General features: G+C 39.3%; 20 protein-coding genes, 2 long non-coding RNA genes and 2 other non-coding genes across 34 annotated transcripts; 10 read left to right on the top strand and 14 right to left on the bottom strand.

Annotated features, from left to right (window-relative positions):
* Nucleotides 1-5,333: 5,333 nt before the first annotated feature.
* On the bottom strand, nt 5,334-5,830 carry LOC108651475 (Ecdysone-induced gene 71Ea). The gene is made up of 2 exons (XM_018101207.3): nt 5,577-5,830; nt 5,334-5,509 (listed from the first exon to the last, which is right to left on the bottom strand). The coding sequence occupies exons 1-2, from the start codon at nt 5,791-5,793 to the stop codon at nt 5,442-5,444; spliced, it is 285 nt and encodes a 94-aa protein (XP_017956696.1). The 5' UTR covers nt 5,794-5,830; the 3' UTR covers nt 5,334-5,441.
* Nucleotides 5,831-6,064: 234 nt separating this feature from the next.
* LOC108650268 (Ecdysone-induced gene 71Eb) lies at nt 6,065-6,660 on the top strand. The gene is made up of 3 exons (XM_030382839.2): nt 6,065-6,158; nt 6,221-6,430; nt 6,497-6,660. Exons 1-3 carry the CDS (start codon nt 6,134-6,136, stop codon nt 6,553-6,555), a joined length of 294 nt encoding a protein of 97 aa, XP_030238699.1. The 5' UTR covers nt 6,065-6,133; the 3' UTR covers nt 6,556-6,660.
* Nucleotides 6,661-7,461: 801 nt separating this feature from the next.
* comm3 (protein commissureless 3) lies at nt 7,462-44,482 on the top strand. Of its 2 annotated transcripts, none has more exons than XM_030382836.2 (2): nt 7,462-8,005; nt 43,643-44,482. In XM_030382836.2, exons 1-2 carry the CDS (start codon nt 7,585-7,587, stop codon nt 44,362-44,364), a joined length of 1,143 nt encoding a protein of 380 aa, XP_030238696.1. In that variant the 5' UTR covers nt 7,462-7,584; the 3' UTR covers nt 44,365-44,482. The 2 variants fall into 2 exon arrangements, with proteins under 2 accessions (XP_030238696.1, XP_017956680.1); XM_018101191.3 differs by lacking the exon at nt 7,462-8,005 and adding an exon at nt 26,707-28,139.
* mRpL20 (mitochondrial ribosomal protein L20) lies at nt 16,167-89,221 on the top strand. Its single transcript, XM_018101203.2, has 4 exons — nt 16,167-16,181; nt 88,516-88,684; nt 88,749-88,957; nt 89,020-89,221. Exons 2-4 carry the CDS (start codon nt 88,598-88,600, stop codon nt 89,174-89,176), a joined length of 453 nt encoding a protein of 150 aa, XP_017956692.1. The 5' UTR covers nt 16,167-16,181; nt 88,516-88,597; the 3' UTR covers nt 89,177-89,221.
* On the bottom strand, nt 30,174-32,679 carry LOC149091472 (uncharacterized). The gene is made up of 2 exons (XR_016196645.1): nt 32,187-32,679; nt 30,174-31,981 (listed from the first exon to the last, which is right to left on the bottom strand). It is a non-coding gene; the product is annotated as an uncharacterized LOC149091472 (long non-coding RNA).
* On the bottom strand, nt 34,523-38,719 carry Phs (Phaser). The gene is made up of 2 exons (XM_018101182.3): nt 36,220-38,719; nt 34,523-36,157 (listed from the first exon to the last, which is right to left on the bottom strand). The coding sequence occupies exons 1-2, from the start codon at nt 38,495-38,497 to the stop codon at nt 35,607-35,609; spliced, it is 2,829 nt and encodes a 942-aa protein (XP_017956671.1). The 5' UTR covers nt 38,498-38,719; the 3' UTR covers nt 34,523-35,606.
* Nucleotides 40,248-42,383, bottom strand: LOC149091473 (uncharacterized). The gene is made up of 2 exons (XR_016196774.1): nt 41,132-42,383; nt 40,248-41,071 (listed from the first exon to the last, which is right to left on the bottom strand). It is a non-coding gene; the product is annotated as an uncharacterized LOC149091473 (long non-coding RNA).
* LOC108651460 (uncharacterized) lies at nt 45,042-47,286 on the top strand. Its single transcript, XM_018101189.3, has 5 exons — nt 45,042-45,313; nt 45,384-46,125; nt 46,255-46,499; nt 46,557-46,719; nt 46,781-47,286. The coding sequence occupies exons 1-5, from the start codon at nt 45,248-45,250 to the stop codon at nt 47,257-47,259; spliced, it is 1,695 nt and encodes a 564-aa protein (XP_017956678.1). The 5' UTR covers nt 45,042-45,247; the 3' UTR covers nt 47,260-47,286.
* LOC108651468 (phosducin-like protein 1) lies at nt 47,345-48,580 on the top strand. Its single transcript, XM_018101200.3, has one exon. The coding sequence runs from the start codon at nt 47,461-47,463 to the stop codon at nt 48,307-48,309; it is 849 nt and encodes a 282-aa protein (XP_017956689.1). The 5' UTR covers nt 47,345-47,460; the 3' UTR covers nt 48,310-48,580.
* Nucleotides 48,762-67,803, bottom strand: RhoGAP71E (Rho GTPase activating protein at 71E). Of its 5 annotated transcripts, none has more exons than XM_018101183.3 (7): nt 66,512-67,801; nt 58,186-58,387; nt 57,938-58,121; nt 57,280-57,342; nt 56,057-56,940; nt 53,119-53,605; nt 48,762-51,017 (listed from the first exon to the last, which is right to left on the bottom strand). In XM_018101183.3, exons 1-7 carry the CDS (start codon nt 66,958-66,960, stop codon nt 50,518-50,520), a joined length of 2,769 nt encoding a protein of 922 aa, XP_017956672.1. In that variant the 5' UTR covers nt 66,961-67,801; the 3' UTR covers nt 48,762-50,517. The 5 variants fall into 5 exon arrangements, with proteins under 5 accessions (XP_017956672.1, XP_089115637.1, XP_017956676.1 ...); XM_089259511.1 differs by lacking the exon at nt 66,512-67,801 and adding an exon at nt 62,643-62,777; XM_018101184.3 differs by lacking the exon at nt 53,119-53,605 and having other exon boundaries at nt 50,934-51,017; nt 66,512-67,799.
* LOC108651466 (ubiquitin-conjugating enzyme E2 R2) lies at nt 67,909-69,982 on the top strand. 2 transcript variants are annotated; one of them, XM_018101196.3, is made up of 3 exons: nt 67,909-68,067; nt 68,506-69,071; nt 69,147-69,982. In XM_018101196.3, the coding sequence occupies exons 2-3, from the start codon at nt 68,514-68,516 to the stop codon at nt 69,549-69,551; spliced, it is 963 nt and encodes a 320-aa protein (XP_017956685.1). In that variant the 5' UTR covers nt 67,909-68,067; nt 68,506-68,513; the 3' UTR covers nt 69,552-69,982. The 2 variants fall into 2 exon arrangements, with proteins under 2 accessions (XP_017956685.1, XP_089115640.1); XM_089259514.1 differs by lacking the exon at nt 67,909-68,067 and adding an exon at nt 68,156-68,305.
* Nucleotides 70,430-72,319, bottom strand: AIMP2 (aaRS-interacting multifunctional protein 2). 2 transcript variants are annotated; one of them, XM_089259512.1, is made up of 5 exons: nt 72,104-72,319; nt 71,807-71,920; nt 71,293-71,454; nt 71,002-71,230; nt 70,430-70,939 (listed from the first exon to the last, which is right to left on the bottom strand). In XM_089259512.1, the coding sequence occupies exons 1-5, from the start codon at nt 72,209-72,211 to the stop codon at nt 70,563-70,565; spliced, it is 990 nt and encodes a 329-aa protein (XP_089115638.1). In that variant the 5' UTR covers nt 72,212-72,319; the 3' UTR covers nt 70,430-70,562. The 2 variants fall into 2 exon arrangements, with proteins under 2 accessions (XP_089115638.1, XP_089115639.1); XM_089259513.1 differs by lacking the exon at nt 71,807-71,920 and having other exon boundaries at nt 72,104-72,317.
* Spc105R (Spc105-related) lies at nt 72,640-79,501 on the top strand. The gene is made up of 9 exons (XM_018101208.3): nt 72,640-72,828; nt 72,885-72,973; nt 73,035-73,497; nt 73,620-73,770; nt 73,835-77,495; nt 77,557-78,477; nt 78,549-78,796; nt 78,858-79,059; nt 79,119-79,501. The coding sequence occupies exons 1-9, from the start codon at nt 72,802-72,804 to the stop codon at nt 79,378-79,380; spliced, it is 6,024 nt and encodes a 2,007-aa protein (XP_017956697.1). The 5' UTR covers nt 72,640-72,801; the 3' UTR covers nt 79,381-79,501.
* Nucleotides 79,688-80,710, top strand: LOC108651470 (uncharacterized). Its single transcript, XM_018101202.3, has 2 exons — nt 79,688-79,892; nt 79,953-80,710. The coding sequence occupies exons 1-2, from the start codon at nt 79,785-79,787 to the stop codon at nt 80,340-80,342; spliced, it is 498 nt and encodes a 165-aa protein (XP_017956691.1). The 5' UTR covers nt 79,688-79,784; the 3' UTR covers nt 80,343-80,710.
* Zmynd10 (zinc finger MYND-type containing 10) lies at nt 80,764-82,473 on the top strand. The gene is made up of 3 exons (XM_018101190.3): nt 80,764-81,763; nt 81,814-82,280; nt 82,347-82,473. The coding sequence occupies exons 1-3, from the start codon at nt 80,903-80,905 to the stop codon at nt 82,405-82,407; spliced, it is 1,389 nt and encodes a 462-aa protein (XP_017956679.1). The 5' UTR covers nt 80,764-80,902; the 3' UTR covers nt 82,408-82,473.
* Nucleotides 82,503-83,587, bottom strand: RpS12 (ribosomal protein S12). Its single transcript, XM_018101204.3, has 4 exons — nt 83,531-83,587; nt 83,384-83,426; nt 83,048-83,182; nt 82,503-82,862 (listed from the first exon to the last, which is right to left on the bottom strand). The coding sequence occupies exons 2-4, from the start codon at nt 83,398-83,400 to the stop codon at nt 82,595-82,597; spliced, it is 420 nt and encodes a 139-aa protein (XP_017956693.1). The 5' UTR covers nt 83,401-83,426; nt 83,531-83,587; the 3' UTR covers nt 82,503-82,594.
* LOC115562092 (small nucleolar RNA U18) lies at nt 82,936-83,008 on the bottom strand. The gene has a single exon (XR_003980054.1). It is a non-coding gene; the product is annotated as a small nucleolar RNA U18 (small nucleolar RNA).
* LOC115562091 (small nucleolar RNA U18) lies at nt 83,270-83,341 on the bottom strand. The gene has a single exon (XR_003980053.1). It is a non-coding gene; the product is annotated as a small nucleolar RNA U18 (small nucleolar RNA).
* Adk2 (Adenosine kinase 2) lies at nt 83,874-86,301 on the top strand. Of its 2 annotated transcripts, none has more exons than XM_018101193.3 (3): nt 83,874-84,135; nt 84,885-85,368; nt 85,436-86,301. In XM_018101193.3, the coding sequence occupies exons 1-3, from the start codon at nt 84,119-84,121 to the stop codon at nt 85,973-85,975; spliced, it is 1,041 nt and encodes a 346-aa protein (XP_017956682.1). In that variant the 5' UTR covers nt 83,874-84,118; the 3' UTR covers nt 85,976-86,301. The 2 variants fall into 2 exon arrangements, with proteins under 2 accessions (XP_017956682.1, XP_017956681.1); XM_018101192.3 differs by lacking the exon at nt 83,874-84,135 and adding an exon at nt 84,662-84,818.
* On the bottom strand, nt 86,765-88,213 carry Icmt (isoprenylcysteine carboxylmethyltransferase ste14). Its single transcript, XM_018101197.3, has 3 exons — nt 87,817-88,213; nt 87,372-87,743; nt 86,765-87,311 (listed from the first exon to the last, which is right to left on the bottom strand). Exons 1-3 carry the CDS (start codon nt 88,051-88,053, stop codon nt 87,024-87,026), a joined length of 897 nt encoding a protein of 298 aa, XP_017956686.1. The 5' UTR covers nt 88,054-88,213; the 3' UTR covers nt 86,765-87,023.
* LOC108651473 (10 kDa heat shock protein, mitochondrial) lies at nt 89,200-90,110 on the bottom strand. Its single transcript, XM_018101205.3, has 3 exons — nt 89,952-90,110; nt 89,564-89,725; nt 89,200-89,486 (listed from the first exon to the last, which is right to left on the bottom strand). Exons 1-3 carry the CDS (start codon nt 89,952-89,954, stop codon nt 89,337-89,339), a joined length of 315 nt encoding a protein of 104 aa, XP_017956694.1. The 5' UTR covers nt 89,955-90,110; the 3' UTR covers nt 89,200-89,336.
* Nucleotides 90,111-90,481: 371 nt separating this feature from the next.
* Nucleotides 90,482-91,618, bottom strand: LOC108651469 (protein Exd1 homolog). 2 transcript variants are annotated; one of them, XM_089260200.1, is made up of 3 exons: nt 91,553-91,618; nt 90,933-91,509; nt 90,482-90,872 (listed from the first exon to the last, which is right to left on the bottom strand). In XM_089260200.1, the coding sequence occupies exons 2-3, from the start codon at nt 91,497-91,499 to the stop codon at nt 90,600-90,602; spliced, it is 840 nt and encodes a 279-aa protein (XP_089116326.1). In that variant the 5' UTR covers nt 91,500-91,509; nt 91,553-91,618; the 3' UTR covers nt 90,482-90,599. The 2 variants fall into 2 exon arrangements, with proteins under 2 accessions (XP_089116326.1, XP_030238705.2); XM_030382845.2 differs by lacking the exon at nt 91,553-91,618 and having other exon boundaries at nt 90,933-91,546.
* A 23,915-nt stretch (nt 91,619-115,533) lies between these two features.
* On the bottom strand, nt 115,534-116,841 carry LOC108650593 (uncharacterized). Its single transcript, XM_018099781.3, has one exon. It carries the CDS (start codon nt 116,711-116,713, stop codon nt 115,679-115,681), a length of 1,035 nt encoding a protein of 344 aa, XP_017955270.1. The 5' UTR covers nt 116,714-116,841; the 3' UTR covers nt 115,534-115,678.
* Nucleotides 116,842-134,206: 17,365 nt separating this feature from the next.
* On the bottom strand, nt 134,207-137,102 carry Cpr62Bb (Cuticular protein 62Bb). Of its 2 annotated transcripts, none has more exons than XM_018102789.3 (5): nt 136,987-137,102; nt 136,768-136,913; nt 136,219-136,315; nt 135,889-136,116; nt 134,207-134,549 (listed from the first exon to the last, which is right to left on the bottom strand). In XM_018102789.3, exons 2-5 carry the CDS (start codon nt 136,855-136,857, stop codon nt 134,401-134,403), a joined length of 564 nt encoding a protein of 187 aa, XP_017958278.3. In that variant the 5' UTR covers nt 136,858-136,913; nt 136,987-137,102; the 3' UTR covers nt 134,207-134,400. The 2 variants fall into 2 exon arrangements, with proteins under 2 accessions (XP_017958278.3, XP_089116309.1); XM_089260183.1 differs by having other exon boundaries at nt 136,768-136,909; nt 136,987-137,058.
* Nucleotides 137,103-139,363: the final 2,261 nt, after the last annotated feature.

A 139,363-nucleotide genomic window follows, 5' to 3' on the forward strand; every position in this document is an offset into this window, starting at 1 on the left:
ATGTTGACATTGAGTAATGTTGGCACTGGGCCCACGGCCTGAACCCTAGTTCGGATTTCGGATTTCGTATCTTGTGTTCCGTATTTGTGGGGCACTTTCGTTGGGTGGTTGTTTGGTTTGGCATTTTCATATCATTTTCGAATATTACATGCGGATTAGCATTTCCTCATTGGGATTGCAACAAAACGTGCCATCGTTATGCCCAGCGAGAGCGGGAGCATGTGGGCGCCGTTAAAAAAGGGGGTGGCTTGCATGCGGGTGGTTGGGTGGCTTAATGGGTGGGTTTTTCCGACAGTCACCAGACGGCATGGTACATTGTCTCAGCCAAAAAACCTCATAACTCATTGAAGGGTTACGAAATTAACTTTGAAGGAATATATCAGCGCATAAACGAAGAGCTCAAAAGAGTATTCCGGGGGATCTAAAGTTGGTTTAATAAAACAGACACAATTAACAGAAATTGTAGCGATAGAAATTAAAAGTTTTCTGGCTGACTTTGAATTATTTGTTGTTATGAATTTTAGAAAGAACCTCCAAAAAGAGAGCGGAAAACCAAAAATTATTTAATTATTTTTATTTAAACCAAAAATTATAGATGACAGAAATACAAAATTTTCTGAATGACTTTTATTTTATTTTATTTTTATTAATTAATTAATTTTTTTTTTGTTTTGTTTTTTTTTTTTTTTTTTTTTTTTTGTTTAAATAACAGTTTGTTTTTATTTATTCTTTTTTTTTTTGTTTTTTTTTTTTTTACTTTTAATGAGTTTTTTAATATATGTATTTACATTTAAATTTTCTTCAGCTTAATTTCATCAATTTCCTTCAGCACATTCCATCATAGCCTTAAAGCATAAGCTTTAAATTATATTATAATAGGTTTTTCGCTATTTTAAAACTATTTCTCTAGTTAAAAATATTTCAGTTATCATAATTCCCATATCTTCTGCATTTTATAAAGCTTTCTACAAATTATATTTCAGCCATCTTCGAGTATTTGGTAAACTTTGAAAAATCCGAGCAAATGAAGCCCCCTTAGAGCTTGTCTTAGCCCAATCGAATTCGCTAACAAGTTGTTGCAACTTTTTTAGGAATTCCCAAATCAACAGCCTTTCACAACTCAGCCACGAGCAAGTTTCCAATTTGCTTTTCACGCTTGCAGTTTTACAAGCTGCTACATGATTGGGGTCGTCCGGCCATAGTTCCTACGACCTCTCGCTCCAGCCAGCAGTTCCCGCCGTCTGTCCGCCTGTCCGTCCGCTCCATAACAAGCTGCCAAATTTCACACTTGGCTCAGCTGCGGGAAAAATTCAATAGTCGAGCACCTAAACTAAAAGTTTCAGCGCGTGGCGCCTGAAATGTGTCAGTGATATGAAAAATTCTTGAACTGCAATCGAACTGCCCTAATCCCTGCCCCAGCACAGCCCCAATGGCTACCCTTTCGTCGGGCGTCATCTAATTTACTCGCCGTTTTATTACGAGCTGACAGTTTATTAAAAACTCATCGAAACTGGGTCTGATTTCGATTCAGATTTGGTTTTCCACTCTTTGGGGTTGCCCCCTTATCAAGATCCACGACACATGTCAGAGCTGCGTTAGCTGATTACCGACGCTAGATAAATATTAAGCAACTATATAACAACTTCCCCCGCCTGGCCCCCTCCAATCGTCGCCCTCTCAGCCAACAGTCGCCGCTGTCTCCATTGCGAACGACGTCATCGCCTGTTTGTTTGGGAAGCGCCAAAACAGCTTCCTTTCTGTAATTGACTCACCGCCAAGGGGCAAGACCCCACCACCACCCCCGCCCTGCCCTCCGCCCATGCAGCGTGATAATGAAATTTTTTGGCTTCGAGTGCTATAAATGTATGCAGGGCAACTCCTGGACTGTTATTGTTGTTGCTTGGCACGTGGCACGCGGCAGTTGCTACGTGCAGCCGGGTGGGGCAGGGAAATGGCATCAAATTGATTTAGATTTTAGTTATGTTGTTATTCAACATGCTGCCCCACGGCATGCTCGTAATTATTTTTGAACAGGGAATTGTGCAGTAATTAAAAATGATTAGCTCATAAAGATTTCCGCATGAGGAAAGACATCGCTCGACACTTTCCACCGGAATGGATATTTAAAGTTGCAGCGTAAAAAACTCCATATCAATGGAAACAATATAAGGCGAATAAATAAGTTTCGGAAGAAAACGCAAAGACTTTAGCTCAGCTTAAACTTTTTCAAACTTTGTCTTAGACAAAGTCCTTTTCGTTAAATGCCTTCTCTTTAGGGGCGCAGCTCAGTTTGGAAGTGATAAATTTCCATTTTTTTTTATGGCATCAAGAAAAATCAAAACAATTTCGTGTGAAAAATTATGTATTTTTGGAAAATTTATCACACTCACACAGACATCAGCATCGAGGCGGACAGATTCTTGGATTCTTGGTGCCGGCGCATGTCAAAAATTTTGAAGAGCTCCTCAACTGGAGCGAGGCGTCGGATGCATCAAGTGGACGGACGGACCAGCGTGACGATAATGTGACCATGCTGAAGATGATGCTGATGCTGCTGCTGCTGCTGCTGATGTTGTGCGTGCTTGCTGACGATGACGAAGCTGCTCTGCTCTGCTCTGTATCTCTGTGTCTGTGTCTGAGTCTGAGTCTGGGTTTTATGGTAATGCCAAGTACGTGAATGATGCACCAAGCTTGGCTGCTGATTCCCGGTATAGGGCTGGCAGCGGGGCGAATTTGTGCGCCAGCCAAGATTTATAGAAATAAGTCGAAGGCACTTGTTTACAGCATCAGCACAATGCGCTGCGCTACCAAGAAATCTGCACAAGCAACCAAATGAATCTCTGCCACAGACGAATAAAGCCGAATATAAAACTTACTACAAGATTATGGCCATCATATAAATTATGTTGCTTTAGATACATTTATCGACTTAGTAACTGAAAGAGGGATGGAGAGTGAGGCTGAATGAGATCTTTAAAATTTAAAATGTATTTTATAGCATTTAAAAAGCTTACTATACTGTGGAAATAAATATTTATATAATATTTAATAACTAATATAAATATATATAATTCTTATATAATATATAATCCAATCTAGACCTCCTATTCGAAAGAACCCTTGACCTATACGACATAATCAATTACAACTCTACTTGAGTATCCACTGAATGTTCCTTAAACAATGGAAAACGTATTAAATATATAATTTATATAATATTAAAAGTTAAATAAGCTGTTATTGAAGAAGCCATTAAGATATAGAAATACATATACATATATATAAACATATATAAATATTGATATCTAGACTTCCCATTCGGAAGTGTTTCAAAGAACCTTTAACCTCTCCGACATAATCAATAACTACTCTACTTAAAAGCCCTCTGAATGCTCTTTAAACTAGATTTTGCGCACTATTTTCTATTCTTTTCAGAGCTCTGCTCGGATTAAATTTACAAATTTAAGACAATTTGATGAAATGACTTACAAAACCCGACTGGGTGCTAAACCCAGCCCCAAATCTAGTTTACAAATTAGAAACCGCAAAACCAACAACAACAAGGAACCGCAGCAACATCAGCTGCAGCAGCAGCAACAACAACAACAACAACAGCTGGAAAATCAGTTTTCGCCTCTGTCCAGCCACAAAGCCACACCCCCTAAGGAACAAAAAAAAAACAGAGTATAAAGCGCCCTACGTGCTATGAGGGGCAAGAGCTGCTAAAGGCTTTTGTCTAATGTCCAGCTGGAGTCTGGGATTTTGGATGTGGGATGTGGAATATGCAATTGGAAATGGGTGTGTGTGTGAGTGTGTTGCACTTTTGAATTTCAACTTTGTCTGCTGCGTGTAAAATTTACTTGCTCCAAATTCAATTCAAAAGCGATTATCACCACTTAGCTGTCAACGACACGACGCCAGCTCCAACGGATCCCAGCCGGACGGAGTCCTAAGAGCGCGCCGAGCTCTGCCAATAACCAGCGCAGCCACTTGAGCACTTCACAAAGGGCATGGCCAAATGTACAGCCATACATACATATGCATGCAGCCGTGTGTATAGATGTATGTGTATGTGTGTGTCTATGTATATGCATGTAGCTACATCTATAACACTCGGTTGGCTCAAATAAAATTTACACTTACAAGTGGCGCTAAAGTCAAGTGTAATGCCTCAGCCCCTGCCCCTGCCCCTGCCCCTGCTCTAAGCTGCCGTCAGCTGGTTAGACATGGCCAAAAGGCTGGCGGTGGCGGCGGTGGTGCTGCTGCTGCGGCAAATGTGGTCAAGAGTTTTATAAAGTTCATCATCCATGGCCCATGGTCCTAAGCATTTTTCAAGTGCAGCGCCAAAAGATTTTCAATTTCAAATATACAAGTACATATGGATGTATTATATAAGCAGTTGGCCGCCCAGCAGTCGCTGCCTCTGCGAATCCCCTGTCCACACCTAGCCGCAGCGGCTTTAAGCCATTTCATTATGCCCTGCACAATGGCCACAATGGCTAGTCCATACCGTTGGCAGGGCTCCAAGATTGCATTTGAATCTGCTTTTCGGCAAATCGTGAGAATATTCAATTTATGATATAAGTAGAAATCATGTGGACTTGAAATTTTAAACGGGATTTGATGGAATTATATTGAATTAAATAAATATATTAAATAAAATAAATTTTATATATGTATGCATGATTAAAATTTCGATATAAATTCATATAAAATTAAATACATAAAATAAAAAAAAATAATAATAAATAAAAATAAAATAACAAAATAGAATTTGTATATAAATTTAAAAAAAAATCTGATGGAACTGTATTAAATGAAATAAAAAAATAAAAAATATATAGAAATAAAAAAAATATATAAATAAAAAAAATAAATAATAATTTAAGATAAAATATTCATGTAAGCACAATAAATTTTTATCAACGATTTGATGGTTAATGTATTATATTATATATAAAAATTTTAATTTTAATTTTGAAAAACTATTGACTCACCCGTTTCAAATCAAATATAAGTATATAAAATGAAGAGCATCTGAAGCAGCTATATCATATAACTGACATTTCTCACTCACGCTCTCTCCCTCTCACACACTCACGCACACTGTCTAGCCCTCTCTCTTTCCGTCTTCCACTTGTCTTGACTGCACATACTACATAAAGTACATAATCATGTTCATGACGTGCGCTGAAGTGGGTTTGGGCTCTGAGTTTTGGGCTGGACGGTGTTGGCCTGTGTTGGGCGCCTGTTATAAAAGCTTAAACCGTTACAAGTATTTAAAAAGCACTTCAGTTCAGCTTGAGGACTAACACAAATGTATTAAAAGCATATTGAAATGTATTGCATTGTTTATTTTAATTAAATCAACAGCATTCGGGGAACGCTACATGCCGGTTACATAATCTTCCTCTTTGCCTGAGATGCTGTCTTGAGGCGGACTACGGGCGCCTGGGCGGCATTCTAGCTGCTGCGGCAATGTTTTGACAGTTCAATTTCTGACAAGGATCTGGTTTGAAAATATGTATATGTATATTCAGTAATAATATGAGAGATATGTAGTTTGATTAACTCACTTCTGCAGGAAATCAGCTGCAAATCACATTGGGTTTGATCTCGCCAGACTCGGTCCCGAACCGTCCTGCGACACAGATTATTTAGCTCAGTGGTGTCCATCCGATTCCTTCGGCAGGACACACAGGCGTTGTAGATCCTGTCACAGTCGGACCTCTGTGAGTGGATGGCCGTGAAGCAGATCACCAGGAGGACGACGAAAATGATTTGAATTTGCATCTTGCCCGCTCTATAAACAGATACTGATACTCACTGAATGCTCCAGCTGGCTTATATAGGCAGCACGAACTATAGATGCTATAGACAAACAGCTGTTCTTTAGAGCACGCATCGAAGAATATGGATTGATCATATTCCCAAAAGATTTTCAATGAACTGAAAAGAAAGCTGATTATGATAATATAAATGCATTGTTACCTGCAATATTTGACTTACATAATGGCACATCTGTTTCACAGGTGAGTCACACACTTCCTCATCTGGAATTTCGACTATAAATAGCTGGCAATTTAGCCAAGTTTATCAAGAGTTCATTTCTTACGCCACCACCTCAGTAATCATGTCAAAAGTTCTGATATTCTTGGGTAAGTTTTGACGGCAAACCGAGCCCGAGTCTAGGATCAAAACAAACAATTTTCTCCCATAGCTTTCTTCTGCTTGTGCCTGATGCTAATTCAAGCTCAGCCAAATGAGAACAGAAGGATCTGCGAGAAGCTGACCCGTGACTGCGTTGCGTGTCAGCGTAGAAGAGGACCTGACGACGATGTGACTAATATCTTCAATGCCAATTGTCGCAGAAACAATCGCCGATGGAAGAATATTACACGCTGCGAGCTAGACCGTGCCACCTGTGAGCGTAAGTACAAAGAAATAATTGATCGCACTCTGCCTAGAAATTCATAACAAATTCATTTATTTTCAGTAACTCTGATTTCCTGCAGAGCTGTGACCTGTGAAAATGTGCGTCGTATACTAGACTAACGGATGCAATTAGAGAGAAGATGTGCAAATGACTAAATTGAGAAATGTATTGCATTGTACAACTTAAGAAAATATATTAACATTTTATTCAATCCAACGCAAAAATCAGTTAATCAACAGTTGACAAAAGTACGTGAATTGAGCTCAATTTGTTGACTCAAATAATTTCAGTGTCTGTGGAATTTTCCTGCCTATATTCATGCCAATTGTAGTCTACATAGCCTCACTAATTCGCACACAATATCCAACACGGCCGCTTATCAGTCAAATGCATAGCTTGCAAGATCTACCCCTCTCTCTCTCACTCTCTTGATAGATGTTTAACATTTACTCTCTTGTTACTTTCTTAGCTCAGCCCAACTCACCACACGCTAAGCCTACTTATACATTTGCATATTCACCACAGCTCAGCTGTTTCTGCCGCTCTGTCTACCACAGAGCAAACAGAGCGTCGCCTCGCTGCTCTCGCATGTAAACAAAACTTGATGAGATGCAGAGAGGAAAACCAAACAACAGACACACACACTCACACACACACAGCTCTATCTGGCTCTCTGTCTGTTTGTCTGCCGATCTATCTGCTAAAATACACATGGTGATAATAAAGATTGCGAGCCGAAAACAAAATTTTTTGTGCGGCGTTAGTCGCTGTCATCGTTGCTTCTACTGTTGTTGCTGTTGTTGCTGTTATTGTTGTTGTTATTGTTAATTTTTCACGCACACAAACAGGCCAAACAACGTAGGAGCTCTTGATACTCGTAATAAGCCAGTTGCACGTCCAGTCGCAGTCGCCTAGTTGACAGTTGTCGCGAGTGTCGCGTGAGCCCGAAGAGCAAAACGTAAAAACAGAAAAAAAAGTGAAATAAAAATACCCCACATTTCACCATTGCTTCTGTGTATGCATTATAAATTGCCATATTGATCGACTGAACTGATTGATTAAGTGTTTCGTGTGTGGAGTGGACTGAAGTGGAGTGAAGTGGAGCGGAGTGGAGTGGTGCAGCAGCTGCTGCCAATGCCGTTGCCAAAATGTCAAATAGCACATTTACGCATCTGACCAAACTGCAGCCGCTGCTCCGTGTGGTGGGCAGCAGTTTCGCGGCGCTATCCCCCACCGACGACGTTTATTCACCAGACTTGCAAAGTATTCACAGCTACAGCAGCAGCAACAACAACAATTTGAATGTGGGCAGCGACCAAAACAACAACAACGACATTTTGGTGCTGTACGAGCAGGAGAATTACACATACCGTTCCACATCGACCATTGTGCTAATGGTCGCCGCCTGGATACTGCTGATACTGGGCTTTGTCTTCTGCTGCTGTGCGGAGTGCTTCGGCGTGAGCGTCTGGCGGGGCAAGAAGCGCGCCAGCATCTCGCGGAGCGGCGCTGAGAGCGCTGCCACCAGCACCACCGCCACTGGCGACCAGTCGAGCCAACTTCATGCAGGTGAGTTTCTTAGCTTCACAGAGCTTTGCTGCGGCGAAAATGCCAATGCAGCGGCATACTTTTCGGCGCGGCTGAGAAATGTGACAGCAGCAGCAGCAGAAGCAGCAGCAGCAGAAGCAGCAACAAGAGCCACAACAACAATGAAACTTTTGTGTCCCGTTGGCCAAAGCAACACTCAACTTCCTACACACCTCTCTCTCTCTCTCTGTCTCTCTCCCTCTACGATACAGTTCAAAAATGCAAAATGGCAACAATAACCTAACAATGACAGCGTAAGAGATTAAGAACGAACTAGAAATACCCTGCTATATGAGAAATACTTGTGCATTTATTGAGCTGAGGCTCCTAAGGCAAGCTGAGCTATAATTCTGATCACTTTTTGGAATGGGAAATATCTCTACTCTTCACTCTATATTATATAAATATATTATTCTAATATTTCTATAAAATACTCTTAAATATATTTAAGTATATAATTCTAATACAATAATTTCTCACATTTTAATTTCACCACATTGAATATATATATACATTATAAACCAATCCCAAAGAACTTTCTCAACAGCATCTATCCTCAATTCTGTAGTTATCCAGCAAATAGTTGCTATTGTATTTATAAAACCTGCCCGCTTTGTTGCAAAGTTTTTACCTAAGAGTCATCAGTTTGCATTGAAAATGTCGAAAACTTTGGGCTCCATGGGGATGGCCGCTGCTGCACATGTGCGATTGCTAAACAAAGTGAATTTCTCTGGGGCTTAGGGTATGGCAACGCATTTGTATGGGCTGTCAATGCGCTCAGCTGCCACTGCTGAACTACTTTTGGACAAAACGCAAAAGGCAACGGAGCAGAGCTCCATGCAAATGTATTTTGCGTTTTGAGTGCTGAGAATTGTGCACTGCCTGCAGTTTTTCTGATGGGGTAGTCTGCCCGCCCGCCCTCCAGTCTCTCCCCTGGCCGCCCGCACGCCCGCTCGCTGGCCTTATCGATATCATAAAATATTTAGCTATTTTTCGTATCTCGTTTCGTTTTGTTATTGGTAAATTTGGCATGCGTTTTGGCTAAAATTGGCTTTTGGCCAAGTAAACGAGTGGCAGCTACACACGTACGACTCCACACACACACACACACACACACACACATAAATTGCCCATATTTCTGGCATCATTTTGAGTTTATGCGCCTCTGCCTAGCTCCCCCCTCACACCCACCCCAGGCGGTTATCGGTTGAAACTTGTGCATTGCACAATGCCCACTAAATTCTCAAAGATATTGAGTTTCATTAAGCCAATGCTCATATATGTGTGTGGGTGTGGGTGTATGTGTGTGTGGGTGTATGTGTGGTATGTGGGCCAAACGGAGCATCAGCAGCCGTCAGTGGGTCATTAGACTCTCGCATCGATAAAGCAAAATTTGTTTGCAATTTATTTGGCCTACTAGTTTGCTGCAGATTTGTGGAATGTTAGCTTAAAGTGGCTTTTGCTTGCCGCATTCCTTCCAAAAATGCAGCAGCTCCAAATATGCCTTTTGTTTGTTTAGACAAAGTGCGAAGCCCTTATTGGAATGTATATTTCACAAAAGTTATTTCAGCTGGAATACTCAAATGATTTAGAAATATGAGCAAGTTTTAATGCAAACTAAGAGATGGCTGGTCAATGACTAGTAGTCATATATAAAATGTTATTGGCAAAAGAAATGCCAATAAATATTAATTATTTTCCTTTTCTTTCTTAATAATTTTTCCTTTTCTGTTCAATTATTAGTTAACAGAGTAAATACTTATCGATAAAGAAATATATTAATAATGAGCTTTCAAATACCAATCACTTTACTTCAGTAACCAATTATCGATAAACATATACAATAAGAACAAACTTGCTATAACCCTATGTAAATTGGATAATTTTAAGTTTAAGAACTAAATACTTAACAATAATAATTTATCGATAAACATATGCAATTAAAACAAGCTTTTCATCAACATTACCAACCTCTCAAGCATCTCCTCTTTTCATATTCAATAACAATAACATTTCTACTTATCGATTATCGATTAAACGTATATCGATAAGTCGTAAACTGCAGCTGCAGTAAAAGCAACATTGATTTGAAATCAGGACACATTGTTCTCCCCGACGACAGCGTCGTGAAATGTTATTTTAATACACCGCCGTGCGTTAGCAACATGAACCGTAAGCCGTAAATACTAAACTGCAAGCAGGAGCACGCCGTGCCGCAGCAGCTCGTAAGTAATCGATTTGATGGTCCGTTCCCCCACTCAATATATGCAGTTGAGCGCATTGGCCCATTTCGATAACTACATAAGACCCGTCTTAGTGTGTCAAGCGATAAATTCGCGCACTCGCCGCACTCGCCGCACTCCGCCGTAATGCCAACAAGGCGAAGCGAGGGCACAGCGATGCGGTAGATAACTTTAAGTTGCAGCCATAAAAAATTGCGAAAGTTACAAATGTTTTATGAAAGTTTCTCATTTTATTTAGCCTTTTATATTATATTATATACATACATACATATAGATGTATATATGTATGTATATATAGATATCAGCGCGCCCTGTGCATCGACTCGGCAGAGTTCGCATACTGCACAAGTTTTTAATAAAAGTTCTGTGCAGCTATTGCCATACCCACCAGAAACCCACTTCCAGTTGCAGCACCACTACCACCACTTCCACTTCCACTTCCACTTCCTCCAGGGGCTGTCAGCCATTCGCTCTGTTCAGGAATTCATAACCGCATTGCTCTCAGCGACTGCCAAGCCGAGCAGCAGGCGCAGTTGTACATACCAATTACTTATATATCGACGATATGCTGGCTGAGACAATAACCGAGAATATCCCCCAGCCGGCATGCCCCCCTCCTGGGCACAGCTGATGCAGCTTTGGCTTATAATAAGTTTTTGTCTCCGCGCAGCGGATTGCGCCTGCCAAGTTCCATTGAGTTGGCCAACTTAAATCTATAATGTAATTCAGTTCTCCTCTTCGATTTGTAGACACTTTAAAATTGGGATTCCATTTATTGATGTTGCGAAATATTGTGAGTCTTTTATTTGCTGTTTACGCGCTCCATTGCTATCTGTCCCTTCTCGTGCCCCACCTGCTGTTTATTCGTGTACATCATTTTTTACAGCCCCTCATCAGCGGCAAAGCTGAGGGCAGCCCGGGAGACAGACAGGAGGCGCTGCTTAGTTAGTCCTTCATGGCACTTTGATTGCTCATTTGGCATTTATTTGACGGCCTTATTCTCCGCCTGCCATCTGCAGTCTCCTACGGCTGCTCTTAAATTATTCATTGTGCGTGCCCCCTGCCCCACTCCCGGCGCCTGCAGCATCTTCAATCTTCTGCTACTGCTGCTGCTGCTGCTCCTGCCCACGTACAGCACTGCGTTGAGAGCTATGCGAATTTTTAAAATATTCATGTCCTGCCGCTGGCATCGCTGGCCAAGAAACTCGCTGAAAACATCATCGGACCAGGCACTAACTAAATGTGCGTAATTTTTACCGACAGCGCATTGAAAATATCGCTCGCAGCTATCAGACAGCAGCTGTACGTGAGTTTGCAACTTGCCCCCCTCCACCCCACTCCCACTGTGCCCCGCACAGAGTCAGAGGCTCGCTTCATATTGGATTTGCCGCCTGTTTAGCTAGACGATGTACACTGAAACCTAATATTACGGCTTTTCGGTCAGACCAAATTGGCTGTGAAAGCATTGAAATTTGAGTAAACTTGCCTTAAATAAAATATTACTTGAATATGCAAGCGTTTCAAATTTATTTAAAATTTGTTAAATAAAATTCTCGTGTTTTATTTATAGTTTATGTGGACATTTATATTTTCAGTATATGTAGCTCCTGCTTTGAGCTTACAGATATTCTCGCTTGTGATATATATACTTCTTCTAATATCATGATTAAGTTATTATATAGATATATGAATATATAAATATTAATATAATTTTAAGACTTTTTTACATATATTATTTTATATATATATATTTTTTTTATTCATAGTTTTACTATATATATATTTTTTTAATTCATTCGAAGCAAATATATTGTTGATAGTCTTACCACATACCGAAAAAAATATCTTATAAAAACAAATTGCAATTGTCCATTTCATACAGAAAAAAAAAAGAAACTTGTGAAATTCCTTTCTTTATGCAGCACAATAATCCACTTTGAGTTTTACTCTCATATTTATTATATATATATTTGCCATCAGATTTTTATTTGTTTTGCTGTCAGTTTTGGTCCACCCTAATCCATGTGACCGACATCTCAGTGGACTTGCGCCTTAGCACTGCGTCTAATTTATATTTATTCAACAATTTATATTTATTTTTTTCGTTCCATTTCTATTTCTGTATATATTTTTTTGCTGCTCTTCAAATTGTGCATAAAATTTACATTTTTTATTAGCGCTGACCACTCCAAAGCAGAAAAAGAAGAAGAGGCAAAAGCTGAAGATGAAGAGGAATGGCACAGACATTGCTCGGACTATCTGACATTTCGCACGTTTCGACTGCTGATTGTGGGTAATTTTTATTGATTGTTCGCATCTACGAACATGGCAGATACACGCAGTTGAATATATGTTGATGAAGATGTTGTTGTTGTTGCTGTTGTTGTTGTCTGTAGTTGTATTTGTATTGAGGTCAATTGGATTTGTGAAAATGGGGCTGCAAATGCTGGCAATGAAAATGGAAATGGAAATGGAGAGTTGAGTCTGGCCTGTGCAGTTGCATTTGGAGTTGACATTATGCAATTTGATTAAGTTGCATTTAATTGCTTTTGTTGTACAATTATAAATAAATGCAAATTGCTTTGGTTTTGTAGTGTCATTTATATTAATTAATAATGTTAAATTTGCGTATTGATGACTCTGTAGCTCTTTCACCGAGCTCTGTGTCATTTAAGCCGAAACACTGAATACATTGCCATTGCCATTGCCGTTGCCATTGCCCGGTCAACAAATTTATTTGGAAGCCATAATTATGGGCAGGTGCTCAATTATACATGCACCTATTAAGTGCTTAGCAGCACACACACACATACATACATGCATATGTATAGGGCTTAGAAGTGCACATCCTTTATTTATGACGACAAATTTCATATATTGCATTACTGCAATTACAATAGCAGCATTTAATTGGTTTTCCATTATTTGGCCAAGAGCAAAGAGCCTAGCCTAATGCTGGGACGTGTTCTATATACATATATGAAGGTAATTAGAGCTCTGCATGAATAGTTCAATTTTAGAGCTATAGCCAGTTGAATTATCAAACATAACTTTTGCTTGATGCTCTATTTTATCTTCACTTCTTGGTAAACTGATAGAATAAATATGTTCAAGCTGAGATTAAAATTATAATCTTTATTGAGATCAGTTATTCATGCTTCCTTTAGATGAGTGAAAACAGAAATCTTTGTAGCACTGTTTCTTACTTCAAGGATTCAACTCCTGATAATGTGGACAATCACTTTACGGTTTATTATAGAGTCTTAATTGATTTTGCATATACATATATAAGCTCCCTTAAATGAAATATTTCTTATATATATTAGCGCTTTTCTTAGCCAATTCAATAATCAAGCCAAAGCCAGCATATATTGCTGCATGATGTCTCGAGCACACATCAAATCATTGAATATAAAATGTATATGACCTATAAAGTGTGCGAAGCAATTATTTCTTATAAATCACATTTTCAGCTATCCATATATTAAATTTAACACATATACACATATGTATATCTCATATACAAGCACTATAAACTGTGAGCTATTAAGTTGAAAAGAGCTCTCTCATTTTATATTCTTTTCTCCTTTAGTGTTCTTTAAATATATATTTAATAACAAGCCAAAAATAATATGAAATGCGCGTATATATAGCATATGTTAACGATAAAACAGCTCCACAAACAATTTCATTTATGTTTGCTTCATAGACTGTAAAGAACTATCAGAGAGTGTGTGTGCTGTGTGTGTGTGTGCGTGTGTGTGAGTATGCCCTAAAGTGATTTTTACGCACACTTCTCTTACTTACTTGTGTACACAAGTATGTGTACTCCTCGCGCTGGGCTCCCTTGGCAAATCCCTTGCTCACTTGGCAGCCTTTCAACGTAAATTACCATAATTCGCGCTTTCAAAAGGCGCACACTTAACCTTTAATTAAGATACTCGAAACTTTTCAATATTCAACGCTTTTGTATGCAATGGCGCCGCATTGGCGCCCATTTTCTTTTATCCCCCTCCAGGCAGGGCTGTCGTTTACACACACATACTACTTACACCATTCACACACTCGCACTCACACTCACACGTCAAGTCGCTGCATTTTGCCATAACGAAATTAACGCCACGTCTGCCTGCGCTGCAAAGTATGCAACATAAATTTTTGCGCCGTGCCAATAAAAATAATTGAAGCAAAATGTGCTGCACATGAGCTGACGAGCGAGCAGGCTGAGGTGGTGGATGGGGGCGGGTGGTGTGCCGGGCAGAGTTCATGCAGGTTGTGCGACGCCAATGAGGCTCCAATAAGACTCCAATTGCAATTTTACTTTTATTGCCAGCCAGCTTGACGTAGCTGCCTGCCTTTTAAGTGCTTGCTCTTTGTTGTGGGCGCTGTTCATTGGCTCAATTGTTGTTGTTGGTTGTCTGCTGCTGCTATTGTTGTTGGCCATTGTCATACCCATCCATCCAACGTCAACGCTCACTTGTGCTTGTTTTCATTTCCGCTGCGCTTATCACATTATTGCAAGCTCATTGCCGGCTCCTCCTTTGATTCGCGTTTTTCCGTGCTATTGCTATCAGTCAAGTTGACTTTAGCATTTCCTTTGTGACGTCACCGGCAAGCAGCTCTGATGCATTTGCTGTGTACACCATATCATTCATAACTTATGGAATGACACGTAAAAATCCTCGTTCGAGTAAGCTTTAAAATTCTGCACCCACACAAAAAATACATTCACTTTGATATTATTAATAGCATAGACCTGAATAATTCGCCTAATTCCATTTCAAGTAGACTTTGCCCCGACAGCCGACCAACCGAAATTCTAATCGATTTTCCAATGGCCTGTGACGCTTTTCACAGTCAGTCAGTCAGAGCCGAGCTAAATATAAATTCGTGAGAGAGAGAAAAAAGAACGGTAACTGTCAAAGTGTCATTCCTCTCAAGGGCTGCTAGCTGGCAGCTTAGCGGGACATTTTGCATAGAACATTAATAAATAATTTGGTTTGTGTGAATGATTTTCATATGAATTCCCGCCCAGGAGTCGTTACAGTCTCTCTGAGTGTGTGTGTGTGTGTGTGTTGTCCTGTGTGTAACGTTTGTCTACTTTGCAGCTCATGTAATATTCATGATTATTTGAAATTTGCGCTTCGTTATCCTTTATCCTTTTTATGTGCACACACATACACATGCACACACACACACACAGTCACGAGAGACACACGACAATCATATGTTAGCGCGTCCGGACGCCTTCTGTGTTTGCACAGATATACATGAATACAAACACTCGCACACACACACACACACACGTACAGTTAGGGTGTGCAAGTCCTTGCATATCATCAGCCTTTAGTCGCCAGCTAACGTAATCGGTTTTCAGTGTCGCCGAGGAGCTCGCCTGGGGAATTCCAACAGCGGCATTGATAGCAGCTCCGTCCATCAATATGCCCCTAACAAACTGTTGCGTACCTTCAACAGCTCCAGCTACATTCTCCTCCTCCTCCTGCTGCTCATCCTACTCCTGAAATGTCTCTTGGTTGCGTTTTTATTTGTCACACGTTTGACGCCGCCATATTGTCAATACACACAGACAGGCTACTTCTACTACTATGTGTGTGTGTGTGTGTGTGAGGCACTTCCGTTTCAGCGCTTATCAGTTGTCGCTGCGCGTTTGTTGTTGTCAGCTCCCATGGCGCGCTTTTTCCAACTAGGTTGATGCAAACGGCGAATGGCAAACGGCAAACGAGCAACGAACGCCACTTGCAACGTGCCACCTCGAGCGGTGGCAAAGTCAACGGCTTTTGTTAGGACTTAGTAACGGCGCCCGCTGCGCTTGCCTCGCCCTGACCTGCTCTGCCTTGCTCTGCCTTGATGTGGGCGTGGCGTTGCGCGTCGTCTGGTTGCATTGCGATAAAATTGTGTGTATGGCAACTTCAACAAGTGAAGCGCTTCACTTTGCTTCCCAACGCTCGCGCGCTCTGCAAGTTTTGTTGACAAACTGAAAAACAATTATGATTGATTGTTCAACACTGGCGAAAAGATAACCGAGCACGAAAGGTGTGCACGCTCGTGTGTGTGTGTGGGAGTACTTTTAAGATAGTCAACTAAACAAGTTTGGAGCAACTTCGAATCGTCTACGTGGATCGTGCGGCGAGTGCTTATGAACTAGTTCCAAAAGTGAGCTAACAAAACTTTGAGCACTGTTTGAGAGCAGGTGCTGTGCTAAAGCAATATTTAGATACAAACTATGCAAACATATAGTCGTATAGTTCTTCAAGATGTTTCATTCATTCTCATTTGATTTAAAAGAAATCAAAAATAATCATAATTCAACAATCAACTATACAGAGTTGTGCATATATAGATATATGTATATATGTAGAAATAAAGAACGTGTAGCTCAAAACAACACACCTTAAATCTATAGTTTCAAGTCAGAAAATTGTCGATTTAAAATAAATATGTTAGGAATATTATTAAAGGGATAAATATATTCTTATAAGAATTTTTTTATTTTTCCCATGGAAAACTGTTGCCGAAGAATTGCTTAGTTAGATATTTATTACATATTTTCGTATCATAATATAAATTGATTGCTTGGCTGATAATTGGGAAAGCATAATACAGCGCTATTATCTAGTTTATGACTTGTAACTATTTTACTATAGTAAGCTTTAAATTATTTATAAATAGAAATATATGAGCTGAACAATTTATAAAAGAAATATACAGGATAATATATGGGAACTTGAATCTTTTATGCAAATAGGATAAATTGGTAACAAAAATAGTATTATTCATTATTAGAGATTAAAACTAATATATAATTAAAATGGTATAAATTATTAACAAAAATAGTATTATTCATAACTAATATATAATTGCGACTTACTTAAAACTTAAGCACAGGCAACCTACAGTTTTTATACGCCAGCAACGTCTTCCAGCTGAATCGATAACATAATCTGATTGCCATATATCAATTACCTGGTATGCGAAAAGGAAATGCCAATTAGTTAACCCTAACTACAGCGACTATTATTAGCCGAACATAAGCCCAATCAGCTGGCATAGCTCAACGAATCGGTTGAACAACCTGAGCATGGAGCTCCATTCTCTGCCGTCACCTTTGTCTTGGGCGACACGCAACCCGTTTAAGGCCAAGCCCACTATGCGCTACAATCTTATCAGGGCCAACATGCCGCATCTCCAGCGTGTCCTTTGTAGCAGCACATGTCAGCCGAAAAAGAAACAAAAAAGGATACAGATACAACAAAATGCCGTCAGCTGTTGCCGCTGTTGTTGTTGTTGTTGTTGTTGTTGCATTGGCTTTGCCTTTGCCTCTGCCTCAGCCGCAGCCTCAGCCGGAGATAGCTGTTTAAGCCAATTTGTAAACCATCAAATCGCGTTAAATGCGCTTTTCCGGTCTACGTCGATGCTACACGGGCCCCTCGCTATCGCTCGAGAGAAATCTCTCATTGTTATTGTTTTCTTTGCTAAACGGAAACGGTTAGGCACCCCTCGCAAAAGGCACTCAGTGCACGGCTCGGTACGCTACGCGCATCCTTTGCGACTCTGTTGTATTCAGTTCCTCTTTTCTTTTTTTCTTTTTTTATTCCCTGCTTTTGCACCTCGGAGCGAGTGCACAGGTATGCGAGCATTCATTGACATATGTACAGATATATAAATATATAGTATATATGTACATATATATTGCTATAAAGGCAATCGTTGGCGCTTCTTTTTCATCTCTCGACTGGGTTATTCATATTGATTTGTTTGCCTTTTGGCTATGCTTTGTGCGTGAGAACAGGATATTGAATAGCGGCCGGGCGGCGGGCATGCAGAGGGCACAGAGAGCAAGCGCAGATAGCCTCAAAGGCAATGCCTCATGCGAGTTATGCAAACGCTATTCAATTATCGATCCTCAATAGCAGACTGTCACCAACTCCAACTGGCATTCTTTGACCTCATTCTTCGACTTCCGTTCGGGCGGTGCATTCAGGCGAGACATGAAATGACCGCTCGCCCGGACCTAAGACCAAACCGTGGCCAATGAGCCTCGCACAAGGTGAAAAGCCTCTGCCTCTGTGTCTGCCTCTGTCTCTGCTCCCTCCCTCCGCACATTAAATGCCTAAAAAATGAGCGTGTAATTTACGAGCTGTTTGTCAACAATGTCCACAACAGAAACTGGGCCCAGAAATCTACTTTGTATTTTTATTAAAAAAGGAAACCAAATTGAAACTGGAACTGAAACTGAAACTGAAACTGAGGCGTAATGAGGCGTTTGATCACTTCCGTTCTTTAATATATATCGAATAAATTTAAATGTGCCAAAGGATTTTAGCATACAAATCGTATTTTGTGTCATTAACGGAGATAGAGGCTCATAAATTTGACTGCATTATGAGTTTAGCTCAACACAACAGGAAGAATAAGGAGGTTTTGGTCGAGAAGGTGAGCGTTAAGACTGGGGACTGAATATGCAAATGAAGACTTTGAACAATGTTGAGGCATCATTTATTCAGTGAAAGCAAAAACGTCTTGTGGCTATAAACTACTTTTAATTAATATTCAAAGCTATGAACTTCTGTTTATACAGCAAGTACACATAATATATATACTAAGCGTGAGTTCAAGCGAATCATCGTAAATTAAATATTGAGCTACTATTTAGTATTCATCTATACTCATCTACTTGTAACTGAATATACTTTTAATTTTAGTTCATTGATTTAGCTAATTTGAGAATATATTTAGCTACAAACTATTGTTAAAGATTTTTAGTTAGCTGCTTAATTGCTGCTGCTATCTCCTGCTCTATCTGACTCTAAATATAGCATATTCCTTTATCAAGAAGCATATTTGAAAACTTGGCAGATTTTGTAAATATTCTGCCATATTTGATGTCTCTTTTTTATAGAAATAAATTAGCTGTTCATTAAAAGAAATCAATTAATAAATTTAAATACAAACATAAAAGAAAATAATAATAATAATAAAAAATATGCATCGAATAATTACATAATTTGTATTTACATACCAAGGAATTTATGAATTAATTATTATTAATGCGAAATTAATAATAATGTCAAATTTTATAATTTATTATTTTTATTTATATTTTTATTTTTTATTATGAAAACAATTAAATTTTTTTAAATAGTTACAAATTTATTATAAATTTAAAATATTTAAAAAATAAATACGAAAATCTTTAACTTAATAATAATTAATAACTTAATAATTGGTAATTTTCAATTTATTTTATTTATTTAATTTTTATTTTTTATTTATTTTTTATTTTATTTATTATTATAATTAATATTTATTATATTTTATTTAAAAACAATATTATCTTATTTATTTTACTTCATATTTATTTATTTTTACTCTTTAATCATTAAAAAAACTAATATGTTTCTGTTATTTATATTTATTTATTTAAGACTTATTTTACCTTTTTATCGTGATAGATTGCAAAAAATATGTTTTAGCTTTATTTGTATCAAAAATATTTTCTACATTATTAATTTATAAAGAAAGCCAAAAAATTCCTCTTGAATCACATAATTTTTGTTTATTTGCTAGTATTATTTGCATTATCTAATTATTTTCTAGAATTTCTCATCGTTGAGGTATGTTGTTTGTCAACAGCAAAAAAAATTGTTTAAATAGTTTATGTTTATTCAATTTGTCGACACGCTGAGCGTCTGTCATCGCTCAAAGACCTAAACAGGTGTACGAAAGTCCAAAAAACTTATTCACGATCTAAATTTAAAGCGTAGTTAATGTGGTTAAAACTGTAGTACTATATACCATGGGCACAACTATTGTACACACTAAGTTAAATATTTTAACCCCTATTTAAATTTTACAAATAACTTATTATTTATAGTATGTTTAATCTGACTAGCAGCTTGTTCAGCACATAGAACAAACATTTGCTCAGGGTAGACCGTAGCTCATAGACCCTTGCTAATGCCTATAAATAGAGCTGGCTACCTGTGTTTCTGTACTAACAGAGATGACGCTGTATTTAATCGTGCTCAACTCTGTGAGCTTAAGAGCTGTCCAAAAGGCTAACGGCACAATGCCAATATCAGCGTGACTCGCAGTCGCACGTACAAAGTACGATGAAGTCTACGTTGATTTTGTGAAATTCCAGAGATAGACAAGTTAAACAGCGAGGCGCATAGCTAACTGATAGATTTACAGCCGGGCTTGATGACAATGTTTTATCTCTCAGCCAGACTGACTGGCGCTTGAGTCAGTGCTGAAAAGACTCCACTGTAGTCGCTATCATGTGAGCCGTGTGAATCCCATGACTCAGTGAGTGTGACTCTGCGCCAGTTTTTTCTTTATAGTCGTATTATTTCACGCATGCGCAACCAGTAACCAGTTTGCACCTGTTGATTGTTAACAACAACAACAGCAGCAAATAAAATAAGAATAACAAAAGGTTCTCGAAAAAGTGTACTAAATATATGTATATGTTGGCCCCCTTTTTATGATGATGATGACTTGCACAACAATCGCTACGGGGGTTGTTTTTTATTTTTATTGTTATCAGGCCCAGGAATGCATTCAATGTAAAGTTCTAATTAGTGAGACTTATTGGAGTTTGCCTATTTTCAGCAGGGACGCAAACCTTGAAATGCATCGTAGGGAATGCATACATAGTTGCAAGTAGAAGAGTTTATATACATATTTATAGCAGTAAGGACTCAATCCGCAGTGATCTCCTTTATATATACATATGTTTAGCAAAGACGCAAACTCTTCTAAGACTGATTCGATTGTATAAGTAGATTGTAATGTTGGTATGCGTAATTGCAGCAAAGACTCAAACCTAATGCATAGTGTGCCACAACAGTCGATCTACTTTTTATGTATAACTAAGTGGCATTTTGACATAAATTCTTGGCTGATACTTATCGATTGAATTAAATATTGTTATGCTTAGCTTAAAACAAACCTCATAAATGATTAGTGAAGACACAGAACCTTATAATCTCCAGGCAATAACATGATGGACAACTACAATTAGGACACAAACCTGATGGTGATCTACATTAAATAAATATTATATGTACATAGTGAGTACACAGAACCTTATAATTATTGACATGCTAACTATAAAGACTGCAGTCAACTTCCTCATGTTAGTGAGGCCATTAACAGTTATTAGCGGACTGTTATGCTATGCTAAATATGGAAATAATTCAAATTCGAACAAATAACTTTATTTGTTAGATTTACAAATGTAAAGGAAAAACAAATTCGTTATTTATCAGCTAATTGCCTTAATTGGAACCAGCTGCAACCGAATTGTGCCGATATTTACAGCATTTTTCCGCATTGTTTTAAATATTTAATTCTCACATTTGAACAGTTCCTTGCACATATTTACACAATTGTAAAAGTCAAATAATAGCAAACAACAGAATGCAATCAATGCCGAGAGATATGGGCAATAAATATTATATACTTGTATGTTTTTCGAGTGATACTTAACACACATATTTATAATGCCAAATGGCAGTGCGGCATTTAAGTTGTCAGAGATAATAAACGACACTTCAGATAAGCATCCATCGCCATAGAATGCAGCCCACTCATAAATCATGCGAATTTCACACAGAATGTTTTATCTACGCACTTAAGACTAGACACACAAACTGGGTTAGGAGGCCACCACGCACTAGCCGTAGCTGAGCAAAGTGAATAGACTAGCTGTGAGTCCCACTTGTCCCACTCATGAGAATCGCATAGAGCGACACTATTTGCTAGGTATTTATGCCACGTGTATACGATATTCCGTTTTAAATACTATAATTAATCGAGCGACAAGCTGATAACTTAAATCGTGTGTAACTAAGCTGTGTGGAATGTTAATTGATTTGAGCATAGCATATACAAATGTGAACAAACTGAATTGGAATGCTGTAGAACGGGAGGGAACGCTTAGCTTATACTCTGTAAGCATTGGATGAGAGAGAGACTAATATAAGCTCTGCAATTGCACTTATACACATTTGCTATACTATTCGTCTTATACGATTTGCCATAACAATGCCACTTATCGTTATCTTATACTCAAGGGTTTAAACCTCCCATACACATAAGTACAGGGTATATATAGAACGTATCATAAATTGTTGCAGTTGAGGATTAATATGGCAGATATTTTATTCAACTCTTTAGCATAAAGCTCATATAATTTGCAAAGATGTCAAATATAAGTGTATTGAATGTGATTACGAGTATTATGTACCATTGTGAATGTGAATGTGACTGCTATTGTGAGTTCGATTATCGCCATAGCCACGCCTTAAACAATCGCATAAATTGCAGCCATGCCACAATTTGCATGCAAAAAGTTCACGCAACTATGCAACGCGTCGCATTATTCGCATTATCAATGTTGCTGCCGCAAATTGCGCAAATAATCAAAGTGGAATTTTTGACTATAAATTTTCAACAAAATAATTAAATGCAAATTTTAATAAACCCGTGTAGTAGAGGCATGCAACACATACAAATACCGACTAAAAACAGAACAAGTCATTCTAAAAATATTTATAATAATAATAATAATTTAAAATTATATAAAGTTTATTAAATATTATTTTTGTTTCCCCCTTTATTAATTTTATATTTAAAGATAATTTATAAAATAAAGTTGTATTCAAAATATCATCAAAGCAAACTTTACGCAATTTGAGACAATGTTTCACATTTTTCTGAGCTTCAATTTGATCTTCTCTACATGTTTGACTTCTACACGTTTTTACAGGGTATTAAAAACAAAAATGTCTTTACGGTCAGTTAAAAGTTCAATTGAATTAGCCTATGCAAAATTGTCTGTGAAATTCGGCAGTAAATATAAATGAAATATTTGCATGTACGATATGAAAAATGCCAGAACTAACCCGGTAAAATAAACTATAGGCGCCTCTCAATAGCGCACATGCAATAAAACTACATATATGTATCTTCAGTAACATTTTAAGATTGTTGTAAGGCACAAATACTTAGGCACAATGTAAATTCCAATTAAAGCTAAAGAAAATTACAACGATGTAAAGAAAAAAAAAAACTAAAAATAAAAAGTCGAGCTTCGCGTTTGCTGCTATCGCCACAATTAGCCCTGTTCTGTGGTTGTTCTATTTTTGTTTAAATATACCTAAGTGGGGTATGGTCTTTCACTAACTGAATATGTAACACATAAATATTAAAAGAAAACAAGATTGTCAATAATATTTAACTAATTGAACATGTAACATACAAATATTAATATAACAATATGATATTTTCTCTTATTCTAGTCTATGCCTGCAAGTTATAATTGTTTGTAAAATAATTTTAACACTACATGTATTAACACTATATATTATTAACACTATTTATTAATGGTTATTTCTTTTTTGTTCATCAAATGAAAAAAAATAACAGAAGAAAGATAAACAATACAAGGAAGTGAATTGAACTTTAGACTAAATCTGTTCGAGTATAATCCAAAATAGATAAAGCTGAATCAGACAAAGCAGCAAAAAGAAAAGACAATAATAAAAAAAATATAAAAAAAATGAAAATATAATAATAAAAAATATATAAAAAAAATGAAAATATAAATTCATAAAATGAATTTACCATATGAGCAATTAAATTAATTGTTTTATAGACAAAATAAGAAACCCAATAAAAGCGCGAATAGTAAACAGACAGGCGAAAGTTTACTCTAAATGATATTTGCAAAGGTAAATATATAAATCTAAAACCCAATCAAAATGCATTATTATACATATGTAGTTCGATTGACATTTTGTCTGAAATTCGCCAAGCAATTTGCCAACTATGAAACTCAATGTGGAAAACCAGGTCAACAAGCGAAGCCAACAAGCCCTGCGCTGCATCGACTCAAATCTGATTACGAATTCTTGCAGCCTTGATTAAGACTAAGTCTGTGCTTGAGCATACCCTACATCTGACAAATAAACACTCATCGCAATCTGGGTGTAAGTGTATTTAAGCTTCGTCAACTCAGAGATAGGAATGTTTGTGTGTTGTTGTTGTTGTTGTTTCTAATTTATTTCCGATAGTGGAAAACATTGACGATCTGCCTGACTCGTAGTCGGTGGGGCCTGCGTTGTTTCAGTTTATTTAATTTTTTTTTACTTTTGCGGCGTCTTCACGTCACAGACCCACACGCACACACACGCACACCTACACATGAAGTGAACTACAGATACAGTCCGTGTCGGCAGCGCGGGCCGCAGTCAGCAGTCAGCTGTGTGCGGGCTCTTTGCTCTAGGCGCTGTTTGTTTGTGTCGCGCTGTCCAGATACAGAGACTCTCGTACTTGGACCGCAATCGCAGTCGCACAGCAACAGCAGCAACAGCAGCGGCAGCGACGTCAACTGCGTCGCTGACAGCGCAGTCGGCGGCAAGTTAACGTTAACGTTAACTTAGGCACTTGGCAGCTAACTTGGCTGTAATTGCTGCTCCGCTACGTAGCTCTTTTTAATTGTTGTAAACAAGCGCGCGCGTTCGGACTCAGCTTGAAAATAATAAAAACAAAAATTCTACAGAAAATATAAAAATAAAGCAACGAAATTACAAATCAGCCGCGAGTTGTTTACCGCACACATAAACATTTGTTGACAGAGGTCGTGAATTTGTTTTGTTGTGCGTCCATATTAAAACATTTATGCAAATTAATTAATAGAAACGGCGCCAAAAATATACACGAAATAAAAAACAAAGAAATTTCAAATTGAAAGTCTACAGAATTTGTTTATAGTTTGTGTCGCGATCAAAATAAGAAAAATTGTAAGCAGAGACGCCTACAAAATCTCTCAATAAATTACTCAATATGCATACATCTGTTTATAAATGTACATACATAGTTATACATATAGACAGATACAGATGTACACATATATGCATATAGAGCCGCATATAGTAATTCCATAGATATTTGCAATCGCTTCCTACTTTTCCATTTCGCGTGCTGTGCTTTTGTCTTTGCTCTGTATTCTCTAGATTTGTTTTGTTTACGTTTCTTTATTATTTTTATAAATAATGCCATAGAGAATTGTTTCAGTGCCTTTACAATGCTGAGAATGCGCTCTTCAATTACATAAAAAGTGTCTGATTGGAATGGAATTGTCTATTGAACAAAAGTGCAAAGAATAAAAACCTATGTATATGAATCGAAAAATTCAATTCTCATATCTCACAATTGAGCGCACAAGAAATACAAATGTCAGGCAAATTTTGATTACAAACTCAATATGAATGACAGTTGTTATCAAATGAAAGATCACAGATAGAGTGAACCATAAGTCTCAAGCAACAATATCAACTAAATTTATTTTACTTGTTTTTTATAGAAATAAAAGTGAGGCTAAGGTCGACGAGCTGATGCCCTGTAACGAGCAGAGCAGTAAATGCAAGCAAATCTAAAATCTTTAGCTCCTAGGGTGTTCAAGTTTTGCTTAAGAACTGAGTAAAATTATCGATTTTTATTTATATTAATTACAAAATTATCGATAACAAAGATAAGTTCATTGACAAAGAAAAAAACATTGAAAATGTCAAGACTTTAGCTTTTGGATTTACCCTAGATCAACTCATTTCATTAGCCCAATCTACAGTCTGGGTTCCGGGTCTGGGTTCAACCAAACCATTATTCCCATTTTCAGTGTATAAAAACCTTTTGCTGCCTGTATAAAAAAGCTGCATTAAATTTATAAAAAAAAATATATATATATATGTGAATATATTTATTTATATAACAGGCATTAATGGATGTTTGTCAATGGAAATTGATTCACCACGACTTCAGCCTATTCTAATTCAGTTATAATTTGCTCTTTATGCAAGCGTTGAAAACTTGAAATTTTCCACTTGATTTATTCATTAATTGCGCCCTTAACGCCTGCAATTGTATAAAAAATATATGTATATGTATATATGCACATGTATACAAATTAATAAAAGAAAATTACATTGTAAACAGCGCAGCTGCATTTTAAGAACTGAGGCCTACAATACTTATAATTGCAGGTCGCTTAATGAGCGACAACCTGACGACTTTTATGAGCTGCAATCATGTGTTAAGCTGCATACAATTGGGTCTAATTGGATCTGCTTGTGGATGTTCCCCTTCCCCTGATCTAGATAGCAATTGACGACAAGTTGTTGTTGCTAAAATCGTTTAATCAGTATAAATATGTATATACGAGTATAAATTAATGAATTGCCTTTATTTTTTGATTGAACTTGGATCTATATCAGTCTGAGGCACTTATATGTGCTCAAGTTTTAGCAAGATTTACTATATAAACAGTTAACTTTGTAAGCTATATAGCACACACAGCTTCTGAAGCGACATTGAATCTTTTGCTGACATAAGTCAGCTGCAAGTCTTAGGTAGGTAGCACCTACATATCAATTGCTGGGCTGAGCGCAATCTATAATCGAATTGCGCCAGCTTCGGTGGGTGATCTTGGCATGTAGCTAACAATTGTTAACTCAAACAGAGGAGCACTTTTTTATGGCATTGCAGGCAGTAGGAAACGGCAGGCAAATGAAACAGAGCAAGGCACGGGCACGAGCACGAGTAACACTTCCATACAGTTTTACAGCCCGAACGAATTCAACTTGGCACCTTAATAAAAGCGCCATACGGATAGAGAGATACATATACCAAGATCGAGACCGGGCTGCGAATCACAAGTCAGATACATCATTTAGAAACGTTTATTGCTAAGATAAATTCAGCAAGGAGTTTAATAGCCACTATCAATATTTGTACAACAAATAAGCGACGAGAGCGACCGAGCTCAATGCGAGGCGGCGTAAAATGTCGCAGCCATAAGATAGAGACGAAATCGTAGCAGCAACAGCAGCAGCAGCCACAGCAACAGAAGCAGCAGCAGATGCGTAAGGCGAATTAACACAAACGCGTTAATACAATTAGTTTAAAAGTGAAAAATCTCATATATAATATATATATATACATATATGCATATGTATGATTCGAAACAGCGAAAAAAAAAAACTGTTAACTAAATAATAAAATTGAGAAAAATAACAAAATATACGCAGCGAGGCTGTCGACAAAAAGCGGCACAACAAATTTGCAACTTTACACTCGTCGTCGGTTGTCAGTCGCGAAATGAAGCCACAGCCTCAAAGCTGAACCACAGAACGCGTGTGCCCACACATAAAAAACACATAATAATAATAATACAATATCAAGTGAATATAGTGGAAACATGGTCGAGTTACTCAAGGCGCTCAATTTGACGGGCAATCTGCTGGCGGGCCTGGAAGACAGCAGCCTCGAGAATGTGTCGAATCCAATTGCGTTGATCGCCGCCGCAGATCCCAGCATCAATGGGACGGCCTTGAATGTGACCACCACCACAACGACGACCACCACGCTGGCGAATGCCACCAGCAGCAGCAGCGCCGAGAAGCTCCAATTGGATGGCTTCGATCTGCCGGGCAACTATTCCATATTGATCAATAAGCTGGAGCAACTGGCGCTGGGCCTGGACTCGGCGTTGGGCAACTTCACCATCGATCGCCAGGAGGTGGAGATCAACTTGAGCGGTGCCTCGGCCAACGATGTGGCCGACGTGGCCGACGACTTGATCTTCAACGATGTCCTGCCCGCTGCACGGCCGCCAACGACGCACATTGCGCACGGCTCGAGGATTTACACCGGCGAAGAGGAGGACTTTGCTCATGTGGTGAGCGACATTTGGATTGGAGTCATCCTGACGCTGCTCATTGTGTTTGTGATCTTCTTCATCTGCGCGTGCTTTCTGTATCACAAGTTTCAACAGTGGAAGAATTCATGTGAGTGCACGCCACACGGCGTATACTTGATAAGCCATTAAGAAAACATTGTGTATACGAGGTGTGGGACTTATAAAGAGACTATAATTTGTGATAAGTGATATGTGATATTCGTATTAGTAGTAGTTCATTAATAACAAATAATGAATCTGTAGACTTTCATTATGACTAACGAACAATAAGATTCAGACACATTCAGCCTATGAATGCCTCCACTCAATAAAGTGATTCAGGCAAATAAACAGTGTGGTAAAACAAAAGAGCTTACGCATCGCATTGAACAAGAAATTAAAATCAGAAAGTAAATCGAGAAACATATGGACTGTGCTTTTAACGCCCATGATATTGATTTTTGTGGTCTGACTCTCTCTCTCTGCCTCTCCCTCTCTCTGAGGGATGACGGCCATTTGGAGGCAAACAAATTTTAGCACCAAGTATTTGCATAGCTTGCTGACCGAGAGAGCTCTCTGGAAATAATTCCGTAGAATATGGGAATAAACAAATAACTTATTTATCTTGCCAATTGGCAAATAACTCTGGGCCTCAAAGCACAGACCGAAACAGAAACATAAGTTCTGTTCTGTTCTGTTGTTGGGCTGGCGGGCGAATGCTGCCATCATAATTTGTGTCTGGCTTTGTTCAATTATAAATTATAAGGCAATTAGCTAATAAATTCTAAACTGCAGATGATTAAGCTCTTACGCACACAGACAGAGAAATGCATTTAGATCTTATCTCTGTGCTGCTTCGGCTCCGCCTTTTGTCTGACGGCCGAAAACAAACATAACATTTTCAGTTAATTAAAGCTGCAGTCAAGTGGCCCATCGGCTGTGCCAAGCAGGTCTTGGCTGGGCCAGATACGTACTAGGCAATCAAGTGCTCTGTTTGCTCAGTTCGAGGCTCGATTACACTGCAAATGTGTGTTAATCAATTCAAATTGTTTTCTACTGCTGCTGCCGCTGCTGCTGCTGCTGCTGCATAGTGCACAAAAGAATCGTCATCTCGATTGCTTGTTAATGGCCAAATACCAAGTCACTGGGCCACTTTCGTTTTGATTAGCCCAGCAATTCAGCAGAGGTGCATCGATTGACACTGCCAGGGCGGCCATCAAATGCAGGCAGCAGCCGAAGGCAGCTCAAGTGCCTCACAAGGGGAAGTAGAAGTGGAAGGGGAAGGGGGTGCAGGCGAGTCAAGTGGCTTGTGGTGAATGAACGATATCCATTTCAATGGGCCAGATAACGAACTGGGCAATGAGATAGTAATCAAGTCCCATGCCACTGCCCTATTCATATTTGTTTGCCAACAAAAGACTTTCGGCTAGAACAATGCGTTCTACAAACAGACAACGCTCTGTTTAAGATTCCTGAGACCATCTGGAATTCAGACTTGTGCCATTGTCATGCAAATATTAAAGAACAATTCAATGCAAGTTTGGCGTGTGCCCAGAGTATTGTAAATAGATATGCAAGAAAAAGGAGGAAAACAAAAAACATTCGAATCTCAATTACGCTGTAAAGCTATTAAAAAAAGTAATTAGCGCAGCGAAAGAGTGTGTCAACATATTAAAATTTGAGCACATGTGCACACACTTAACAAACAATGCGACGTCACTCATACGCAACGCTGTACGCATTGTCGGCGCTGTTACGGTGCGTATGAGTGACGTTTTTTCAGGCAGTTCACGGCTGTTTAATTTACCTTTAATGAGCTTGTTTATCTCTGTTTGGGCTGTTGTTGCTGCTGCCCGTGCAGCTGTCACATTCTGAAGGCGCTGCGTGATTATTATCATAACTTTATCGTTGCTTTTTTATAGTTTTTTTTTTATTATTTTAGAGGGAAAACTTTTGCTGACAGCAGTGGAAAATGTAAATAATTTTATAAAAATTTAATTTTATATGCCATGAAAACTAATTCTGATTTAAAAAAAAATATAAATATTTTATTGATCATTATTTTCTATAAAATATGTAAAAAATTAGAGATTATTAATTTAAATATTTAACTTGCCCTTACATATTTCATAAAAAATAAATATTTTTATTCATTATTATTTTTTTTTTACCATTCTATGTAGAAGATTTTTCCAAGTGTACTCGCTGAAGGTGTTTATTTCGAGCACTCTTTACGATACTTTGGGAGAATTAAAATCCTCAAAAAAAAAAGTCGTTAAACTTTTCCATACGTCGCCCATCCGCACACCGCCCGCACTTCAATACAATGTCTGAGTGGCTGGCAAATAAAGCTGCGAAATGTTAATTAAATTAGGCATTGATTAAATTTGCAAGTAATTAATAAAGCGTAAATTGTAATGGCAATGCAGCCGCAGCAGCAGCATCATCATCATCATAAGCAACATCATTATGGCGTTGTCAGTTGGGAATTAAATGTGACTTTCACTTGCCCAAGCCCCGCGCTTAGCCTTAAGCAGCTTTGACGTCAATACATTTCCCACTTGGCTATGAAATGTTTTTCGCGGCGTGCAACAAATTTAAGCCGCTTATTCATAAGTAGATAAATCGTAAATGTGTGCGTGCGTATGTATACAGAATTATATTATACGCATGCTAATATTATTTGTTATTTTCGATTTATTGGATCGCACGCAAATTTCGCAAAAATATGCTAAATGAATAAAAACCCCAGACCCAAAAAAGCCAGCGAAAACCAACAGAAAGGCAAAGCGAATTAGCAACAGTAACTAAAATCAAGTTTGTTATTGCATTGCCAATGCTAATACACGTAACAGGCCAATAACTAAACAGAGAATAACCCACAAAGCAGCCAAAGCCGCTGGGGGCAGCGGGCGGCGCTTTGGCTAACCAAAGTCGACATGATGCTTCAGTTTATAAGCCACAAAACGTGTTGGATTTGTTTCAATGGCGCTAATTGCTTAATTGAAACTGTTTTTGCATTGCATTTACTGTTAGCTTACTTTCCGTCCGCCCCCGCCGCTGCCTTCCGCTTCCCTTCCGTTCTTCCGCACTTCGCTGCCGACGCGCCTGTTGTGCCGTTCATAGCAAAATGTCAATTAGTATTTGCCTGCTAAAAGCCAAAAAATCGACAATAGCCCAAATTAGCTGTTCACCTGACACATACTCACACTCACACTCACACTCGCACACCCTGCCACGCCACTCCTCAATATTCCAGCATGTGTCACGCTGTCGTATACGTAATATACACTTTGATTAGCATTGCGCATACGCCACGCCACGCTCGGCATTCGATATTGGAAATGCATTGCGAAAAATTATTCCATTTTAATTACAAATTTGTAAATATATGTATGTACGTATATGTATGGCCGGTTCGCAGCACATCATCATCATAATTGGCCAAAGGGCAGCTGCATGCAGTTGCTGCTGCAGCATATTTCAATAATTGAAGCACGCTATATTTTTAATTAGTTAAATGCGCGTTTAATTAGCTTTATAAATTATGCACATGCAGCGGTTAGTTGAAAACCCTGCACAAGTTTTTTTATCTCATTTTTTTAAAATATTATTTACTGGCCTCTGCAGCTGTGTCTTTTTTTCGATGCTCGCTGACTTTGGAGTTTATTTTTGTATAATTTATGAATATTTGCTTAACAGACAGCAATGCTGGAATGATGGTTTTTCAGTTATGATTTATTTATACATTTTTGGCATTTATTTTTTTACCACACTCTGTTTGTTTGTTTGTTTGTCTGTTTATTTGTTTGCCTTTTCGCTGTCGACGGAAATGAACTGTGATTTTTATTTATTAATCGGCCCATGATTTATGTATAAATAATTGTAATGCATTTTTTAATACGTGGATGAGCTGTCAGCAACGGTATTAAATTTCGTGCGGCACGTCAGCTAGAAAGAACGAAAGCAAGTCAGGTCGAATATACTCAAAGTGCTGCTAAACTGCAGAGAATAAATTTAATCATTGAATATGCTCAAATTTAAATTAAATAATTTGATATGCAAATTGCCAAATTTAATTATCAACGGGGAAATTCTAAAACTCAGCATTTTACATATTTGACTTCATTATTTATTTAACATCAATCATACGCACCGTTACAATTCAAATATCCAAAAAGCGCGCTCAGCCTAGTATTGGGAAACGTCAAACAGCCAACAAGCGCTTACACAGCTGCCCAAGCGGTTCAGCAAGCGGAACGAGAACGTGACCGAGCGAGAGAGAGAGAGAGCGCACACAAAGCCAAGCGAAGCAAAGCAAAACAAAACAAAACAAAATGCGACGCGCAATTAACACACTCACACACGCGCGTGCACACAGAACTAATAACAGACGCTACCCGACAATAACAACAGCAACTACAACAACTAGAAGAAGAGCAGTGAGCAAACATGTTCCACAGTTTGACGGCAGCGCATGTTAACGACCGCGCAAAGAATGCAGCAGGCAGCAGGCGGCGAGCAACAAGCGGCGACCAGAACATCGTGCAGAGCGGCGCAGAAGAGCGACGCGACTTGGCAAGCAGACAGACTAAAGACAGGAGAGCGCAAATAAAAACAAAAAAAAACACGCAGACCCGCACACAAGAGAGTCAGACGGCTGCAGCACAACAAAGAGATTAAGAGAGAGCGAGTGTGAGAGAGAGAGCGCGTGAGAGCACAGAAGAACTGGCTGGTAAATTGTATTGGCGACAGAAGCCAAGCGGCGCTGCTGCTGCCGTCGCTGCGTGTGGCTTTTATGGCTAGTTTTAAAATTAACCACAGCTGCAAAAAAAAAAGAAAAAAGATAAAAAAGTAAGAAGAGCAACAAAAGCGTAAAAATCAAAAGAAGAGACAGACAAAGTCGCAGACTGAAACGAAATTCAATTAAAAGGCAACAGCACATAAAAGTGTGAAAATGCTGACACAGCCAAAAAGGGCTGCGACTCTGGCTGCGGCTGCGGCTGTGGCTGAGGTTGCGGCCGAGACTGTGGCTTTCGGCAGCGATCAGCACAGACACACTCGCACACACACACACACACACTAGTGCAGGCTTGGAAAGCAGCGCCGCTGTTGGCGTTGCCTTTGTTGACTGTACAACGGGGCGTATACTCGTTTTTTTCGGCTTGCCTGCTTTCTACAGCCGTCAGCCAAATAATGTGTATACGTTTGTGGATTTTTTTAATCATATTTGTTGGTATTGTTGTTGTGTGCTTTTTTACGCTTTCTACACCAGCAGCAACAACAACAACAACAGTAACAACAATGACAACAACGATAGCAAAGCTCGCCACACTTAATTTGCATATTTTTGCACAACAAAAATCGTTGAATCAGTCCAAGTGTGCGTGTGTGTGTTAGCTTGCGTTCTCTTGTCTGCATGTTAGCTGTCACGTTGACTATCTTTTTGGCTATTGTGCGACACACACACACACACAAGCACAACCACTTACACACACACTGAGACACGCGGTGCACTGGCACCACGTCGTATGCGTAATATTGCATTGAAAGCGCATGCAGCCACCAAATTTTTTGTTGTTCCATTTTTTATTCTAGCTTTTTCTGCTTAGCAACGTTTTCTTTTTTTTATTTATTTTATTCTAGTTTTTCGCTGATTCTTTATACAACAGAGAAAAAAAAGTAGATTTCATGCTTTTGTTTGTCGCTCGCTTTTGTTTACAAACGATATGCTGCTACGCCAGAGTGTCAAAAAATACATACACAAATGCATATACATACATATATTTATATAAGTAAAATAAATTGTCATAGCGACGCGCTACTGATGATAAGAGCAGAATAATAAAGAAAACATTTCGCCATTATAAACAACACAATAAATATACAATATGCTCGATTTAAATGAAAGTAAACTATGCTAAAATATTTTCATGGCAATGGGCAACTATGGAAATGGCATAGCTATTGATTTTAGTTTCAACTCAATTTATTGAATATGTTGAGCATAAATCAGAAAATGCCTTTTAAGCCTCTTTCAAATATGTCGAATACTTTACAGCTGAACAGAGCTGATTCCACTCCCTTGACACACTCCGAACTAGATCATTTCGTTCTCTCGCTCGCTCTTGCTCTCGGTGTTGCCACCCCTTTTAACCACATGCACCCCATTTGTGAATTGACAAACTATCTTGAGTTTTGCTCTCTAACATTTGCTCTCGCAATAAATATTTGGTACGTGTGCACACCCACCCCCTTTGCCGATCCCAATAGACGCCCTATAAAGTTGACAAAGGGGCTGATGGTAGCAGCAGCTGCTGCGGCTGCTGTTTGGCCATAAACATGAAGCTGAAGGCCGTCGAAAGCACGCTAAAGGTACAAGAGACTCGATGCAAACACACACGCACACCCCAAATGACATTGAGGTAATTGCACCAGGGGTTGGTTGGGCTGCTTGATTGGTTGTAGTAGTAAGCCACAATTGCATATGTAGAAATCATAATAAATGTATTTTCATTGGATATCTTGGCTTATTTATAATCTAAATAAATGCTCGTTGTCTTAAATTACAAAAAATTATGCTTTGTTCCGCAAAAATCGCAGAATTCATGCGTGCGCTTGTCTTTTCGCTTAGCTTAAGATTCGAGAGAAATCTGATGATGAGAGCGAATCTCTTAAGAATGAGTTGCTTAAACCAAACTATGAAATAAATATATAATTATATATATATATAAAATGAGCTGCGTGAGTCGGGTATGCATTAAGTGTTTCTGGTTGCATCTATAGAAATATGCATGCATGTTTAACTAGATTCAATTTGGAATTTGATTGTGCGATGTGTTAATGAATCTACACATAACATAAATTGCATAATTCATGACTGGCAATTTACTCGCTTCAACGATAATTCATTAAATTACATATTATTTGCATATATCAAATCAGATTCGGATGACAAAAATGAAAACAACTCTTTGTATTGACTGCTGTTGTTGTTGTTGTTGTTGTTTTTGTGTACAATTATATAAACGCATTCAAGTCGAAATGTCATGGATCTATGCCAAATATTACCCTTGGCAATCCACAACAATTCAAGTTCAATGGAATTTGATTTGTTCTGTGCTTCGCTTTAACAATTCATATGGTACCTTAAGATTATTTACAATGTATATAGTTTGACTGTTTGTCCATATCAAAAATATGTTGTATACATAAATATATATTCTCTTTGCAGTCTCTTCATTTTTTTTTTTTTTCTTTTTTTAGTTTTTTTCTTTTTATGTTTGTTCATACAATTAATGCTTTTAAAACGTAGTCTTTTCTGTTCGTAAATGTTAATTAAATGCAAAAAATTAGATTATCTTTAGATGGTGCGCGCTCTTCAAAATGTTTGCTTCATGCATTATGGTAATAAGTCTGTATACATAGAGAATACTTAATCCCTGCAAAATGGAAAATCTTATAGAGAGTGAAATCGTCTCCAGGTCTGCGAGGTTTGCGCTAAGCTACAGAATTTCAAGTACAGTTGCGTCTTAACCTAATGAGTAAGAGTTGTGGATTGGAGTCTGATAAGTCTTTAGAGTTCCGCCTGCTGCCCAACTACCGTAAAGTAGCTTGTAATCTTGCGATTAGTCTTTGTCTTGCCATTGCTGGCCACAGCGTCCGTTGCTGAGCCACTGGACAGTGCATTTTCCTTCTCCGGCGTTGTCTCCTCATCGTCATCCCGCTTGGCCGGTTCCACTTGCATTGAAACGGTGACCGAGACCTGCGCACAGCCAGCACCTGTGCCTGTGCCTGCGCCCGCATCGGCTGCCAGCTCGGACAAATTGTGCTTGCCCTCCGGCACCGGGGTGGCAGGTGTCTCCTCGGCAATGTCGTTCAGCGTGCTGAGGCTACGCTTCAGCTCATCCAGCAACTTTTCTTGTGCGGCAATCTTCTCCTGCAGCTTCTCGCGACGCGGACGACGCGTAGCTGGCTTCGACTTGCTACTGTCCGGAGACTCCTGTTGCGCTTGGTTATTCGATTCGGTTGCCGTTTGTCCGCTGTGCTCGCGCTGCTGATGACGCTGCAAATTGACGCGCGAGGAATAGCCACGCTGACAAGTGCTGCAGGTAAAGGGTTTTTCGCCTAAGAGAAAATTTGGACAGTTAGATGAAGGCAATGACGTCAGATGCTGCCTGATCACTCACCTGTGTGCCGGCGCATGTGGACGCGCATGTCGATTTTGCGCGAGAAACGCTTGTCGCACATCTCGCACTGGATGGGCTTGTCGCCCAGGTGCGTGCGCCGATGCACAATGAGATTCTGGCGTGCGCGGAACGCCTTGCCGCACAGGTCACAGCTGTAGGGCTTCTCGCCGGTGTGCACACGCACGTGAATGGCCAAATCGGAGCTGCGCACAAAGCCCTTGCCGCACAGCTCGCACTTGTAGCGCCGATCGTTCTTGTGGTGGCGCATGTGCAGCGCCATGTCCTGCTTGGTGGCCAGCGGGAGGCCGCACAACTCGCACTTGAATGCCTTTTCGGTGCGGTGCCGCAGCTGATGCTCGGCCAGGCGCATCTTTAGTCGGAACGCGCGTCCACACTGGCCACAGACATGCGGCTTCTCGCCAGTGTGCAGACGCAGATGATCCTGCAGCCGTGAGAAGCGCTGAAAGGTCTTGCTGCAAAAATTGCAGGTGTGGACGGTGCCATTGCGCTGCAATTCCTCGGATGATTCGCGCTTGATGGAGACGTCTGCATGGCTGTCATCCGTGGAGCTATTGTGCAGCGTCAAACTATCGACATCGGAATCAGTGTCTTTATCTTCCTCAAAGTCGTCGTCGTCCTCGTCCTTCACATCGACCACGTAGTCCACATAGCTGCGAGACTTGCGTGCGCGTCTCGGCTGCAATTCCTCTTTGATCTCCTGCTGCAGGTCCTTATCATCCTTCTCAAGCTCTTTTCCGCTCTTTGCTGGCTGCTCCTTGGGTTGCTTTTCCTCCTTTTCATCCCTCGCCTTTTCCACCTTCTGCTTCTGCTGCTCTTTGCTTTGCTTTTGCTCTGTTTCTTTTTTCTCCTGCTGCACCTGCGCCTTTTCGCTCTCCTTCGGCATCTGCTCTTCCTCGACCTGTGCTGGCGTTTGCGCCTTGCGCCCTCGTTTACGGCTGTCATTGCTGACTGTGGCCTGACTATTTTCTTGCTGTTCCTTCTCCTGCTTTGGCTTCTCCTCTTTCTTGCGCTTACGGGCAGGAGCCCGCTTGGCCACCGGCAGTTTGATAATCATCTTCTTAACCTTGGGCTCGGCTGAAATTTCCGCCACCATGGCGCTTATCATAGCGAGATCATCTTTATCAGCCGTCTCACTCTCTGGCGGCGGTGTCTCTGGCAACTCCAAGGCTTGCACCTGCACCTGCAGCTGCACCTGTGGCAGCGCCTGCACTAGAGCTTGAACGGACTCACTTGGAATACTGACCATGGGCTCGCTAGGTTCCTCTTTGGGCACCAATAGCTTGCAGATGCCATGACTCTCGCTGAGATGCAAATGCAGCTGTTTGCTCTGCTCAAATATTGAATCACAAACACTGCAGAGCAACTGCTGCTTGAGCCCCTCTGGAAGGTCCACCAGTAGCAGCTGCGCACAGTTCTTTAAATCGCCCAATCGAACTCCATCGCTCAGTTCCAGTGGCGGCTCGAGCTTCACTTGTTCGTCAGCGGGCGCTTTGCTTTTGAAACGTTTGCTCTCCCTCTCCATCAGCTGCTGCGGCTGGTGCTCTTTGTGCCAGTGCTGAGAGAGCGCCAATGCATCCCCATAGAGCAGAGAGCAATTGGCGCAGCTGTAAATGAAACGGTGCGCCTTCTCATCGGCATGTATTTTGGCAGCTACAACGGGCAATGGAGCGGGGACGGGAACAGGGACGGAGACAAAGGCCGGCATGTTAACTGCGACGCCTGCGCTAATGCTGGCGCTGGGGCTATTTGAGCTTTTGCGTTTGTTTTTGTTTTTCTGGTTTTTGTTGTTGTTTTTATTTGTGCTGCCCGGTGGACGCCCACGCAGCTTGCGTGCAGCAGCTAACGACTGCGACGACTCTGACTGCGTCTCTGACTGCTGCTTCTGTTTCTGTTGTTGTTGTTGCTGCTGCTGCGGCGCTGCATCTGTCGTTTTACCGTTACTGACCTGCGACTTTGCTGCTGCGGCCGCTGCCTTCATATCATCCAAGCGTATACGCTGCGCTTCCAACTCGGCCTCGTCCTCGCTATCAATTTGCAGCACAACATCATCGGCATCGTCCAACAATATGTCCTCCTCTTCAATATCCAAATCCGACTCAGAGTCCTCGTCCGATTCGTCCGTGTCGTCTGTTGCGCAGCGCAGCGACGCAGCTGCGACGGCCGCTACACCATTATGCTGTGTCTTTTTTGTTGTCGCTGCTGCGGCGCTGCCCAGCTTAAGCGTGTTCGGCATCGGCACATTTGTCATTTTCAGCATGTCAGAAAACAGCAAATGAATAGTTTGCGTTTTATATTAATTAATTACACCTTTTTTATGTTTAAATTATTATAATTATTGTTACTTTGTGAGCACAGCAACGCGCACCACTGAGGCCACTACAACAAAACTAAATCCACTGACGCCGCTGGCAGACTTTTTTAACGCTCTTGCGCGCTCTCTCTCTCTTTTGTCGCTCTCACTCACTTCGTCTCTTTTGTTCTTTGAGTAGCATTGCCAGATGGTGGTTGAGTGAACTTGGTTCACTTATTCGTGCTGCCAGACAATAACAAAGCAGATCATTATTGCCACCCTTTTAAGATCTTGGTTATTCAAAACGATGTGGCAAGACTAAAACGTTTTCTGCAATGTTATTAACATTAACATGCTAATTTATTGTTATTTAACATATGACAACGTTCAGAGACCAAAAACAAAAGATCAATCGATATACATATTTTCTTACATTATCGATAATGGTAATATAACGTATATTTGAAAGCAATGCAGCTGCTGCTTAGCCCTGCTAATGTCGTTTTGATAGATATTTGACTCTTGCCAACCCATATTTGGCAGTAAAGCCAAAACGTTTTGACTATGCGGCTCACGCGCCCAATCGGCACGTTTTAAGTGTGGCCTCCAGTGCATCTTTCGGTGTTATTTTTCTTCGTTTTATGCGGTTTTTCTTCAACTTTTTGTGCTATTTCGTGGTGAGCGCACAAGCACACGCACACATAAAAGGTAGCGCACAGGCCTATTGTGTATATTTTCTTCTCTCTTTTATATCATGCCCGAAGTGTGTGTACACTGTTTGGCCGCATTTTGTTACGCCGGGCAACATGTGCAAAAGTCAATTTGAAAATTGCGGCACAGCCAGCCGCAGCAATGTCGAGCTCCGCCTCCAACCCGCCCCACTACTAAACATACTGCTGCTGCTGCTGCTACTACTCTTACTGGTACTGGTAGTACCAACTGGTACTTTGCGGTCCACTTTTCATTGACGCCGCCGACGCACATAAACAACGTGCTACGACGACTCCGGCCGGAACCCCACTAAAAACCCTGGCCCGGGACCGACCCCGTACCATTGGCAAGTTGTTTATATTGTTTTTAATAACATTTAACGCTGTGGCAACATGTGCGTGGTGCACTGCATAAATTACTCCAAATGCCTATGCGGCATTATAAGTCAAATGCTTTCAACTCAAATTAAAAATAAACTGAAATATATGTGGAGCATAGAAAAATCACTTCCATTTTTTTATATTTAAATTAAAGTCATTATACGTGCTGCAGTTTGAGGTGTACTTTCATGAATTTTATTTAAAAGCTAAAGCTATCGATGACTTTATGCACACCTGTTTGCCGTATGTTAACTTACAGGCTCTTAACAGGATCTGAAATCGAATCGATCACATTTGCAAATTAGCAGAGAAGCGTTAATTTTAAATGACTATTGACGGTATTGAATAATATCTTTTTTAAGGGTTCTGTGTATTCACATAAAAAACTTGAATATTCATCTGTAGTAAAAATATATTTTTACAAATACCTGTACCTATGTCTAACTTAACTTTATTAATTCGCACAGACATCTGTTCTATTTTTACTTGCAATCTAAATGAAATATATATCCAATATTAGCCTATAATTAATTAACTTATAAGGCAAGCAGCTTCATCAACGTTATTAGCTTTTCAGTTTACCTGACCCAAGCAAGAAGATAATCAGATGTGAAAACACTGTCGCCTAATATCTTGGCCATTGTTATCATAAAGTTAAATTAAGTTTTTGGGGTTTCGTTTTCGTGATTCGCTCATTTTTCTAAGCGACTATAAACGCATTGTGTGCGCGGCGTCTTTGCGCCGGCGAAGTGAAATAAAGGCACGGGAAATGAAATATTTGCGAACAAATAGACACACTTATTACATTTTCGTCCTGGACGCCACAGATGCTGATGCCGATGCTGGGCTCCTCCTTCTCCTACGTTGTTAATGTTGTTGTTGAATGCTTTTGGCGCGTGTTCGCTGCTCTGGCAATGTCTTCTTCATGTTGTCTGTTTTGTCCCTTTTTATTGTTGTTGTGCCTCTAACTGACATGCCGCAATTTTTCTTCATTTTTTGTTTTCGCCTGCGCACGGTGAAGTCGGCGGCCAGCGCCCCCACCAAAAGATCTCGGAGATGGATGGGTTACTTTCCTAATAATTTAGCAGTTAGTTTTAATGCGCTACGTTAAACTACAAGGAGTTTAACAAAACTAAAATAGTAGAAGATTGCTTAAGTTACTTAAGAGTTGATAAATATATTACTAAAATAACTCGCAGGGATTACATAGATTATTTCTTACAGTTTATGTGTGACATTCGTTTTGTAGCTCATCTAAGAGCCTTTAAGATCGAACCACACTCAGCATTCTTGTCCTGTTCTCATGTTCTGTTCAGCCAAGCTAACATGTTCATAATCATTTTTCTTGTTTCCACAACGCCGCAGCCAAAGAAAAACATGCAATTTGCTCAGGAGTAGACTCGAAAAACAACACGAGAGTGGACCGAAAACAAAAAATATTTGCATGTACCTGGGAACAAGTTTAATTAGTTAAGCGAAATCCTCTTACCTTTAGGCCAGACGCATAAACCTTTGGGCGTCTCAAGTGCTTGACGAGAATCAGACTCCACTGGGAGGTATTGGTTGCAGTTAACGCCTACCGGATAATTCTCCAGACATTGTCTGACTGCCACAACTTCAAATATAAAGTTGAAGCAGAGCTGCCAAAGGGGGCCTTGGAGCAGGGCAGCGAGGTATTTTTGGAGGCAAGCACCTAACAGTAGTCAAAATAATGTTTCAAGGCCGCCCATGCCCCACACAAAGGGAGAAATTTAAACGGCAATTTGGTGCCGTGTTTACCAACCCCAAGGACAGAGGACAACGTACAAGCGAACGACAGCAGCAGCATCCAAAACTGTGGCTTCTGCTGTTTTCTTTTTGTGCGCCCTTGCCTTGATGAATGGGGGGGGGGGGGGGGGGGGGCTGGGGACGCTACCGCAGGGGCAGCAACTGCTTACGTGCCTGGCGAGTATCACACAACGAGACCTTATCCTGCCGTTCAATGGGGCCGTTGTTATTCTTGGTTATGCCTGCCAGGCGGTGGAGGGCCCAGGGTCTTGCCGCCATTCGCCAAACCTTCCTACTGGGCACGTCATTTTTGGGTGCTTTGGGCTGAGTCGTTTGTTTTCTTTTTTCCTTTGCTATTGGCGCCCAAATCCTCAAAAAAAAGAAAAAAAGAAAGAAGAGAAGAAGAAGATAGAAGCACTAACGCATAGCCCCCCTTAACATAAACTGTGTTTAACTTTTTCGTGAACGCCCAAATATCTTTAGCCTGCCTTAGGTTATGCTTTTTGCTTTGTTGTTCTTGCTCTAAGCCGGCGCTGCTACCACTGCGTCCTAGTTATATCTGTTTGGGTTCCTCATGACCTTTAGCATATTGACTAGTGAGGTTTTTGGTGTCCATTTTGCTTTTGGCTTATAACTTGAGGCGCATACTTTATGCACAACGCACTTACACTTTGTGCCTTCTTATATATGTATGTATGTATGTATATACATATATTGTATACTTTTACATACATATTCCGTTTCATTCGTTTTACTGCTGCACTTCATTTTATTGTGGTGCTAAGCTGCGCTTGGGGAATTGAAATGCGTATATCCTTGGGGCTTATGGCGACAGACAGTTCATCAAATGAAGCTTTTAAGTGGCCTTCCATCCATCTCATAATTTAATATTTGATGCAGCTTTAACACAGACTTTAAGCATCGACGTTTGAGTAGGAAAAATGCTGCCAGACTGACGGAAATTAGTTATGAGCAGTCATCGCTTTGTCGCAGCTATCGATACTCTCCACGCAAAAACATAGTAGATCAATGTTGAGTAAATCATCGAGTAAGTACTTCAGTGTTTCAGATAATTAAAATGCAGGCAGGCTCATTGCTTGGAAAAATCCAGATCAATGCTAGGTAGATTTATTTATTTATTTTAATTGAGTAAATTACGTGGGCAGTCGCTGCTCCATTACACTTATCGATTATCCTAGCACACAAAAACATCGATCGTTACACATGTAACAGACATATGTATGTAAGTATGTATGTACCATCGATATATCACCAAATGAAGCTACTTTACCGCAATTAAACAAAAGTCAATTGAAAATTACATAAAGTCTTAAGCTTGCTAAGCTGCTTCCACAACTGAGCAGCTTTACAGAGTCAAAGTGGGGTTTTGCCATATGGTTGAACTACCCTTAAGGCCCCATTCCCCGCCCCCCACACGCCCACCGCCTACACACAAATGACAATGAGTTTCCATTTTGTCTGCTCGTCCTGTGCCCTGTGTGCATCATCAATTTAATTTCGTAAGCTTACAAAGCGTTGCATAAAAAATGAACGTCCGTTCATGTGGGTGTGAAAACGCTCCCGGTTTTTCCGGTACCACACCCCAGCCAGCAAGCTTCTGCATTTCCACCCACACAAAAGGGTGTGAATCGAAGCGTGCGCCATTTTCGTGTGTTTTTTAAAGCCACGCAGCATGCGGCTAATCTTCAAAATCGTGTAGCACGTCTCTAAACGCTTGCCGCATCAACAGTTTCCTCTGTAGTTCTCCTGGCGGGTGGGTTGCTGACTCACCTCTATGTGGGGGGGAGGAGGGCATTGGGCATTTCCCCACATTGTAGAACAGGGCAATTGCAATAAAAGTTGTGTTGCCTACTTTTAAGGGTTGGACGCAGGTTGCACATTTCCGGTGGCAGCAGTTTTTAGTAGCTTTCAACAAAACGTTGCGACATTCAAACATAAAAATTTCATTAATGTACATGCCGGTACCCACACCCCAGCCACTACTAAAAGTGGGTAAAGATGGGGGCATTGCATAGTCCCAAAGGTACAACGGAATTGATTTGGCAATTCGGATTGCTTTTGTCTTTTTGCTGGCAGTTCCGGCAGCGAGTTGAGAGTTGCATAAAACGGGGAGTAGGGGAAGCAACTGGCCTTCCATTTACAGATATTTATGTCTATATATCATTCCACTTCAGGGCATTAGCAGGTCAGCTGGATTATGTTTATTTAATTTCCTTTCCTCTTCTGTTTTCAGATCGTGCCAATCATGGCGATGCCACCATTGAAGTCTGCCGCCATTGCCCGCCTGAGTACGAAGCCGAATCTCTGCCCTCCTACACCATTGTCTCGGGCTTGCCCACCTACGATGATGCACTCGAGGAGTTCCGTAAGGCGGGCATTATACTAACGCCCTCCTTTGTGCCCGTCATCAAGATCTTCGAAAGCACCAGCAATGAGGCCTGCGGGGCCAAGGAGCCTGCCGTCTCCTATAGCCTGGTGGAGACTACCGCGGCTAGCGATGTCAATGCGGATAACATTTCAATTACTTCCATCACCTGCAATTGTGGCGGCACCTCGCCCACTGGGTCGCTGCCCAGCTACAGTGCCGCCACAGCCGCTGCCATGGTGGCGGCCAGCGCCAGTGGCTCGCAGGTCAGCTCGCAGGTAATTGAGCTGTCGCCAGAGCATTTGGCCTCGCTCTCCGAGAAACGCCTCTCGTTGCAGATCTCATTCAACAATTCGCTACGCCGCCGCTCCCGCTCCACGCTGCGCAACCACCTGCTGCGCTCCCGCGCTGTGGGGAACACCGCCGGCCTCGGCCCCATTGAGACAACGATGCCCAATGTCACGATTGCCACTGGCACCGAGGTGCTGCCGCCCATACACCGTACCTCCTCCTCGGTGTCGCTGTCCAGTGAGCGCCAGCTGCTGGATCAGCGCTTGAGGCACTTGCATCATCGTGGCTCCTTGTACTGAGGAGCAGCTCCGAATGCCAAACGCTCAAATTTCAATTACTTAAATTTTAGTTATAAGAGACAACAACAAACTGATATATGGAATAATAAAGTGTTTATACAAATGTTGTAATTACAAATGTTAGTGATTTTCATTTTGGTATCGGGAGTGGGATTTATTTAATAGAAGCCTGAATTGTGCAGGGGAATTTTAAATAACTTACGAATAAGTAATACCATCAAAAGGCTGAAGCTTGAACAGCTTGTGCATATGAAACCTTTTTATGTATATAGTGAACCGATTTGTTTTAATATTTATATAATATTATATAATAATATTGAAAGGATATATTCTAAAATATATCCAATATTCTTTTGTATATTTATTTCAATGAATATATTATTATATAATATTATATATTATTCCATATAAATAATTTATGTAGATAGGACACCAATTTATGGTTAAAAAATCCTCTGGAATAAGATAAAATTAAAAGCTCAGGCTTAGTCTTGTATGCATACAACTTTATTTTAGACTTTTCCCTCATTTTAATTACCAATCCTCCCAAGCTAAACCATAAATACATATGTAGGACACAAATCAAAAGTCGAAATGGTAAGAAATAGGCATCTCCCAAAACTCCAATTTGGCTTTCTCTTTTACAGCTTTCCGTGGTTAGCTTTCATATTGCACACATATCAAAACTGACACGCCTCTAGGCGTGAAAAGAAAAAATGAAGCATTGCACATGTATCTGACACCGCGTATGGGGGAATAGAACTGCCAGCTATCCATATAACAGAACGAAGCGCTGGCTTGGCCCATGCCATGGCAACGATCCCGGTTTGTTTATAAAGCGCCGAGGGCTTTGGTAACTTTTCGCAATAGTTTTCTGTGAACGATGAGCGGCACCACACGCAGCGGGCTGGTGCCTACGCCGAAGCGGCATATCAAATATGTGAGAAAGGTAACGGAACAGGCGTCCACTAGAATATGCTGTGCAGATGTTCGTCTAACGTGAGCGTATGCTTCCACAGAGGAAAAATCACCATGGCGACGATTCGCGTATGCCGTTGAAATTCGAGGCACAGCCGATGCCACTATCGCTGCGTCCGTTTGGTGGGCTATTCAATCCATTCGCCAAGGGCTGTTCCGTGCTCTGCAACCACCCGGCGCCGCCGGCTGTGAAGGATGTCATCAACCAGCTGAAAACATCGCTGGCCATTGAAGGCAAGTGCGTGACGCACGCGGCCAAGGAGAAGCCACTGGAGCAGCAATTGCAGCCACATGAAGCGGACAATATACCCGAGGATTTGTTTCGGCGCTATGCTGAAACCGATTCCCGGCCAATGACGCCGACACCAACAGTGACCAGCATCCACACGCGCACCAGTGCCGGCTCATTCTATCGGCGCTGCATCACGCCGGAGTGGGGCAAGCACGAGAACATTCAGCGCAAGAAGATCATATTGGATCTGCGGCGCACGCACTCGCAGGAGACGCTCTACTGGAAGCCCAGCTCGGAGCTGACACAAAGTGGCATCGAGGAGGGCAAGAAGCCAAAGAGCGCGGGTGCCAACGAGGACAAGAAGCCACGCCACCAGCAGTCCAATGAGCAAAGACCTAAATCTTCGCTAGCTACGGCGACCCTCTCGCCTGGAGATGATGAGCATGCGGAGATGGAACCGAAGCCACACAAGATTTGCATCAACGAGCACGACATGAGCGACGACGACGCGCGACGGGGCAAGAAACGTAAAAGGCTAAAGCCAACGCCGGGTGCGTAAATCACATAGATAAACAGGAACTAAATTCAGGAAACTAGCTAAGATTTCGAATTTCATCAAGATTTTGCTGTCCTATATTACTACTCCTAAATACAAAAATTACTATTAAACATACTCTTAGCTACCACAACATTTCACCTAAGCGAGGATCCAGAGACTCAGGTGGCTGCATTGGGACCCGATTCACTGAATGCCAGCACCAGACCCAGCTTGATACCCAACACGGCTGGCCTACTGCCCAAGGATCGGCGCGAGGTGGAGCGGGAGCCCATTTTGCTCAAAGGCAGCTTCCTAACCGATGAGGCGTTCCAGGCACTTAAGACAGATCTAACAGTAGATCTAATAGAGAACACCTTTGGCAGATATGTATGATGATAATACAGCTCGAGAAGCCAAGCTTCTTTTTAATAACTTTACCTGCAGCTTAATCGCGCACTGCGCGAGGCCATTAAATACATACCCAAACCAGTGCATAAGGCAGTCGAAGAAGTAGACAAAACTGTTGGTACGAATTCGAAAATGCCACGGAAATTCTCCAAATCCGCCACGCGTTTCGATGTCCCCATGGACTTGGCCATGCTAAAGAGTTTGTACCTAATACAGCATTAATTTCATATAAATTTAAATGTAATATTCAATTCTTGCAGACATGACTCCATGGGACTACCTCAGCAAGTACGTTTGGGTCTCGCAGCAACGCAAACAACTCTATAAGCGCGTTTTCCTCAAATATTTAAACCGTTGCGAAGAACCGGAAGCGGAAACGGATGATGCGACTCTCATCGAGTACAAAGAGCGCACAATGGTCTGGCGTAGTCTGCCGCAGGCCCTGGAGGATGTTTTAGAGTTTCATGGCAATGAGAAAAATGTACAAAATACACTTCATCATTTGGACTATAAGCAGGATGGCAACGGAATTTTGGATTTTCGCGCCTGGTGCGGCATAGTCTCCTTTGCCGAGCGTTTGACACTATCGGATCCTGACTGCAGTGATGATGATTCATGCGATGAATTGGAAAAGGCCGACTTCAATAGCATGGAGCAGATAATTGACCAGTTTGAAGTGCCCGATAAGCTGCAGAAAATCTTTAATATAATTCGTATCACACACAAAATAAAGCATTAACTTTTGAAATTTTCGCACCAACTCAAACGATATATTTCCATTTAGAGTTGCGATAGTATTTGGCATAATTGCCATTCACCAAATGCGGCTACACAATCAGCTGTTGCTGAAAACATATCGATACTTTTGTATACCTCGGAGTGAGTGCTTTTGATAAATTTTCTATAATTAAATTAGAAAAATATAAATTAAACCGCAATCATGGCCACATTAGAGGACAAGCTATTAGGTGAAAAGCTAGAGTACTACTGCAGCAGCAGCGAAGGCGAAGACAATGGCGACGACGGCGACGGCGACTGCGACGACGAGCAAGGTGCTCGCGGTAGCAAAGGGTCTGCTAGCTCCGGATTGACAATCAACACGGATCCTAATGCGGCACCACCGGGCGGCTTTCGCCAGCAAGGCTCGACCAATACCGGACCCAAGGGAGTGGTGCAGGACTGGCAGCGTTTCAAGCAACTCGAAGCCGAGCGCCGTGAAGAAACCGAACGGCAGCGTGTGGCTTTGGCTAAAAAGCTCAGCATGACGACTGCAACATCTGCAGAGGACGAGGAACGCAAACGCCAAGAGGAACTGGACGCAGAATTTGCGGAATTGATGAGCGAAGATTTTCTACAGCAATATCAAAAGCAGCGCATGGCCGAAATGCTGCGCCAAACAGGCCACCACCAGCAGTTCGGCAAGGTGCTGCAGCTCAGCACCCACGAGGAGTTTCTCTCCTGTGTGGAGGAAGAGAATAAGCACACGACGATTATAATACACATATACGAGCGCAGTCAATCGGCCTGCGCCACGCTCAACAGCTGCCTAGACACGCTGGCCAGCGACTATCCATCCATAAAGTTTGCCAAGATCTGCAGCTCTGTGGCGGGCATGAGTCGTGACTTTCGCACCAAGGGCCTGCCCGCTCTATTAGTGTACAAGGCCCAAGCGCTAATTGGCAACTTTGTGCGGCTGACCGACGATTTGAGCGACGACTTCTTCGCCTCCGATGTGGAGAGTTTCCTCATCGAGCATGGCATCATAGTCGATAGAGCCTTGTACAATTAAGCCCACAGATTGTGAATTTTATAGGATATAAGCTAAAAGAGCTGACCAAATAATGTGTTCGAACGTCTCGCATTTAAGCAGATCACACTTAGGTTTTCAGTTAGTTTCTTCAGGTCTCAAATGTTTCAATTTAGTTATTTATTTTTCCCATTTCAATAATTGGTTACATTTTATCTTGAAGAAGTTTTGTATACAATTTCTATGCAACTTTTTCTGTTTTCTGTTATGAAAAAAAGAAACAAAGAATGTCAATTTATTTTTGTTCTTTATATATATATATATATATATATATGTTTATATATACAAATGAAGCGAAATTTGTTTAAAAATATATTCGAAATGCATTCGCAGCAGAATTATAAAATTTGATGTATTTTATCTAAATATGGAAATAGACCCTGCACATTTTGTATGCTTTACCATTTTCATTTGTTTTGTTTTGTGTGTGTGTGTTTGTTTTTTTAATCATATACAATAAACATAAGATTTATAATATTTAAGGGCTAATGAATGTACTTCACTCGAAATCGTACTATGTAAGATTTATACATATACAATAATATATATATTTATTATATATTTAGCTTATAGCCTAACATAAACGGGCATTATAAAAATGATGTTGGTAATAAAAGGTTTACTAATCAACAAATTGGTGTTGCGCGTATTCATTTCACTTTTTAGTAGGTCCAGCATAATTTGCTTCATACTATGTATGAAATGGCCAAATTCTTCAATTTTGTTTTCAACTTTAACTAAGCCTAATTACATTTATGTAAATATATAAATTCAAGTTTTCATATCTTCTTGTTTTCTTGTCAAACGAACTCTCTGCAGCACAGCGAGTGAATTTTCTCTCAACTTTGTTCGATTTTTCGCTAAACTGCGCGAAATATCAGCAAGTTTTTTCAGTTAAATGGTAATGGGTTAGGAAATGGTACAGATTTTGGGCATATGCAGGGGATTTAGCGGGGCAGTGAACGAGTTTGGAGCGTACATTATGCAGAGGATAATGACATACTGTTCAGTTGGGATTGCTTGACCTTAACTGGGCTATAGATATTGTTGCTTGAAATTTGTTTAATTACTCGAGTTTAAACTATTCTCACTTCTGCACCTTTACTGTGGGTTGCTCGAGCTGTGCTAGCACTAGTTTTAATTCATTTTATATGTAAACATTTATACCGTATAGTTTCTTTTTTAGTTTTTTGTTGTTTTTTGGACACACAGACATTAGCTATAAATATAATTACAACTTTGTTTGAATTTTCTTGACGCCTAGATATTAAGTAATATTATCAATTAAATGCTACATATTTGTATATATATACAATGGGTTTTTATAAGTATGTGTGTGGCATAATATAGTATGTATATTTCGCAATTCATTCTTTTGAATTATTTATTAATTATTTATTTTTTTTTTTTTTAATTTTTTCGACCTTGTTTTTGTACTTTTACGTATATAATATATAATATTGAGTTCTTTTTGAGTTACGGTTCTAACAATATTGAACGCTTTTATTTTTATTTTGATTGCTGGGCGAGTCTTTGCTTTGAAAAGTTGAAAAATCGTGTATATTCTATATACAATAAATATTGTTCAAACTGTGTTTAGCATTTGTTGTTTGTTTGTTTGTTTCTCGTTGTTGCTTTGATATCTCTGTTTATGCTCAGGTCAATTGTTTCTATAAGAAATGCAGCTAGCCTAAGAGTTTCCGGTTGACAATGTGTTTCGAGTGAATTGAATTTGAATGCAGTTTTGAATTAAATTTAATTGCAGAGATTCATCAGATATCAAATTGGAAATAATATATAAAATGCAACGTATTCGAATAATAAAATAATGCATTCCATTCCATTTCATTTCGTAGTTTCTTTTTGTTTGCAATTTGCTTTTCACTTGTCTCAAATAAAATTTGGCAATTTGTTGCAATATCCGTTAAATTTTATCGTTATTAACTAAAGAAAATCAGCCTTTTCTTGCTATACACATAAATACAAGTACATATATATGTTAATATATAAATGTGTTTGTGTGTGGTTGTGTGTGTGTGTTAGATTACATTTAATATTTAATTAAACGCTAGTCAAATATTAAATCCATTAAATCGTTATTATTTTTATTTTTTTAATGTTACTTGAGCCTGCGTCGCTTGCCTCCAACTTGAACTACTCCTGCTCCTGCTCCTGCTGCTGCTGCTGCTGTTACAGCCGCGGCGGTTTGAAGCTCAGCGTTGTGCTGCACTCCAAGCTCAGCTGGTGCTCCATGGTGTCCATTTTGTCGTAGTCGTGGCTGCCACAGTCCGCTATGGAATTGCGCACAGACGGCGGCTGCTCGGCGCCCGGCAGCAGGCCCACCAGCAACAGCGGCTTGTTCAGCGGCACTCCAGCTGCAGCGGCTGCCGCTGCGCCGCCAACTGTTGCCGCTGGCGCCGTGCTGCCGGTCAGCTGTTCGTTGCTGATGCTGTTGCTGCTGTTGCTCTGGCTGCCGCCGATCTGTTTCTCCTTGTGGCGACGCAGCGAGGAGCGCAGCGGATACTGCCGCGGCACGTTGATGAGCAGGCGGCGTGTGTTGCTGTTGGGATTGCTGATGCTGCTGCTGCTGATGATGTTGATGTTGCTGCTGTTGGGATTGCCGACGATGTTGGGTCGACGCGCTGTGTACTGTATGGACTCGGCGCTGTTACTCAAACGGATGTTGCCAACTGATTAAATGCGGATTTATATACACAGGTTACGCATTGATCGCATACAGTTATTTATGTATATGTATATGTACACACATCGGATGGCGGAGGGGGAGAGAGAGAAGAGAAACGAAAAATAAAATTTGTTTATGAATTTGAGCAGGGCTTCACATTAAAAATGGGACGTTGTTTTTTCTTTTATATGGATTGTATATTATTTTGTTGTTTCATTTATGGATTTAGTCGGATGGTTGTTGTTGTGGTTGCCGTTACGACTGGGCGTGTTGCTAACAGCCAAAAACAACTCAAAGCATACATGAAGAAAAACACAAACATAAAACACAAAATTTCTTCCTTCTGGGTTGCGTTAGTACACATAAAATAATCATAATAATAATAATAATAATAGAAACAACAATTACAATAGATGTGTGTGGGTGTGTGTGTGGGTGTTGATGTGAAGTGTGTTTACAACAATTTCTAAATGTCATATATACGAAATACAAGAGAAAAGAAAAAAACATTTAAACAAAACAAAAGCTTAACATTTAATAAATAAATGTAAATATTTATTGTATACAAACAAAATACTAATTGTTTACACATAAAAAGCATTCAGACAAAAAAAAAGATAAGAAATATGTTGAAAATTTCTGAAAGCGCACGCGTTCTACACATAAAACAATATCGAATAATTATCAATAATTATAATTAGAATTAAAAATAAATATTTAGGTAACAAAATCAAATGATCTTTAATTTTTAATAAATATTTTTTATGCATGCAATGGATGGATATTCGACGAATATTCGCAATATTGTATTTAACCCTAGTTCTGTTATTTATTCTAACTCATAATGAGCTAACTTTGGATTTTGAGAATTGCATAGAAAGGCTACTTAAACAAATATCGTTTAGAAATTGATTTTAAGGCAGCTAAACTCTGCAGAGATATATATTAGAGGGATGAGCTGATCGAAGATTAAGTTTTATATTATTTAATATACATCTATATTTGATATATAATATTTAGGATATGTATTAGACACGACTGACCAGGTCAGCCTATCATATCTGACAAGGCAGGCGACGTTAATTAATGCGTGATTTACACAAATTACAAGTTAATAAGTTAACAACATTCATGGCGATGCTTCGACAAATTTTGCATGGGGACAAAGTTCAGAGATCGCTGAGACATTTCCTGTATACATATATGTATGCATATAAATTACAATGTTAGTTCTTGCATGAGTACAAATGAGCGCAATGAGTTCGTCGGGAGTTTTACTGGATTCATCTACAACACACAGGACATGCCACTTGCAGACTGTTTCTTTTTTTTTTTTGGTTAAGCGATGATTTTACAAATGAAAACATATTTTGCAACATAACAGAAATTTCAAAACAGGAAATCCAAAACGTTAAAAATGACTGTGACAAAGTTGTTGTTGCTGTTGCCGCTGCTGCTGTTGCTGCTGCTGGCATGACTGTTGCTGTTGCTGTTGCTGTTGATGTTGCTGCTGTCATTGCGATAAATGATGCTGCTGCTGCTGCCGCGCTGCGTCTCAAACGACTGATACAGCGACAAAGCGGACGCATTGCTGTCCAAGCGCTGGCGCTGCCGCTGACGCTGACGCCGCTGCAGCATGAGCGGCGTGGAGTGGCGCAGCTGACGCAATGTCGGCTGCACATGCTGCTGCAGCTCATGCGCCTGCAGCGTGTGCAGCACACGGCCATCTAGCGAATCGCAGTCGCTGTCCGAGTCAATCTTGTGGCTGGCGCTGTCCACATGCGCAACAACAACACCAACGGCGCCAGCAGCAGTTGCTGCAGCAGTTGCAGCAGCAGCGGCTGACAGATTCTGTGTCGAGTAGTAGCACGTATTGTTGTTGTTGTTGTTGCTGTTGTTGTTCAATGTTGTTTCGTGTAGATGAAAGCTACGAGCATGCGGCAACATCAGGCTGTTGTTATTGCTGTTGCTGTTGCTGCTGCTGCTGCTATTGCCCCTGCTGCTGCTGCTGTTGTTGCTGTTGTTAAGCATTTGCTGGGCAGCAGGTGCGTTCTTGGTGAATTGATTGTGATTGTTGGTTAGTGCTGCTGCCGTTTTATAACTACCCGAATTGGCGTCCAGCAACAGGCGACGCTGTTGCTGCTGCTGCGGCGGTCGCAGCAGACCCTTGGAATGTATATGTTGCTGTTGTTGTTTTTGTTGCTGCTGCTGCTGCTGCTGTTGCTGACGACTGTAGCTGTAGCTGTCCTCGGTGTCCATCATATCGTCCAGCTGCGGCTGCGACTGCGGCTGCCGCTCCCTTTCCAGTTCCAGTTCGCGTTCGCGCCGCTGCCGCCGATAGAAGTGATAGAGCAGCGCGGCCTGGCTGCGCTCCGCCTCGATGTCGCCGGCACCGCCGACGCCGCCGCCCACCGTCTGGCGCATGTCGCGCGTGCTGCCGCCACCCAGGTAGCCAGCGGCAGCGGCGGCGGCGACGGCCAGGCAGCAGTTGCTGCACGTGTCCGCCGGCAGCTGCAGCGAGACGACCGCATCCCGTGGCCCCAAGAACCATTCGGAGCGGGTGCGCATGCGTGCGGTTTGGCGTTCATGGACCTAACACAATTTTGTGTGTGATTTATATAATTTGTAAGATTTTTGCATTGATATTGTTGTATTGTTGTTGTTGTTGTAGTTGTCATGTGTCGTTGTTGTTGTTGTTGTGATGTGTTGTTGTTGTTGTTGTATTTGGGGAAGACGGGGATTCAAAAATTTCGCATTAGAGTTTTGGCATTTAAAGTATTCGATTTTGTTCATAATTAAAATAGGAATTTTTATTATTTTAATTTTTAAAAGCTGAATTTTAAATTTGTTTTCCTTAATTTGTAGATTTGTAGATTTTCAATATAAATCAAATAAATTGAAAAAAAAAAAAAGATAGAAATAAATAAAATACAAACGAAAATTGTAATAATTAAAAGAGGTGTTAACAATTTTAAATTAGAATTTTGTAATTATTTACACAAATTTGAAGGCAGCGCAGCAGAGAAAAAAGTGCGATCAAAAATATTATTAAATAAATATATTTACTAAGGTTATTCACAGGAATAGCATAAGATTTCAAGTAACATATAATATATTTCATTTTTTTTTAGTCACTTGTGAATAACCCTTTTCAAATAAGATTGAAGCAAACAAATTTGCAGCTGATAATAAATTAATACATAAATAATAATTAGGGAACCGCCAACAAGCGTTTGCTGAGCACATTTTATGAAACATACAAAAGATTGTATATATGTATATAGTTTATATTATTTATGAAAGAAATTTCATATGCAGTTGCGGAGCTCTTCGAGGTGTATATGTGTGTGCGTGTGTGAGTGTGCGTGTGTGTTTGTTAATCTGTGTTAATTCTGTTGCAAACTACAAATTAAAAGACAAAGAAACAAGATACAAGAGACAAGATACGAGCACAGACTACAAACAAAGAGTTGGTTGGGTTAATTGAGGCAACGACAAGACGACAACAAAACAAAACTACAAATTAACAATAAACAATTAACAATTAACAATGCAAATTCAACAATTGCGTGGCTTAATCAAAACATAACTTAAGCTATTAACTAGATAGCTAAAAAAAAAAAAACAAATTCGTTTGTGTTTGTGCAGCAGTTTGTGTGTGATTTTTTTTGTATTTTTAGTTTGGCTTCAACATAAGAAAATAATTATTATAATGATAAGATATACAAACTATGTTTAATTGTCTGAACACATTCGGGAAACAATGATAAGACATGATTTGCTTGAGTTATTTATAAACTTATAAATAAATATGTATATGTACAGTGCCTAAATTCTTTAGTTTTTGTTTGAAAAAAAAGTTGATGGAATATTTATTTATATTATTTTTTATTTGATGGAAAAAGAATTAATGTAACAGAATTTCTGTAAAATTTTGTTTTATATTTTATATAAAATTTTTGTTGATTTTTGGTTGATTCTTGTTTTTTTTTTTTTTTTCTTCTTCACTTTGAAAGTTTGGCTAAAGAACATGTAAAATAAATAAAATTAAAAATGATTTGAATGTAGTTACAAAAAATGAACAAAGTACAGTTATTTTTGTTGTTTGCTCCTCTTCATTTTTTGCATAATTAAATGTGTGTATTTTTTTGTGTAGTTTTTGTACTTTTTTTTCGAGTTTTATTCTGAGCTTTTTAGTGCCAGATTTGCTTAAAAATATACTTAAATGTAAAATTAAATTGTTCTTTTATATATGTACTCATATATATATATAAATATATTTGTGAGCTTGTGTGTGTGTTTGTGTATTTGTGAGTCTGTAAGTGGTAGTTGTTGTTTTTGTTGTTGTTGTTGCAGGCGCAGCTTTAGTAAGATATATAAGTATATAGTATAAAGAGCATAGAATAAAATACAAAACTAGTGACAGAGAGAGAGAGAGAGAGAGAGAGAAAAAAAGGCAAACGTTCAAAACTCTGAGAAATTAAATCCAAAACATTCTTGTTTTTGTTTTTGTTGTTTGTTTTCGATTAGTTAAAAAAAAAAAACACAATTTCGTAAGTAAGAAATAAAGGTGAGAGGGAGGGGAAAAAGTTCATAGCGTGGCATGGGGGGCGGCCGTCCAAAGGTTATTAAATTAAGAAAAATTAAACAACAAAAAATAGTATATATAATTAAACAAAATTGATAATCAATTGGAAAATAAACAAATAAACAGCGTAAATGATAATATTACAGAAAATTAAAATAAAATCAAAATAAAGAAAGTAAAAATAGTAATACAAATCAAGAGTTAAAAATTCATCAAATCAAGAAAAACTTATCGCCTATCGATTAATTCGGAATTTCTTTTGCAGTTTGCTTGCTCAAACCTGCAAATAGAATACAGAACTTAAAATTCGAGCAGGATTGCTAATGGCAAAGGGAAGGCTGATTGGATTAGGATATCGTTTCGTATTCTTTTTTTTTTTTTTTTGGGAAAGGATTTGATTTGATTGCCCTTTTTTAAACGGATATTCTAGAACCAGGCCAGAACTTGTCCCTCACCTGTGGCAAATACGAGAGACTCTTGGTGCTCTCCGCATAGCGATTGACGGCGCGCAGCTCCTCCATGGTCATGCCGCCCGAGTTGGCACCGCCGTTGCCGCCCGTGACGCCGATGCCGCCAGCGCCCCCATTGGAGCCAGCGGCGCCGCCAGAATTCGAGCTGCACGAGCTGCTGTGCCGTATGCCGCGATTGCAGCGACTGCAGGTCCGCTGCGGCTGCTTCAGCTTGCCGCCATTGCTGCTGCTGTTGCCCAGGGCTGCGCTGGTGGCTGCTGTGGGCCCAGCAATGGCTCCGGTGGAGGCGGCATTGCTGCCACGACGATCGCTGCTGCCGTCGAGGCTCTTGGTGCCGGTGCGCAGGCGTCGCTGATGATGGCCGCTGGGCAAGGGCTTCTTTTTGTTCTGACGGTAGCGACGCTTCACGGTGGTCAGCTCGTCATCCTCGTCGTCCTCCTCGTCGTCGTCGTCGTCCTGTGAGTTGCTCGTTGTGCCCGCCAGCTGCTGCTGCTGCCGTTGCTTGAATTGCTGCAGGCCACGCAGCTGCTGCTGCTGCTGCAGATGCGACGGCGTGGCCGGCGCAATGCTGCTCAGCTCCAGATCGGCGGCAAAGTCGTGGGCCAGCTCATCATTATCCTCCTCGTCGTCCACATAGTCGTCGTAGTCATAGTCAGTGCCGTTGCCGTTGCCGTTGCCAGCGCGCTTGGCCGGCAGCGGCGAGCTGGTCATGGCAAAGATGCCCGGCCCCTCCAGCGACACGGAGAGACGGGCGCAGCTCTCGATGAACGAGTGCTCCGGCGACACGCCCAGCGACAGCACGCTGTTCTCCAGCGCCGAGCTGGAGCTGGTCAGCAGTGCGGGCGTCGAGCGAGACTCCTCCTGGGCCACTGCATGCAACACGTTTCGATTTTAAGAGTAATTTATAGTTAAGAGGTTTCGTATGAGCAATGAAATAGACATTAAATATGTACAGGTCGTGTGTGAGTCAAAGCAGAGTGCAGAGTTAGAGAATAGATGGAGAGAGCGAAGACAGACAGAGGAGGAGGAGAGACAGAGAGAGTCTAGTGTGTGAAGAATTCGTGTTAAGCCCAAAGCATAGAAACCCCAAAAGCCTGTTGCCCAAGCAATGGACTTAAGAACTAAGCACATAGCTAACCCCAAATACGAATAGTGGCACAGCTTATAGATAGCCAGATAGAGCTAATCTAGATAGTAGAGGTACTCACGTAAGCCCCAACGCTCGCATTGGCACTGCAACCAAGTCTTTTCGGCCTCCAGAGAATGTTGTACTGTGATAAGCAGAAAGAAAAGTTTATTAATCATTGTGCATTGAATAAATAAATGAATAAAAATGACTTTAATAACCTAGTTTAACTTAGTTCTTATCTCTGATAAATATTTATAAATGTATATACAAATATTTATTTATATTTAAGATTTTATAAAAACCACAATTGCCTTTCTTATAATCATTAAGTTCTTATGCAATGGAAATCTAGATGCCTTAATAATATATATTTACTTATTGTGGGTGCTTTCGATACTATAAATATTCCATATCGTATTGCGACTCAGAAACAGGTCTAACTGCTTATATGGAACACACATTCCGTATTCATAATGTATAATTATATACATATTGCTCACGTATTTATCTGACTTTAATTTTACGAATTGACAATATTAAATAGTTGTATATTGAGTAAAGTTCCGAGAATCATATGTGGTCTATGAATCCTAACTCATATAGTCAATCTTACAATATGTATATGCTTCAATTCAGTTAAAGATCTTGAGCACAAACTTTCCATTCTAAATAGTTTCATTTGTAATCCCTAATCTTAACTCTGGCATTCCTTAGACACCTCTTCCCACTCCACTTACATGCATATTTCTGTTGCGCCAATTTGCCGCGTGGCGGCGGCGGATATTGGAAACTGCAGATCCATTCGTCCTGCACCTTTAGAATGCGCCCCGTGACGCGGGCATAGTATTCGTAGTTGTCGCGCCCGAAGATATCGTGTGTGGCAAACTTATCGATAATGTGCTGCATGATCTTGGTGGCCACCTGAAAGGGAAGAGTGTTTAGTACCCAGCATAATCACTAAATGTATAGTCCATTCGGAGCTCACCTTAAACTTGAGCACATCCTCCATGCGCGCGGTCTTGCCATCGCTGACGCAGGATTGAAAGAAACTGGGCGCTACAGAGACGCCGAGAGCTTCGCTGGTCATGCCCGTGGATGCGTGGGCCGCATTGCTGGCGATGACGCGGAATGTGCCAAAGAGTAAGACTAATAGATGTTGCGTATATTTGGGCAGTGATGCAAACAATCTGCAAGAAAAGCGGAATGCGGTAAAGAGGAAATGAGTACATTGAATGCGAAACGAAGGCAAGCGTAAATGTCAGCCCAGAAGCCCGTATAAAGATCGTCTTATCTATGCATATCTAGGTGGCACAGGCGGCGGCAATTGTTACTCATGTTTTTATTACACAGTGCACTGACTCATTGTCTAGCCAGGGCCGGCGAAGAAAGCCATCCAGGTGGGTGCAGCAGGCGACGTTAGATAGAGGTGGAGGTAGAGGTAGAGGTAGAGGTAGAGGTAGAGGTAGAGGTAGAGGTAGAGGTAGAGGTAGAGGTAGAGGAAGACTAAAATTCAGCTGCTTGAATTGTTCACACTTTCATTTTGGCATGCGCGGCTTGGAAAACCTGACAAACAAACTACCAAAACTGGTCTGTCTCTCTCTCTCTCTCCGAGTCCCCCTCTCTCTCTCTCTCTCTCTAACTCTCCCTGTCTGTCTGTCTTTCTTTCTGCCTCTCTTTCGGTCTATCGTGCTCGTTACACAACCTAGAGACCAACGAAGCGAACTAAGCAACTATCACAGCCATCCAATCAATTAATGCTCTTTGCTCTTCGCATCTGCGGCTCCCATAAAAAAGTGAAAACTCGAAGATACAAGCACACAGTCAACGTCCATAACCGACGCGTCGCTTGACAATGAATTATACTATAATACATGGCATATAAGAAGTAAGCTCCAGGGGCCGACATCGTCTATTAAGCTGCCGGTGTGAATTGCCATACAATGAGCTGAGCAAACAAACAAACTGAAAGAAAAGCGTACCAACACAGAGACAACTGCAACACTCTAAAGGTGTTAAATGCATTGATAAGGCACAATAATAGGCCGCCGCTGCAAATGCAGCTCCAATTATAGAAAGAAAATAAAGTAAAATAAGACTTCTGCATAAAAAGAAATCATGAGTTGGCAAAAGGTCCTCAAGCAAACGAGAAGTTCATCCGATTATTTATTTGGATTATTAGAAACGAAGACGCAGGCTTCTTATTTCTATATTTGTAAACACAACTTACGGCAGACTAAGCAAATTCCCGCACAGTATGCGATAGATTCTACAGCAATCCGATTCGCTTCAGTAGTTTTTGCTTTCAGCAGATTTTACAGATTTTTTTGTCAACTCTTTTAATCAGCGGGTGATAAACATTGTTTGCCAATGGCGTAGTGCTCATATCGTGGGTCAAGGCTTTATAAAGTTACTTCATCTCTAAACTATCAGCGCGTTCACCTGTTTCCTCATAGCACAAAAAAGAAAACACGCAAATAAAGAGAAGCAAACAGAGCAAACCCGAGCAATGGCCGCCTAGCCTATGGCTTGAACTTTTTAGCTCTGGCCCCCAACGATATCAACGACCCGAAGTGCAGCAAACAAAACCACCCAAAAAAAATACGTTAAATATTAAAAAATGAAAACGTGCCGCCGCTGTAATACCATAAATATATTCTACATGGCCCACGGTCCAATCTTATCGAAGGGTGCGCTAAGCTCCATGCTTTTTCAACTTCTTCACATGGAGGACAACGCCGTGTGATGCCTCGAACTCGAACTCGAACTCGAACTCGAGCCCATCAAATCGAAGCAATCGAAGCTAAATAAAATAGATAACTTATCTATTATTATTAATACGTATCTGGGGCTATGTATGTGGCTTGGCTTTTGTTTACTATTTTATTTTATTTTCGGCGACGCTCGTAAATGGAATGCGTACAAATTGTTTACTAATTGCATTAATTACGAGGAATTCCGTTAGGAAAAACAACAACAGTAACAACAACAACAACAACGAAAACAATATAATAGTAGAATTGAACGATTGGTTAACGAAACAAGTGTTTACGCTGTCGTTTGATATGGACGCGATAAGGCATTAATTATTATTTTTGTATTTTATTTTATTTTTTTTTGGGTATCGTACGCAATCGTACGGATGATTAATGTCCCCCTATTGATTTAATTGCTCAAAATTATTTGATTTTGTTTTAGCTATTTATACAATTTTATTTTATATATTTTACAATCAGTCTGAATTAATCGAGCTGATTCTACGTGTTTCACATGGATGACGCAAAATTCTCGAAATGAAGTGCAAAATAGTTAAACTGCCATTAAATGGGTATACTCAGACCGCGCTGCAAAGCTAAAAAGTATCAAGAGTGGTGCCTAGAACAGCTGTTCCAATTATTTCAAACAATCCAAGTTCTCATTTAGAATATTTAATAGTTTCAGAAATGACTCTCTCAACTAGCTCCCCTCTAAAGTAATTTAATGAGCTTTAAAAATGAAAATCGCATAGAAAGGCGACTTCTCCGCTCTATCTCCAATCAAACTTTCGTTTGCTTTAGGGCATTTTCTGATCAAATTCTTTCAAAGTTGCCCGATGTTGTTTGCCCTTTGTTGAACATGATTTATTACGCTTGTTTTTCATATGAAAATCGCATAGAAAGGCTCACTGCCCATTGAACTTTCCTTTTCTTCAGGGCATTTCCTAGTCGAGTTCTCTCAAAGACAGCCAATTCAAGCTTGCTTTTATTGTTTCTACACATGATTTTATGCATATTATTAATGGGATACATTAGAGACCCGCATTTTGGGCACACGCACCCAGCTGCCTCCTTATATAATCGCTGATCGAGACGCGTTACGCATGCGCCGTGTTGCCAGACAGACGGCGCTGATTTTACATAATGCTTAAGAAACCGGCTATATTTAAAGGCATTTCTGTGAATTGGATGCTAAATAGTTTTTCGTATGCTTAACACATATGCATATGTATATGTGTGTGTGTTCGTGTGTGTGTAAGTGCTACTGTTAAGGCCAACGCTGCGTCACATTATAGATGAATCATTTATTATTATTATTGTATTTTTTCATTCATAAAAAAGAAATATGTCAGCCGTAGCCGCAGTCGAATACAATGTTTTTTTTTTTTTATTTTTCTCGCACTCGTCTGCCTTTTCAAGTGCCGCATTTGATTTGCCTTTTTTTAAATGTTGTTGTAACTGTTTTATTTCTTTCTTTCATTTCTTTTTTAATTTCTTTTGTGGTTATCAGAGATATATGTATATGCATTATATATGTATTGTTACGTATTTGTGCCCTACAGAGAAACCAGTTTTGATATTCCCACAACTCTTGTGCCACTTGAACGATTTCAGATGCCAGCTCTACCGGCTGATAAGACCCATAAACGAACACTGCAGGGCGGGGCACTGAGACTTGAGAGCTGAACTCGGAAGCAACCAGGCTTTATCACAGCTTTATGTTATGCAGCAGTATGCAAACCATATTAAGAAATCAGGCGTAATTCCTATTAAAGAAATGTTTGCACATTACATACATAGATCGCAGGGCAGATTAGTCAAATAGTGAGTCAATGCAATAGTCTACATAGGAATTACTTGAGTCACAATTAAAACAGCAAGAACAAAGGATGGCAGTTCTCTCAGCTGCTGTAAGCCGCAGAGTTGGTCACTCGCTCTATTTAAAGGGCTTTTTCCCCTCAGATTCTCAATTATATCTTTAAAGTCTGCATCAGCTGCAGCTGCATCAATATTCATCGTTGCGGCGTCTTGCGATTGCGTCTCATCGTCTGCGGCAACGCGGCTCCACGCCCAAAAGCCTTTGTGTTAATTTAGCAAAAATATAAAAAATTGAGAGATTCAAACAGATGCGAAACGCGAACCGCAGCAGCAGCAGATTTTGTTGTTGTTGTTGTTGTTGGCGGTAACAAAAAACAAAAAAAGCGAATGAAAAATACAATACGTCATAATAATGAGCCAAGTAAAACAGCAAACGCAACGCACGATAATCATAAAAAAAAATATGAAGCGGTTTCAACATATAAATTTGCTCACATATACATATGTGCATATGTATATACCCTATATATATACATACATATACAAGTGCAGACAGCCAGATACAGGCACAAGATACAAATGAGAATGGTAAAGTCGAGCGTACTTGACATACGGATACCGTTTACTCTTGACTTGCACGCTTCTCTGCGATTCTCATTTGGCAATTAATTAAGTCAAAAGCCGCAAAACGTTGCAGAGGCACCAATTAAGATGGCATTAGCTATAAATTATATAGAAATACATACTGCAATCTAACTTCTAGCTCTATAGTGCAGACAATTAACACTAATAAGCCACATGCCTAAGATATATATATTCGACAATTATAATCTCAGTTGCAAATAGCTATTTAATTTTTTATTTGACTCACATTATAGTGTGAGCAAAGTTTTATACAAGTCCAAAGATGAACATCGCAGTGTTAGTCCGGCATATGGTTTGGCCAAAAGATCAGCGTTCAGGGCAATCGCTGGAAAAGTCAAGCCAGACAGGCAGCCCAAACCAAGAGAGGCCCAGAGATAGGGTAAATGGAGACAGATACGGAATGCGAATATGAATATGATGATGATGAAAATGAGAATGAGAATGAGACTGAACCAGAGAAGCTGGCAACAGCCGAAACAGGGCCAGGCGAACAACGCGCGACGCACCCGATGAGCTCTACTGACGCACATTTTAGTGACTGTATGTACTGTGGAAGAGATCGCTGTTTATATGCGTTATATATGAATGTATATTTATATTGTGCACTCGCTTATTTTACTTTTATTGGTTTTGTTTGGGCGGGCATTGGGCATTGTGTGTTGTTTATACTGTGCGACTGACTGACTGACTAACTGACTGACTGACTGACTGACTCTGGCGGCAGTTTAAGTTTATTTATGCAGCGTGGCCAAATGGAAACTTTGAGGTAGCAATTTTTTCTTATATATATGTATATACATGCAGATATATAATATTTATTTTTGTATATTTGTTATTGCGATTCGCGAAGCCCTTTAAAACAACAACTATGACGACTTTAGCACAGAGAACCCAGTAAAGAATCGAACGAAACGAAACGAAACAAAACAAAACAAAACACAATTCTCTGCAGTCCGTGACTGACTACATAATGTAATAATCAGGAAGTGAACATCAGTCGATATTGCAATAGACCCAAACAGACGTCCACGTCGCCTCTTGTTAATGCATTGGACAATGCGGCTTTTGTTATAAACTGTTTCCCTGTCGCCGTCTCTGTCTCTGTCTCAGTCGCAGTCCCTTCTTGTTTTCCTCTCTTTCTTCACTTATGTATATTCCAGACAGCCGTCTCTGCTCAGTTGCCATTTCGCCTGTCTAGCCCAACAAAAGCGGGCAATTTTTGCATTCTTTTTGCACTTATTGATATTCGCCAACAGCAGAAGAAGGTTTATGCCCAACTATTGTCACAGACAACAGGCAACCGGACAGAGGGACAGTCCAATCGACCGGCCAGGCAGCAATTGTGTAAATATCCTATTAGCTTTGGCAGTGTGCATGATATGACAGGCAGCTGGCATATGAAAAGGTCGAAATCAAAAAAAGATATTTAAAAATAAATCTCTTCCGCGACACAAAGTCTAAATACCCTAGACAATAGACAGAAATTAGATTTGCCTCATCATTAAAAAGATTTTATTTTTATTGTCCAACTCAAGCACTAAACTACTTTCAACTATAAAAGAAAATTTTCATTTTATTAGTATTTGATTTCTAAGAGAATTCGCTAATCTTCATAATTCGTAGCAAAGTTCTTAAGCTCTGCCTTGGGACAGGCGTATGGGCGCAACAGGCGTTCGAAAAGCTTCAAAACGAAGCGAAAAAAGCTTTGGCTAGGCAACAAGTTGAAGCTAACAGGAAACCGAAACAATTGACGGAGCCACAAGATGGAAAGAGAGAGAGAGAGAGAGAGAGAGATAGATAGATTGAGAACGGCAGGCAAGAAGCGGGGTTGGGTCATTCATACATACATATGTACATATACACACACATACGCACACACCTGACTGCAGTCAAACTTTTTTAGATACCAACGACGTCAGCGTCTTGTTTGTGTTTTGTTGTTTGTTGTTTTTCTAACAGGTAATTTTACAAATAAAATTCTACAGAAATAACAAACTCACATGGTCTTATGCATTTAGCACACAATATAGATATACAAATGCATATGTATACCCGAGGATTACCTAGTATATTGCAAAAACGTGCAACAATGACGTCGTAGCTGCCGTCGTTCGTCTGCTGCAATAATAATAACACTTAGCAGCAACCCGCAGCAACAACAACAACAACAACGGCAACAAAATGATGTGCCAACTGATTGAATTGAGTGCCAATAGTTTTGTGGGGGACCTGTTGGGCTGCTCTTACGTTTTACGTTTACGTTAATTGATACAAAGTCTCAAACGCGCGTCTACAGTGTGTATCTATTTATAAAAAGTTTCAGTGGCAGAGTCGCTATTTTCGCGCATTGGTTTGATTCGGCAACGAATCTGATTGCGATTGCTCAATGTGTGCGTGTTTGTTTGTGTATATATATGTATATATCTATATAAATGTGTGTGCGTGTGCCTGTTTGTAGAGATATCTTTTTGCTGTTGCTCTTGCTGGTTTGGCGGCCTGCGCCTGCCCTAAAATGTAAATAAACAAAAGAAAGGTAACAGCAACAGCAGCGGCAGCAGCAGCGGCTACACATAAACAATTACAACAATAAATGTGTATATAATTGTATGCTGGCCACGAACGCAAAGTTTACAGTAACCAAATTAAAATTTACGTTTGAACCGCTGCTCTGCTTTAGCTGAAATGGAAAAATCATTTGGCGGTCGATTTTTACGCATGTACCGATATCCGAATTTTAAATTTATGTTTTATTGCTGACGTTATTTGTTTACACGCACATTAGCATTAATGTAACAGCGTTGCTTCTGTTCTTGTTGTTGTTGTTGTTGCTGGTGATGCTGCTGCCGATACTTCTGCTTCTGACTCTGCTGACGCAGTTGCCGCATCCAACCACCCATTCATCCTCATATATCAAAGTGGCAGAGTGTATTAACAAAAGCGAAATCTGAATAGACGCATATAAAGCGTTTGCAATCAAACAGCTGTCAAATGCCAATTCAACAGCATTAAGTTGGCAAGGCCACTGCAGCTCCGATAAAAACGAAAGATAATATCGATTGCGATTGTTAATGCTTAATTGCCAGAGCCGCTCACTTCACTTCATTTTGCTTCACGCACAACCAACTTTACCGTCTCCTCTCTACACACTTCACCCACAATTCGGGCTGCGATTGCAATTGCAAGAAACAACAAAAGTAACAGAAGCAATCGTAAATTACAAAACTGCAATATTTTTTGTTTTATTTTAATTGAGCATGCGTGGGTCTGTCTGTTTGTCTGTCTCTTCGTCGGTTGGCCCACGCTTTATGCTCTAATTCAGTTCGGTTAGAAATCGATTGCAACAACAAAGCAAACCAAAGCAATGCGAATCAACGCAAAGCAAACAAGCAAACAAAACATTTCAATTTACAGCTGCAAACTAAGTACTTACTACAAGCCCAGAGGATTACTCTCCACCAATTTTTGTCGCCTGCGCTTAGCGTTTAAGTGAAAATTGGTGAAAATCTAGCAAATGTGAAACGCAGCAAAAGCAACAAACGCAGCGATAGCAAAACATAGTCAACGCTTTTCACTTAATTTCAACTAAATTCGCAGACGTCTTCGCCCGCTCGCACACCCACCCAACATCTGCCAACTCACACATACATGTTACATACACATATACAAATACATATAGGTATGTGTGTGTATTGAAGATTCTTGAGCTGCAACCAAATCTAGATCCGGTTCAGCAAGTTTACCGCAAGCTAGTTACAATATATACACACACAGACACAAGATGGGTACATCAGTGCTTCTAGAGATGGTCGCGTGTCAGCACGATATGTAGTATATTTAACTTATGTAGTTAAAGATGTGCCACATTATTTATGAAGGTAAAATTAAAAAGGTAAAAACAACCCTCATAAATATTAGCTCAATTGATAAGGTAAATTTAAAAAACGGCGCGAAAACCATACAGATAAATACTATAGGTCGTGTCACGTCGCTAACACATAACTATATTCAATATACAAAAGTTTGCATAAACGTGTGTATATATTTATATGTACATGCATCTACATCTGTAAATAATTGACAAAGTTGTCAACTCACCTGTGTAAACGGTCCGTTTGCTCGGCTTCGTTTTGCAGCTCGTTAATGGCAAAGAGCTCCATCTCGCCACTGCGTCCAAAGATGCCGTTCGGTATCTTGCGGAGGAACTTCTTTAGTACGCTGGCAATGGTGAACACCGAATAATTATCAACGTTGACGAGTCGGCCCGCCTGCAGGAAATGGATGAGCTTCTTCATTGCGCCCTGATGGCCGGGCGCACGGAAAACATCGCGTCGATTGGGCGACTCCTTGTTCAGTTTCAATATTAATACGAGGAGAGGGCCTGGAATGTTATTGTTGTGCTTGCACACCTCCTCCAGAGGCACACCGAACTTCACCTTCTCCAAGCGGTAGGGATAGGCGGGAGCGGTAGCTGGATGGCCACAGGATGTGACTACGTTGCCCAAATCAGCAGCGCGTCGATGCACGCGTTCGGCCCAGCTGGACATTGTGTATGTGTGTGTACGTGAGCGTTGGTTTGTTTGTGTGCGGCTATTTGCCTGCGTACGCGCGTATGTATATTAAATTATGTGTGTATGCGTGCGTGTGTGTGTGGGCAACACTTTTTTTTCGGGCGTTCGGTTTTCACAGAAAAATGTGCTCGCTCACAATTTTATGCTGTTTTATGCTGGTTGAAAACATGTTCCTCGGTTCCCCTTTACTTTCCCACTGGAATGTAACTGCGTTGTTATTGTAGTAGTAGTTGTTTCTCTCGCTATTTTGTCTCTGTATGCATTTATCTTTCGTTGTCGTTATTACTCCGCTCCTCGTACTTGTATCTGTTAATTTTGTTTTTTTCTTTTTTTGTTTTGGGCGTTGTTTGAATTTTCTTCGTACGTAGTAATTATTTTGTTCGTTAAGATTACACAAATGTTAAATTAAATTTAACAAGAGCTGTGTTTTATGTATGTATTTATTTAGATGAGTGTGTGTGTGTGTGTGTATGCTTGCTTAGATTTGGCAATTTCAATTTTATATGCTCGCGCACTCACAGCAGCCACTCCTGTATGCACTTTTTTTTGCTTTGCTACTTCTTTCTTTTTCACAGTTGCCGTCTCTTTAGAGTTGAAGCGTAGATAGCGCGGCGCGTCGCAGCATATTGAGCGAAAGATATTTAATCCACATGCTAAGTGATAAGTATAACGACGCGGCTGGTTGTTGCTTTGTTTTTTTATTAAATTAATTGGTTAGTTTTCGTGGCTCTTAAAATAATTCTCGCGTACCTACACGCACGACTTGCAGCTTCAGCACTTGTGTATACACTAGCGATGCGCAGCTTTTTTCTACTAGGGGTGTACTGATAATATCGAATTGTTGATATCAAAGTGGAAGCAATCGATGTATCGATATAATTCTCCAATATCATTGATTCGTGAGCTATGCTAATGACGATGTATCGACATCGAATTACAAAATGTCACCCTGCTTGTTCCCAATAGTATCGAATCTCTAATTATGGCGAATATGTGTAAAGTGAAATTGTTGCAAAGGAAATAACAATAATACAAATCTATCAATAAGCCGTATATTCAAATTAAGTTATTTGGCCAAAAGAAGTACGTATTAAACACAGTAGGCTGCAAAGAAACTTGAAACTCCACTGGAATATATTCATTTAATTTATTTTTGTTTGTCTGAATCATTTTGTTGTCTGCTTCAAAACAACAACAACGACACATAATTTTCTTCTTTTTAAAAAAGGCGACAAAAGCAAGGCAACGCGACACAACGCATTTGTCCCAATCGTTTATCCAAAATTTTCAAGTTTCACTTGCAAAAACAATTTCAATATGTGTGAGTGCCGCTGCTAACCTTGAATCCGCAGTCGTTGTTGTTTTCCCCTCCCGTACGCGTTAACATATACAAGATATTGACCCTGTACGCTTGATTCACATACATATAACATTTAAGCACTCACATACACTCACAAGCGTACACATACATACGTACATACAAACAAAAGTCGCTGCATCGAAACATTTTTCAATTGGTAGGTGAACAAATGACCACTGCTGCCTCCACATCGCAAAATGCGTCATCGACGTTGATGGCTGCTGCCGGAGCTGGCGGCGCAAGCTCCACGACGACAGCAACGCTGTCAACAACGCCCAGTAGCTCAGCGGTGCGTGCCCTGGCCATGGAATACAAGTCCCTGCAGGAAGAGCCAGTGGAGGGATTTCGCGTCAAGCTCATTAATGATGATAATCTGTTCGAATGGGAGGTGGCTATCTTTGGCCCACCAGACACGCTATATCAAGGTGGCTATTTCAAGGCGCACATGAAATTCCCACATGATTATCCGTACTCGCCGCCAACCATACGCTTCCTCACCAAGGTATGGCATCCGAATGTCTACGAGAACGGCGACCTTTGTATATCCATACTGCATCCGCCTGTCGATGATCCCCAAAGTGGTGAGCTGCCCTGCGAACGCTGGAACCCAACTCAGAACGTGCGCACCATTCTCCTCTCAGTCATTTCGCTGCTCAATGAGCCCAATACATACTCGCCGGCCAATGTAGATGCCTCGGTGATGTATCGACGATGGCGGGACTCCCAGGTAAACGAAGTTTGAATTTGAATTCTCTAATCTATGGTCTAGTATATACTAACTGTATTCTTATGTGCAATGCAGGGCAAAGACAACGAATATCCAAACATCATACGCAAGCAGGCGTTGGCCGCCAATGCGGAAGCCAAGCGAGAGGGTATTGTGGTGCCTATGACCCTGGAGGACTATTGCCTTAAGCCCACTGTTAAGCCTAGCACAGAGTCTGGCCTGGATGCAAATTTCTATGATGATGATTTTGATTTGGAGACGGAAGATTTGCCAACAGACTCGGATGAGGATGAGGACGATGAGGATGAGGAGAATGAAGATGATGAGGAGGACGACGGGAATGCGGATAGTGCAATTAGCAAAAATAATGGCAATACAAAGTGCACGAACAACAATGGTCTCTCCGCGAAATCAGCTGCGGCATCTGCAACAGATGATGCCGAATCCGCTGATGACAGCGGTAAGGGCGAGACAACATAATGCAGATGCACCCGCTCCGCTCCACACCATCTCCATCTCCAACTCAACTCTGCTCCTGCCCTAGGCGTCTACGTAGCATTTAAATGAAATACTAAGTGTGCAAAAGAATCGAGTTAAACAACAGCTAGGAGGCGCCCCGGATGCCAATCGAGCTTGGCGTCGTATAATTTCTCTTAACAATATTATTTTTTACTTTTAATTTGTGTACAATTGTAAAACTGAAACGTGAATCACTTCTTAGCTGGCTTTTATTTCCCAGCTAGCCTCTGGCTAGGCACGTTTTAAATCCGTTCATAGAGTTTCAAGAGCTTGCGATTCCTTTTACAGCAACTAAATAACACTCAAAACTGATAATGATTATACAAGATATATATACAATATACATATGTATTAGCTATTAATTATTATTTAAAAATATATATACAATTACATCCGTATGTGCTTGTATGTGGTACAGCTCATTAACGGGGGCGCTACAGATACAAACAATTTTATCGTGAACTAACCTCCTCCTAGAAAGCGAGAGACATCCTAATACAAATGCTAAACTAATAAAAGAAACCACATAATTTACAATCAACGGATTTCAACAATATAAAGCATATATTAAACGTAGCAACTAAGCCATTTGTAAGTGCAAAATTAAAAACAAAACACCAATTGCAATATTAAAATGAGAAACTGCATTGTGTAATTAATTGCAAAGATAAATAAGCCAAATAAAATTAAAAAAAAAAATTAAAGTGTCTACTTTAATGGTAAACATTCTCTAGTCAAATCAGCTGGATGGTAAAAAGAAAAACTCTTCAATAAATATATTATTTGCTACATCATTAAGTTTTGATATATTTTTGTCGGATTGAGATAACACTCAAAAGTAATTTTAAAATTACGATTACTGAATTTGATATCACAATTCGTGCTTCCAAGTTTCATCTCAATTAATCGATCGATTGTGACAGTAGCAAAATTTGTTTTGCTAGAGGTTTATTTCTTAAATTTTGCAATATTTTAGATTTGAGTTATGAGTTTGGCTCGTTTGCGCCACGCAAGAAGCGCTGGAGTAAGATCCTTATCTTTAATGGCAGGCATGCGTATCAAAGAGCTATAGACACCAATGTCCGCCACAGACATTTGATTGCCGCCAAAGTATTGCTGATCATTTAGTCGCTTGTCGAGCAGCCGAACCATGGCCACTTGGCTTTTGTGTGTGCTGCACCGCAGCAGTTGATAGCAAATGTCTAGCACAGCATCAATTTCATTGCAGAGAGGCGAGTTCTCATAGCGATATTCGGGGGGGCCCACTCGGCCCAGGTATCTAATGATATTCACTTCACCATATATGGGCACATACATTGTGGGCGAGCTGATCATCTCTGTGTGTTCACCTGATGATAGATTAATGACTTAAAATAAATAAATTACAATGGGATTTTAGTAAAACACTTACAGTTCTTCCAGATTAGTGTTACTTTGATCTTGGGCAACGCTTCATTGACGGCTATTTTGGCCAAATTAGCCTCGAATTCGCGCGCTGCTGGACCAATATCAGCCATAGTCGAGTGTGTAAATGTCTTCACATCAATTGTGAACAAATCCCGCCAAGCGTTCTTCAATGCCAGCAGTGCATATGGTATAAAGTTGGGATGCCCATTAACGACTACATCATGCAGTGGAATCTATCGAAAAGCAATTCGTTAGTTTCCGTCATTTCAGCCATTAGGATTACCTCCAATATTACCTCTTTAAGTCCACCGTTATTAGAAGCTGTCGTCTGCTGCACGCTCTTTTCGCACACTTTAACACCCAAGTTTTCCCGCATTAGACCTAATTGTGCTTTCAGCTCCTCCAGCTGCTTCAACACCTTCTCTTGGCGCTGCAAAATTGCTGCCGTGTCTTCATTCTGTAAATACAAACAAATTTCATCATTGCAGGACAAATACAAACATAATGAGCCAAAATAGAGATGGGCGGCGTAAATTTTACTATTGCGATCGCAGTGCTTTATAAATGAAATGAATATTTTCCTTGACTTACGAAGCCACATTTATAGTGATGATTATTATGAGTATTTATTTTAAATCACCACACTTTGACATAGAGTTTAAAGAGGACTTCGCTGGGAACACACACTTAGTTATAAACACGTATTATCATGCGTCCATTTCCAATATGAGCACACAAGTGCGAAAGTACGGTGCGTGTTATGCAGTTTTGTTAGTATTGCTTATAAATAGATTTATATTTTGTATAACCTTTAGTAAATGTTGTATTTGTTGGCCTAAAATGTCCAAATCAAGTGCACAGGTGGCCGATTTTGAATTGTTCCTTTCACTCTTTGCTGCGCCATTGCATTGAATTTCACGGGCCTTTTTCGAAATCATATGTTGAATGAAAATGAATGATTACTATTTTTTATTAATTTTGTCACGAAGTTAAGTTATTTAATTTCTGATAATTATGAATTAAATCACTCTCACAGCGAATTTCTGCTGTTCACAACAATGCGCATCTCTAATTTTGGCCACGGCAGCTGGGGACAACACACTTACTTGAGGGCATGGCGCAGAGCCAGCAGAGAGGCTGACATTCCTTAATTCGTACATACAGGTAGGCAGTTTAATATCAAATTGTGGCAACAAGGTTTTCAGCTCGTACATTTCACAATCCAATTTTGGATAAGCTTAAGCAGATCTAACACAGAAAAATGTGCTTGGCGGTAGTGTTGAGTCAAGTTAATTATCGAATCGTTGTACTAGCGATAGGATAACTATATTAAGCAAATGAAATCGATAACGATAGCTAGGCCCAGCTGATTAACATAGTAATCGAAATATTTAAATGCTTAAAATTAATATTTTATTTTCAGCAACTGATAATATATTATACCACTAACCACTATACTCAGCCACTGTTCTATCCTAGAGAATATTTTTTATCATAAGCAACAGAATTGAAAATTTCATAGGATTGACACATAGTTGATTGCAGACAAATCTGAAGGATATCAACGAAGAAATATTGTTTATTAAATTACAACAAAGCGACTGGACTACCTAAATATTTGAATAACGCAACCACACTATTTATACACAATTTAAATATAACTGCTTAAATATCTTATCGATTTATCGATATTTGTCAATCGTATAGTAGAGGCGGAAAATAATTATACAAGTTGGCAGTCTCATATATTATGGCGTCTGTATTTTAAATTACGAGAACAGTAATATTTATCTAACAAAACAAAATGAATAATAAGAAAGCAAGAAGTTCGGTGAGTAAAATGTAAAAACACATAAGCAGAGACTATAAAAAACTTCTTTTTTCTAGCTTAAGAAAGTCTCGAAACTGCCAGATGAAGAGGTTGATCATGTACGGACAAAGCGTCGCATCAGTTTCAGCGGCAAAAAGTTTATACGGTATGTATTATGCATAATATTAACGAATTTTTCTAAACACGGAGGTCTATTGCAAATACAGGGAATTCGATACAACAGAGAAAGCTCGAGACTATGACAACTCATATGAAATATCAGATCACACCAATGGAGAGGACAGTTCCGGCCACTCCCATGGCACAGTGGCAGCGTCTGTATTGCAAAGTACAGCACATCTCCAAGTGGCCGATGAGATGGATAAGGAAAATGCATCGCCCGAAGGTCTCATTGCTGCCATCAACAGTGCATCAGTATTGGAGCAAAATTCGCGATTCAGCGATTTCACATTCAAATTGCAGTCAAGCATCAATGTGACGCTGCTACCGGATGAATTAAATCGAAACCGGCGGCGCAATGAATCGCCAACCCGATTGGAACAAACGGTCAGTGACAGTTTATCTTTGAATGAAATAGAACGTGAGAAGCTGAGAGAAAATAGTGTATACAAAATGACAGTTTTTGAAAAAACTGTGGATCTTATGCCAGAAGCATTAGCTTATGCTGGGGTGAGTTGAAACTGGTGATAAGAGTTAAACTGAAATTAAGAAATGCTAAGTACAACTTCAATATGATGTGAAGAAAATGTTCTCATATATACAGATCTTGACTAATCTCTGTTTTATTACAGTTGGAGTCAAATCACACCGAGAAAGTCAACATGCAAAAAACTACGATAATGTCTACAGACATGAGTGTTTTGCCTGAAAAGCAAACTGAAGTGAAGCAAAAGACAATGGTATTTGAGAACAAAGATATAACGTGTGACTTTAGTGATATTGGTAACTATAACTGTAAATAAATGTGACAGACTTTAGATAAATGTATCAATTCTTTTTATCACAGAGCCAAAAGGAATGATTGAAGATGTGCCGAAGGGAACTCAAGAGAATTTTTCTATGGATATGGCGGAACAAGATTATATTAACTATTTGGCAGATGATTCAACGTTATCGTCGCCCTTAATTCCATTGGATGTCATTTCAGAGAACGGCATTAGCAAGAAACTGAACTTTCGGCAATTGAACGATGCATTGAATTCTGGCCGCATACAGCTATTCCCCAATGGTCCAAGAACTCCAACAACAGATCGCAAAGGCAATCAGCGTTTCTGGCATGGATTGGAACAGCAACACACGGACGAGGAAGTTCCGAATAGAGAAATGATAAAGCCTCGCGGTACACTCAATTTCAATGAGAGCATGATGATGTCGCCTGCCGTTCCACAAAAGTCCGAAACAAAAACAGACCATGCAGAGCAACATGTTAAGCCTAAGAGCTCACTCAATGCTAAGCGCAATTATCGTTACTCTCAGGCAGACGAACTAATGCTGGATAACACAAATTTTCTAGTTAATGCCAAAATGGGCGATGAAACACACTCACGAAATAACTCCAAGTGCTCATCGCGGCGTGAAACTACATACGATAATACTGCCATGGAATTGGATGACCTAGAGAAGCATGAGGCAGCGGTTGCAGCAGCTCTGGCAGGTGCAAAGCTTAAGCAAACAACGTACGAGCCAATGGAACAAGACGATTTCTTAAGCCCCTGTAAAGATAGGAAGGACAATTTGACGACGGCAGCTGTGGTTCAACAATCCAATCAAACACATTTAAGTTCTCAGGAAGCAGTCGTAGCTCAACATCGCACCAAGTCAAGGCCAACATTGTACATGGCTGAACCCATTGAAGAGGATGAGGCAAAGCCGAATTCGGAGTCCTCAGCTCCTAAAACCAAATTCAATGTTCGCAGGAAAACTGTATATTTGGCAGAGGCCATGGATGAAGATCTTGAAATGCCAAAGCTGGAATTGCAAACAAATGCAATCAATAATCGTCAGCAAACATTACATATGGCTGATTTCATGGAGGAAGATTCGTTCTGTTCGAAGAAAGAAATTAATGCTACTTCTATGAAACCCAATAAGCCAAGGCAAACATTGCACATGACTGAGCCAATTGAAGAAGAGAGTGTAAGGCCACAAAAAGAATCCAAATCGCAGTCACAGACAATGCCTGTCGTTGAAAAGGATTCCAGCAGACGTAGGCAATCGATACACTTACCCGAACCTATTGAAGAGGACTCATTTTGCGTGCCAGCTTCTGCACCAAAGGAAGCGCATCAGAACAAGAACAGACACACAATGCACATGTCCGAGCACATTGAAACAGATTGCGTACAGTCACGGACTGCAGCTGCTACAGAAATTGTACATCAGTACACGAGACGTCGACAAACATTGGTCTTGTCTGAATCCATTGAAGAAGTTGCTGTTCAGCCGCAAAGAGAAGATCAATTACAGCCAAAATCTAATGCAGAGGCATTCGAGGGCACCAGGCGAAGACAAACATTGCATCTGGCTGATCCAATCGAAGAAGATTCCTTTTCCTCAACATCCACTTCTGCCGAAAAACATAGAGAAGCATTACAGAGGAATAAGGAAGATAATGTAAAACCTCAAGAAGTGAAGCCAAAGGCAGCACCTACTGAAGCTGACTCTCAACATAATAAACGCAGGCAAACTTTACACATGGCTGATCCAATCGAAGACGATTCAATGTGCTCAACTTCCAAAGCCACAAGGCAGCAAAGCAATGAACCCAATAGACGCAGGCAGACTTTACATCACACTGACGACATTGAAGAAGATCCTTTCTGCTCAGCACAGCATAACATTGATGATGGAGGCAGTCGTCGTAGACAAACATTACTTCAGGAAAATCCCATTGAAGAAGATCCAATCTGCTCAGGATTACAAACTGAAAAGTCAGTTAAGGCAACTAAACTGGATCTACAATACAATAGACGAAGACAAACGTTACACGTGGATGATCCCATAGAAGAAGACTCCTTCAGTCTAAAATCCACATCAGCCCATCAGCTTAAGCATAATTTACAGAGAGATGCCACAATGAATGAAGAGAAGTTAAAGCACGAGAGAACTGTCAAAGGACAATCTGCAGCCAACTTGCAATGCGCCCAACGTAGACAAACATTGCACCTAGCTGAACCCATTGAAGAAGACTCAATCTGCTTAACTTCCGCTGCCCCTAAGCAGCCAGGGGAAAAATGCAATCGACGTAGGCAAACTGTACATCACGCAGACCCCATTGAAGAGGACCCATTCGAATCGACGGCTACAGCTGATGTCCATCAGCATGGACATAAATTACGAGGAGTCGAAACGGAAAAAGAGGCACCATCAGCTGTTGATAGGCGTAGGAAAACCATTGTACAGGCTGATCCCATTGAGGAAGATTCCTTTAATCTAACATCGCTCTCTGCGAATCTGCATAAGCAGAGTTTACAAAGAGATGCTCCAACTGAGGAAGGTACATTGGAAGCTAAGAAAGAAATGAAACAAAGTGTTAGCTTGAAATGCAATAACCGTAGACAAACAACTCACCTGGCTGATCCCATTGAAGAGGATTCCTTCAATATAGCACCACCCTCTGGCAGTCTACATGATCATAATTTACAGAGAGATGCGTCAAGCAAGCAAATTGCTCCTAAGGTTGACCTGAAATCCAATAACCGTAGACAAACAACTCACCTGGTTGATCCCATTGAAGAAGACTCATTCTGCTCCACATCCAACATTGTCAATCAGCAGCAAAGGAATGAGGCAGTTGAGAAGGTTATTTCAAAGGAGAAGGAAGTAAAGCAAGCCCATCGGCCTAGGCAAACGTTGCATGTGGTTGATCCCATGGAGGAAGACTCTTTCTGTTCAAAGTCAACCATTGGGTCCAAAGGCAATCACTTCAGCAAATATAGGGCAACAATGCTGACCACAGAAGCCATCGATGTCGATCAGAATGTGTCTCCCACACATACTGTTGCCCCAGCTAAAAAAGGAAGCATCAAACATAGACAAACTCTAGTCATGTCGGAGTCCATTCTGGAGGATAAAGTAAATGCAAAGAAAGACAACAACGCCAAGCAGCTGCCCAGCCAGACGTTAGATCTAAGTGAAGCCCTTGACGAATTCAAATCATCAAAGGCGGCTGCCCAGAGCCAGCCGTGGGGAAGCAAATCTAGGAAGACACAATACCAGGAGGAAGCCATGGATGTGGAGCTGTCGAATGTGGAGTTCCCTGAGCAGCGCTCCAGCAGACCCAAGCCCAAACTGAGGGAAGCTTTACTGAAGAACGATCTGCTACGCAAAACTCTGGATAAAGAAAACGTTTTCATCAGCTCCAGTTTCGAAACGCCTGAAATGAAGAAGAAGCGTCAGATGTTTGCCCTCACACCGGGTCGATCGATGATTGAATTTGAAGACTTGGAGGAGGATTGCAAGATCAAGACTCCAGCTGGAAAAACTGCTTGCCGATCCATATACCAAGCGATGGACATGGAGCTCGACATGGACACATCCAACTACGGCACGCCCGAGAGGAAACCTTCGTTCAATGTGAAACGCCTGCCAATACATTTGACACCCAATTTGCCGGAACCGAAGAAGCGCAACCTGCATCTGCATCTTGACATGGAGGAGGAGAATATGTAAGTGCTATCTTCGCCTAGACAGCAATGGGATCTCATTTGTGTATTTTATTTTAATTAGCTCGCAGCCTGAACTGGAAACATCAGAGGTGGAGGCATTGGAACATCCAAGGAATAAGTCACGCATTCCTGTCTTGTGCAAGAGCTTGAACTCGCCTTGGCGTGAAACGGAGCAGCTGGACGGCACCGTGCAGATGGTTAGAGCACAAATGATGCGGCAAACGGGTAGCCAAGGAATGACAATTCCACACTTTACTGAGCACAAAATGAACAAGGAAACAACTGTGTATGAAGATAATCCCATTACCATATCTGATGTCTCGAACCATTTCAAGTCACAGCGAGAGCTGGCCAAGAGCTTAGCTGAGCAGCGCCAGCAAGCCAAGGAGACGTCCATTGAGAGTCGCAGCTCGAATGAGCACAGCAATAAGAGCTATGCCACGGCCCATAAGAAGTTCATAAACCTAAGTGGCGATACCATAATCTTTAACAATATGGATGATCTTAGCGATAAGTCGGACAATTGTGAAATCGACAAGACACGACTCAGTCTGGTGTCGACCTTGCTGGACGAGGCGGACGACGAACATATCCGAGCAGCTAACAGCAGCCACATTGACTTGGTGAACAACGAGACATGCCTTGGGCAGCTCGACCCGCCAGTCGTGGCTGGAGCTGAGGATGCGTGCAAGAAGTGCAAGCATTGCCGGCGTTCAATGGACAGAACGAGGACGCGTAGAAGTGCTGAAGAGACATTTGAGCTGCCGGCCTGGCCGGACCTGGGCGTACAACTTGAGCGTCTAAAGCGTCTGCGACAAAAGCCACGCATATCGGACGTGCACAAATATTGGGAGCTCAAGAAACTGGAAAATAATTTCGATAATGACGAAGACGAGGAGACGGAAACGGACTGCGATTCACGTAACACAAGTCGCTTGAACTTGCCGCAAATGCAGGAGATGTTCAACAGCAAGTGGGAGGAGTAAGTAAAATAAAATAAAATTGCAAAAGAATGAAAAAATCTTATATTATTTATCTCTTTTTCTCTTTCAGATACGTACAAAGCTTACCCAAGCCCAAGCCAGCGGAAACGTTTGCAAAGTGCCTAAAAACCTCATTGCATGCTGAGCTGCCTAACTGGATTTTTGATTCAAATCTGCAAATCTATCGTACCTATATATTCTCCCATCGTAAAATAACCACATTTAAAATCTATATGAATTATGAGCCGTTGGACTTGTTGGAAACCAAAATACGCGTAGGCAAAATTCAACTAGAGTCAAAATACGCACCCCCCTCACGTAAGTGTTAACCCTAGGCATTCCGATTTGGTTCAACCTTAAATTTTAAATTTCTGTTTAGCTTTAAAGACTGCGTTTGCTGAGCTGTTGGATTTTCAACTTAAACTTAATCTGCCTCTGAATCTGGATCGGCTGTTGGACGGCAATGATGTGGCAGATCTTGTCAAATTTCTAAAACACATCGATGGAGTTTGTTTGAAGATCACTAACATATGCAGGAAAATGCTCTTAACCATAATCACGGCTAATGCGCGCCTAATCAGGTAAAAGTCGACATTTTCATAAATAATTTACTTAATTAATTATATATTTCTATTATTAGTGATTCCAATCGGATTATTGTGAGAAAAACTGTGCGCAGATCAGTAAAGAAAGAGGATGAGGCGTATGCTCGCACAGAGAGAATCCATTTTAGCATTCAAATTGGTAATGTCCAGGAGATCTCATTTGAGGATATTTTGCAGCCGCCGCTGCATCAATTCGATGAGAAGATTCGATTTTTGCCAAAGGGCACAGAGTTTTTGGAAGCCTTCTTGCAGAGCCCCGAACAATATTTAAAACACAACGGCGACTACAATAAGTAATGTTCCAGAGCGGATGTTTCGATGAGCCAGCAATATAACCAAAATATCTTATATATATTATCGTCAAGATAAATGTACAATTTTATATATCAATGATAAGCATTTCTATCTTTTTTTTTTTTATTGAAAAAAAAAATTATATATTTAATTAAACAGTAGTTGTATAAATGTTAAATTAATATAAAAATAAAATATAAATTCTATTTCGATTTTCTTGTTTCTAATAAATGTTTCAATTAAATTTTTAACGTTAACGGCCTTGAATAAATTCACCATTCGGTATTTATAAAGTAAATTAGTATTTGAATCAGTTTGAGAGCTGGTCACATTCCTGTTGTGGAAGTCATCAAAACAAAAATCTTGCAATCGCAGTAAAATATAAACACCAAAACTGGGCAATTATAATGGACATGTGGTTTGATCTTTCGGGCTACTATGTGGTGGCCCTAACCACTCTGCTGTTATGTATTCTAATAGCGCTTTATTTCGCCAACTTCTTAAAGGACGATGCCGTGAGTAAAGAATTGTAACAAGCCAACCCCTCAGAATCATAATTCATATACTCAATGCAGGACCTGGAGGACGAAGGCCTTGGCGCTGACGAAGTTCGTTTGGAGGACGATCCCGTGTTGAAGGCACAGATGCAAGCGCGCCTGCAAAGCGAGATCGATGATGACGAGGCGTACGAGGAAGAGCAGGAGCCGATGAGCGAGAGCGACACGGAGCTGGGACCAGGAAAGGCGCCCAACTACAGCAACCTGGTGGGCAAATTCAAGGCCAAGCGCTACCAGCACAAGCTGGAAAAGAATCTCTCGCCCAGCCAAATAGAAGAAGAGCGACGCATTGAGCGCGAGCAATTGGCGGCCATTTTCGAGCTGCTGCGCAAACAGGAGGATGAACTGAATCTCAAGGATCGCATCAGCGATCGCGAGCTGAAGCAACAAGTTAAATTATATCGTTAGACTGTTCGCTTTCAGCTTTAAACTTACTAAAACGTGTGATTATATCGCTTATGTGTATAGTATCTGTTTGCCGCTTAACTTACGAAATGTGGCCTGGAGCCTTAATGTAAACTGTTGAACCCAAAGTCCTGGCGAGTAAACAATTTACAATTTGTAGTCAAAGACACTTAGATTTTATTCCATAGAACTCTAATTATATATGTATATTTATATGATGTATATACGCTATATAACGAGTATTATTAACTAACTGCGAAGCGTGTGCTTAGGCTAACTTAGCCCAAACGATGTGAAATTTAATTTCAACCAATTATTATACAGTTATTTTATTTCAAATAGAATCTGAATGTACAAAATGTTGAAATGAAGTTGCCTTTTATTTACCTATCCCATATATTTAACCCCCCCAGGAGGAACCTAGCAACCCAGGCTAGTTTAGTGTCTATGACAACAGGAAATTTGTTTATTTGAGGTATTATCCACATCATTTTTACTCGACGATCTTCTTGAGAAGTGAATAGTTTAGTAATTCAGCTAAATAATTTTAAAAATCTTTAAACATGGTAAACTTTGTATATCCCGAGGAGCTGTACTTATTTGTGGAGAGCATTCGCTGCTTCCAGGTGCGCGATGTGGGCAGCAACAAGTGGCTGGAAGTGCACGAAATGATCATCAAGCTGAGCCAGCAGGCGGCTCTGGAGGTGGCCGAGCAGCGAGAGGAGGAAGTCAAGGAGTTTCTCATTTCCCGGGACAAGCTGTCGGTGCTTATCAATGAGGCCTATTGCGTGAATCTCTGGAAGTCGCGCGTGCTGCCTCATTTGCTGGAAATTGATCCGAATCCACAGGCCACGTTCCTGATTTACACGGTGCTGTACCATGAGGCGGCAGTGGTGGCACTGCTGGATCTGTGCCTCTACCATCCCAGTGGCTGTGAGTCACTGCAGGACTCGGTGCTAGATCTGATCGACTATGCGGCTCAAGGTGTCGCCCAGGTCATCGGCTTGGTCAGCATGGGCTATCACGAGAACGAGACCAAAGTAGATGTGGACGAAGCCGTGCTCACAGAGCTCGAGCGCCAGAAGCGCGATCTCATCTACAAGATTGGACTGCGTTGCGTGTCCCTTCTCAGCTACCTGGCCGACAACGTGTCTCTCTTCCACTTGGGCGCAGCTCGTCGAATGCTGACCACCCATGATGTACCCTGGCTGATGGTGGATGTGCTTTGCTTCAGGCCCTGGCAGCGCAACACCAGCAAGGGCTTGGAGAAGTACATTGATGAAAAGTGGACTTCGGTGGAGGATGCCACTAAAATCATAAAGCCGGAAGCCCAGGCCTGGTTCTGTGTTCGCCAGCTGCTGCTCTCTCCCCAGATAGCCGATAACTATCCCCTGAACGAGGCGCGTTGCAAGCAAATATCAAAGGTGAAATTGACTATGATTCTTGAATCCTTTCTAAATAAACTTTACCACAGCTTCTGGGCATGCTACACGAGACGCTCTTGGATCAGTTGCCCGTGCTGATGGAACTCAAGCACTTTGTCAGTCGCTTGACCATTACCGGCACTACCGGCAAAAAGACTCAAAACTTGATTTTGGAGGACATGCCGCAGATACAGGACAATCTCATCAAAGAGGTGGAGCGTGACGGCGGCTTCTACCAGGTTGCCCAGAACCAGGATGGCGTCTTCCTCAACAACAATCGCGAAGAGATCTGTGCACTGGCTACCAAGCTGACCAATGCCTACGGTACCGAACTACTGTGTGAGTTGGAGCAGCACATGGCAGACTTGGAACTGAAGAAGGATGAATCTAAATCAGAGGACAGCGCAACAGCTACCACCAGCGAGGACTCGGAGGAAAAGACTCACAAGTGCGGCAATTGCCAGGTGCCGGCCAAAAAGAAGTGCGCCAACTGCAAGCTGGTTCACTATTGTTCACGGTGCGTTCCAAATATTACACAGATTTGTGCGCGAATTTACACAATTCAATTTCCTTTAAATTGCAGAGAATGCCAGCTCAAGGATTGGCCACAGCATAAGGAAATCTGCTTGAGCTGCGTCGATTAGCCTTTATCAATTCATTTGTATTTTTAATATTAATTATTAAATAAAGAGCATTCCAAAAATTGTGAACGCCTCCATTGTTTGATTGTGAATGTTGGTTTTTCGTTAAGTTTTAGTTTTTATTTAGCAATAAAAAATTTGCCAGGTAGTCTCTCATTCAGCAGACAGGGGAACAGCAATGGCAACATGTTTAACTGTTCTGTCTGAGATGGTCCTTAACTACATCCAATGCGGGCGTCTCCTCACCGTAGTCCTTGATGACGACAACAGAGCAGCCGCAGACCTTGCGGGGCTTGCCCTCCTTGTCGATCTTGCACAGGCCGGACCATTCGCCCAATTTCTTGTGCGAATCGACGCGGATCAGTGGAATCTGATGCTCATTGCACAAGGCAGTGATCAATTTCTTGTAGTTGGGCTCATCAAAGGATTCGGCCAGAATGCAGAGGACAGCTTGACGCCTGAAAAACAAAAACGAAAAGTTAATTATAATGGTTTACAATAATTCCTGTATATATTGACTGAGTCTAAGGCGTTTTTCAGTAATTGGAAGAATTGATAATCAATGTAAAATTCATAAACACGGACCAATTAATTTCATCAGCAAAAAACTAAACAACAAAACTTGTAAATCGTTTTTGCTTACTTGTCCAAAGCCTTGCAGGCCTGGTGGATGCCATGGACGAGTCCATCGGCGATCAGCGACTTCTTCAGCACTTCCTGTAGCGCGGTGTTTATGTCCATGGCGCCGCCAAGAACGGGCGCTGCGGAGGGCACATCTCTGCCGCAAATAAAGAAAATATTTCAAATTAACAATCAAATCTACAAGTTATCACAGAGTTTCTAGCTCAAAACTTATTTCAAGGCACTTGCTCAGTAATTGGAAGGTTTCAAATCAATGTAAAATTCATAAACACGGACCAATTAATTTCATCATAGTGAAACATATTCAATTTCAAATTTTATTTTATTCTGCACTTACACATCAACGTCGGCCATATCTGAAAGGTTGAGGCTGCACTGCACTGTAAATGATATCAATAAAATTATTATTAGATATGATGCCGTACATAATTGTAAATTGAATTCTTCGTAGCGACTTCAGCACAAAATTAATACGCTTTCGTACCTATTTGACAACCGGAAAGAAAGAGAGCCGAGCCGCGTTGCAGCCAACTTCATGTTTTTGGCAATAGTGATGTTTTGACATATCGATATCAGCTGTTTACTGTAAATGGCATTCAAAAGCTAAAAGCTATAAGACACACGACGCACCCATTCCTTTTGAATTGCTAGACTGAATGAATTTAAAACTTTCCTCTTTTAATAGCCGACATCTTTACTCAAAACTATTTTTTTTTATTATTCATATTAACTTGTTACTATACCGGTAAATATAACATAATATAAATATGCAAAAATTGGTGCAATAGAAAAATACGACAATTTTGATCGTAATGAACTGGGTATTTTTTAGCATATTATCAACGGTTGGTTTTTGTGCCATTTTGCGCCCAAAATCTTTGGAGCCAAGCAGCTCCGCTATCTCGCTAACAACGCTAAAAATAGCTCCTAATAAGTCTAATTAAACTAAGTCATAGGTTATATAGTGATATAAAATCAACAGTAAGCTCCAGCTTCCAAGTTCAATAACGTGTTTATGTTTACATAAGCCGACGGGCAACATCACAGCACCCTCAACAACAATAACAACAAAATGACAAGCAAACTACAGTAAGTTGAGTGAATCGGCCCCGGCTGCCCTCAGCCCGCAACACTTTGTTGAGGCTTATGAATGTCTATAAACGCTCCACGTGTTCGTGTTGATTCGTGTGTCTAATTGTCGAAATTTACGGCAACATGTGAAGATCGTGTGCCATTGGCTAACTCTCTAGTTAGTGTCGTCGTTTATTTGTATGCTTTATGTTATCTGAATTGGGTACATGTACCTTTGATCCAATTGGAATTTCTGTATGAATGAATTTCACTAATATTTGCCAAGGCATGCCTCGTTCTGATAAGAAACATTCTTCTAAACAAATACAACAATGTACAGCGTAAACAACACTGGCAACCAGAAAATGCATCCAAGCTGAAGTTAATATCGATATTCGACAGAAAATGTACAAATATACAAACATATGTATTTGGATGATCTCTAATAATATAGCATAGCTCCCGACACATTACACACAATATATTCTAATATTATTCGGTAGTTGTTCAGTATCAATAGCAGTGTGCACATCAATTTAGCCCCCACTGTAGCTTTATTTGGGGGCTATCGCTTAGGTTCATCGGCAACTGATACTGAGTATGAATATTGAAGCGGCAAGCGTTGATGTTGGACTCGCTTTCAATTGCTAGTTAACGACACGCCCTCGGCTGGACAACATGAGCAACAAAAGCGGCGCGAGGTTGCGTATCTCTAAAGCGCACCATCAACTGTAGCCTAATCCCTTTGAATTCGATTTCATTCACAGAGAAGGCATCCTGGTAGGATGTGGCAATCCCCTGCTGGACATTTCGGCTCCTGTCCCCTTGAAATTCCTGGAGGACTATGGCATGAATGTGGATGATGCCATATTGGCAGAGGAACGACACATGCCCATTTACCGTCAGCTGGTCGAGGGCTATCAAGCGGAGTACCTGGCCGGTGGCTCAGTGCAGAATTCCCTGCGCATAGCACAGTGGATATTGCGTCAGCCAAATGTTGCTGTCTTCTTTGGCTGTGTGGGCCAGGACGATTATGCGGATATATTGCGGGAAAAGGCGCGCGCTGCTGGCGTCGATGCCCATTATCAAGTGAGCCCAGACACGCCCACGGGAACATGCGCGGTTCTCATCACGGGCACGCATCGTTCATTGTGCGCCAACCTGGCGGCCGCCAACAAATTCACCATTGATCACCTGGAACAGCCAGCTAATAAGGCGTTGATCGATAATGCTCAATACTATTATATCTCGGTGGGTAAACAATCCTCATAATCTGGCATACTTACTGATTAATCTATTGTGTAATCCTTGTGTACAGGGCTTCTTCTTGACCGTCAATCCGCCCAGTATAATGCGCGTAGCCGCCACAGCCAATGCCAAGCAGCGGCCGTTCCTAATGAACCTCAGCGCACCATTCATATCGCAATACTTCATGGAACCGCTACTGGCTGTTATGCCTTATGTGGATATCATTTTTGGCAATGAGGCAGAGGCCCATGCCTTTGCCACGGCGCAAGGCTGGCCCGCCGATTTGGATCTGCGTGAGATTGGCAAACGATTGGTGGCACTGCCCAAAATCAATTCAGAGCGACCACGCATTGCCATACTCACGCAGGGCTGTGACCCTGTGCTGCTCATCCAGCACGACAAGGTCCAGGAGTTCCCAGTCACACGTTTGGCGGTCCATGAAATTGTAGATACCAATGGCGCTGGGGATGCATTCGTTGGTGGTTTCCTCGCCCAGTATGTGCAGGGCAAGTCGCTCGATGTTTGCATACGCTGTGGCAACTATGCGGCGGGTCACATTATCAAAAATCCGGGCTGCACATACTCCGGTGAGCCGGAGTTTAATGAGTAAAGACACACCGGATTCACACAGACACAAGCACACACACACACACAGATACAACGAGCACTCGCAGATAAGCCTGTAAGAGGCATCAAGCATGGCGCAAATCTATTTGCAACTAATGCAAATAAGTTCTAAACGTGACTAAGAAAATATTGTTAACACTATTAATTATTTGTACATATTATGTATACACACACAAACACACACACACCCACAAAGACAAACACAGTTGGCAACGAACATGTGAATTATGCACGGCCTTGTCGTTTATATACAATGTTAGAGCAATATTCGAATTTAAATTGATAATAAAATAACAAAAGCCCAGAAAACTAACAAATCCTATTTAACCGTTGATTGCTGAGCTGACCTTTAAATGACCCCTAAGAAATCATAATTGATAATAATTGCTTAAGCTTGTTTCTTACGGCAATGTCTCGTCTTTCGTTTGCATCCCTTTTGTGTTTTGTTACATTCGCAGCGTTTTGTGCGTTTTATGAGTTTGGCTTTATTTAACAATTGAATCAGCGGCAGATTAGATACGACACAAACGCTACGAAGCGTCGAGTGTGCTCAATTATCATTGTTTATTCATTTATTTATTTTTATTTTTTTTAATGTAATATATCACATCATAGCAAGCTAATTTATGTCGTTCAGGTTTGTACAACCTGTTGATAAGCCTATTTCTGGTTTATCATTCACGTACAATGAATCAGGGATTATAACCAAGCTATAAAAACACTGCAAGCTACTGAAGAAAAGACTTTTCAAATATATAGATAACTGAATGCATTACCTTATTCACAATTCTAAATTTATTTCGTTGCTGCAAAATACAAAAAGATAATAAACAATAACGCTTAAATACATTCTTGTACTTTTACATTTTGAGACACAATACAAATAGACTCGATAATAATTGAAAAAGGTTCGTCACTATATCTATTGTTGCTCTGTGCCCAAATTTCAAAAGGGGAAAATACTAAAATTATATTTGTTTGCTTTGCATTTGCATTTGTGTGGATGACATTTGATCCCGTATATATAATTCCTAGTCAATCAGATAGCCTTTGATGAAGGGCAGCCCCGTTGGCACTTGCTTCTGATACCGTGCGTAGTCAGATTGAAAGAAGTAGAGCAGCGAATACTCCTCAACGTATATGCGATCGTGAAAGAAGAGCCAGCTGACTAATGCATAAATGCAGATGCACAGCGGGTTCATCAAGATTAATTGCGTGCCAATTGACCAATAGAACCAGCCCACATAGGACGGATGCCGGCTGTACGCGTATACGCCGTGGGTTATCAGCTTATGATCAGAGTGCTTCTCATCCTGAACCTATTCGAGTACACATTAGATTACAAATAGGCATTTAACTGGAGATAAGCATGTACTTACTAAATGAGTAAAACTGCGACCTGCTGTGATGATTGCCGTCTTTCGCACAATCTCGCCGAAAGTGCATAGTGCCACGCCCACCAACCAAATGTGGGCGTATCGCTTGAAATCGGGCAGAAAGTGAAGCTCTAGACCAAACTCAATCCAACTGGCTGCTGCGGCCAAACCATAATGCACTGAATGGTTCAGCATGAAGGAATCCAGTGAGAGTGTTCGAGGATTTGCCACCGCAATAACCAAAAACTCCGAGTAATGGAAGAAAGCCATAAAGCAGCCATAGACGCCAAATTGCTGCCATGGTGCGGGCGCGAAACAAACGACTAGTACGCTCGCCGCCATCACGAAGCCAAGAAAAGAGGCGCGTATTGCAACCTTGTTGATAAAATAATCAGATTGAGATATGTTCGTACTTTTATGCAATGGAAAAGTGAGTCATGCAAAATACCTGATATTCCATGTTTCGGAGGACAAACCGAATAATTAAGTTGATCAGGGCGTAATATAGCACTGGACCCCACAAGATGGCACCCCATACATTTGGCACAATTTCATAGTAGATCTGCGGTACTGAGGGCAACAGCACCAGACCTGCCGTCGCAAGAAAACAATATAAACTGATCCGGCCCTCGGGACATAGATGGCAGCGGGCTCCTGCCGAGGACCGTGAATTCATTGCGCACATTATAATGCAATAAAATGTGCTTTTATGTAATTCTCTGTACAAATCACATTGAAATTTTGATTTTTTGTAGCATTTGCAGAAGTGTAAATAAATATTCTAAAACCGGCAGCAGCTGTGTGTGTCAATAGCAAATGTTAAGAAAATTAGAAGGTTACACTGCATTATTGAGCGTAAGACGTCATAAGGTATGCAAGCGCTGAAATTCATAGCTCAAATATTTTTAAGGTTCATTAACCTTACAAGTCAATTGGTTGTATGTATTTTTTCGGAATATATTGCGTTCTAATTTCAGTGTTATTCCTCAAAAGAGGTTCCCTTCGATGTTATTGTCTATGCATTGAATATCAAATTTTGTTTAACCTTCTTTGATTATCCTATGGCTTGATGGTTGTCATCGATAGTTAACAATGCGATGTATAACTTATCGGCCGTCAGCTGCGCGTGCAAAACAAATTTCGATAGGTGTGTGCAGGTTATGTAAATTTATAAAATTGTTAATGAAAATAGAAAGGATTGCTGCACATATTGTTAATAAGACTTTGCTATGGTATTCTTAAATCTTCCTCTGATGGTAAGGGCCCGCGGCCCTGATGAATTCTGGCGGAAAAGGCGCATCTTTAAGCTCGCGGCGGTAAGTATAAGAATACTATTTAAAAACGTTAATTTAACTAGTTATCAATCCTGTTGTTAATTAGCATTATCGCAGTCGAACACGGAATGTTTACACCTTTGCCATACGCAGCGTACATCGTGCCCTCGCCTATGCAACCAAGGGGCGTAAGCTCAAGAAACTGGATATGGCACAGCTGTGGACAACGCGTGTTGAAGCCGGTTGCCAACAGTATGGAGTTCCTTTAGACGCCTTCAAGGAGGGCCTTGCACGTTCTGATATATTGCTAAACAAGTCAGTTGCCGGTTAATGCATTATTTGCCTGATTATTAATAGTTTCAAATTTTAACTTATAGAAAAATATTGTCGGAATTGGCTATTTGGGAGCCACGCTCGTTTGAGGCTTTGGTCAATATTTCTCGGGAACGTGCTGCTGTCGAAGGCTACCCCGACATTAAACGAAGGTCCGCTTTTAACCAGGTCTATGGATTGAATAACCTAAAACTGGATTAGATTTAAGTCTCTAGATGCAAATATAGTTTTTATATGTTAACACTGCAGTTTTCAAGCTTTATTTTTTTATGTTATGCAAACATAAACATTGCATAGGACTTTTATTGTAGGTAATTACGTACTAATAGAAAACAGAATTCATAGAATTGTTATGGGTCATCTATTCCAACTTAGCCAATATATCTGATTCGCGGAAAAGGAACATTTCCTTCTTATCGTCGCTATCCAATTGGACCTTGGTGCCGCCAAATTCGGGCAGCAAAACGCGGTCACCTTCCTTCACGCCAATTGGAATATGACTGCCAGTGGTCTATAAAAAATTCAAAGTTGATAACCAATGTAAAAAAAAACTGTTGTAATCATCGCATCCAACAATGAAATACTTACAGTATTGCGAGTGCCGGGACCAACGGCAATTACAGTGCCCTCTAGAACTTTGCCCACCGATTTTTCAGGCAAGACAATGCCACCTTTCGTTTTGGTAACAGCTTCAGCGCGTTGAATCAAAATACGATCCAGCATGGGGATGATTTTCTTGATTGCGGCTGCCTAAAAACATTTGTAAATAAGTTCATTTACTGTGCAATCCATGGTAATTGATGTCAGACATTATTCCCCCCTGCTGCCTAAAAGCTGCGACAGAGCAGAGTTACACAACAACCCGGCAAGGCGAATGAGTTATCAGCATATGTGGAAACTTCGAGAAGCGCAGATGGAATATTTTGATGTCCACTGGTGGTAAACGGAATCAAATCAAACTTAGCAATGTACTCACCATTTCGTATGTTATTAAATGCAAAACTGGGCTGCGTTAAATATCTAAAACTTAATTGATAACTGTAAGTGAAGATTCACTACACGTGCGGACCGGTCGCGGTTGTTCGTAATAGTGATACACAAACGTCCCACATTGTGTATCGATGCTTGGTGGCTGTGCGATGTATCGTTCCATCGGCGATACAATTTACTCGTCGATTTAAATTGAACCGTTTCAGTATTTTAATAAAAGTACACAAAATTCAAAATTAAGGCTTGTGCAATTTTATATTATAATTTAATATAAGTATTAAAAATCTACAAGCGAAACAATTAAATTTGACTATCTCTTATGTCATAAGTTATTATGTTAAAAGTGGAATATTTTATTTCAAGAAAGCACTATATTATTATTTGTCAATTATTAATGTATTTTCGCAATAAATATCAAGTTTTATAACCTGAGCTCATTGAAAATGATTTGTATTTTTAGAATATCGTATAGATCCTACAGGGTTCAGGGTATCTCCCAGCCGTGCACTCTCGACTATTTCTTTCGTACTAGTGCTATTAATGTTCTATTAACATAATTAATTATATTCTTTTAACTATAAGGAATGTGATGCATGCATTTGTATGCTTCATGCCAATACGAATACAATAGAATCTACTCTATTGATGTAGATATTTTGTAGTATGGATTTATGCAGTCAAAGCCAGCTGTGCTACCTGGATGCATTTTCATCGCCACTTCATCGGATTTTCTTTGTTTGTTAAATTCACAGCTGAATTTCCCTGACATTTCTAGCAGACCGCTGCAAATATTTCCGTAGATAAGAGTGTCGTGTAGCCTGTGTTGTAATATGGCGAGCTTAGCCAGATACCGGAGTTGCCCTTTGGACAGTGGACGTGCTGTAAAGGTCCGAACCGATTCGTTAGCCTGCATTAAAAATAAGATTTAATCAAATTATAAAGAATCGCCCATATAGATATGTCTTACGCTCGTTATCTCATGACACGTTAGCTCAGTTGGCGATATTTCCAAAACTATCGCAATAGCATCCTGCAAGGAGCAATGGCTTCGATCCTGTCGAGCCACGCACAAGGCAACAAACGTGTCACAAATTCCATTTATTATTAGCTTGTGCTGATGCAACAGAAGATCACATATTCGATGACTATAGTGCAATATTTTCCTGGGATATTCCGCTTCCAGCAGAAGACACAGTTCGGGAAAAATGACACCGAGGGCTTTTAGATCAAATACATAAGTGTTATTCGCCGTGGCAATTACAATCACAGATGTTTTACAGTGTCGGCCATAGAAACTGGGCTCCACCAATATTGAAATTATAGTTTGGTCGCGTATGTCTTCTAACGCCTGATGATAGGATTGGTCCGTTTGCTGGATAACAATAATGCGGTTCAATTTTTGATCCAGGGACAACACTTCCTGCGGCTGCAGGCATCTCGTTTTAACATAATTTTGCTCCCTACTATCAGCTGTAGCGAAAGATTCAGTGCTGGTATTATTGATGTCTTCGGAATTGGTCGTATCATCATCCATTGTGTTCTTAGTCTTCTTAATCTGCACAAATAAAATTCGATTCAAGAGCAAAGTGACATGCTTTTAAATTCAAAAAAGGTGGCAGCGCTTCAATAACTATCAGCCGTTTAATAATGGTAAACAAAGGCGATTTTATATAAAATTTTGTAATACCAGATTTATAGTTACGTTTAGTTTTTGATGCTATTGCGAATCAATGTGTAACACATTAAATATACCAACTGCAATATAATAAACTCTCACGCAGCATACCTTTATATTTTTTTCCAATTACTACAAATGGCAAAATTAAAAAAGCAAAACAAAACAGCAAAAAACACATGTAAAATGAACGGGATCTAATCAAAGCAAAAATTAGTGATGGCCTATACATTTTACAATTACTGTCATTGAGACTTTCGATAGTTTGTAATTATTAAAGGAAGATAAGGCAAATATGTATATATGTATATGTATGTACATATGTATATATTTTTTATTAACTTTAAATGTAATTAGTATTAAAGAAATGTCTTGAAGTATCTAATTTTTTTATAATATGACCATTGCTGTCCTTTGAACTCAATTATGTACGTATAAAAGAGACGAAGCAAAATCAATTTCATAGTGAATGAAAATAAAACCTATATATACATACATACATATGTATGTAGACAATATTTGTTCACGGATTTCGCATTATTTTGCTTGCATTCATACAAATGCAATTCGAAGTACCAAAAAATTCTGTGACAAAATGTAGTTCAATTTATTAAATGGCTTCTCGGTGTTAGGGCACAGAAACTTTCGCAATCGAGTGGAGTGCTTCTGGCAATGCAATAAGCTCAATTCATGATCTCCTTGAAAGGGGCGCACAATGTGGATAAAGATTTTGCGAAATCTCTTAATATTCGAATTTACTAATTGCATTTGAAATCATCGAAATACAGACGAGTCATCTGACAAATTAATATTTAAGGCTATCATCTAGGCCAATTCTTAGAACTTTCCTGCCATAGCAGCCAGACAGCAATCGGACGTTAACCGCACTTCGGCTGAGTGGGTTGCTAGGTTTCGGATACGGACTTAATATCATAGCCTGATTAGCTCTCAATTTTAGCAATTGCGGCGTTCTCGACGCTCAATTCCGATTCTTGTGATGCGAAAAAAAAATGAAAAAATGAAGAGCATTAGCCTAATAAAATATATTTATATATATGTATATATTGCTTGAATTACGTATATGTACATATATAAGTGAAAATATATTTGGAGCGTATACGTCAAAGAATATATACATACATATATTTCAGTACATAATAATTCATACATATAATAGAGCGTTGTCCTCTCTTTGCTGACTCCCATAATGTCGCAGAAAGTATATAAGTCGAGTCCGTGTCCGAGCAGTCGATGAATAATAGTTCAAAACTGCTTCTTGTTTCCTCTACGTATTATTTGAAGAAATTCATTTAAGTATTTCCTCCAGAAATTTCTTGTAAATTCATCCTTTACGTCTCTAATGCTTAGCTGAAGATCACTAAATATTTGAACACATTTCACTTCACTTCACTTTACGGCACTGCACGACTGACCCCACCAGTCCTGAACGACTGAAGAAATGCTGAAGATGCTGGCCTTTATATAGGGCGACTTTCACTTAGAGCCTAAGTTGCTCTTAAATGTTAAGCCTGACGGCAGGTAGAGGTCGTGGTGTTCGTGCTTTGAGTGACTAATGGGAACACTCTCTGCTGCTGTAATCTAACTTTGTTTTCCCCAAATATACTTAACTGATCTTATGTAATAGACAGACTGTGACTGGGAAAGGGAGACAGACAGAGAGGCAAATATGCAGACAGAAATATAAAGGACTGTGATATCTACCAGAAATATCTGGCTATCGTTCTCATTTTCAATGAACTTACTCTTAATAGGCTAGATCATTCACAAATAGGCTAGATCTAGCTTGAAATAGGCTAAGCTGGCAACACAGCTGCGCTCTCGGCTGTGCGCTGTTATGCGCTCACTTCTATGCTTTGTTTCTGTGCTCTGCGCTTTCTCTCAACTGCGCGCTGATATGTATTGCTCCTATGCGCTCGCTTAGCTTGTGTTGGTCGCCGTTAATCCTCTTTCGGTTGTCCGCGTCTTCTCTGGATGCCGTTCTTCGTCTTGTAGTTGTAGTTGTTCAATGCTTTGGTCGTTTGTGCTGTTGCTGAGCACTGCTGTCCGTATTGCCGTTGCTCTTTGCTGCTGCTCTACGCTGCTGCTTCGCTGCACTTTGTCGTTGTTGCTCGCTACTGTCGCTCTGCTATACCCTCACTCTGGCCGCTGCTCTATGAGGTATATGCCTCACATAAGGCAATATACTAATTATGCCGTTATGCCTTAAAACTAATGTGAAGCTAAAGTTAATTGTACTTAATTTACAGAACATATCTAGCTCATTAGTTAGGATAAATTGATAGGTAAATGCCAATAATGAGCATCAGGTAGCATATAATAGAGCAACTTGCTTTTAATCAACCAACGAGAAAGGCGAATGAAATATGCTTTGATAATAATTCCAACTAATAATTAATTGATAAAGCAAACTGTGCAGGCTGTGGGTGGTCATTTTGTGCTTTATTTTTGTGTTTTCTTTCCTGGCACATCGGAAGATGTTTTCGATTTTCTACCCAATGCTCTTTGTGGCTTAAGTTAAACTTCGTTTCGTACTTGAAATCCACACTAATTAAGCGACTTACGAACGGTAAGCGACTGCGTGGCGAAAAGGTTAATTGCATTGTAAGCGGCTTGATGAAAAAATGTGGAGCTAACCACGCGGCATCCAGCTTGGCCGCTGACTCAACTTAATTGGCGCACGAGGCGCATACTTAATGCGCTTAGATGCGGGCCAGGCTCATCTCATCTCGTCTCATCCCATCGCATCGCCTCGAATCGCATCGCACCGCCTCATTGCCATTACAGAAGCTGCTTTTGTGCTTCTAATTAGATCCATAGTGCAGCAGCTGGTCCTTTTGGCTCCACCTGGACCTGAACCTCGAGCAACACAAATTGAAACGTTTCCAAAGACGAATTTGGTTTAATGCGTTTGCTAAGTAAATTAGGTGTGAAAATAAGTAGAACTTACCTGACTGTTTGTGTGCGTGTGCAATGACTGTAAAATGATTTTAATTGATACTGCAAAGGCTGCAATTCGAAATCCCTCTGCCAGCTTTGGCATTAAGTGTTTGATTTATTTAGCTGGCATTAAGGTAAATAAGGCTTGATTAAAGCTTCCGCTCAGCCTATCAAATAAGAAGCTGAACATAAATTTAATGACAGCATTTTATTCAATCTCCCTGCAATGTTAATCTTTGTGTATCTATTAATTGCCTTTGGTGTCGCATCGATTGAGGGCGAGCTGAAATTTCCCATGGGCAGGTAAATGCAAATCAACTGTCTGATCGAAATTCCACAAATAAATGAACTAATTAAATATTCTGATTGTGCGACAAGCGACATATTTGATTATTGCAAATTTAATGCATAACAGCACCCGAAAACCTTAGCTAGGGTCAGCTACGGGCCAAGCTCTGATTCGATGTCACAAGTTAAATCAACAATAACAAGCGAGCAGAGGCAACAGCAACAGCAACAACTACAGCTACAACGGAGGCAACAGCAACAATGATGATGATAAACACGCGACGACAACAAAAATAAATAAAACAAATTATACTACGGCACTGGACTAACAGATACCCTGTATAATGCGGGGGTGTTGAGAGATATTATTAAATACGTTTATGTGGTGAAAAGAGTATATAGAACTTGAGATAAAAGCTATATGATAGAGCTGGAGATCTACATAAGACCTTGGCTTTTCATTTCTATAACTGATTTGTTGATTGAGATAAAAGCTATATGATAGAGATGGGAGATATACGTAAGACCTTGGCTTTTCATTTCTATAACTGATTTGTTGATTGAGATAAAAGCTATATGATAGAGTTGGAGATATACGTAAGACCTTGGCTTTTCATTTCTATACCTGATTTGTTGATTGAGATAAAAGCTATATGATAGAGCTGGAGATCTACGTAAGACCTGGGCTTTTCATTTCTACACCTGATTTGTTGATTGAGCACCTGGGATCCTTCAATAATAATTTAACAATTTGGAAGCCATAATTTAACACTGATTTTACTGTTAAGTTTTTCTATAAATTTACTCAATACTATTCATTTAAGTCTTGGTAGTATGATAGCTCGTCTTATTCTATATAAGCAGAGATAGTTCATTTAAGTCCTGGTAGTATGATAACTCGTCTTATTCTGTATAAGTAGACTTAAAATAAGCAAAAATTCTCTATGGCTATGCTAAAAAGTCCAAATAAACTTAAGATAATTGGATTAATGAATCTTAACATACTTTGAAATATACGCAAATAATATTTTAAGTATTACATATTATTTTTTAACCTTTTTGGTATTTTTTTTCTTTGCTAACTACTTCAGCTATTATTAGTAACTCCTCTCAAATTATGTTTTTATATATATCTTGTCTTCCAATTATGCCTATGTCCTTTTTAATCTCACTTCCAATCGATCCATTTGCACACATATTACAGATGCAGGGTGTACTAAAATAAATGAACGACTGATTGTGTTGGCGGTTTAATACTTGTGCATGTGAAACATGAAAATGGCTTTGCATGTTATGTGTGCTGAGAGCAACAACAAAGGCAGCCACTGCTACAACACCAACACCCACAACAACAGCAACAACAACAACAACAACAGGAACAGCAATTGTAGTAGCAGCGACAACAACAAGAACGTTCCACTAATTACTCTAATTGTGCACGGGAGGTGTGGAAACACTTCGAGCAACGATGACGACAAAACTCCAATTTGGACTTTGACTTTTGTCTGCCAAAGTTTTCTAACAATGTTTGAGCTGGTCACGTGACAGCATCATGAACTATCCGGGCAGGTAGCAGGACCACCTGGGTGTCCTGCAAGGCAAGGAGCCAAAAGGTTTTAAACTCAACGTATCACCTTACTTTATGCTACTAATTGTAACGGAAAGCTGCAAAGTTCCAAGGTAAAAAATCAACTTGATTTTCTCTTTCTTTCTTTTTTAAATAGCGTAATTAGCTGTAGAAAAGTTTTGCTAGAAGCAGCAGCAAAGCGGAAATAATTTGGAATCAATATTGGCTGAGAAATAAAAAAAAATTAATAGAAATTTAAATTAAAATTATTAAATTTTATTGAAATTTACATATTAAGTTTTATTGAAAATTTTACACAATAAAATTTTTGTCTTTAAATTTATTGATTTTCGTATTATTAAAATAAAATTATTGCTTTTATTTTCATATGTTTACTTAATAAAAAATGTAAATACAAATATTACCTCTATTTTAATTATAAAGTCAAATTTAGAATTCATTTTTATAATGATTAAAACAAAACAAAAAATGTCATAAGAAATATTTAAACAAATTAAAAAAATATATATTTTAATTTATAGTATATATTTTATTTATATATATTATATTTATATATTATATTAAATCTAGCCTCATTTCTATGCATTTATATTAGGAAAATATATAAATATAATTTATAGATATAATCTATAAGCTGTAGCCTCTAAAAATTGAATAAATTATATCTATATATTTTCTTTAAATAAATTTTTCTAATTAATATATCAACTTTAACAATGAAAAAAAAAGAAAACTCTTTAAAAAATATTTGACACTTTTCCATTTTGGAGTGAATTGTCTAACTGAAATGGCACAACACGATCTCAAATCACGTGCGCAGCTCTATTTAGTACAGCTTGTTTGGGGCGCTAGTGTTGCCGTTAACGTCATCAGGTTAGAAGGCCGCAGCACGTTGGCATCGCGTGCTCGACATGTGCCGACTGTTATTACGTATACGCCAGCGCGGCCAACTGTGTAGAAATAAAACATTAAATTACGTAGGTCGCCAGTTGCCCATTGTTTCTGTCTCTGACTTGGGTGTGTGTGTATGTGTGTGCGTGTGTGTGTGTGTGTGCAACTGCGATTCGTCCAGGTGTGGCACACACGTAGACCGCGCACGTAGCTGAAATTTTAAGCAATCAGCCAGGTAGCGGGGCAGACACAGACAGACGGACAGACAGACGGACAGATGGACAGACAGATAGTGAGACAGCAAGACAGGCTGACAGACATTCGGGAAGGGCTTGTTGTTGGTAGAGGAGCATTTGGACCGCCTGCGGTTTCCTACCGAAGTGGCCTTTAATAGTTTGCTGTCTGCAACTGCAGCAGAATGTGGCATGCACACACACACACACACACACACACATACACACGCCATGCCGCATGTTGAGTTGTGCGCTTGTGGCGTGTGTGTGCTCGCCAAACCAAAGACCAGCTTAATGAAATAGCAAAGAAAATTGTGGCCGCTGCCACGGCAACATAAATGCCACTGCTGCAACACGAGCTCAAATTGTAATTATGCAGCAATTGCACTGAATGTCCAGTGCGCGGCATCCACAAAGCTGAAAGTCCACTTTGGTCAAGTAATTTATATAAATTCCACATGGGCCAATAATTATTCACGAATGACGCGAAATGCTTCTGCTTCGTCACTCAAGCTGAATGGTATTTGTATATGTATAGGTCTGCCTCTTCTTCTAAGATACTTAAAAAGCTAATAGGCATGGTGTGAATCGAAACTTCATGGGAAACACAAATTTTGTACAGACCCAATGATGGCATGAATAACATGTTCCCAGAATCGAGTGCGCAATTTCAATTTGGACGCTGATTGCAGATTTGCATGTATTTCACTTTTACGTAATTTTGTTTGTCAACGTTACATAAATGTGCGTCAAATAAACGGATGCACGTTTTTCATATTAAAATGTATTCTATTTTCAACTTTTTTTCCAGAAAAAAAAAAATGAGAAGAATAACAAGCACATATACATACACGCGCGCACACACAAACGAGGCATTGATTTGTATTGGGAAACATTGCGCCGCCCTTGCAGAGGGGGAGAAATTCGTGTAAGCAACAATTGGCAATATTTCAATTCAGGCTAAGACCTTTATATAGCCTTGGGAAAATGCTGAGGCTTAAATAAAATCCATAGCAGCTGGCACGCAAGTAGCCACAAAACATGGCTTAAAGACTGTTTGGCCACAACTTTAAGGCAAGACGAAAAAAAAAACCCGTCGTAATAAAACTAAATGTGTGTGTGTGGGTGTAGGGGGCATAGGACAAGCAACATTTGCATTGTACATGTTGTTTGAATGTGTATATATATGTGTGTGTGTGTGTGTGTGCGTGTAATAACAGAGCAAACAAACAATGGCAAGAAAACAAATATTAACAATGCCAATAAACATAAGTAAAGCACATACTGCGAAAAGTACCAAGAAATAATCCTCAAAATAATCATTATGGCCATAAGGAGGCGATGCCAGAGAAGCAGGCCCAGAGCCAGAGCCAGAGCCACAGACATTGCCATAGTCATGTAAAAATTGCAATGGGCTATCAAAAAACAAGCAAAACAACATGAAAATGGACAAAACTGAAATATGTCCACATCCTTGGCCAAGCACTTTGGGTGTATTAGAGCCCCGAGTCACAGTGTTTATCTTAACATCTATGTACTCGCATTAGGCGACCACATACCAGATATTTTAGCATACACACACGCACACACACATGCATACGCTTGCTCAGCGAGACATTGGCTAAGCCCAAAAGGATAATCGGCAAAGATTTAATGGTATTTTTATGTTAGCAAAAGGATTTTTAATTGCTTATACGGGGATTCTGACCCGACCACCTCGACGACTTGGGTCTCCTAGGGCTACTTATACATACATATATACATATTTATGTGTGTGTGTGTGACAGGTGTATCGCAAATTAGACAAGAATTAGCAGGAGCCACAGACAGACGCACAAGGCCAGGCCCCACCCGCTCCCGAAATTGATGATAGCCCGGGGCATTCAAATGCTGTGTTAATTAGTTTTGTGTCCTTTTTGGCTTGAGGATATATATTTAATAGCAGATTCGAGCCTGATTGATAGGACTTGCAGCAGAAAGCTTGATTAACGCGTTGGCAGTTGGCAGGAGGAGGCGGAGGCGGAGGCGGAGGGTAAGCTGCAGTCTAGATTTTCCAATCAATAATCAAATTTATTTAATTTACGAAAAATGTTTGTAGCATACGGGAAATAACACATAACCATGTATTTTAGATATATTGAAAAATAAATTGCTTTTGTAGAAAGCAATGTTAAAAATTGCCTAAAAGTATAGGTATGTATACTGCGGATACGCAGTTATGGAAAACAGCGCTGTAGGATAAATATTATTTGCTTTTCCGTTGTGATGATTGACAAACTAAATTGTTTTGTAATATAATTAGATAATAGAAATTAATATATCTACGGAAAATTGTTGACCTGCTTAAATATAGGCATTAATATATAGGCATTAATATATAAAACAAATTAAAATTAAATAAGCTGTACATACATACATATTTATATATTGAGATTAACATAAATTGTTTTATTAATTTAGCTTTTGAAATTAAGCTAATCTCCAATTTTGTTTTCCTAACTACCATTTAGTCACGGCTTTATATACATACATACATATATGCATACATGCATACGTAAATAAACTTGTGCACACACATACATATATATGTACATGCTGTTCTGCCTTGGACGAGATAGCAATACAATGGATTTATTCATCAACGGCTCAGCTGCGGTGGGCGCACAAAAAGCGAGCATAGGGAGAGCGAACTTCGGCAGAACGAGCTTAAGAAGAACGAGCGTAGGCAGAGCGAGCATAAGGAGAGCGAGCGTAGGCAGAGCGAGCTTAAGAAGAACGAGCGTAGGCAGAGCGAGCGTAAGGAGAGCGAGTATAAGGAGAGTGTGCGTAAGTAGAGCAAGCACAGCACAGACAAAACCGAGCACTGGGAGAGCGAGGTTGGGGAGAGCAGCATACCTGATCTTACAACAAAAACTTCAAGTGCTGCTCTTGCAAAAGTAATGTAATTGAATGATACAAATGATTTACTCACATGCAAGCAGATGATCACACAAAGCATACATGCAAGCATGCAAACGTACAATTATTCACGGACACACATAAACATGCACACATACATAAACATAGCTGCAGTCATGAAGATAACAGTTCGACTGCGCAGAAAATGTTGAACAAAAGTAATAAGCTTAATATTTTCAAACTATTTAAATCATTTATTAAGATTAACATAAATTGTTATTAATGCATGTATTGATATTCAGTTTAAGTTTTTATCCAACATATATGTATGTATTTAAATATACATATTTGCGCATGTCTATATACATATTTATAAAGTAAATGCCAATGGCATATATTCATATATACTCACACGTTTACAGTTTCTCAAATCTCTTGACTCTTGACTATTACATTTTTTATTTGATTAAAGTACGAGTACAAATCTCTATATATAGTAGGGGCATTACACAAAACTAAAGCTTAAGCTTTGGCTTATTTAGTTCTCCATTTAAGCGTCTTCCGTTGCTTAACAAACAGTTAGACAGTCAATCACACAATCCATCAATCAGTCCATCAGTCAGGACAAACAACTTCTTATATTAAGAGGATAAACTAACAGCGATAATACGAGCAGCAATAAATTATTTAGCTAGCGTAAATTATATTTGGTTTCAATTGATTTTTCTTTGACTTTTCACTTCACACTGTTGTTGCTGTCCTCTCGAGTCTGTTGTCAACAAAGTTTTGATAAATGTCTTGTCAGTTGCATTAATGATTTTGCTCTAGCCAAAAATGGCGAAGCAAAACAAATGCAAGCTCAGAATCTGGCCAGAAAACAGAAAGAGAGAGAGAGAGAGAGAGAAAAAATAAAAAACAAATCATAAATCAAGAAGATACTCATTAATTCAGAGCCTGACAATTGGTCAATGTTCACGATTTAAAATGCATTAAATAGCGTGGCCTTAACACAAAATAAAATAAAATAAGATAAAATAAGGAGAAAAACACAAAAATGGAAACATTATGTCAAATAAAAAATAATGAAACTCGCCGCGCAGAGGTTCGCTGTCAGGTCAGGTCCTGGCCGCGAAAATGATTAATGATAAATTATTTAAGGAACGCTGACAGCAAATAAAATAACAGCGCGCCACGGCAAGGCAGGTGGAATATTTACGGGCATTTAATGTATTTAAAATGTTATTACGGTTCGTGCGGCAAGCACTCGATGGGCCCCAGCACACAGAACAATATAAAGCACAAAGGGAAATAAATTATGAATATTAAGTTGCTCGACAAAGAACAAAAGTCAATTGCTCAACTTCATTGATGGGCTCCAAAACTGACTTTGCCGCATGGCACTTGGGAGCTTAACGGCTTAGAAAATGCCAGCCACCAGGCACAAGATACCACCACCCACCACCCATCACCCACCCACCGCACAGGCATCGACCACCGCTTACGGACAGCAAATGCCATAAGTTTGATAAGACTGTCCGTCCGTCCGTCCAGCTATGATTCGAAATGGACCCGAGGGTACCGAATGCTTATGCAATTGGATTCAATTTTGCTATCTTCCGATTTAAGCATTTCTACCATTCAACAGCAAAGAGCACTATGAATCCACTGGGTGTATGTATGTGTGTGTGTGTGTGTGTGTGTGTGTGTGTGTGTTTGTGTCTGTGTTTGTGTGCAGTCTCTATGCTCTTGTTGTTTTAGCATGCACTCTACTTTCCCAGCATTTATGCTTTCGTTTATCAAATTCCGACCGCAAGATTTTTGAAGCTCTAACCAAATGCCTGTCAGCAGCACTCCCCTTCGTCCCCCACCCTCCCCCCTCCCCATCCTCTCTAGTGCTCACATCACAATTCCTGCACAAACTGTTTACGAAATTTGAAACAAATCTGTTAGGCTATGCATTTTTAAAGCTTCCATTTACGGAAATTTTCGCAATTTCTGCAACTATACCCCAGATGGCACTTTAGTAAACTGAAGGTGAGACATGTTTCGAAATGGGGCATATCACTAAGGTCAACATTGTGAAAGATTTTGTTAGTCTTTATAACAATAAAGACTAACAAGGAAATATGGATGTAGGTATGAATAAATATATATATATATTTTTTTATTTTTTACAACATAGCTAATCAAACCTTATATTTGGGTATTGTTTTGCTCATGTTTAATTTCTTTTGTTGAGTTATATATGGTATATGAGGTAGATATATGTTTAAAAAAAACCGAATGTAAAGGTTCCACACTATATGTCTTGCTAAAATCAAACAGAATTTAGATATTAATAAAAATAAGTAATAAAGGATTTATATTCAAATTTCGATCATAAGCCCTATAATAATTTTACATATATTATAACTTACTGAAAACAAATTCGTTTTGATTGCTAAAAATGAAGAGAGTGTTTTCATTTAAATTTTGGTAACAAGAAAATTTTTAGATCATGCTTATAAACGTGTGTCTAAAATTTAATATGTGCTTTATGTGCTTTGCTTATCATTGAAAATTTAATTTTTTCTTTTCATTAATCTTAACATTATTATGCTTAATATTATCAAATTGAAGTACTCAAGTATAGCTGCAAGACTTTGAAAGCTTAAGCCATTTTTAATATGTTTGGCTTAATATAAATTAATTTAATCTATCCCATTTGATTCATTTATTTTTACGGTATCTGCCCGTGCAGCATGCCCTACTGAAGCACTTTTGTTTGTTTAAATATGCAGTCAGCTATTTCAATAAAATTTTATTGCATGTTAGCTCGACTTCCGGCTCAGTTGATATTGCTGTGCTATTAGTATTTGTATACCCCAAACCTATTGATTGATGATAGAAGTGCGTAATTATACACTTGCGCTGGCAATTATGTAGAAGACTGTGATGCGAGTACGACAACAAGAGCTGTACATATGTGTGTGTGTGTGTGTTTGTGTGTGTGTGTGTGATGATAATAAGCTTGAGCAAATCTTAAAGCTCAGCAGCTCAATTGCTTGTAAAGTAACAATTTAATTGAGCTTACCTTTTCCACACATCTAAATGCCATGAAAATCTTATGGCAACCATAAAATGCACAATTGTTGAACCGTCAATGGGGCACGCAAAATTCAGACAACATAAAAATAACACAGACAACGCAGCCCAAGACGACAGACAGAGGCAGCAGCAGGAGCAGCAGCAGCAGCAGGAGCAGGAGGTAAAGGCAAAGGCAGAGCAAGCAAAGCTAATTTCATCTAAGTGGGTAAAAGAAATGCTGAGACTTTCTGCAGCAATGTCAGCCCAATTCCAGTAGTAATCCTCCCCAGCAACCAGGGCGCAATGCTCAGCTGCTCTTCTTCTTCTTCTTCTTCTTCTTTTGCTTTTTTTGTCATATTTGTTTTGCCTGAATTTTACTGCTAGCTGGGGAGCGGCCCAAGCCGGTTGTAACTTCAAAGGAAACCAAGGGCAAAAACCGCCCAAGCAAATGACAAACAATAAAAATCGAGTATACGCATTGGTTACTTAAAGGATCAGCGCATGTGTCCTGAATTGTGTGTGGGCTGGCATTGGTGGGCGTGGCAACATTTTAAGTGCCCGTTAAAGTGATTGCAGCATAATTTCTGCCCTAAAAAAAAGAAAGAAGAAGAAGCCCGAAACATTTCCGCTGCACATAATTACGCGCATAACGAGGCAGCGCATAAAATCTCAAGAGAATATATATAACTGAGCCTAGCAAAACTCTAAAAATAACAAGTAAGAAAGCTCTAGTCGAGACTGCTCGACTACGAGATCCCCTGAACCCTACAAGCAACTGATATTTCAAAAATAATTAGCAAACACACACGCATACAAACAAACACACGTACACACATACACATGCAAACAAACAGACGCATACACACACACTCACATATACAGTCGATTGCGCTTTGGTTGCGCTGCTGTGTTGGCAATATTGAGAGAACTTATTTGTTGAATAATTTAATTTCTAGACGTACGATCGTAATGAAACTTTCAGAACGTATTCATACTGTTAAAATGTATGTGTATACCGAAGCACAAGTCTCTAGTATTTGATATACGACTTTTACAAAGATGAGGGTGAGGGGGTGGATTTAGGGGTGGGGGTAAATTTTAACAAAAACCGAAATTGTATAAAATTCATCTTAATATACATTTTAAATTTGGAGACTCTAGCTTGAAAGATGTAGGAGATATAATTTTTTAAGTGATCTTCGATAAGGTTTTTTATCGATAAAAAATATCGGAATGAGCTATCGTTTTTTAGTGATAAACTCGATCTGCGCGTGATATATACGGACATTTTAAAAAAAAGTTGAAGTCTCTAGCTCTTATATCTTCTGAAATCGACGCGTTCATACATACGGACGGACGGACGGACGGACGGACGGACGGACGGACGGACGGACGGACGGACAGACAGACGGACAGGGCCAAATCGACTCAGCTTGTCGTCCTGATCAAGAATATATATACTTTGTGGGGTCTGCCACGCTTCCTTCTGCCTGTTACATACTTTTAACAAAACCATTATACCCTGATTTCCCATTTTCAATGGGTTCAGGGTATAAAAAACAAATACCTAAAGCTGTGTATATATGTATATATATTAATATATATTGTGGCTGCCGCATGTGGCGCTGCGATAAAAAACTGCCTGTTAATGTTTGTGCCGCGTTGCCCGCTACAATTGTCCTGCGGGACGGCGCATGTATGTGTGTGTGTGCTGGGGCTTATGGCCGGCCCATTATGGACAACTGCAATGGCGACAATAACGTGCCGTTGATGTTTCACACCTGAGACACATTTTCTGCGCCATTCCGCCAGGCGAACAGGTGGTTGGCGCAGCGCCCAAAAGTGTGCTATTAAAATTGACTGCGCCATAGCCAAATACACACATATATGCACACATGCATGCACACATTCATACACACGTATCGCAAGCTGAGCCTGAAGTGCTGCCAAACTGGCAAATGCAGCACAAATTTTGCGGTCTTGTGGTTATCCTTTTAAGATGCCAAACGCCAACAACAACAGCAACAACAACAACAACAGTAGCAACAACAAGGATACGCTGCTTGTTAGCCGTGAAATATGTTTATTTTGCACATTTTATTTGCAAAGGGTATTTAATAAATAAATTTACATGCGATTCAGCGCTTTGTGCGCCGCAGCAGCTGCCAAATTGACACGCATTGAATCAATGTTAATTTCTTTGTTGGGCTCTCAGAAGTTATCCAACTGAATGGGGGACTGGTTTATTAAATTCGAATTACATCTATGAGGTGTAAGGATTGTACACGGCCTAGTGGAAATGCCTTCAAAGAGAAATATGAGTTGGCACATTTACGGGTATTTAACGGTAAAGGATTACATTTAGCAAGGACCTTTTTTTTAGAGAATAGCTCCGCCTTACTTGGACTGTTTAGATGGGAGTTAAGATAGGTGCGAGAGAGACTATTATAGAGCTGTCAGCATAGCCCAAAATTAAGGCTATAATCATATCATGGCCATATCAAGGAGAGGGATTTAAATTATTATAAATAACCCAAAGGATGCCCTTTAAAGACAATCTCATATATTACATATTAAATAAGCTGTTGCGCTGCTGAAAAGGTTATTGGCTGGCAAATCGAGCTGCTTTCGGAAATGCCGTCGGTCATGGAGATTTCTAAGAAAAAGTAAGCAAAGCAAGATAAATCATATTTGAACTCGGTTTGTGCATGTTAAATATTAAAGGTTAACTCCCTGAACTTTTGAAAGCGTTAAACAAAGAGTTTGCTGGCAGACCCAAACTCTTTAGGTGCATTAAATTTGTATAGCTTAAAGTGAATTTATCAGGGAGAAACAAATTGCATTACTTTTATGTAGCATGGATAATATGATGTGAAAATAGTACTATGAAAAACAATCAACCCTATTCGGCGCCTATACAAAATATGAAAGGTATACAATGTATTTCGCTTATAATCCCTAAACAAATTTTGACTTTATTAAATTTGTGCAGGCCTAAGTTTAATCAAAACAAAATAATGCTTAATTTTGTTGGGTATTGGGATAGAGAAATATTTAATTACAATGTTCTTCAAGATATTGAAGATGCTTTGGAAATTGTTTTATATAGATTACATATTTGTAAACTTACTTAAAAAAAAAAACTATATTAAAAGGCCTTAAAATCTAGTGTATGGAGTATATGAAATTCGCCCAACTTCAAGTTTAAGCAAATGTAAAGATTTTTTTCCTTTTGTTTTTATTATTTTATTTATTTATTTATCATCAAGATAACTCTCGATGAATGTAAATATTTTATTCTAATTATGTCAATATTTTTGCCTATTAAAGCTTAAAAAAAATATGTCTTCATTATTCACTTCAATATATTTACCTCATAAAGATGACTTAAAATGTTAAGTAAATGTTTTTAAAGACACTTTCAACTTAAGCAAATTGTGGGAGGCTTACTTAATACACTAAACTTCTTTAACCTTAAGTTAAACATTAATACAGCAGTTTCTGTTAAGTTTTAATTAGCTTCAATTTAAATTCTGTTAAACATTTCTGTAACATTTTGCACAAACATTCAAAGTTATTTAAAATTTATGCAAAACTAGAAAAAAGTTTTTTTGTATACAGTTTGCAGAGCTTTAAGGCCAAGTTTCTTAGGCTCCATGAAATCTAAGCAGCTTTAACTGAAATCTAACTAAATTCTGCGATTACTTAACTTAGATTTGAGGCGAACAATTTATGCGCCTTATGCAAGTGGTAAGATTTTTAAGCAACGCTTTTCGTGCCTCACCGTAATTAGCCTAAGCGCACAAAATGATTTCGTGTATGCCGCTGGCAGCTCGCCAATCAAATTGAGCATAAATCTAAACAAAATTCTAGGCTCACTTGGCTGGCTGGCACTTTTTTGGGCTACTTGAGTCGCAGAGGGGGCAGGGCGGGCGTTTCGTCTGGCTCTGGGCATGAGTTTAATTAAACCTGAGCCGCGCGAAATTTAAGCGTTTAATTGAAAAACTTTAAACGGCATTTGTCCCCGAGAGAATATAAACGACACTTTTTAGTTGAGTGCCGGCTGCTAGGCGGTAGATGGTAGATGGTAGCTGGTAGCTGCCAGGTATTGGGTATAGGGTGTTGGGGGTTGGGTGTTGGTAAAAGGCATTCCACTGGCATCTAATAATGCCGCAAGCGGCAACTTTGACGCAAAGTCAAACGAGAATTTTTGAGCGACAGTTTTTGGTTGCTGGCTGGAAAATAAATTTGCGACACTGAGCAAAGTTATCAAGAGGCAACAATATGGCTACCAGGCAGGCGGGCAGGTGGGCGGGCGGACGGATGGGTTTGTCAGGCAGGCAGCGAAAATTATGGCACTTGATAGTTGGCAGACAGTGGAGGTGCTGCATTAAAATCACTCATACGCACCGTGAGCTGGGAAAAGCGACTAACATCAGTTCTTGTTGGCAGTTGCTCTGGGAGCAGCATTAATTGACACGTGATAATTTAATTAACGTGGCTTCAAACGTGGCCAGAGCTGGGCTAAGCGTCATCATCGCCATCGCCAACACCATCGATGGCAGGCAGCATCAGCAGGAGCAGGAGCAGGAGCAGGAGCAGAAGACCGTGCCAGTACCAAAGCAAAAGCTAGAGAAACATCGCTGGCATTTTTCTCTTCTTTTTTTGTTTTTCCCAGTGAGTCTGCTAATTGGGTCAGCTTTGTGGGCTGGGACAGGGCATGGCCAGCATTGTTTGCGCCCTGCCATTGGCCACAGGCGCTACCCATTGGCTGGGTTGGCTCTGCCATGCTACGCAGTTCCGTTGAGTGTCTTTTAATTACGGTGTGCGGCGCTTGTTGGCAAAAGGGATTTTCTTGTTGTTTGCCGATGACGCACCGTCACAGTTTTCCACTTCGCTACGTTTCAGAGCGGCAATGTATGCAGAGATAATTGACATCAGCTCAACGCTGCACAGCGCGTTTTGAGACCTTCAGCCTCCATTGCCCCGCACTCTACGCATTTATCATAAACTACATGTGCCTCGCATCAACTTCAAGTTGGCCGTCAAACTTCGGGCCGTTGTTGCTGCCAACCAGTTCGGCAGCTGGGCCCCCCGCACATTCTGTTAGTTCCATGAACTAGCCGAGGATAGCAACGCTGGCAATGCGTTATAACTAGTGTGGGTATTACTTACACATGATTTCAACTTATTTACATTATATTCGGCGCATAACAAGGCACAATTATTTTATGCAAATTCCATGAGGAAATTTAAGGTTCGCCAGAAGTTGAGTACTACTTAAAGCTGAACTATCAAGATATAGTGTTTTATTATTTAAGTTATATTTTAATGGCTTTGTTAATGATAAAACCTTTATTTATTTAAGTCAATAGAAGCTAAAAAGCAGACAGCTTAAATAAGTGAAAGAGCAGAAATTTGTTAATAAGGGTGGTATAAGGAGAAATACATGTACTACTAATTTAGATGAAATAAGTATTGAGAAAGCATTGATTAACTTTATTAAAATAATTTGAACAAAAATTGTAAAAAATAACTAGAGCAGATGGGTGCATAATAGGTATGTCGAAAAATTTTTAAATACCGTATCGATGATATTTTAAGATTTTAAAAATATCAATAAGATATATGATAAAGAACTTTTGCAATATCGATATATCAATATTAAAGAAAAAATTCTTTTTTCCACAATAAATTTATAATCCGTCGCAAAAACAAGAATTACAAAAATAAGTATTTTTGATGTATTATTTATTATTATTATTATTATTTTTTTTATATATATTTATTTATTTATATTAATGACTATTATTATTAATTGTTATTATTTATTACAAGAGCGACTAATGCAAATATTTACTACAAATATTCAGACAAAAAAATATTCCTATATAAATATATTTTTCATAAAAAAATATATTGATAAATTAATACTTCAACAACCTACTTTTAATACCTTTAGTATCGAAATCGATTTAAAGCAGTTGAGCGAATACTAAAATATGCATTGAAAGACTAAAGCATACGCGTAAATATTCTTCATAAAAATAATATAAATTTATAATTAACTGGAATATTAAAGTACATAGAATACAACGTTGTTAACCCGTAAAATTCAAATCTGAAACTGCTTTGATAGTATAAATATTTTTGTGACTTTGAAGAGAAATCACTTGAGTTTGTCAAGAACATCTATTAAGCCTAAGTGTTTAGGGCTATCATTTTAGTCTAATTAAATGCCTTTTGACACGCCTAATGCCTGTCTGAATGGAACTTGAATAAGTATCTAAAAGGAGATGTTTCGCCTTTGACCCTAATTTTCGGAGCAGCATCTCAAGCAAATCTCTTTAAGAATGAATTCAAAATACTTTAAGAGCCCCAAAGAGGGTCAACAGCATAATCAAAGTGCGCAAGCTTCAGTTAATGCAGTGAAAATTGCATAAATAGGGCGATGCTTCAAATGCCACAATTTATAATAAAATTTGAGCTGCGCTTGATGTAAATTATCCGAATATATAAATGAATCGGATATATAAAATTGTTTATATAAATACGTATATATGTATATATATTAGTTACGCAAAAATTCAATTTTCTATTTGCAAAATAATTAAATTAATTAAAACCTCGTTATTTATTTAAATAAGGTTGTAGTTTATTTAATTAAATTCAATGGAAATCTGAGAGGTTTTATCAACGCTACAGCTGTCATAACATTAATTAAGTTTATTTGCGCTTAAATTTAAATGAGCAAATGTAAATGTGCTCCAGGGCTTGGCATTTGTCGTTGTTGTTATGCACTTTTGATGGCTCCATTTAGTTGGAATTTCAGTTGACGGGATTTTCTAGTTTATATTTGTTGCTCTGCGAGATTCCCCACCAGCCCCAATAGACAGGCTGTGAATCGGGTTGTTATTTTACTCATGCAGGCTTTAAAAAAAATACCAGCATGCGCTGAAACTTAATCCTGCTATAATAAACATTAAATCATGTATTTTTTTTTATACATGATTGTTTTCTTAATGATCGACCAGCATTTTCTATTGAGTAATGAAACGCCTTGATTAGAGGGCGGTAGCTCGTTATCTCTTGTGCGATATACTTTAAGAACGCCTCATTTTTAATAACCTTAAGCTATATTTATGCGATTAAGCGTATAAACTTTGTCAACCAGCAGTGACGCGCTAAAGTATACCATGAATATTGACCTACTTTAACGGTGGGCCAAAGTGGAGAACATTTTCGACAAATAATTAATGCATTTCATATAAATATTGATTATATATTTTTTATTAGTATTATATTTTAGATTAATATTATTATTATATAAATTGCATCTACAGAATGATTATATGTTTAACAAATATAGAATTTATATTGTCAGCTTACAAAAAAATGAAAAATGAGTATTTGCATAAAATTCAATACAAACCCAGATAAAAATGTTTTTTGAGGTTTTTATATAAACTTTTCCCCATATGTATATTAAACTCTAAAGAATCAATTCCCATATTATAAAAATATAATTATATTTAAGTAGAAAAGGACTCTTAAATTTAAAAAATGTTAAACACAACACTTTTGTATGCAGTAATTGATTAAAAATAAAATGACCCATATAAATAATAACAAATAAAAATATTTTTAAATAAAATAAATACTATGAAATAATAATTTTATATATTTAAAATTCAATACAAAATCAAATTAAAATATTTTTAATAAAATAAATACTATGAAATAATAATTTAATGTATTTATTTTCGTCAAACAACAGACTGACTACAAACAGACAGACTACAAAACTTGACTTGACGGGCAAACCGTTTGATTTCTTACATATTTAACAATGATTATAAGATCTTTACATTTGAATTGTCATTGATTTAAATGTATTTTCTACTCAGACACTCCTCTCTATATATATTTATACCTTCCATACTTGTTCTTTAACTGCTTCGCCAACAAAACTCTGTCCAAAATATAGCTCTTCTGTCCCACTGTGCTGCAGCCAGCCAAATGGGCTGAGGCGAAGTTAAGTGCCGCTTGAGCCATTTTAAATATAGACACTCAGTGACGCTCGCATAAAAATTCTCATACGCATCGTTGCCAACAAGCTCAGCTGCTCATGTTTCGTTCGTTCTTCGTCCCCATCTGCTCGGGGCTCGTTGGCATTGTCAAGCGACAATGCGGCCGGCGAGTGAAAGCTTTGAAAAGTGGGGGACAAGTGGGAGAGTAGTGGGGGCAAAGTGGGGAGTAAAGCGGAGCGTAGCTGTTGCAATGCAAATATTAATAGCGCAAATTTTCTGCCGCACAACAGAAATATTGCGGATACATGGCATGCATGTATACATGTGTGCATGTGTGCATGTGTGCATATATGTGCATGTTCGACCGTATCCGTGTATGCATGTCCATTCATAGCATATAAGCAAATACGAGCGTGTGTCATTCGAAGCTGATAGAGATGAGAAGAGCTTGACACGTCCAGATTATGAAATGATATAAAGTCACTAGAGAATATATATTCACACAAATATGTGCAGACATACATACGTATATAAATATGCATATGCATACATACAAATCAAGCTTGGTTTGATGAAAATGAATTTACATTTATATTTCACTTAAAAGTGCAATTTTTCCTAAAATGAATTTATGAGAATTTAATTCGACTCTAGTCATTGTTGTTGTATTTAACTTTTATTTACAATACAAACACATTCCAAGAAATATATTATTTGATATAATATTATTTCAATCGAATTAAGCTCAACCCAAAATGCAAATTTTGTTTTTCATCAGAAGCCGAAATCAAGCGGAAAAATATTTGTCTTTAAATTATATTTGACTTGAATATATCAACAATAATTTTACAGCCAACACAAAGCAAACAGAAATGCTTTTATTTAATAATAAATATAAAATAAAAAGGTAAATTTCAAATTGAGATGTAATTCGTAGCGATATTTCAATTGAAATTGAAATATTATTGACATATTTGACAACAAAACAAATATATTATTTTTGGCAATTGTGAATAGAGCCACTAATAATTTTCAATAGTGATTTCAATATCCACTTTTATAGCACTATTAAATTTCAGCTGCCCATAATTAAATTTCAGAAACAGCATATTCCCCTTTAGTCATCGTTGATTGCACATGGAGAGTATCTCCTGCTCTTCGAAAGTAAACAAATCAATTCCGAAAACTGATTTCATTTGAGACTCGGAGCATATTCTGTGCAACATTTATAAAACATTTCCGTGCAACTCGACACGAGTTCATTTCTATCGTCGCTCGCCTTGTGTGTGTAACATGAAAATACATCAGTTTGCAAGGGAAATTTGCTGTTGTTGTTGTTTTTTTTTTTTTGGCTCTCCATATATGTATATTTTTTGCTTACTGAATTAATTTAATATAGTTATACAACTTGTTTACACTTACAACACTCGGTGTTTGCGTTCTTAATTTGAGTGCAATAATTTATTCCTCATTTATTTTTTAAATTTTAATATGCATATTTTTGTATTAAAGGCTTGTTAATATTTACAGGCCTTTGTTATTTTTTTGTGTTTAACGGATAATTAATTAACCAGTTTGAATAGTCCAGTTATAATTTGCAGACAATGTAGGGTATATATGTATAATTACTGTGATTTTAAGTATAGAGACATGTAAGTGTGTGTAGAGTAGAGAGAGAAGGAAAGAGAGATAGAGCCTTTTATTTAATCATGAACTATCGAGAGGAGTAAGAAGCAAAGATAGTGATGGATCAACTGGAATAGAGAGTGAGAAAGAGAGTGAGAGTGAGAGAGAGAGAGAGTGAGAGAGAGAGAGAGGGAGGGAGAGAGAGAGATGGAGACAAGGGAAGAGCGAAAGAGTGAGACATAGGAATAGATGGAAAAACAACAAGACAAGGAGTTTGAGATAAAGCCACAAATACAGATAGAAGGAGTGTGTGTGTGTGAGAGAGAGAGAATACAGTAAGCAAATAATGTAACTCTATTAAAAAGTATTTACATAAAACAAAATCAACAAAACTGGGGATTTTGTATTTATATTTTATATATCTTTTGCTCTATTATCTCCCTTGAGAAAACTGGAATGAGACATGTTTCATTCAATATTTGGCAACATACAAATCTTGCAATAAAAAAACAATAAGTAAGACTAATATAACTATAATCTGATACATAAAGTGTGCCCGCTGTATATCGAAATTAACGACAAAGAAAGCTGCCAAAAGCTGAAATGTTGCCAAAATATACCAAACACCCAAATTCAAAGAGTTTCCGTTCCTCAAACTGGGCAGTTTACTATTTATTTGCCATGAATATAGATAATCATAGAAAAACTTGAGCAAGAGCTAAATAGCAATACAGAGCTCGAGAGCTCAGAGATGTCTATCTTTGTATATTTATTTAATGTAATATCAAAGCAATGAATATAGATAATCATAGATAATTTTGAGCAAGAGCTAAATAGCAATACAGAGCTCGAGAGCTCAGAGATGTCTATCTTTGTATATTTATTTAATGTAATATCAAAGCAATGAATATAGATAATCATAGATAATTTTGAGCAAGAGCTAAATAGCAATACAGAGCTCGAGAGCTCAGAGATGTCTATCTTTGTATATTTATTTAATGTAATATCAAAGCAATGCAAGCATTACTCAAACAAATTAAAGCCATTCCCAAGTGGAAATCTAATCTCATTCACTGGATTTTAAAATAATTTGGCTCACATGCTCAGAGTAGTGGCATAGGCAGCCTTATCGCTTTTACTTAATTAACTTTTGCCAAAACTCAGGGAATGAGCCTTGGCATGCAGGGCGAGGCATGCAACTGACCTATAGTATAAGTCAGAGCCAGCAAGCTGCCTCTGAATGGTCAGCCAATGGCGGCATAGGGCTTAATTAATGCCAGCATATGGTAACGAAGTGCCACAGTCTAGAAAAATGAGCAGCTCCATTAAAATTTAATTAAATCCGCTGGCAGCTTGGGCGCACATGCAGCTAATGCCCAAGACATGTGCTGCAGCCGCTTGAAAAATCGAAAGATAAACATATTTTAAATTGCAATAATCTGCGAGTATTAACAATTAGAAACAATTAAGGGGAAGGCTAATAATATTCCTGATACGCTAATGCAGCTCAATGCAGCCTAGTGGAAAATGCTGATTAATTGCGAATACCCGGCTGAGTTGGAGCTCTGGCTGCTTGATTAAATTTTAGCTGCATGTGGTAATTATGACACCTCAACACACACTTGACACACACACACACACACACACTCACGCAGAGCAAAGCCAATGCAATTGGATGAGTTGTCATTAAGCAGACGAGTTGAAGGCAACGTTTGAAATATTGCACAATCAGCGCATTAAATAATTAAGTGCTTAATTAAATGGAGACCAGCAGGAGAATGGCCAACAACAGAAGCCGACTGTGTAGGGCAATATAATATCCTGATTGTATTCCAGTCTATCTCTGTCACTCTCTCTCTCTCTCTCTCTGCCTGGCTGAGCTTCGACTAATTTTTGTATTGTATTTCGTGTGCTAATGGCGCATACAAATGCGAATAGTTGGTGGCATGAGATGAGCAGGAGCAGGACATTATCTGTTGGTCATCTAGTGGCAATGGAAGCGGAAAGGGCCCGGGCATGGCACCACGGCATGCACATCACGTGCGCCCTCAAATTTGTAATGAAAATTAAATAAGAGCCGAATAAATGGAGTAAATGGCGGCATTAGTTGGCCACAGCCTGTTGCATGCCTCATGCGCGATACGCCCATTAACTTGTATGGCGATTAGAAGCCGCCCCACCCCCGCAGGCGATTATTGATGTTCAACGGGGAATATTAGATGCTGAGATATGGAGATACAACCGGCGCCTGCAAAGTCAGCTAATGACCGTAATTAATTATAAGCGGCTCGTCGCAGTCAAGACGATGGAATGGCTTTTGAGTCTGAAGGATACACGTTTATTCGAACTGTTTTTGTAGGACATTTTGTTTGGAATTTGGGAAATATGCACTGGAAGATACGATTCAAAGATAGCATAGATTCAATTTACACGATACACGATTGGGCAGCAGGTGGAGAGCTAGAGCTTAAATATTGACTGGAGGCTAATGGGACACTCGCTCACTGAGGTGCTTGGCTTAGTGCGTGACTTTTTGGCACGCGTCTTCTTGGTTTTCGCTGGGGTGACGCGACTCGTAGATCCTCTTAGGCGTGGCACACTGTCCATGATGTAGACGTCCTGCGCCTGCTTGAGTGCTGCGTGCAGTTCCCTCTGGCTGCTGTGGCGTATTGGGGGATTGTTCGGGTTCTCGTAGATGATGAGCTCAATGGGTATGCCCTGGCGGAGCTGCGGAGTCGCCTCCCCGTGGGACATGCTCATGAAGCTCTTGACCTCCGAGTCACGCAGCAGCAGGTAGTTGTCCTCGTTCGGCAGAAACTCGCTGGGATTCTGTGATTGAGTGTAGTCGCGCACCACGCGAACAACACTGCGCGAATTCAAGTAGTAACGATCGTAGACGGTCAGGGTGTAGTAGAGTTTGCGAGTCGTTTTGGGCGCCACCAGCCAAAAGACGTAGATGCTGGCCTTCCTGGCATTTATCGACACCAGCTGGGCCTCCAAGTGCTTGTCCTTCAGCTGGGCATACCAGGTGGTGCGGCAGACGATCAGCATTATGGGCAGAAAGTTGTCGAACCGATGGTGATCGTTAATGAGCGCCGAGTTCGGATTGCTCAGATAGGTGAGGCCCGGCCGCGTCGCGATGCGGCCCTTCTTTCCGCCGTACATCAGTGTGGCGAAGCAGTGGTTGACACCAAACTCGGTGAAGTTGTTGGGATCGAAGCACATTATCAGCGGCTTGTGCTCATAGATCTCCGAGTTGGTGCTGCCAAAGGCGTTCACGTGCTTGTGCAGCATGTGCATCATCAGGTTCGATGGGAATACAATCTCACGGCATTTGCTCACCGGACAGTTGCCTGGCACGCGGGATAAAAGGCGCACGGCTGTACGGTACTCGGAGTTTTTGCTCTCGGTTTCCTTGGCTTCTTGCAATTTCTGTTCCAGTCTTCTCTCAGTCTCCTGCTGCATCTGTCTATGTGAAATCTTGTCCTTATTCATGTTGACGGCTTCAGTTGAATTTAATTAGCATATCTTAAAAATATATCTTAGCATATGAAATATTTTTGAAGAACTAACGAGAGTTCCTATCAAACTGAAGCACGTCCCATGGCTGACTTGACGGACTTGGAATAGATTGCTTCAGACGAATCCCTTTGCTCTCCGAATTCTGTTTCTATAGAATAATTATTATTTTCTTTTCTTTCAGAGAAGTCTCTCAAAAGGTAGGCAGGTAATTCAGTTCATTGCCAACTGTTGACCTCGAGCCAGAGTCGAATGCCTCTGTTTTAGTGATTCAGTTTCGGGTGCCTTATCATTGTGCTGTTGTGTGTGTGGCTTGTTTATTCTTCTCGCTTGGAGTTTTCTTTTGAACAGTCGGCGTCAAGTTTGGGCCAAGAATGAAATGAAAATTGGATTGGACTGCGAGTACAAAGAGCAAAAATGGTTGGCATTCAAAACCATTTAGAGAGGTGCGCGGGTAATTTAAAAACTTTGTGCATTCCCGCCAAACGGACAGCAGCCAGAGCAGAGCTGAGCACTTCAATTTAAACTTTTGGCTGCTGGCAAGAGAAAGATGTTGCATAAAATTAGACTAGAGTATGACAGCAGGATGTTGCTCTTGTTGTTGTTAGGCCTGGCTTGGCCTGGCTTAGAGCATCTAATTGCTGCCTGGGTCGCGCTCTCTATCAAAAAAGGGTCGCCTGCGCCTTTAATTAATGCAAGTAAATTAATTGCTTCACTAATCGCCTTTGATTAGCCAACTATACGAAATAAAAGAAGGCAAATGTATACTTAAATATGTTTATAAAAATCTATATACATATAAGTGTATGTGTGTGTGTGAGTGAAACTACATAATATTGGTTTGCATTACGGTAATCGCATTACTTCTTGGCCGGCCAATGTGCATGATCCGTGTCCCACTTGGCCGGAAAATGTCGGATTTTGATGTGGGTGCGTGGCACCTATATCTCAATTTGACCACAAAAGCTAGCACTCTAATGCCATGAGCTGCAAAAAGGTCGACTCAGTCGGCTCTTCCTTTTTCAAATTAGCTTCAATTCGCTTAGCTCCAAACTTTGCAACAGAATTCAATTCACAAAAAATTTTCACACACACTCACACACAAATTACGCCAGTGTCGATAGTTCTCTCTCTCTCTCTTTTTTTTTGGCTTTGGCTTTGGCTCTGGCTCTGGCTTTAGCCCCGAACTTTATCAAGACTTTGAAGTGAGTTGAATAGGTGCGTGTCTAATTTGGGACGGCTCTCTCTAGCTTTGACAGCTTCGACTCGCAGGCCGTAAAATTGAGAATCGCCCACTTTTGGGCTGGGCAAAACTTTAATGCGAATGCAAAGGGAAACATGAGTATGCATGCAAAAAAAAAAAAAAGAAGGAAAAGTAAAAATAAAATGACATGCCATTGCCGAAAGGGCAATTTAAGACAAGTCAAGTATGCTCGAATAGCAGGTGAAGTATGCAAAGAATTTTATTCTGCTGACAATTTTGCATATTGATGGCGAATAGTACTTGAGTACTTGAGCAGATATGAAATGCATGGAGAGCATGTCTCTATTTTTTTCTCGAATAGGCGAGATATTTTTTATGGAAATACATGAGGAAATTCAATTTAATTTACGCAATAGGAATATTAAATTATGATTATATTAATATTACGTTTGGCCATTTTTTTTTATGGAAATAAATGAGGAAATTCCATTTAATAATTGTAAATATGTGTAAGCAATTCGAATATTATTAAGTTATTATCATTATCATTATCATTAAATTGGACAAGACATTTTTAATGATTTTTATGGAAAAAATGAAGAAATTTAATTTAATATTTGTAAATATAAGCAATGCGAATATTATGAAATTATTATCATATTTAAATTGGACTAGACATGATTTTTTTATTGCTATTTTTTCATAGAAATGCTTGAGGAAATTCCTTTTAATTTTGTTAAATATAAGCAATTTGAATATTATTAAATTATAATCATATTAATATAATGATTTATATGGAAATAAATGAAGGACTTTAATTGAATTTTGTTAAATATAAGCTGCTGGAATATTATTAAATTTATGAGTCTCATGTATTGCTAATATTTTTAATGGAAATGAATGAGGGAATTCAATTAAATTTTCTTAGATATGTGCTGTGAGAATATGATTAAATTTATATCATATTAATATTGGACTAAACATTGTTAATGTTTTTATATGGAAAAAAAATAACAATATTTATTTTAATTTAAAATATAAATATATATATATATATTTTTTATTTTTTTTTATAATTTTCTTCAATATATATATTTATATAAATTGGAATATTATTAAATTATGATACTTCTAATATAGGACTAAACATTTTTTAAATAAACGAGGGAATTTTATTGTATTTTTTTTTATATGTAAGCAGTTAAATAATAATCATATTAATATAGGACTAGATATTGTTAAATTGTTTAATATAATTTTTGATATGTATGCTGCGAAACATTATTATATTATTATTCATATTATTATTATTATTTTATTATTAAATTTTTATTTATACTCTCATCATCATATTATTATTATTATATTATTAAATTATTATTTAAATTTAATAATTATTTATATTTCATTTTTATATTTAATATTGGACTAAACATAGTTAATCACCCAACAATTGCATATCAGATTATTGAATCAATAAAAACGATGACTTATTTATATTTTTGTTGTAACAAAAACTCAATAACCAATCATTTAAGCATGGATTCACCCGATCAGATATGTTAATAATAATTCCTCATATTCATGCACTCGATACACGCCCGACGCGAACATTAATCAAAAATGTTCTGAATGACATTGAAGCCTTTTCCCTGTGACATCCGGACAATGGGTTCAATCAGCGAATATATTGATTGACATATCAAATTTTTGGAAAACTAATAATGTGTGTGACACACTCACCGAGGACGAGCAGAGCGAGTGCACATTCGTAGAGTGGAGCGTATTTTGCGACAGTTAAGAGTGTAATGCGGACTCGATGCACAATTACCCAAACGAGAATCATCGAGTTATGTGCTAAATTTCGTCGACATTATGTGAACTGTAGTTTCTCATTTGCATGTGAACTCAAACACGAACACGAGCACAAACACAAACACAAAAGCACACACACACACAAATTCAAGCACAACTGCTAATACAAATACACAAATACACAGACACAGTTTGTACGAGGACAAACAAATACATATACATATACATATAGATACACACGCACACACAGACAGCGAGACTCCACTTAATTTGTTAATAGATGCGGCTATACGAACTAAAGTTGTTTGGCATACAAACCGGGCGCATGTCGGTTGCCAATTTGAAGTTGATTTTGAAAACCCACTTAGGGGCAGAACATCAATGGCGCAATGGTTTGTAAAATTCGTTGAATGGATGCAAATGAGCTGCGATAGGAGTGCTCGCTCATACACCAAAGGGCTCATAAAATGTAACAAAAACCCCATAGCGTACGATTCGATAATGATGTACCAGGGCACTACTCTGCGTTCAGTTTGTGTTCCGGCTTACCGCAAAATGCAAAACATGATGCTTATCTGCACTACTGGGGCAATGCGAGCACAAAAGGAGGCCCATCAATTTAGTCTGCATGCAAATAGTATTTCTATGGTGTGCGAGCTTGTATAGCTTCCATTTGATGTGAGCTTATATAATTAAGGAATTGTAATATTGGCCAGTGCGCTTGCCTGGCCAGCGGCTTGTGGCTGGCAACAAAGGCCATTCAGAATAACAAACAATTGAATCGAATACAAACAAGGTTTACAAAATAATCAAATATCATTCGAATATGGGCAAAATTATTATTAAATGAAATAAGGGAGTCTGTGAGCTTCTCAAGGACATCCGACGTATGCCAATATATATATTTTTTGCCTGTGACATAATCAATAAAAACAATCAGTTGTTGTTCAAGAATGTGTTGTCCATATACATATATTTAATTGCCATGCGATGGATGCGGAAGATGAATCGACATTGTTGCATGCGCCACAGCTTTATCGGAAGGCTATATACTTTAGCCGTTAAGTACAGACACGTATCTGCGAAACGCTCTGGCCCAGATCCACTTGAAGGCCAACGTATGCACGCAAACGATGATAAATGATGACAGAGATGCTGTTAATGCAAAAGAGAATGCCAAAAACACAAAAAACACAAAAATTCGACTGACCCATAAATACGCCTTCGCTTAAAACGCCATGTCTATATCTATGTTGTCGCCAGAGCCACATGATGGCCTCCAGGCGGAGCAGCTAGCAACAGCCGGAATAAATTCAGGGCAGGCGTCTGGCCGCCCCAGAGCATCATTAATATTCTCTTATGCATTACGAAATTTATTTATTGATTTTATGACGCAAAAATGTGCGTGCCCTTTGATTTGGTTGCCTTTGATAAAATGGGGCGCGGTCGCTGGAAATTCAGCGTGTCTATGCGGCGTATACGTAATGTGCATAAAAAGCGCTCACAAAGCGTTGTTAATATTTGCACATTCATACATTGCATTGGTATGCATGTGTATATGTATAAATGCGCTTAATTGGCTAAATTATGTGCAGCCAAAAAATGTGAATGCAGCAGAATAAAAAGCCAAAAAAAAGTTTGGAAAAATTACTCGAAATACTACGAATTGTGAATACCCTAAAGGAAGTAATAATAGAAATATCATATGAAGTGACTATATAATAAAATTGTACTTAAAATCTAATGTAACACAATATAAATATATGAAAAATAATTAAAAATAATATTAAAAAAAAAAAAATTATATAAAAAAGAATATCTAATATATTAGAGTTGTCGAATATTTTTATAATATCGTATCAACGATATTTTAGGTTTTGAAAAATGATCAATATAATATTTGTTATACAACTTCAATAATATTGATATATCGATATTTTTGGATGTCTTATTTCAAACTTTATTTCACAATAAATTTATATACTGTCGCAAAAAAACAAGATGATGAGAATAAATATTTTGTATCTAAATGAAAAAGACCAGAGTCGGTATTCCACTCAAAAGCATCAAAGTGCCTGTTTTTCATATGCCACGCTGTATCTAATCTATTGTCACTTTTTTTTTTATTTATTTATTTTTTTTTGGCTGTTCCATTAGTAAAAACAAAATAATTCGTTTTCACCATATTAAATTTTTGTATATTCGCAATTTGTTCACTTATTTACCAGCGCAACTACAGCAAAAATATCTAAATAATATTCGATATTTGGTTAAAAATAATACTCCGATATAAACAAATATAAATGTAATATATATATATATAAAATATTTTTATATATTTTCAACAGCCCTATACAAAATATATATATTACAGTTTTATTTTATTTTTTATTTTATTTTTTATTTTATTTTTTATTTATATTTAGATAGGTTTTAGATAGATTTAGATATTATCATTAAATATCGTATAAAATTGAAGCTGCAAGTTTATTATGCAATTTATTATGTTATCTATCAACTGAAATATTTATAGTGCTGCTAGTTCAGGATTTTCTGTAGTTAAAGTCGTACAGCCAGCTGATATGCCGCGCTCAGTGGAGAACTGAGTAAACCTTGTGGCTGAAAGTGCTGCCAATTGCAGTTGAGCTGTGGTGCTGGTGGTGTTGGTGGTGCTGGTTATGTAAGGGTATTTTCTTTAATTTTTTTTTTTTGTTTGGTGTTGAACTGGAACAGCGTTTAATTTAAAATGAAATACATCATGTTGGCCAATTATTTCAGCAATTTTGCAAATTAGTGGCCTGGACTATTGCTGTTGCCCGAAAAGCCAAAAAGCGACCAATTATCAAGGAAGCCACTGTCTCTATCCATCTCGTTGTTGTCTGCCTGCCTCTCTCTGTGTGTGTATGTGTGTGTGTGTGAGCGAATTTCCGTAGCATACTTTTTAGCAGCTGGCGCTAATTACGAATGGAAAAAGTAATTGCAAAAGTTGAAACGGGCTAAGAAAATCGAGGGGGCAGACGGACGAACGGACGGACGGGCGGGCTCGTGGTCGGGCCACAATGCAAGGCTAACAAGTGGCCATTGTCTATGTCTCAAGGGTCCTGGCAAACAATATGACAAGGGCCAAACGCATTAGCACAAAAACAATTGTTTAACTGACGAAGGAGTTAAATCAGAATGTGAATGAAACAACACAAAAAAAAAAAGAGAGAAAAAGGGAGAAAAAGAGAGAAAAGCAGTAAAAGGTGAACCGCATACAATGAAATTTTAATTAAGTCTGAGTCGGTTCGCTTTTGTGCTGATGCAGCCAAATGAAAATGCCACTGATTATATGTGTGTGTGTCTCACTCGCTCACTCGCACGCCCTATCGCTCTCTCCCTCTCTCTGTCTCTCACATACTCTCTATGCGTGTGTGTGTGCGACCGAGTGTATCTAAAATGTTGGCATACATGTACATATGTGCATTTGTATGTGTGTGCATACATATTTTGTTTACACTTTGCTTTATGTACTTTTACTTTTGTATGTGTCTGTATATGTGTGTGTGTGTGTGTGTGTGTTTGTGTTTTGTTGTGTTTTGTTCTGTTCTGAATGGCTGCACAAATACAAAACGTCTGCAACTTTGTGTGCGTGTGTGTGTGTGTCTGTGCATGTGTTTCGGTCTCTGTGCAACATAAATGCATTTGTGTAATTACACAACAAACACAATTGTATCTATATCATGTACTTTGTAGCATTTTAGCCCTGTTGCCGTTTAAAGCCCTTTTCCCTAATTGAAGTAAATGCGCTAGAAATACTCTTAAACTTATGGCGAGAAACGAGAAAATATCCCGAGCATTGTTTCCAATTTTGGCTCATTAGCCAATTTCGTACATTTGAACAACAATCCCAAATATTATAAGCATTTGCTGCAATTCGGCTCACTCGAAAGATTTTCTGGCCCCACAAAGCAGAAACTGAATGAAATTCTGCTGGAATTTTTGCATAAAACCGAACGAACTGTAATGTTGATTATGGGGAATGCGATGCTTTTGGGAGCGAGAAAAGTCGGTTTGCTAAAGTTTGAAAAATTTCAATTTAGTTCGAATCACTTTTCATATTGAAGAAGAATTTATCTAAAAGGAATTAGTTTTATCTCCAAAAAACAAATTACATTTCAGGTCAGTGGCTCGAACATCTAAAGTTTGAGTGATGTAAAACTGAATTGAAATTGGCTCTTGAAGTGCTTCAGCCTCAATTGAAAATGCTGTCGGCCTTCAAAAGGGCTTCCCGCGGCCGAGTGCGTCTGTTTTACTTCAATTAATTAAAAATGCAGCTCAATGCATGTTGAATGCGCTGAGAATTACCAGAGAGCCCAGAGCTACGCTGACCCTGGCTGAGAAACTGTGTCGAGAAAGGCGAAAAGTAAAACGCGTTATTAATTTGACCTTTGTGCCAAGGGTGGCTCGGACACGCCGTCGGATGAAGTTGTTCGCTCTCTCTCGCTGCTCTCGCTGCTCTTGTTGTGCTGTGCTGGCTGAAGTGAATAAAGCCCCTCAGCCGGCGGCACTTGAGTGGTAAGCCGGCGCGTTAAATGGCTCCAATTAATCAGCGCAGAGATTGCCACAGCATAACAAGATAAAATTGCGGCTTAAAGACAGTTAAATCGCCTTCCAACGGACTTACACTTGCGCGTCCTGAAGGTCAAGGATCAGCCCAAAAGGAACACTGAAAGTGACAACAAAAACAGCAAAGAGCAGCGGCAAAAGAAGAATCTGAATGACAACTGCTGTTTGTTTTAATTTCGCAATTTGTTTGCTTAAAGTTAACAAATTTGCATAGGTCGCAGCACTTTCAGTTATTTTTTCTCTTTTTTTATAAAAGTGAAATATTTTGTGATAAATGCACAAAAATGTCAATTGGCTCGCCTGCGAAAGAGCAGCTGAATTTCATAAATAAATAAAAAGCAGGTCATGCCAAATGTGACCGAATCACACACACACACGCACAGAGAGTGAAAGAGAGAGAGCGAGAGAGAAACACTAGCATAAAGAGAAGCACTCACATGCAAACAAGCGGAGAGACGATTTATTTCAATCAGGCTGGAAAATTGCGCATACGCCCCGTCAACCAGGGCCAACAACATCTGACAACTGAAATCATTATAGTAAAGGCAGCAAAATAGACGCTAAAGAATATATCGACATGCAGTTTGACAGTTTGACTATTTGACTTGAGCGAACTCGGATGCCAGCAGACAGCAGACATTGGCTACTCGTTGGCAAGAAGAAGAAGAAGAAGAAGACGCTTGGTATTTCCGTAAATTTCGTCTAACTTCCATGCGAAATGACGTTGCAAACGGGCTGCCAAACGAACAGTGAGCCAGGGGGCTGGCACTAAATAAACTCGCACAAGATGAAAATCGCAAACATGCTGCTGCTGCTGCTGCTGCTGCTACTGCTGCTGCTCGATTCCTTAGCTCCCACTGGTGGCCATAGCCGCTGGCAATGGCAAAACTTTTCCTCAATGTGTGAGCAAATAAAATATGTTTAGTGCACAGGCGCAAAACTGCAACTGCCAGCCTTGTTGACGTGTTGCATTGTCGTTTGTTTACACAGCCACACAGCGTCAAGAGCAGGCAGCAAAACTTTTCGACATGCTCCAAAAAATTGCACCACACTCGCATTCGCCTCTGCCTTAAAGTCGAGCGCAAATTGCAAATAAATCTTAAATGATTTCCATTCATTTGATTTTCCTTTATTTATGCATTGTGCTCGGGGGAATTCGCTATAAATAGGATTGCTTCTCTGAACTAATTCACGTATTCTCTATGCATTCCTCCTCTCCGTCTGACTCATCAATCCACTTTATGATGGTGCCCCTTGCATACCATGCATAATAAACAAAAAAAAAAAAAAAAAAAACGAGAGGAGAACGTTTCTGGCGCGACTCACGCGTTTCAAATAAAATGCTGCCAATAAAATGTCATAACGCGGCAGCGTGTATGCTCACAATTGTGAGACACTGTACGTGTGTGTGTGTTGCTCTGTTTTTGTTTATAGCTGTTGCGATCACGTGCTGGAAAGTTTGTCGGGCCGACAGTACCCAATCCCTTTATGCGGCTCACGCAGTGCGCTCCAACTGTAAAAATGTCTAAACAAAGCAAATAGAATCAGAGCCATGTAACAGCAATGGAAACGCCAATAAATGCACAAGCCATATGTGTGTATATTTATTTAGAAATTCATATATATATAATATATATGTATCTGCATGTCTGTGCAGAAGACAATAAAAATGATTGCAAGTGCTTTAAAAATACCCAAAGAAAAAAATAAATAAAAACATTAGCTGTAGAGCTGAATGCGTTTAAAGGTAATTTATACGTGCGATTTCCTTAATGGGGCCAATACGTGCCAACTACATATATACCAACTATATAGGAGTACAATATCAATAGATTGACAGTGGTTGATATTGAGGCAGTCAAATAGAGAATATGACGTCACGTTTGCAGCTATTACGACACCTGTTTATCAATCAGCTTTCAATTGATATGCATCAGCAGAGTTCTTATCTGTGCTTAACAAAGAATAAAAGGTTTTGCTATGCCTAACCGAAGCTTCAATATGCTAGTCGAATTAATATCTATGATATTTATAATAGATATAAAATATATAATAAATAAATATAATAAATATTTAATATATAATAAATGATATATATATAATAAATATACCTATGTTAAGAAGGTTGGTAATATATTTGATGGAGAAAATCCTTCTACATATATTAGTTTTGATATAACAATTTTATGCTTATATATTTCTTCATGGTAAAAAAATATATATATAATAATAATAATAATAATTTGGTTAATTATTAATTAATTTTTAATATGTATGCAAATATATATATATAAATATATATAAATATATTAACATAAATTATAATTATATTATGTGTATGTATTTTATATTAATTTCTTTATTTTTTGTTTTTCTTTATTTTTGTTTTATATATTTGTATACATATATATATTTATATATGTCTATATATTCATATATATTTAATAAAAATGTAAATAATTATTTTATATGTATATATTTTTTTAAATATCTAAATTTTTGTTCATTTTAATGTTAATTTTCTAAGTATAATTATTTATGTGCAACTAGATGATAAATAAAAAATTAAATACTTAAGACACTGTAATAATAATAGTATAGCATGTATATTTTAATATACAATACCAATAAATAACGAACTAAATGAATACCCTCAATGCGTTGCATAATGGCTGACAAAATCATGATGCTCACCTGGAACGGTAAAAATCCCATCAGCTTTCATTGCGCATCTATTTACAATTGTTTTTTGTGCTATTTCTGTATTCACGTATTATTTAAATTCAGTTAGTTGGCAGGGCTTATGCAACTCATCGACGAGGGCAAATAATAATTTGTTAAATAAAATGGCATGAAAACTCTGTGAATTATTTCATTTATGCAATACAAACAATTTTTGTGCAGTTGATTTGATTGCATTAAAATAAGTGGAAATATGTATATGAAAATTGATTGCATTACATTTATTAAATAATCTTGTTTAATGAATCACAATTAAATGTTGCCCAACAATTTGCGAAATTCGTGTGCGCAAAATGTGAAGCGTCGAGCTAGCCCTGCTCCTGGTGCTGGTCCTGGTGCTGGTCCTGGTTCTGGGAGCAGTTAAATTTACAAAACACCGCACACAAATATAATTAAGCGACCAGCAAATAAGCAAACATTGGCAAACAATAGACAAATCGAGTGTGGGGGCGTGGCATGGGCGTGAGTGGATTTTCGGGTTGGCTGTGCAAATGCGCTAGGTGGACGTTGTTTGCCTCGCATTGCGTATACGCCATGTATTGCGTCAGAAAATAAAGCAGCGCTTGCAAATTGCAATGTTAAGTGCGTCAACATGGGCCACGAACATTATCCAATCCTCGCTCGCTCACTCGCTCACCCACTCACTTCCGCCCCCAGCCACCAGCCACCAACCACCAGCCCTTAGCCCCATCAGCTTCGGTTCACACCCTGCCACACCGCCACGGTCGTGGCATAATGACACCAACAAATCGACGACAAATGTGCTGGCACACACACAACTGCTAGCTGTAAGCCCCCCCTCTCATACCCCTCCCGCCCTGGGGCCAACGAGCGACGAGCTGCAATAACAAATATTGGTCGCTGGCAAAGTGCTAGCGCATTTTCAATTGCATTGCATTGCGATATGGGGTTTTTGTTGATATCTATCATCAGAGGATACTCGCAGCGGCTCTCGTATTATTTGTAGTTGAGCTATTTGTCATGTGACTTTCCTGCTGTTTGTTTAGCCAGCGCCAGTTGAAATGCATAGCAAAGTGCTTGGCGCATTACTTAACAAAGTAATTGAAAATGATTTCTCTGCCCTTATCGTGTGAAATATGATCGATTAACTAAACTAGTCTATGCGTTTGTCGTTACGGTAGAGTGCAGGGTGCAGGCTGTTGTGGGTGGTTAACTCAATCCATTTGCCGTTTGAAGTCTGGGGGCAATCAATGAACGGAAGGATTCTTGGCAAAACTCGTTAGGCTGCCAGTCATGAGGCGCAGCCAATGATTACAATCAACATGGACGCGGGCGAAATGCAATTGCTGTTAATACCAGAAACTCGCTGCAGCGAGTCATTGTCCCAAATGGATGGCACGGAAATCGATTTGCGCTTTGATTGACTCCTCAATGCAAGCCATTGCATGTGCATTGCACGCGCGCGTGTGTGTGTGTGTGTATGGCAACAAAATGGCGGCACTGGCAAACACATGACTCGGACCATAACGCAGCGAAATTAACAAAAGTCAACGCATAGTCAATTACTGGCAGCCGATGTTGACCATGTCGAGGACATGGTGTCTCATCAGCCAAATGGCTGACTACGCCTAGCCTAGCCAAAGAGACAGAGAGAGAGAGAGAGAGAGAGAGAGAGAGAGAGGGAGATGGAGAGCCTCAGCTGGTCAGCCCACTTACCGTAAAGTACGCACAATGCACACACCGACACACACACATACACACCCACACTCACACCCACACTCACACACAGCTAGACACACGCACTCGTGCAATCGTAACCAATTTGTGGGCAGGATTTTCCGGCTGTCCTCGACTAAGTTCTGGCTCGTAGTTTGCGGCTTGCATGCTCAATGCTCATTGATCGCTGCACAAAAGTTTAGAAATAATTAGTAAACTTTTAATTGGAAACTACTACGCAATGCTAAATCGATTGCTGCGCTTCTGCGCCAGCTCCAGCTCCAGCAGCAGCACCAGCTGCATTCCCAGTTTTTCAGTTCCATTCATTCAATGCATGCCTCCAGTCTATTGAGAGACCCTTCGTTTTTGGTATTTGCCGCTGATTTTTCGAGTGCTTTCTACTTCGATTGCATTTTCGGTGTTCTTTTGATGTTGTTTTCTTCTTGTTGTTTGTTTTTATTTGTGTGTTGCATATTTGTTGGTATGCCTGTGTGAATGTATATGCGTGTATGTGTGTGTGTGTGTGTGTGTTTGTGTTTGGGGAAGTTTATTTCGTTGCAATTTTATTCCCATGAAATTTGTGGCTCCGCACAAATTTTCAAGTCTTTTGTGGCTTACAAGGATTTCCTAACGAAATATGCACTGCGTGCTGTCGGGCTTAGCAGTTGCTGCAAAACTTTATGGCCCATACTTTTAAGAGGGATTGCCACCGGAATGACGCAAGTTGCCAGTTGGGGGAAAGGGGGGGAGGGGGAGTGGCTGCATTGCGAAATTAGCAACAAAAATAGCAACATTTGCCCTTGCACTTTGAACGACACTGTGCGTATACGTAATTTCTATTTCGTTACGCCCTTCGCACTAGCAAAAGCAATTTGGGTCAGTGCAGAGTCAAATGCGAATTGCGGTCGATAATAATTCGGAATTTCCCAAAGTGCACATCTTTTTATACGCTGTGAATTTCCCTTTTTTCTTTTTCGTATCTTGATTCGGCCTACTGGCACTTCCTTAAAGAACTTGGAGCACTTCCTTCCGGCTGCTAACAAATTTGATCACAATTTATTATATTAAGTAGCACAGGGTAAATAGAATTTGTGCAGTGCACTTTAAATCTTAAGCGTAATTTAATTTCCAATGCAAAGCAACAGTCGGGCGTACAACGCACCTGCCCAGTCGCCTGGACTGGGTACACCTGCTGGTGGGAGAAGACAGGTACGAGGCTGCCGGAAGGAGCACAGAGGCAAGCAGAGGGTTGCATATTAGCAGTTGGGACAGCTTCTTTCTATCCATTCCGATGCGCAACACTTGCTATGAGTTATTTATATATATATATAAACAAGCAGGAGTGCTGCAGCAGGCGCTGATAGACTATGAAATACCCTGTGTTGCTTTGGGCTTCTTGTTTTGATATTATGTTTTTATATTGAAATTGTACTAAATAAATTTGAGTATGTAAACGTATTAGTAAAAAACTTTGCAATATTCATATAATATTTCATAATTCATATATTTCATATAGTTTCAATATACACATTTGCTGTGGGCATTTACAAGGTATATTAAATGCTCAAGCATTCAGAACGCATTAGCGTGAATGTTCATAACTGTCGTTCTCTGCAAGAATGTATGTGTTAGTGTGCGTGTGTGTGTGTGAATATGGGTAGGTGAATTCATCTGGCAGCCACTACGACTCGGACGGTGCCTCCGACTCTGACTCTGGCTCCGGCTCGGACGCCGGCTCTAAACTGTGCCTGTCTCTAATGCGTTGCGTACCTCAAGGCTCTGTTGGCGTAGCTCGCTAACGGTAACGGCCGCCATTTTAAACTCGTTTCGCATGCAGCAGTTTTTGCATTCTTATTTCATGCCCAACGTGAAAATGCCGCATGCTATAATGAAATGAAATGTAATTTGCATTTAAACACACACACACACACACACCCACACAGCCACCCACCCACACACATAAACGGCAGAAAAAAATGTTGAAAGGCATGCAGGACTCGTTGGGCTGGAGGGGCTGTTGGACGTGCGTGTCAGGCGGCGCATTTACATTTACACCGCTGAGCCTGAACCTGAGCCCAGGCCCAAGCCCAAGCCCGAGCCGGAGCCGGAGCCGGAGCCCACATGCATTTCATTTCATTAAAATTGCAAAAATACATTTAAACTGAAGTTGGTTACATTTTTTCTTTACATTTTTCACCCTTCGCCCATTGAGAAGCCAAAAGGGGTATAAGCAAGCGGTGCATGTGTTTGTGCCCGTGCCCAGCCTTGACTTGTGATATACAAATATAAAATCAGCGCACGGTAAATGGGCAATCTCTTGCATAATGAATGCGCAAGTTAATTAAAATTACAAAATTAATTAAAGGTGGGTATCTCCTAGCCGCACATAGCCAGCCGCAACCTTTTGGGTTTAGTTTCTGTTTTTGTAGCTGTGATCTTTACTTCTTTTTCATCATATTGACAGTTACAGTATTTGGTTTTTCATATTTTTTTCACTATGTTTTTTTGTGTACGTAACTTTCGTTTAATTAAGTTTTTATACGGAATATTTATGTGAAAATTTGTAGAGCTATGCGCTCAATGAAAATTCTGAGAAGAAAATGGAGAGTACGTATGGAATTTCCGATGAGCAACGAGCGTAATATTATTTAATTTTAATTACAAGCTGTTTGTAAATTTTAAATTTATATATTATTTTTTTATTTTTATTTTTTTCAATAAACATAAATGTGATTATACATTAATGTTAAAAAATATTGAAAAGTAATGGGTATTCGGAAAGTCGTCCTTGTTGTATTTATTTGCATATCATGTGTAGCCATAAAAAAGTTATTTTTAGCTAACGTTTTGTTGTTTCTTTAGCAATAGTCGTGACAATTTAGAATTTCATATTTTTTATTTTTATTTATTTTTTTTTTTTTTTTGCTGAAGTACGGTTGGTAGCTCTTAAAATGTGTATTGATTGGAACAATATAGTTATATTTATTTTGGATGGAATGTGTTCGCTGCACTCTACAATATGTTGTGCCATTTCAGAGATTCCGAAATCCCTTAATATAGTAAACTTTAAGATACTCTATATCAGATTTAATATAATATATATAATATAATTATCTATATGAATTTATTTAAATATATTTATTTATATGCATACATATAATATAGGTATATATATCTATTCCTAAGCCTATATATTTATTTTGTAGTGTAATATTCGGCTGTATAAACTTGGACTTGTTTTCCCTTGCCATTAAAGTGCAAACTATTATTTTTTAACGAACTAACGAACTCGGTTGATTGAACACCAGCAAAGCGTAAAACTGGCCGATGACATGGACAACAAGTAAAAGGATATACATATTTGTATATACATATATATTTACATTTACCATATAAATGGATTACGAGACGAGGTTTCGTGAATATTGCGGATAGCTCTAAAAATATTTGTCTTTTATTTGAACAAAAATGAAAAGCGAAGCTGCAGTAATTCGATTTGATGCCAAACAGAACACAAATAGTTGATGGTTTTTTAAGCCATCTGTAGGTCATAAATTCAGTTTGTGTAAATATTTGATTGTTTTATATATTGAGTTTGATTGATGTGGGAGCTGCTGTCGCCGGTCGACTCTAACCAATTAGGCGCACTTGTGAGAGCGTAATTGAATTATGTTTTCGGTCGGATCTTAATTTGTGATAATAGCCACTCCAGCCGTGACAGAAGAGGCTTGCCATCGCATCAGAGTAGTGCATGCGTATTAAATTGTTGAAATTACAAATGCTGAGCGCAATCGTGCTACCTGTCCAATGGAAATCGATAACTCACCTGTGGCCACCCGCACGTTCATATGCACAATTTAGACAATTATCGCTGTCGTCGATGAACAATGAATGACCTTCTTTGCTGCGTATTGAATAGCCAGCATTTCCTTTATATTCACCCAGCGAACGTAGCATTTAATCTTTGCTCCAGCTGTTTATTTGACAGCTATCGTAGTGAGCATAACGAATGTTTCCCTCAAGGTCATTCAGTTCTATGCAGAGCTCATGAGGTCGTTGGTTTGTTAACATGTGCAGCTCTTGAAGACCTATGAAAAAATAAACTCTGAAGTGGTTTTTTGTTTTGTATATCCTGAATCAATTAAAAATGGGGTATACGGGGTATAATGGTATAATGGTTTCGTTTTATTAATAATGTTTATGGAAGCCATACGAGGTACTCCATTAACCTCTTTATGAGCTTATGACTACACAGAGTAGTTAAGACTAAAGTCAGAAAATGTATCGAGCGGTCATTTGTCTTTGATTTGGCTTAATTTTTGTTTCTATTCGGCACAATTTTTTTCCTCAACTTATATAAATACAGCAAAATGAAGAAAATTTGATCTAAAGCAAAGCGATTTTATGATTTGTAATTCATTTACTATAACATTATAATATATAAAACGATATTATATGAATTGAAAATAGTGCCAAATATTCTGCTACATTATATAAGCTGAGCTCTCAAACTGTCTTAGCCCAAACACAAACCAGTTGGCTTATTTGGTCAACAACTTTAAGCGAAGCTCATAGCAGCTACAGCTTTGGAGTTGACTGTATTGCATACCTTATGGCTCATTAATTAATAATGAATAAATCGGGAGTGATGTGAGTTGGTATAACGTATAATTCAATTAAAATAAAATAAACTGTAAAGTGTCTAAATATATACCGTGGAATTCGGCTATAACGACACTCAAGGGACCGTCGTTATACCCGGAAGTCGTTACAACCGTATATGTTTGCTTAAAAGTTTGTCTGGGAATCAGAATTTTCGTCGCTATAACCGTACAGAAGCTTTAAGCGGAGTCTTTATAAGCGGATTCTACTGCAAAAGCAAATGTATAAGTAAAGAAATGTTGGATAGAAGAAGTTCCATATATGTGCGGAAGTGTGTTGTTTCATACTGAACTCAAACTAGCTGGCAGATATTCTAAAAAAAAAAATTAATTTGGCTATCACAAACTTCAGATTTTGAGTTCTGTTTTGGTCACAAGTACATCCAAAGTAATGGATCGCAATAAAATCATCGAGAATTTACATTTATAAATTTGCGAATCAAGTGCCAGCAAATTATGCATAAATGTTATAAATTAACGCTGGCATTGCTTTTTACATGTCTGGTATTTTACATATGACATTGTCGCCATATGAAGAAGATGCCCACATTACATGTCCCAGCCGTATATATGAATAAAATATTGATGTAGAATAGAGATAATTATGTGAACTGAATAGAAAGCAAAGTATTTTCAATTATCTATAAACGTTCTGTGACAATTGTAGAGCTGAGATTCTAAGATTATGGAAATATAAATGAAATATTAAAACGCAAAATACTCCTTAAAATTGTTCACAAAAATAAATAAAGAATATTCAAGTTTCCTTTAATAACTTCACTTATGTATTGTTGAAATGTTTATTTTACAAAACAAAATTCACAACTTAAACATAAATAAAGATCCACATCATTATTATCGAAGGTTTTTTTTTCAGCTTTCATCCAACATATACAAACTAAATTTGTTTAGGCCACTAAATAGCAAGTGTTTCGCGTTCTAGTTACGATGATACATTAATAGTGTGCCGCATAGGGACTAGTGTAGTGTCCATAGTGTCCTGCGTCGTACTGTGGCACATATTCGTATTGGGCCTGGTTGTAGTAGCTGCCGTCGTCGTAGTCGTAGTGGATGGGCGCAGCAGCGGGCGCGTATTGCTTGGTGACTGTAAAAAATAAAAGATATTATAAATATACCTACATATATATGTAATATGAAGCGAAAATAGCTACACTTAACGTTTGTATACAAAATGATTTGGCAGAAAAAGTAAAGCCATGCTCAGCAGCAGCAGCTGTTTGGCTCTTTAAATTTTTGCAGTTGCTGATCAAATTTGTATTTCAAACTAGTTCAGTTCAGCTGACGAAATAATTTCTCGGTTTGTCACGAATTCGTAGGCACCAAAGTCAATTGGTCACAGGTGTTGTTGTTGTTGTTTGTTGCCAGCTGAATTTCCTTTCAGGTATTTTGCATCCAACAGCCGAGGTTCGTTGCCTAAGTCTTTTGTGTTTTGCCAAAAGTCTTTTGCTTTTGTGTGCGAGTGCGCCCCGTATGATTCTTAAATATGAAAATGGCAGCCACAATCAAAATAATTTTCACATGCAGTCACAACAATAAAACCAACAACAACAACAATTCCCACGAGAATTCGCATTACGACATTGAGAAAAGATGTAGGCTTTTGGCTTGCAAATGAAAATGAAATGCTGAACATAATTTCCCGTACAACTCTTACACCTGCGCCCAAAGATGATGCGCTACTGTTTCTGCTGCTGCCACTGCCGCTGCTGCTGCTGCCGCTGCTGTTGCATCTGACATAATTAGTGTGGGAATATTGCGGAGAATATGAGAGCAAAACCGCAGCTAATCTCTTGATCAGAGTTGAGGAAAACGTACTCTCATGACATAATTAACATAAGGTGCAGGGGCGTGGCAGCTGTTGTTGCATTAGTCAACTAAATGCAGGTTTTGTAAATTAACATACATTTCACGATGCGATGATTCAGTTTACATGCCCCAACGCACACGCTCTCCAAACTAATTGCGAATGCGAAGTGAACTAAAGCGTTTTTAATAATAATTTTTCAAATATATATATGGTTATAGATGGTTAGATGTGTGTTATGTGTGTATGCATTGGTATATGTGATGAGAAACTGATTCAGTAGGCTGCATAATAATCGACATCGGTAATAGCCTCCGCATCAGCGTTGTCATCATAGACGTCTGGGCGTAATTTGCGATATTGATTGTTAAAATAGTTGGCGTGACGCCTGAACAGCTTGAGCATGCGATACGTGTTCATGCCTAGAAGACCAAAAGAGCAGCAAATCAGTGTGCAGAATGCGTCGACTGATGCATAGAGAGTGCTACCACAACAACAACCACAACAACAACAACAACTAACTGGATGTGCGTCTGAGGAACTATCCATAAGCCTGTACAACCGTTACGACTACGATGCTATAGATATAGGGATAGTTTGATGTCCGACTCGCACTTACCATAGGGCGCTGGCGAGGCGGCGACGATCACCGGCGCAGCCACTGGAGCCACATGTGGTTGGTAGTGGCTCAGAATCGGCTTGTGCGCCACAATGGGCTTGGTGACTAGCGCCTGGGCGTGCACAGTGGGTCCAGATTTGGTGACAACCGCGTTGAAGCCATGAATCGAGTCAGCTGTGTAGTCCACGGTGCGAATGGAGCCATCGGGCTCAACCAGAGAGTATTGACCTAAGGCAGAGAGATAGACGATGGCGATATGTTATGTGTGTTTGTGGGATGTATATATGTGTAGGTGTGTGTGTGTGTGTGAATTTACGGAGTGTAACTTACCCTTGACAACATCGCCATCGCGCGTCTCATGCTGTGACTTGACATCGCCTGTGCTGTGATCAGCAACGCCATAGTTAAAGGAATATTTGGGATGGTCCTGTAAAGTACATAAAATAATGTAAAATATTTATAAGCAAAATTTAAAATTTATATTTTTAAATTTAATATTCCAGACTTAGATTTTATATTTGATATTATTTATTACTAATTGAATTTATATAATATAATTTGAATAAAATCTAACTCTGGAATATACATAATATTCAAAAAATAAATATTTTTAGGTTCATTATTCATGATAGGAAATATTTAATTTGATTTTTTAACATTAAACTTTAACAAGTCTTATACAAATGCCATATGTACTTTTTGTAGCATAAATATTATATTATATTCGAATTTTTTTAACTATATTATGCATGTATATTCAATTAATTTAGTTTTCAAATTTTTCCACTGAACGATAGTGTCGATACAGCCCATAACTTTTTTAGTCTCTCACACACGGTTTCCATATCTAACACAAAAACACATAAATCTCGAACTCACATAGTAATCCACAGCATATCCAGGACGCGCCACGGCTACGCTGGCGAACAGAGCCAGGGAGAGGATAACAAAGCACACGAAATTTGCCATTTTCTGGAGATTTTTTGATATCGTATTGTCGATTGCGAATTCGTTTCGATAACTGGCTAAAAGTAAACAGACACAAAACGTTGATTTAGCGTAAGCACTTCACAGAGATCCTGAGATTTGAGGATTTACTTTTGGTACTGCAACGGCAACAGATACAAACAACGCCAAGTTCACCGGAATACTGTGGCTATTCTAGAGTCAAGTTGCCATTTAAATAAGCGCAAGAGCAGCGACGCAGCTGCGCAGCCAACTCTTCAAGACACTGGGCCTTTTCTCAGTCAGTCAGTCAACTGTAGCGATGTCGACGTCGCTGCCGCAGCCGCAGTCAACGTCGCTGGCGTGGTGAGTACGACGATTGCTTGGCGGGGGCCATGTGAATGAAGTTGCAGCATGAATCGGGATGTTGCTACACAAGAGTGGCTGAATGGGGTCGGGTTGTGCTATATGTAAGTAGTGCAAATTGGCGACAGACTCGGCCATAGATCTCGAGCGAGAGCTGCATTGTGAATACCTAGTAGTAGTGCCGCTCTCCGCTGTCAGTCACTGCAGCATTGTTGGTGTTATTAATCATAGATGTTGTCATTAACTCCGCAAGGCACAAACAAATGACTTGGCCCACAAGCTAGCCAGCTCCAATAATTGTGGCCCTAGACCAAAACAAATAGTGGCCAATAAAGCGCAATTTATTTAACAACTTAATTCAATAAAAAATATCTAGGCTATCTTAGCCAAGTTCAAGTCAATGTGAAACACACAAATGCAAATGCCTATAAGTGAAATTCTGACTGAAGAACCAGTCGCAATCCTCTCCTCTCTGTCTCTCTCCCTCCCATGTGACGCTAGCTACTCTTTTGTCTTAGCCATCAATGCCGAAGGTCAAGCGCGGATGACTGCCATTCTAGGCAACAAATGAAAGCAAAAGTAACGAAAATAGACGAAAAGCAAATATAACGATATGACACCAGAGCAATTTAAACTAATTTATATCTTGATCTATAATAACGCCGACCAGTGACTAGTGCTGACTCAATCAGTGATTAATTGACTGCTCCCCACTTCCACATAAACAATTATGTTAGATAACGCGCATTTTTATTACCGAGACTAGTTCTAATTGTTGGCCAGGTACAAGCGCAGGATTTGAAGCCGTTGCTTGGGTGTTCTTTGCACTTATTGTTCCCACGGGTTCCGGTCGTAATATATTGAATTAATTAAGTGAAAAAAGGTGTAAATTGTGTGGATGTAGACGAGTGAATACCCTAGAGTTTAGGTTAAGTGAAGAGAGACTCGACTGTACAGTGTACAGTTTCATTCAAGATATATAACCGAATTAAATAGAAAGTATATGTATGTATATATATGAAATAGAAAGTATATATATGTACTTTCTACTTCATTCGGTTATATATCTTGAATGAAAATACACAGTACAGTCGAGTCTCGATAATTTGAGCTCCTCTAAATCGAAAATCGCGATAAATTGAAACAAGTTCTATCCTCTTAAAACTTCGTTCTCAATAATTCTCGATAATTTAAATTTCTGTGTAGATAGAAAAAAAAACTGATTTCCTTTACATTTCGAATTATCGGGACTCGACTGTATGTATAACATATATTTGAGGAGAAATACTAACTGAAACAGTCTTTATAATAATTGAAATGTATATATGTATAAAGATTAAGTCTTGATTATTATAATGTAATAATTCATATTTCATTATAATATATATTATGAATATGTAGAATATAATATCCCACCCACGACATTTCCATAGTCGCCTAGCATAACACTTGAACTTTTATAGGGTATATTGACTGACCTATGTATCCGAACGTAGTTAGAGCATGTTTTTGTAGCACTTCAAGTCTGTATGTTTTTAATGCAAAATTGTTAATTGAGCAATTTGTCGTTATGAAGTGCATGAGAACTGAACAGAGAGTTTATATCAGCGCAAACCGATCAGGAATACGTATGCGTTTATCTAGTGATTTATTGCTAGCGGCCAATTCTCGCTTGAAGATAGCTGAGACAAATTTCAGCTTGGTCGGCTGAAGTCAAGTTCATCCTTGAACCACGCTGAGAACGTGCCAATTGAGGTTGGCGGCTGGCAAATTTATCTGAAATATTGACAAACCGCAAGACTCCCAGTCGCAATTGCAGCAGTTAAAAAAAAAAAAAAAAATAAAACAGCTAAAATCAGCAAAAAAACAAAAAGCAAATATAACAAAAGCGTTAGTCAAAACAATTTGTGTGGCCCACTATACAAGATGATAATGTGTGGTAGTTTATGTCTGGGTCAGCGTTACGGACTGCCCTTTTTCTCACAATTAAATACGACGGGGCGTACTAAAGACTTTAATTAGAGCAAGCTCCAAGTGCAGAGAATTACGCGAAAACTTACCAAAAAAATAAAAAAAAAATCAGAAAACGAAAAGAAAAAAACAAAATGAAAAATGAATAAAAAAACAAAAATTAACCTTCAGCACTTGCATACAATTGTCTCAA

This window comes from Drosophila navojoa, chromosome 4 (genome assembly GCF_054131105.1).
Source record: "Drosophila navojoa isolate 15081-1374.11 chromosome 4, UAZ_NAV_1.0, whole genome shotgun sequence".
NCBI classification, from domain to species: Eukaryota; Metazoa; Arthropoda; class Insecta; order Diptera; family Drosophilidae; genus Drosophila; species Drosophila navojoa.

Bases quoted from the DNA above. Each gene is read 5' to 3' on its own strand.
- LOC108651475 (XM_018101207.3), bottom strand. From the start codon at position 5,793: ATGCAAATTCAAATCATTTTCGTCGTCCTCCTGGTGATCTGCTTCACG. The intron at 5,510-5,576 runs GTGAGTTAATCA...TTTTCAAACCAG, and splicing joins GCAGCTGATTTCCTGCAGAA to ATCCTTGTCAGAAATTGAAC.
- LOC108650268 (XM_030382839.2), top strand. From the start codon at position 6,134: ATGTCAAAAGTTCTGATATTCTTGG. The intron at 6,159-6,220 runs GTAAGTTTTGAC...TTTCTCCCATAG, and splicing joins AAAAGTTCTGATATTCTTGG to CTTTCTTCTGCTTGTGCCTG. The intron at 6,431-6,496 runs GTAAGTACAAAG...ATTTATTTTCAG, and splicing joins AGACCGTGCCACCTGTGAGC to TAACTCTGATTTCCTGCAGA.
- comm3 (XM_018101191.3), top strand. From the start codon at position 27,551: ATGGTCGAGTTACTCAAGGCGCTCAATTTGACGGGCAATCTGCTGGCG. The intron at 28,140-43,642 runs GTGAGTGCACGC...TTCTGTTTTCAG, and splicing joins TCAACAGTGGAAGAATTCAT to ATCGTGCCAATCATGGCGAT.
- Phs (XM_018101182.3), bottom strand. From the start codon at position 38,497: ATGCTGAAAATGACAAATGTGCCGATGCCGAACACGCTTAAGCTGGGC. The intron at 36,158-36,219 runs GTGAGTGATCAG...ATTTTCTCTTAG, and splicing joins CCACATGCGCCGGCACACAG to GCGAAAAACCCTTTACCTGC.
- LOC108651460 (XM_018101189.3), top strand. From the start codon at position 45,248: ATGAGCGGCACCACACGCAGCGGGCTGGTGCCTACGCCGAAGCGGCAT. The intron at 45,314-45,383 runs GTAACGGAACAG...ATGCTTCCACAG, and splicing joins ATATCAAATATGTGAGAAAG to AGGAAAAATCACCATGGCGA. The intron at 46,720-46,780 runs GTTTGTACCTAA...CAATTCTTGCAG, and splicing joins GGACTTGGCCATGCTAAAGA to ACATGACTCCATGGGACTAC.
- LOC108651468 (XM_018101200.3), top strand. From the start codon at position 47,461: ATGGCCACATTAGAGGACAAGCTATTAGGTGAAAAGCTAGAGTACTAC.
- RhoGAP71E (XM_089259510.1), bottom strand. From the start codon at position 66,960: ATGTCCAGCTGGGCCGAACGCGTGCATCGACGCGCTGCTGATTTGGGC. The intron at 58,388-66,511 runs GTGAGTTGACAA...CTTTTCTTGCAG, and splicing joins CAAACGGACCGTTTACACAG to ATTGTTTGCATCACTGCCCA. The intron at 53,606-56,056 runs GTGAGGGACAAG...AAATTGTGTTAG, and splicing joins GTCTCTCGTATTTGCCACAG to GTCCATGAACGCCAAACCGC.
- LOC108651466 (XM_089259514.1), top strand. The intron at 69,072-69,146 runs GTAAACGAAGTT...TGTGCAATGCAG, and splicing joins GACGATGGCGGGACTCCCAG to GGCAAAGACAACGAATATCC.
- AIMP2 (XM_089259512.1), bottom strand. From the start codon at position 72,211: ATGTACGAGCTGAAAACCTTGTTGCCACAATTTGATATTAAACTGCCT. The intron at 71,455-71,806 runs GTTATACAAAAT...TTGTATTTACAG, and splicing joins AAATACAACATTTACTAAAG to AATGAAGACACGGCAGCAAT. The intron at 70,940-71,001 runs GTAAGTGTTTTA...ATCTATCATCAG, and splicing joins AACACTAATCTGGAAGAACT to GTGAACACACAGAGATGATC.
- Spc105R (XM_018101208.3), top strand. From the start codon at position 72,802: ATGAATAATAAGAAAGCAAGAAGTTCG. The intron at 72,829-72,884 runs GTGAGTAAAATG...TCTTTTTTCTAG, and splicing joins ATAAGAAAGCAAGAAGTTCG to CTTAAGAAAGTCTCGAAACT. The intron at 78,797-78,857 runs GTAAGTGTTAAC...ATTTCTGTTTAG, and splicing joins AAAATACGCACCCCCCTCAC to CTTTAAAGACTGCGTTTGCT.
- LOC108651470 (XM_018101202.3), top strand. From the start codon at position 79,785: ATGGACATGTGGTTTGATCTTTCGGGCTACTATGTGGTGGCCCTAACC. The intron at 79,893-79,952 runs GTGAGTAAAGAA...TACTCAATGCAG, and splicing joins ACTTCTTAAAGGACGATGCC to GACCTGGAGGACGAAGGCCT.
- Zmynd10 (XM_018101190.3), top strand. From the start codon at position 80,903: ATGGTAAACTTTGTATATCCCGAGGAGCTGTACTTATTTGTGGAGAGC. The intron at 81,764-81,813 runs GTGAAATTGACT...ACTTTACCACAG, and splicing joins GTTGCAAGCAAATATCAAAG to CTTCTGGGCATGCTACACGA. The intron at 82,281-82,346 runs GTGCGTTCCAAA...TTTAAATTGCAG, and splicing joins CTGGTTCACTATTGTTCACG to AGAATGCCAGCTCAAGGATT.
- RpS12 (XM_018101204.3), bottom strand. The intron at 82,863-83,047 runs GTAAGCAAAAAC...TTTGTTTTTCAG, and splicing joins GCCTGCAAGGCTTTGGACAA to GCGTCAAGCTGTCCTCTGCA.
- Adk2 (XM_018101192.3), top strand. From the start codon at position 84,796: ATGAGCAACAAAAGCGGCGCGAG. The intron at 84,819-84,884 runs GTTGCGTATCTC...TTTCATTCACAG, and splicing joins AGCAACAAAAGCGGCGCGAG to AGAAGGCATCCTGGTAGGAT. The intron at 85,369-85,435 runs GTGGGTAAACAA...CCTTGTGTACAG, and splicing joins CTCAATACTATTATATCTCG to GGCTTCTTCTTGACCGTCAA.
- Icmt (XM_018101197.3), bottom strand. From the start codon at position 88,053: ATGTGCGCAATGAATTCACGGTCCTCGGCAGGAGCCCGCTGCCATCTA. The intron at 87,744-87,816 runs GTATTTTGCATG...TTTATCAACAAG, and splicing joins TCCGAAACATGGAATATCAG to GTTGCAATACGCGCCTCTTT. The intron at 87,312-87,371 runs GTAAGTACATGC...GTACTCGAATAG, and splicing joins GTCGCAGTTTTACTCATTTA to GTTCAGGATGAGAAGCACTC.
- mRpL20 (XM_018101203.2), top strand. From the start codon at position 88,598: ATGGTATTCTTAAATCTTCCTCTGATGGTAAGGGCCCGCGGCCCTGAT. The intron at 88,685-88,748 runs GTAAGTATAAGA...GTTGTTAATTAG, and splicing joins GCATCTTTAAGCTCGCGGCG to CATTATCGCAGTCGAACACG. The intron at 88,958-89,019 runs GTCAGTTGCCGG...TTTAACTTATAG, and splicing joins TCTGATATATTGCTAAACAA to AAAAATATTGTCGGAATTGG.
- LOC108651473 (XM_018101205.3), bottom strand. The intron at 89,487-89,563 runs GTAAGTATTTCA...AATTTTTTATAG, and splicing joins GTCCCGGCACTCGCAATACT to ACCACTGGCAGTCATATTCC.
- LOC108651469 (XM_089260200.1), bottom strand. From the start codon at position 91,499: ATGGATGATGATACGACCAATTCCGAAGACATCAATAATACCAGCACT. The intron at 90,873-90,932 runs GTAAGACATATC...TTTTTAATGCAG, and splicing joins CGTGTCATGAGATAACGAGC to GCTAACGAATCGGTTCGGAC.
- LOC108650593 (XM_018099781.3), bottom strand. From the start codon at position 116,713: ATGAATAAGGACAAGATTTCACATAGACAGATGCAGCAGGAGACTGAG.
- Cpr62Bb (XM_018102789.3), bottom strand. From the start codon at position 136,857: ATGGCAAATTTCGTGTGCTTTGTTATCCTCTCCCTGGCTCTGTTCGCC. The intron at 136,117-136,218 runs GTAAGTTACACT...TCTCTGCCTTAG, and splicing joins CGATGGCGATGTTGTCAAGG to GTCAATACTCTCTGGTTGAG. The intron at 134,550-135,888 runs GTAAGTGCGAGT...TATTTTTTACAG, and splicing joins CGCCTCGCCAGCGCCCTATG to TCACCAAGCAATACGCGCCC.